The 137,568-nt window shown below is 50.6% G+C and overlaps 11 protein-coding genes across 17 annotated transcripts; all 11 read right to left on the bottom strand.

The window, feature by feature from the left end:
* Window positions 1-21,348: 21,348 nt before the first annotated feature.
* On the bottom strand, window positions 21,349-26,995 carry HOXA1 (homeobox A1). Its single transcript, XM_046020185.1, has 3 exons — window positions 26,476-26,995; window positions 23,297-24,005; window positions 21,349-22,806 (listed from the first exon to the last, which is right to left on the bottom strand). Exons 2-3 carry the CDS (start codon window positions 23,943-23,945, stop codon window positions 22,451-22,453), a joined length of 1,005 nt encoding a protein of 334 aa, XP_045876141.1. The 5' UTR covers window positions 23,946-24,005; window positions 26,476-26,995; the 3' UTR covers window positions 21,349-22,450.
* A 1,312-nt stretch (window positions 26,996-28,307) lies between these two features.
* HOXA2 (homeobox A2) lies at window positions 28,308-30,777 on the bottom strand. Its single transcript, XM_046020184.1, has 2 exons — window positions 30,136-30,777; window positions 28,308-29,485 (listed from the first exon to the last, which is right to left on the bottom strand). Exons 1-2 carry the CDS (start codon window positions 30,515-30,517, stop codon window positions 28,746-28,748), a joined length of 1,122 nt encoding a protein of 373 aa, XP_045876140.1. The 5' UTR covers window positions 30,518-30,777; the 3' UTR covers window positions 28,308-28,745.
* Window positions 30,778-35,129: 4,352 nt separating this feature from the next.
* HOXA3 (homeobox A3) lies at window positions 35,130-68,184 on the bottom strand. 7 transcript variants are annotated; one of them, XM_046020179.1, is made up of 6 exons: window positions 50,427-50,732; window positions 47,296-47,348; window positions 47,154-47,212; window positions 46,378-47,022; window positions 38,562-39,207; window positions 35,130-36,883 (listed from the first exon to the last, which is right to left on the bottom strand). In XM_046020179.1, exons 5-6 carry the CDS (start codon window positions 39,085-39,087, stop codon window positions 36,081-36,083), a joined length of 1,329 nt encoding a protein of 442 aa, XP_045876135.1. In that variant the 5' UTR covers window positions 39,088-39,207; window positions 46,378-47,022; window positions 47,154-47,212; window positions 47,296-47,348; window positions 50,427-50,732; the 3' UTR covers window positions 35,130-36,080. The 7 variants fall into 7 exon arrangements, with proteins under 7 accessions (XP_045876135.1, XP_045876134.1, XP_045876137.1 ...); XM_046020178.1 differs by lacking the exons at window positions 46,378-47,022; window positions 47,154-47,212; window positions 47,296-47,348 and adding an exon at window positions 68,060-68,184 and having other exon boundaries at window positions 50,427-50,509; XM_046020181.1 differs by lacking the exons at window positions 46,378-47,022; window positions 47,154-47,212; window positions 47,296-47,348 and adding an exon at window positions 46,155-46,255.
* HOXA4 (homeobox A4) lies at window positions 56,430-59,302 on the bottom strand. The gene is made up of 2 exons (XM_046020186.1): window positions 58,046-59,302; window positions 56,430-57,498 (listed from the first exon to the last, which is right to left on the bottom strand). The coding sequence occupies exons 1-2, from the start codon at window positions 58,671-58,673 to the stop codon at window positions 57,152-57,154; spliced, it is 975 nt and encodes a 324-aa protein (XP_045876142.1). The 5' UTR covers window positions 58,674-59,302; the 3' UTR covers window positions 56,430-57,151.
* Window positions 68,185-69,075: 891 nt separating the features above from the next.
* Window positions 69,076-76,253, bottom strand: HOXA5 (homeobox A5). Its single transcript, XM_046020975.1, has 3 exons — window positions 76,239-76,253; window positions 71,036-73,086; window positions 69,076-70,060 (listed from the first exon to the last, which is right to left on the bottom strand). The coding sequence occupies exons 2-3, from the start codon at window positions 71,928-71,930 to the stop codon at window positions 69,810-69,812; spliced, it is 1,146 nt and encodes a 381-aa protein (XP_045876931.1). The 5' UTR covers window positions 71,931-73,086; window positions 76,239-76,253; the 3' UTR covers window positions 69,076-69,809.
* HOXA6 (homeobox A6) lies at window positions 73,077-77,797 on the bottom strand. Its single transcript, XM_046020976.1, has 2 exons — window positions 75,333-77,797; window positions 73,077-73,909 (listed from the first exon to the last, which is right to left on the bottom strand). The coding sequence occupies exons 1-2, from the start codon at window positions 75,772-75,774 to the stop codon at window positions 73,650-73,652; spliced, it is 702 nt and encodes a 233-aa protein (XP_045876932.1). The 5' UTR covers window positions 75,775-77,797; the 3' UTR covers window positions 73,077-73,649.
* Window positions 77,798-81,958: 4,161 nt separating this feature from the next.
* On the bottom strand, window positions 81,959-84,986 carry HOXA7 (homeobox A7). The gene is made up of 2 exons (XM_046020001.1): window positions 84,442-84,986; window positions 81,959-83,461 (listed from the first exon to the last, which is right to left on the bottom strand). The coding sequence occupies exons 1-2, from the start codon at window positions 84,818-84,820 to the stop codon at window positions 83,142-83,144; spliced, it is 699 nt and encodes a 232-aa protein (XP_045875957.1). The 5' UTR covers window positions 84,821-84,986; the 3' UTR covers window positions 81,959-83,141.
* A 5,793-nt stretch (window positions 84,987-90,779) lies between these two features.
* Window positions 90,780-93,897, bottom strand: HOXA9 (homeobox A9). Its single transcript, XM_046020817.1, has 2 exons — window positions 93,266-93,897; window positions 90,780-92,185 (listed from the first exon to the last, which is right to left on the bottom strand). The coding sequence occupies exons 1-2, from the start codon at window positions 93,840-93,842 to the stop codon at window positions 91,947-91,949; spliced, it is 816 nt and encodes a 271-aa protein (XP_045876773.1). The 5' UTR covers window positions 93,843-93,897; the 3' UTR covers window positions 90,780-91,946.
* A 5,815-nt stretch (window positions 93,898-99,712) lies between these two features.
* Window positions 99,713-102,803, bottom strand: HOXA10 (homeobox A10). Its single transcript, XM_046020091.1, has 2 exons — window positions 101,837-102,803; window positions 99,713-100,631 (listed from the first exon to the last, which is right to left on the bottom strand). Exons 1-2 carry the CDS (start codon window positions 102,801-102,803, stop codon window positions 100,357-100,359), a joined length of 1,242 nt encoding a protein of 413 aa, XP_045876047.1. The 3' UTR covers window positions 99,713-100,356.
* An 8,578-nt stretch (window positions 102,804-111,381) lies between these two features.
* On the bottom strand, window positions 111,382-113,850 carry HOXA11 (homeobox A11). The gene is made up of 2 exons (XM_046021350.1): window positions 113,086-113,850; window positions 111,382-111,654 (listed from the first exon to the last, which is right to left on the bottom strand). Exons 1-2 carry the CDS (start codon window positions 113,819-113,821, stop codon window positions 111,422-111,424), a joined length of 969 nt encoding a protein of 322 aa, XP_045877306.1. The 5' UTR covers window positions 113,822-113,850; the 3' UTR covers window positions 111,382-111,421.
* A 13,137-nt stretch (window positions 113,851-126,987) lies between these two features.
* Window positions 126,988-128,873, bottom strand: HOXA13 (homeobox A13). Its single transcript, XM_046019972.1, has 2 exons — window positions 127,949-128,873; window positions 126,988-127,232 (listed from the first exon to the last, which is right to left on the bottom strand). The coding sequence occupies exons 1-2, from the start codon at window positions 128,871-128,873 to the stop codon at window positions 126,988-126,990; spliced, it is 1,170 nt and encodes a 389-aa protein (XP_045875928.1).
* Between the last annotated feature and the right edge of the window lie 8,695 nt (window positions 128,874-137,568).

Genomic DNA, 137,568 nt, shown 5'->3' with positions numbered 1-137,568 from the left:
GCCGAGGGCTCCCCACCCCCACCCACTCCCAGGCAACGGAGTCAGAATGGGAGCTCTAGCTCTGCTCTTGTGTTTGCCACTGCCTCAGGGTCATGGACCCGCAGAGACCCGAGAGTGCAGCTGCTGCCGTGCTGTCTGTGGAACTTCCAAAGTGATTCTGGCAAATTCCAAATACAGGATCTACTTGTAAGTTGCAGTGGTCTTTGAAAAACTGGAAAATTGGAAAAAGTTAAGGAAACAGAGGATTATGATGATTGTTTATCGTTTGTGAAAAATTTTTCTGGTGGAGGAAAATATATATCTATCATCCCAGCTGCACTTTCCCTGATTGATAGGTAAACATTTTAGCCATTATGCATTTGCTAATAATACAAATAATTTAATTTCCCTCTTTTTTTTAAGGTAAGTGTATCTACTTTCATTCATGAGAATTCTAGGAAAAGAAGTGTTATGGAAGAGAAACTCTCCACTGTAGTCACTGAAAGCTAGTGAAGTAGTCTGCGTTCCTACTCCTTAGCTCCTCCAAATGTCTATCCCCTTATTAACAACTTGGCTTTATTACAATAACTGTTTCATGTAGCAATTCTGTAACATGGCAATTGAGCCTAAATCCATATTCTGCAGCTCTCTATGTGTATTTCCCGAAAAACTGTCATTTCTGACCAAGTTATAAAGATTTAAGCAATAAATTGAAAATGTAAGCAAAACAAAGGGTACATTTTATCATAAAATGCCATGGGTGATTTTTAGCACTTTAGAATATTTTGTTCCATTGTTATAAAATCAGTTCTCAATGAATGTATGTGCAAAATGTATATACACACAGTACCAATATGTGCAGGCATACATGGTCAAATTAGAATATTTTAAATAATATAAAAACCCAATAATTGTTCTTTTATGAATCTTAAGTCAACAAAGTAGGGAGCAGCTGTAATAAACATTAAACAAGCATAATTCTGTGTATTTTGGAGAAAGAGCATGGAGTTGGCATCAGTTTGTCACCTATCTGTGTATCAGACCTTGCAAGTGATTCTGCAGTTGCCACAGAGTGGGGGCCTCTAGGCCTGTTAGATATCTGATTCCTGTGCTCTGCAACATATCTAACTCCTGCACCCAGCGGAGCTCAGGGTCATTCTTAGGTCATGGTGGTTAAAGATGGCTGTCAATTCACTGCTTGGTCTAGGTTTCAGAACTCCTTTATCTCTGTTATATTGATGATTCCTAGTGATAGGTTAGGAAATGAACCACACCATCCATATGCATCTTAATGGTGTGTTGTATAGCACCAAAGTGACTGTATTAAAAGCTCAGTGTGTTGTATTTGAAAGAGCCTGTCACCCTTTGAAAGATAAGAACTGGAACAAATATACTTTTATCTGAATAAAAAATTATGGCTCTATGTTGCCTTGCAAATTTTAAAAAGGGGGTTGTAATAAAACAAGTTGAAACTAGTGGATCCTGCCTTTTCTCAGTGCAAAAGTAATTGTTATTCAGTCAAAAAATATGCGAAAAAGAGGAATTGCTTAAGAAGATAATATAATCCTAAGACTATCCACCTGGTGTTTTTATTTTAATGAATACCCTTTTGGATCCCTATGCCTGTGCAACTTAATGTTTGTCACAATTCTCTGTGGCTAAGGAGAAAGACAAGCCTTAATTGTAAATCTGCACATGGTTTATTGCCAATGCAACGGCATGAACACATTTAACAGGACTGCCATTCCATTTAATTATTCTGATTTTGACATGGACCTACCACAGATAAAACTGATGGCATGAATTACGAGCACCATAAAAAATCACTGCTTTCTCTTTAAGGGGTGAGTGTTAAAGTACCCTTGCATATTCCCTATAGCTATCTGCATTAGGTGAAGAAAAAATAAAGCATGGTAATAGGAGAGCCATCCTCAAATCTCTTCCTTCTAAGCTGAGTTATGCTGGTGACATGACAATGATGCATGGTCATTTTTTTTTTTTAAAGCTTACCTGGGTAAGATCTATGACATCTAAAGAAAAACAAACAAATAAATAACTAGGCAAGTGGACAAAAATAGAGAAAAACCTTCTGCCAAATTAATGTGTTTCATCTCTATTACATTTGCTATTTCTTCACTCTTTCTCAGTGACATTTGATGAATTCATTACACTTTTGCCTGAGACAAGTGAAAAAAAGCTCAGGAACAGAAGAGTAAGCTCAAGATCTGTGCAGATGGACAGGGGATATGGCAGGGCTATGGTAATATTCTTTGCCAGAAATCTAAAACTGGCAGTAAGAGGAAGTCGGCACCTAGTTCCATTCAAGTGAGAGAGTAGTAATGTGCACCCAGTGTCCCTCCATGTGGAACCAAATGGAAAGGTGCCAGTTATTGGCTAGATGAGCATAAAGTATTGGCTTTCTTTTCCAGAAGTTGAGGGAAGAACTTGAGCAGCACAACATCAATGCTTTATGTAGTCACATTAAACTGTCTGCTACTTGAGTTCATTTTCTACATTCTTGTTTATGACTCACTAAAAAAAGAAGCTAGTATTTCCTTTTAAAGGTTTCCAGAAGCCTCCCTCTCCTCCCCATAGAAAAAAAAATCTAGATTTCTAAATACATCTATAAATCGATTACCCACATAGATGATGAATCAAAGCATCTCCTTTTTTTGTCTTTTAAACTTGAAACTGTCACTGAAATAAGTTCATATCTATTTGGTTATTGATCAAGTAAAAATCTTCAATAAAAATATTCTGACATGTGGTTTCATCCAAGCTTCCTTTGTCTTTCAATTAAGAAATGGTTTTATGCTATACAAATAGGGTGAGATATTCAGAGGATTAAATCAATAGACTATAAATTATGAGTAAAAGAAAACATCAGGTCACTGCCCTGACACAACAGATTTATTATTAAAGTAGGTAACTCCAAGGCAATTCACTACATTAGTTTTTATAAAGTAAGAGACAGGGAGAGATCAATGATAACTTTGGCTCACTGTTGCTTTTAATGGTTCATTTATAATAGCTACTTATCTCCTATTATTTTAGCTTGCTATAATAGTGTCAAGCCAAGAAAAAAAGATAATCACCATTATGGGAATATATATTTAATTCAGGTCTGACTGACTATTCTTTAATCTGATTCATGTATTTGTAGAGTGGCCAGAAATATTCTAAAATGCACAGTGATTCTTAGGTACATATAAAACTCCATTATATAGAATATAAAAAAATCTGACAGTTTTAGCTATACTTTCATAGGCTTATCAGATGAACAACCCCATTGCAAGGCCCACCCATAGCCCACGAACTCAAATCTGCCTGATGTTATCAACATCAAAAATAACAGCTGAGGGGCGCCTAGGTGGCTCAGTGGGTTAAAGCCTCTGCCTTCGGCTCAGGTCATGATCCCAGGGTCCTGGGATCGAGCCCCACATCAGGCTCTCTACTCAGTGGGGAGCCTGCTTCCTCCTCTCTCTCTGCCTACCTCTCTGCCTACTTGTGATCTCTGTCAAATAAATAAATAAAATCTTAAAAAAAAAAAAAAGAATAACAGCTGAATCCTAAATGAACCCGTTAGCCACACTGTGTTTCCTGGAAACTATCTTTGCAAATATGAAGCATATTCTTGTTCCAGACACACAAACACAGACCCACAACCCATTCGTGGATTCTCTGCAACTAACTTGCCGTTCTAGAATATCTATTACCCAGATTTCAGTGGAGGTTTGATACTGGTTTCCAAAGGCCATCTCTAACAAAGAGGAATAAACTCACCTTTTTCTTTTGATAAGGCCAAAGTGGGGGTTCCTCACCAACCAACTCCCTAGATATTTCCTTCCAGGGAAACTGGAATTACATTAAGGATAAAAGGGAGGTGGGGTGATTGAATCAGGGGGGAAGGCACCCACCACCATCACCATTACTCTTAGTGATAAAGATATATCTTTTTTAAGCTTGGGTCTTTTGGGTAACAAAAGGTGGCTCTATCACTGCTTGCCCCGTTGGTTGTCTTCTCACTAATCACTCCTGATTCCTACACCTCTAAATTGCACTGTTGGTGTTGCATATGCAATTTTACTCCAGTTAAAAGTAGTGTTTATTAATATCCAGAATATAAAGAGAACTCCTAACACTCAAAAACAACAGCAAAACCAAAGAGCCCAGTTTAAAAATAGGCAAAGGACTTCAATAGACATTTCTAAAAAAGATAAATAAATGGCCAATAAATACGTGAAAAGATGCTCAATATCATTAATCATCAGGCAAATGCACACCAAAACTACAATGGGATATCACCTCATACCCATTAGGATGGCTACTATCAAAAACAAAAACAAAAAAACAAAACAAAAATAACAAACATTGGCAGGATATGGAGAAACGGGAACTTCTGTGTGTTATTGGTAGGAATATAAAATGGTAAAACCATCGTGGAAAACAGTAAAGGGTGGTTCCTCAAAAAATTAAAAATAGAAATACCATATGATCCAGCGAATCCATTTCTGAGTATACACCCAAAAGAAGTGAAAATAGGGTCTCAAAGAGATAGTTGTATACCCATGTTCATAACAATATTATTCACAGTAGATAAAACACAGAAGGAACCCAAGTGTCTGCTATTGAATGAGTGGATAAGCAAGATGTGAATATTATTTAGCCTTAAAAAGGAAGTAAAATCTGCAATCTACAACATGGATGAACCTTGAGAACATTATGCTAAGTGAAATAAGCCAATCACAAAAAGACAACTACCATATGATTCCACTTATATGAGGTACTTAGGACAGTCAAATCCATAAAGACAGAAAGTAGAATGATGGTTGCCAGGGACTGGAAAAAAGGGGAAAGGGGACTTATTATTTAATGAGTATAGAATTTCAGTTTAAAAGATGAAGAATTCTAGAGATGGATGGTTGCCCAACATTATGAATGTATTTAATACCACTAACCTATATACTTATAAGCGGTTATGATAATAAATTTCATGTATGTGTATTTTACCACAATAAAAAAAGTAGAAAAAATAGTGGTAATTCAACAACTATCCATAAAGGTTAAAATATGACTGGCAATACCAAGTATTGACAAGGCTGTAGGGTAACTAGAACTCTCATGCATTGGTAGTGAGAGGATAAATTGGTACAACCACTTCAAAAAACCATTTGGCGACCAAAGCTAAACATATACTTTGGTACTAAAGTACATATTGCCTATGGTCCAGCAATTCCACTTTTGGTAATATATCCAAGAGATATGAATGCATACTCTTAAAAGCATATTGTCAAAAGATATCAACAAGAATGTTCCTAACAGCTTCACTCAAAATAGTCAAATATTAGGAACAACCCAAATTCTATCAGTAGAACGGATAAATGAAATGTGGTATATCCATACAATGGAATGTCTCATAGTCATTTTTTAAAAGAACAAACTTTTATTCCTAGATATTACATGAAGGAATCTTAGATGATATTCTAGATATTACATGAAGGGGAAAAGAACCATATAGTACCTACTGTATGATTCTATTTATCTGAAACACAAAATAGATAAGACTAATGCAATCATAGAAGTCAGAAGGTTGGGAGGAGCTTATTGACTAGAAAAGGATAGTAAAGAACATTTTAGGTGCCAGAAAAGTACTATATCTTGATCTAGGTGGCAAGTATATGGGTATGTGATGAATCTTAGAAGACTATGGGAAAAAATTCAGACATGAAAGTCTACATATGGGGGCTCCTGGGTGGCTTAGTCGTTGGGCATCTGCCTTCGGCTCGGGTCATGATCCCAGAATCCTGGGATCGAGCCCCACATTGGGCTCCCTGCTCAGCAGGAAGCCTGCTTCTCTCTCTCCCACTTGTCCTGCTTGTGTTCCCTCTCTTGCTGTGTTTCTCTCTGTCAAATAAAATCTTTTAAAATATTAAAAATAGGGGAACCTGTGTGGCTCAGTGGGTTAAAGCTTCTGCCTTCAGCTCAGGACATGATCCCAGGGTCCTGGGATCGAGCCCTGAATTGGGCTCTCTGCTCAGTGGGGAGCCTGCTTCCTCCTCCCGTTCAGCCTGCTTCTCTGCCTACTTGTGATCTCTGTCTGTGAAATAAATAAATAAAATCTTTTTAAAAAATAATAAAAATAAAAATGTAAAAAATAAAAAGGCTAAATCTTATTATAGCTCAATTACAACTTAATACCTACTTTAAAACTACTCAGCAATCTGTATGCTTAAGATCAGTGTACTTTATGCACTTACCATGTGTATGCTATATTTCTTTTTTTTTTTTTAAGATTTTTATTTATTTATTTGACAGACAGAGATCACAAGTAGGCGGAGAGGCAGGCAGAGAGAGAGAGGAGGAAGCAGGCTCCCTGCAGGGCAGAGAGCCCGATGTGGGGCTCAATCCCAGGACCCTGGGATCATGACCTGAGCTGAAGGCAGAGGCTTTAACCCACTGAGCCACCCAGGCGCCCCGTGTATGCTATATTTCAATAAAGGAGTTTAAAAAGTAAAATAAAACAAAAGTAGGGGTTAAATGGGTTTTAAGACATGTGTTCCAGTCCAAACTCTGCTACTGGTTTGCTATGCCAAATGCTCTAATTGTTGCAATGCCGTACTAAGGGAGAATGCCTTAGGTCTAGAATGAATTCTGAGGTTCATAGAGTCTCACCTCCACCCAGAGAGAAGTGATCTGTGATATGTTACATAGCTACTCAGGGTGGAACCAGAAATAAACCTAGGACATCTGACTCACAAACTAATACTCTAGCACTCTAGTTCAATTCCAGATCATGGAAGATTTAAAAAGGAGAAGGAGAAGGAGGAGAAGGAGGAAAAGGAGAAGGAGAAGGAGAAGGAGAAGGAGAAGGAGAAGGAGAAGGAGAAGGAGAAGGAGAAGGAGAAGGAGAAGGAGAAGGAGAAGAAGAAGAAGAAGAAGAAGAAGAAGAAGAAGAAGAAGAAGAAGAAGAAGAAGAAGAAGGAGAAGGAGGAGGAGAAGAAGGAGGAGGAGGAGAAGGAGGAGGAGAAGGAGGAGGAGGAAGAGAAGAAGAGGAGGAGGAGGAGGGGTCAAACTGATAATCTGGCATTGCATCAACAGCAAATTTTAAACCAATTGTGTAGCACTGGACCTCTGTGAGCACGTATTTGCTCTCCGCTTCCAAAGGTTCTGAGAGAACTAACTGGGAGTTTGCAAAGTGCCTTGAGCTATTTAAGCAGCTCTATCTGTAAAATCTGAGGTATCAGAGATCCTCTGATAACATGAAACATAGATTCAGGCAGTCCCCATTCCAGGCTCCAACTCAAAATTAAATCTTGGCATAACTTCTAACCTTTCCTGTCCAGGCCCATCTCCAATATCACCTAGTCAGTCATCCAATGTACCCAAACTGTTCAACTACCAGCAGAGATATCTTAGGGTACAATCTAGGTAATATAACCCCTAATTAACTCCTCTGAAAACGTAGTTCCTCTGCAACAAAGTCAGGGATTTTTAGGTGCACACATGCATAACACCAAATCATAATGAATCCTCTAAGGCAGTGTTTGTGCACCATATAGTTCTCAACACCCTTCTCACAAAATTGCAAATATGAGCACATTGTGCCATACTTCGCCCTAAAATTGAGACATCGAGGAAGTGCTACATCAGTGGCCCCTAGTTCCCCTTTCTATTCTCTGTTTCTACCTCCATGACCCTTTGACCTCTCATCCTCTTCTACCCCCACTAAGACCCAAGTGCCAACTTTTCTCTGACCTCCACCCCCCTGTCAAAACAAAAAAAGACTCTAAGTCTGTGTTATTTACACTTTTTGATTGACTGCTTGGTTACCCTTTAAGTTTCACTGAACTTTAGTCAGTATGATAATTGAAACAACATTTACATTTAAACCATTTTACTCCTCATTCCATAATGAAAGGTCAATTCTCCATTAAAGAATTTTGAACTTTAACATCAGCAAGCAAGTAGAACAAAAAACAAAAACAAAAAATCCACAACATTTTGGAAGAACTTGGAATCACACTTTGTGTTCCTAAGCCTTGGGAATCATGAGCATATCAGAATAACTGAGAAGCTACAGAAAGAACCCAAAGAATTGTTCCCTCCCTCCCTCCCTCCCTCACTCACTCACGCATTCAACATTTATCAACTGCCTACCATGTGCCAGGTATTGTACAAGGCAGAAGGAATCAATGATTAATAAGATGTGGTGTCTATCCTGTAGAAGTTTACAAAGAGGCACCAACAGAAGAATTTCAGCTCCAAAAGTGGAAGTGCTCTGACAAGCAGAAAATGCTATGGGAGAACAGCAGAGCTGGGATTCACTTTTCTTGTAGCAGGTTTCACAGAGGACAGACCCATAGCGCAGCTCACAGAGTTTAAGTGGGCAAAAGCCAGAGAGAGGGACAAAATGGGTTTCCTCATCTTTTGGCCAAATATAAGAGGAGATGGGAGGGGAATGGTTACCTTTTCCGTGCTGAGAGAATTTAAGGAAGGTGGAGCTAATGCCTAGCTCAGTGTCTCTTGCAGCCACAGACATGAGGACAACTTCGGCTGTGGCAGCAGCTGGGCCCCCTCCTCTCAGCTGCACTGATGTGGTCAGGGCAGCTGATGACAGATAAGCCTTGCCAAGATGTCCGCAGCTCCTCAGAGGGGAGGGCAGGTGCCAGCATTGTCATACAACTCTATACTCAGCCTACACTCATTAAAATGGTTTTTTTGTACAGGGTATACCAGCAGAAAATAAATCTTATCCACAACCTTTAAAATAGCTACTATTTGGTTTGGTTCTGGTTTTGGCCTAAAATTTCAAAGTCCTTTGTTAGTATCAAATTTGGGATAATAAAGAAAAAAGGTCAGTAGTCAAGTAATGTCTTTGTCTCAAAATAGCTTCCTCCCTGCCACTGAAGGATTGGAGGGAAGCTAGCCTTGTTAGCTAAGGGCTTATTTCTGGAAGCTTGCTGAAGGCAGAGATTTTATACTTAAATTCTAACAAAGCCAGGTTTGTAGTCACAATACCCAGAGCTGCCCTACACCTACCTGCTTTGCTCAATTTCTTGATCCTTAACCCTTCCTTGCCCCAAATTTGCAGGTGAACAGGTTGTATCATTGAGCATATTTGATGCTATCTTAGTCGGTGTCTAATATTTTTTATCACATCCCTATTTTCTGAAGTTCTGGAATAGAGCCCTCAAACCCCTATATTATTCCAACCTCTGATAATACAAGAATGAATATTCGTTCTTTCAACAAGCATGGACTCAACAATAGGACAGATGGTTAGTTAATCCCCAATTTTCTTTTTTTAAAGATTTATTTATTTGACAGATAGAGATTACAAGTAGGCAGAGAGGCAGGCAGAGAGAGAGAGAGGAGGAAGCAGGCTCCCAGCCAAGCAGAGAGCCCGATGCGGGGCTCGATCCCAGGACCCTGGGATCATGACCTGAGCCGAAGGCAGAGGCTTTAACCCGCTGAGCCACCCAGGCGCCCCTAATCCCCAATTTTCATTGTCTCTTTTTTCCATTTTAGATGGCTCATGGCTACCCATACAGAGACTACATTTGCTGGTATTCTTTACAGGTAGGTGTGTCCATATGACTAAGTCTGTCACAACAAAATGGGAATGGAAGTGAGGTGTATTATATACATGTCACTTGCTTTATAGGAAATTGCTTGCCCTCCACTTTCATTCTATACTCTTCCTACGAATGGAATGGAAATGGAAAGGTGCCCCAGATTTGCCCATGCAGACAAGACCTAAGGAATACTAGAGCAGCACAGTAGAAGAAACTCAGATTGTGAATGACGTCATGGTGCTAAGATACCACACCAGTCTGGGCTCTCACCTTCCTCTGAAATTTTACATACAAGAGAATTAGACTTCAGCTATATTTAAATCATTGTATTTATTTTATTTTTAGAGAGAAAGGGGGGAGGGGGAGAGGGAGGGAGAGACTCTTAAGCAGGTTCTATGCCTAGTGTGGAGCCCCAGGTAGACCTCACTACCCTGAGATCATGACCTGAACCGAAATCAAGAGCTGAATGCTTAAGTGACTGAGCCACCCAGGCACACCTAAGCCACTGTATTTTTAGATTTCTTTTTTATAGCAGCCTAGCCAGACCCTCATTAATATAAACATTCAATGTCTATTTAACAGTTACCGGTTAACAGTTAAAAGAACTATATCGGGGGAGGGGGGAGGCAAAAAGTCTTGAATAGACAGAAAAGCTCTCAGGATATAGGTTGAGAAGGAGAGACAAAAATTATAAAACTACATTTACAAACTGTGGTAAGTGTGTAAAGGAAACAAAGAAGGTACTAAGTTAAGGCCTGTCTGGAGGAAGCATCATGTAGCTAAGGCCTCAAGGGCTTAGGGAAAAAACGGAGAGTGGGGATTCGTCCGGGGTTGCAAACTCCCTGGGGAAAAAGAGTATGGTTCTTTGAAGGGAATTCAAAAAGGCAGGTGAACAATGTGAGCGGTGTGGCATCAGGAGGAAAGGCTCTTCCTAAAGAGACACATATACATGTACATGTATGATTGCACAGACATATTAAATTATGGGCAAGTTATCTTTTCTTTTATAGTAATTCCTAACTCTGTTTCCCTTTCTAAAACTAAGCCATAGTTGGGGGTTTGGTTTTGTTTTGTTTTTTAAATGTTTATTTATTTATTTGATAGAAAGAGAGATCACAAGTAGGCAGAGAGGCAGGCAGAGAGAGAGGAGGAAGCAGGCTCCCTGCTGAGCAGAGAGCCCGATGCGGGACTCGATCCCAGGACCCCGGGACCATGACCTGAGCCAAAGGCAGAGGCTTTAACCCACTGAGCCACCCAAGTACCCCCATAGTTGGGGTTTTTTGTTTGTCTGTCTGTTTGTTTGTTTGTTTGTTTTCATTTCTTCACCTCTCACATGTTCCAGCACTAGATCTAGAAAAACTGATCACTTGAAACCATAAGAACTCTTTCTGACTTGGTAGCATCCTTAGACTCCATCTACAGAATTTACCCAAAACTAGACTCCCTTTGTCCTGAATATACAGTCTCCCCAGGGTCATTTCCATCTACTTTATCCTTCTTTTTCAGCCTTTCTGACACAAATACTTGAAAAGCCCCAAGTTTCTATAATTCTTATTCTCTTCTCTTTCCCTTCCCTTGCCTTTCACACTCAAACTGGGAGCATGTAATTTATATTAATATTTACCAGACACCTTGTCTTCTCCCACAAATGTCATCATAAAACCTTAGCATTGGACCCAAATCACATATTGATCACTGCCCCAACCAGAACTAAAGGCTTATTCTCAAGTTACACATTTTGGAGAAAAAGGAATGTCCCCTCCAATTATTCTATAGGACTTTTAAAAAATTTTTATCTATTTATTTTAAGTAATCTCTCCACCCAATGTGGGTCTCAAACTCACAACCCTGAGATCCAGAGTCACATGCTTTTCTGACTGAGCTAGCCAGATGCCCCCATTCTATAGGATTTTCATAATAAAATCTTAAAAGCTTAAATGCCTAACTAAATTCTAATAAAAACATTAATACAAAACATAGTATAACATAAATTAGGTAACATCTCATATTATATATATATTATATATATTATAATGTATATATATTATACATTATACATAATACATACATATTATATATAATAATGCTTTATAAACTCCTTGAAAAGGGGAAGTACCTTCTCTCTGTAAAATTTTACATCATCCCTGAATAAATGTCTTAATTAACGAGGGAGCAAAGTCATGAGACATGATTCAAATAAAAAGACACCAAGAAAAACTGCAATAGGAGATCAGAAGAGAAGTTCCACGTGGCAGGGAGGGATAGCGGAGGTCAGGAAAAGGTGAAGCCAGAAGGAATTTGTAGGGCCAGAAGAGTAAACCTATAGATGTCTCTCAACTGCACCTGCTGCTGATAGATATGAAACCAGTCACCTTGCACAGTTAAAGATGCTCAATTAAGGACTGGACTGGATGCTTTCAAGTCATTCTCAATTCTCAAAAAACTAGGGAGAGAAAGAGAATGAGAAAGACAAAAGGTAAGAGAAAGAAAAGTTAGGGGCGCCTAGGTGGCTCAGTCAGTTAAGCGTCTGCCTTCGGCTCCAGTCATGACCTCCAAGGTCCTGGAATCAAGCCTTGCACTGGGCTCCCTGCTCAGTAGAGAGGGCTTCTCCCTCTCCCTCTGCTTGCCACTCCCCTTGCTTGTGTACTTTCTCAATCCCTCCCTCTCTCTCTCTCTCTCTCTGTCAAATTAATAAAGTCCTAAAAAAGAAAGCTTTGCCATTTCTACCTGTGTGACCAACGTCTCTTCTTAGTTTCCTCTTCTTTAAAATAGGGGTTATAATAGTACCTACCTACACTTCACAGTGTAGAGGATTGAAAGGAGCCAAACTGCATAAAGTACTTAGCATAGTGCCTTGCACAATATAGGTTACCAACAAGTGTCAGGCGCTGTGATATATAAAGGGTCAGCTTCAGAAGAATAACTACTCAAGATGATAAGATAGGAAAGCTGTAAAATAAAACAGAAAATAAGCTGTGTTCTACAACTCGATTAGATAAATTTGCATTTTCTTATTGCATACAGGGCCATCTTTGTTTTTTTTATTTTTATTAAAGATTTTATTTATTTATTTGACAGAGAGAGACACAGTGAGAGAGGGAACACAATCTGGGGAGCAGCAGAAGGAGAGGGAGACGCAGGCCTCCCACTGAGCTGGGAACCCAATGTGGGGCTCTATTCCAGGACCCTGTGATCATGACCTGAGCCTTCTGCTGAGGCTGAGCAACCCAGCCCTCCAATACAAACATTTTAACACTGAAGTTAAATTTAAGGTTAGTCTGAATTTCATTACTCTCATGTTTTATTTTTTAGCTTGAGATGGAAAAAATATTTTATCTCACAGTTTTAACATACGAGGCTTCAACACGTGAAGATTAACTGTAACAGGCTGCAAATTTAACTTTACTAACCACTCATTATGTAATGGTGGGAAATTTAGAGAACTTCCCTAAGCCTCAGTTTCTCCATCTCCATAGTGTAAATGGGGATAATAAAACCCACATCATAGGGCTATCATGAAAAAACACTGAGATAATACACTAAGACCCCTACCTCAATATCTGATACAAAGAAAGACATCAAAAAATGTTAACATAAAAAAGAAGTTGTCACAACTTACTAAAATCTGGATCTCTTTAATAGAGGTATTATTTTTTATATATCTAATGAATTGCAAATTAAGTCCTTATGGTCCATAGGGAACATATCAGTGTAGCTAGAATGCCCTCATGTTTCAGGGTGCCTGAATCAGGCAGCCACCAGGGAGCTGACATGCTATCTGAGTGGCTTAGGAAGGACAATTAAGAAGCCTGATTTTTTTCTTGATTTTGTCTCTGTCTCATCTGTCAAACCATACAAAGAATTTCTGAAATGGAAGAAATAAAATGGACCATCCGGTTTCTCTTTATCCACAGGTAAGAGGGATGTGCAGTCACACTTTCTGTAGGATTCATGTAAGTAGGTAGGAAGGAAGAAACCCTCTGGCCATATATCTAGTTATTCAAATCTGCTTATTCTTAATAACACTTAGATCTTCAGTATTATTAGTGTAATTAATTACTATAATTATTATATTTAATATAGTAATTAAATATTGATGTTATTAATATATCTATCCTGAGATTAATTTTGCCTGCCATTTTTAATATCCACTTAAGTACATATTAAAGATATAAGCAAATATTTTTTCTTACCACTATTGCTGCTAGCACCTCTCTGGGCCTCAGTTTCTTCACCTATAAAATAGAAAGACCAAATTAGATGATCTGTGATTCTATAACTAAATATCAGTAACATTATACTGTTTGTAATAATGCCAAGTCCTTGTTCACTTATGAAAGTTAAAAAAGTAGGAAAGAGCAAATTATGTTCTTCTCCATACAACTAAATTTGACTTCCTGTAATTGAGTACTGGAAATAATTGGCTTTTAAAAACTGGCTCTCTTTAGGCCTCATAATATATTCCTTCAAGTTATTGTTGAACCTTGTTCCTCTAGTTATTTTCAGTCAAGAAATGCTAAGTTGTTGGGATTTTTTTTAAGTTTTATTTATTTAAATAATCTCTACACCCAACATGGGGCTTGAACTCACCACCCCAAGATCAAGAGTCACATGCTTCTCCAGCGGAGCCAGTCAGGTGCCCCAAGAGGTACTAAGTTGTAAACAATGAAGACTAGTGCTTTTGAGTGCAGGTAATTTGTTCTCTTTTTCTTCAAATGTGAATTAGGATTGGATTTTTTTTAAAGATTTTATTTATTTATTTGACAGACAGAGATCACAAGTAGGCAGAGAGGCAGGCAGAGAGAGAGGAGGAAGCAGGCTCCCTGCAGAGCAGAGAGCCCGCTGTGGGGCTCGATCCCAGGACCCTGAGATCATGACCTGAGCCGAAGGCAGCGGCTTAATCCACTGAGCCACCCAGGTGCCCCGGATTGAATTTACAGTATATAAAATGACCTCATGAAAACTGAGAGATGGAATACCATGCATTCAAATGTTTCCAATCCTGTGGATACTAGCTTTCATAGAGACAAAACATCCGTGTTTCATACTGAATATTTCCTCTTTTGTCCACATGTTAGGTATGTCACAGACATAACTTGTGTCTATAAAGGGTATCTTTCTTCTCCCTCCAAATTATTCTCTTAATCAATTAGTGTCAGATATGAAAAAAGTCTTTTATTGTTAAATTAGTCCTCTCATTGACTTTATTGTTAAATTTGATCTCTCTCTTTAGCTTTGTTTTCATTCAAGTATTTGTCATTTGCTTATTTTCCCAAGAATGTCTAGCTACCCGTTTGCATACATGTCTGATATTAAAATCAGATTCTCCAGCTCTCTAATTCTTTACCAATGAGCAATTACCCACTATAGTGCCTGTGTCAAACAGAGATAGCCTGATAACTCTCTGTAAAGGATTTATGTGGCTGGCCCTGTGGAGAAGCAGTACAATTGAGTGGATAAGAGTCTGGGCTCCGGTTTCAGTGGACAAGTTACCTCACATCTTGGACCCCTCCATTTCCTTAGCTATAAAATCAAAATAATAAAAATATCTCCTTCTTGGGGCTGAGTAAGAATTAAATGAGTTAGTGTATGTATAGTATTTGACATAGGATTTGATACAGAGTAATCCTTAATAAATACCAGATTTTTAGGATGTTGAAAAATCATATAAATTTTAGAGAATTACTTAAAAATCAGTAAGAACTATCACCTTGTTTTATAACTTATGGATCTGAAAATATAGAAAGGTTAAGAGTTGTGCCGAAGTCCATATGGTGAATGAGAAAAGACTGACTACAGGTGTCCTGAATTCCCGTCCAAAGCTCTTTCTAAAGGGACCCTCTCTTCAGGTTGCTGGAAGTCGAGGGCCCTGCCCTCAGGACGCTTAAGATCCATTTGGGGAGCCGAGACGAACACAAATGGATAGTCTAGTTTACAATCACAGGTGCTGTGTAACAAATCATCCTGTGTAAAAGGTGGGGTTTTGACGAGGGGGTCAGCTGAAAGGATGGGAAGCAGTACGGGAAACCCTCCAGAAAGAAGTGAGACTTGAGGCAAGGCGCCGTTGGACTGCAACTGAAATGAGAGGACATTTGAGAAGCAAGGCGTTCCCTTGACTAGGGAAGCACTAGTTCTGTAGGAACACCCAGCGCTTAGAAACTTCTCATCACCCCTGCAGTCCCCACCTCGACCCTTCAAAACATCTACGTTGAACTAGAAGGAGAATCAGTACGTTACTCAATTAAATATACTTTGGTAATAGCTGGGAGGAGGAAGGGAAGAGACCGTAAAATCTCCCTCCCCTTTTCACACCTTAAAAGAAGAACTAGGGGACGAGGCTTCCGACCTGGGTTTCTCCTCCCTGGGGAAGACGTGTTCTGCCCCTCATCCGGGGTTCTGGGAATGGAAGCCCCGAGCCCCCCACCAGGAGGAGTCAGGCCGCCGCCTGAGGCAGTTGAGGCCGCATCCCGGAGCACCTGGAAGCAAGGCAACGCGGACGGGGAAAGAATGAGGGAACCGGAGGCCTAGTGGCCCCCTGAGACAAAACGGGGCTCTCCGCAGCCTCCGGGGAGGTGCCCCCATCCACGCTCGGCTCGCAGTCAGCCCGCCCCCGGCCGCGGCAGGGAGGCGCCCAGGGCCCAGGCCGACCCGGCCGCGCCGCGCGCACACCCGCGAAGGGCCCGGATGCTGCTTCCGCCCCACTCTGCGTGGGGCCCCCGCGGGACGGGAAAGGAGCGGTGGCGTTCGCGGAAGAATTCAGAGACGGAAGGCGGGGAAGCTAAGGAAGGCAAGCCGTCTTCACCTTGATGGCGGGGCTCCACTCCACTGCTGCGGGGCTCCGAGGACCCGGCGGCCTCTCCCGGCGGCAGGAGCCTCCGCGGGCGGCCCGGACGACGCAGCGCTGCCCCGCGAGCGATCGCCCGAGCCGAGCCTCCGGCAGCTGCCCGGGCGCGTCCCGAAGGGAGGACCTCATTTGTTCCTCAGAATGGGCAGATACCCGGACCGTATTGCTGATATCTGGCGGGGAGAGAGAAGGGTCCCTACACGTTTAAGTCCTGGCTTTCTGCATTCTCGCTGTGATTCTTTAGCGATTTTTCTTCTAAAAGGAAGTGGGCTAAAATGTCCAGTGCGGCTAAAAAGTATCCCAGTTTAGAAGGAAAAAAATTTTTTTCAATAAATATTTGTTTTATTTTCGGGTGCGAGCCGTCCCGCATTTTTTCCCTGAACGCCCAAGCCTAAAATGAAAACGCAAAACAATCTGATTTCTATAAATCAGGCTTGTGACTGGACGTTTAACTCCACGCTTTTTAATAGGAAAAAAATTTAATGCGCTGTTTGAGAAAATGGAGACACATATTTTGGTCGTGTCTGGAAATGTTGAGAAAAAGAAACGTCGGTCTTTTCATTTGTTTCCAATAAACCCCAAATGCAATCTTTCCAGACTATTTTACAGGACATAATTGGGGTTTGGGATTGGGAGGGGAAGGTTCATAGGCTAGGCACTACCAGCCGAATTGATTGATACTTGCTTTTTGCTGTTCTGCAATCAAAGTTTAGCTATATTTGAAGGCTCTAAAACGCTGGGGATTCCACTGACAGCCAGAAGTGTCCTTTTGGGCAGCAGGTTCTGCTGAGATACTAGGACCCCACCAAGAAAGGAAAATGTGGAAAGTTGTTAATCTGTATGTGTATTTGGTACATGTGTGTGAGTGGTGAAGAAAACTAAGAAATGTGGACCAGAACAGCTCCGAAGGCTATACTATCTCATAAACCAAACAGAAACAAACACAGGAAAAGATTAGGGGTAAGACACCTCCTGGAATGTTCCTTGCATCTCTAAGCCCTTTCTAACTGATCTCTAAGCCCTTTCTAGCTGATGCTGACAATTTAATGGAGCTTGAACTTGGGCACAGGCAACTCTTCTGTCCTTTATCCTTCCCTAGTCTAGATTTAAAAACAACGACAACAAATACATGTGTGTGTTGAATTTTACCTGTTCTACTTTTATATTTTAAGAACATGTGTCTTTAACAGCAAGTAGCCCAATATTTTATTCTTCAAACAAGTTGGCAGAAACATTCAACTACTGGAAAGCTGTTTCAAAGATTCACGTAATCTTGGTGGCTTCCAAATCAAGGACTTAGTGGATGGCTAGTAAACCAGAAGTGGAAAACTGTAGACCATAACCAGCCTGAAACAAATCACACAGAATAAATGGGAAGGGGCAAAATCAAATCAGGAATTTCGAATCAAGAAATGCACTGGCCTCAGATTCTAAACTACCTTGGTTTTTATTTAAGAAGGAAGGGTGGTAATACAAAGTCAAATCAAACCACCTCTGAGTGCCTTATCTTTCTAATTCAGAAAATGAGAGGTTGGATAAATGAGCCCCTTTCAGTTGTGATCATCTAGGCACAAGAAGTCCTAAGGCAGAAATTTTGGGTGCTCTCAGAAATTCAGGCAAAAGTAGGCTTATTATATAGCAGAAGGTCACCAAAGTTAGCTATCTAGTGAATAGCTTCTCTGATAAGGACGAGCTAACTTGTATTCTTGTGTGTACTGAAAAAAATCATAACATTTCTAAGAGGGAGAGAATTTTACAGTCCCACCCAAAATAAAGATGTTGTCCATGTATTGCTTTCAATATTTTAGAACAGAAGGGTATCCTGTTATTCAAAACAGTAAATTAAAGACCCAGACTCCTAGAGCTTCTACTGCTAGAATGATTATTCTTCGAGAAGAAGCACAAACAGCAGTGACCGTTTCTGGGTGGGTTTTTTTTTTTTTCCACAGACGTGCTCAGCCATCAGAAAAGCTTAATAAATCCCTATTTAGTATGCATTTATTCAGTGATTACATGAACTTTGACCTCTGAAGAGCTGTAGCAATTAGCTTCAGTGGCCAGCATCTTCTCTCACCATTCCCAACTGGCTTCCTTGGGTCTTCCTTTCTCATCTCAATAGTCCAGGAGAGTAAAAAATTTTAAAGTTGACATTCTACCTGAGGTACTTGCTTTTGCACAAATGAATCACCCCTTCCGCCTCTCACCTCCTGTCTAAAAAGTCATCTCAGACAGATATTGGGGCTCTGATTGTCGATATTACTCAAATGCAAATGGATTTCAATTCAATCTTGCCCTGCACTCTCGCAAGGAATATAAGCTCTAACGGCCCAAAGAGCCTCATTTCATAGCTCTTGGCATCTGAAATAAATCGGATCTCTTCTGTCAGGCTAATTTAACATTTTAAAAATATTCAGTGTAATTTATTTTAGGTCAAATGAAACCTAGTGGATTGGCAGAAAGCTAGAGAAGGAGGGAGGGGAAGGGCAGCTGGAAGCTTCTCTCCCCACCACCACAAAAAAAAAAAAAAAAAAAAAAAAAAAAAAAAAAAAGCCAGGAAGGGAGAGGAAAGTGTTTTAAGTTTCTAGTAAACACTGTTTAGCAAAAGAATAATAGGAAAGTTGCCCCTTTCCCAAAGAGGGATGGAACTATAATTGTTGCCTTTAGCAGAGAACTCAGATAAACCGCTGGGACTCATTCTAAAGTGACCCATCACTGCATTCATCTCTTCTTGAACTTTCAGTGAACCTGAGATTAAACAGGGGTGAGCAGCTAAGCAGTTTGTTGTTAGCAGCCTTTTCAACAACCCTTTCAGACTGAGTAAATATTGATCGGTTTGAATCTGATTGCCCCAGAGGAAAACACCATGGCATCTGAATAGCCTCCAAAAGTAAACTTTCAAAGGTGAAGCCAAGAGCAGACTTCAGAGCAAGATCTCAACTCAGTCTTAGGTTGGGGACACCCTGAATTTCGGGAGTACTTTGAATGAGTGTGAAGGAATTGAGGAGAAAATGTTTGAAAACTGGAATTTTGTATTGTAATTATCCCAAGTCCCTAATTGACACTCTTGTCCTTTTTAAATTTATCAGTAAAATATTATTTTCTGTTTTCCATCATTTGTTTTTTCGGTCACCATTGCTGTCATTTTTCAGGGAGCTAACCATGTTCCTCAGAGACCAAAACAGAGAGAGATCTAGAAATAGCGTGTGATAAGGGTCTCTAATTTAATCGATTCGGACAACTAAAAAGATACAAATGTTTTCCTTGTTGAAAGGTATATTAATGTTTCCTAAATGCATTGCTTGTTAACTGATTTATTCCACGACCTAGAGAAGGCTTTGGATGTTTAACCATAATTTATTGTTCTCCGCTCTCTCAGCTACATTAAAACCACTACCTTGAAGACTAGAATCTCCAGGATTCCAGCCGGTCGGACCCTGCTTTTAGATATTGAAATCACGGCAATGGCATGCAAATGACACTTTAACACATTAAAGAATTTGGAAACCAGCCATCTGTTTTGCTGTGTGGCCTTACACTAATAAACAAAAGATACTGTATAAGGCCAGGGTGGGAAATGAAAGAAAGAGTTGGCCGACTTTGAAGTTCTCCTCCATCCACTTGAGTCTTTTAGAGGCAACCCCAGAGCCCAGGATCCCAGAGCCAAGGGGAGGGCAGCGGGTGCCCTTGATATGGCCGCAGCAACTGCGCCTGCAAAGTCCAGGCTTGCCCCCTTTGACAGAAGTACAGGAAATCTCCTGGGTGCTCTAGGAGGCCTGCAAATTCCAAGTTTTTGTAGGCTTTCTCCTCCCACTGCCAGCCCATCCTTTGTAAAACCCGCTTTGGAGAGGAAGGAAGTCATATGCCTGTATTTGTGATGTTGTATTTCTCTACCCTTGGAGCTAAATTAAAGCCTCTGAAAATGTGTGATGGTAAAGGAAAAGTGGTAAGAGGTCTGGGAGGAGAGCCATTTTGAACTTTAATTTGCTGGCTTCCTCTGTTAAAGATCAGACACTTGCCTCAGTTGGAAGCTACTTGAACATCGAAAGACTTCAGGTAGCTTTCAGAAGTTCACCTAGAAGAATCTGTGAGCCCGGAGAAGAAAATAAAAACTTTTTTTCTGGGTTAGAGGATTAGAACTGGGTTATGGGTTAGAGCCGACCCATTACGGCCATGCTGGCTCTAACAGCAAAGCTGAATCTGATGGGAGTGAGATGTGTAACCCAGAGCGGGTGGGCAGGAGGGAGGACATGTAGAGAGTGGCAGGAAGGGATGGACATTGACAGGAGGGATGGGAGGAGAGATGCAGCGGGCTTCTGAAAATAGACCATACTCAGTTTATAGGGTGGAATATACTGGAACACTGCCTGACAAGCCGAAAAAGAAAAGGGGTGAGGTGGAGGCCTCATCCTCAAACAGCTTTATACTGGAGCTCATTAAATTTGAATCTCTTAGCTCTTGGTTCACTGATGTGAGGAAAGACGGACTGAAGAGTTTGGGCTTTTGAAGGGAGTTCTGTTTATATATACGTCAACATTCAGTTGGAGGTGAAAAGGTTAGCACTTGACCCAGGAAGTATCCATGTTTGTTTCAAAAATAGATCCGCTTCATAAATTTCTTCACCATTCATTTTTTTCCATTATGAACTTGGATTATTTAATAAAGGAACTACTGTTATTTTGAAGAAAATCAACCTATTAAATAGGCATTAGCTAGGTGCTGTGACACGTATAGGGGAAATTTCAGCTTCACAATGGAAAGCATTTACTTTTTTTCAAGAAAAGGCTCACCTCTGAAAGTACACACCAGCCTTCCCCCCCCCACACACACACACATGTGAAATGAGCCAACGTTGTTGGAACCAACAAATTGTAGCCAAGCCAAATACAGTGATGCTTAAGCATATGTGAAACTTGAATATATTTATTACAGACATCTTAAGACCCGTAAACTCTGCTCTGGATCATATTACTCCAGGATCTCAGAGCTGTTCATGATTGTACAGGAAAGGGGGAATATCATAGGCTCACAAAGAATAACTGATATAACTCAGTGTAGGACTTTAGGGACATCAAAACATTGTGCGACATGCAAAAGACTATTCACGAATCACACAAAATATACATTCATTGTGCCATCCATCACATTAACAGTTGAGCTGAAAATACATCATATCCAGCTAAGATAACTGTGGAAGGGAGAAGCTGCTTTGAATAATACCTCTAGGTTCTGAATAATCCAGCACAAATTTTAAATAGAATGTGGGCAGAGAAACAATCAACGGGAGGGGATGAGGAGAGACTTAGCACAGGAAGCAAGGTTTTTGAACCTTGTGTTCTGTAGGCCTTCTTAACTCACTGAAAGAACAAATGCAGGCTACCCTCTGAGGCATCTGACTGAGTTTAAGTGAGCGATTTTATTCTTTAACCTATAATCACATATAAAATTGTACCAGCTTTGAGTTACCCATCCTGTTTTAGTCACTTAATCTAAACATTTCTAGAAAATCTGTATAAAGATAAATCTCTCAGGACAAAGTATTTACAACCAGCAAACACACACATGAAGTTGAATTAAATAAAGGGATGAATTAATTGTGTAAACACGCTCATAGTGCAGCTCTTCTTTATGAGCTCCTGGACTCTCCTTTCTCTCCTACTTTAAGGGCAAAGTAGGGGAGAACTGTAAATATACAGGCAGGTAAAAGGCCTTCTTCTGACATGTTTCTGCTGGCAAAGGAGACTATCCTCCAAAGGACATCTGAAAGGAACGGATTCTGTGGAAATCTCCTAAAAGTAGGGAGGGGTGTTGGGGCTGTCAAAAAAATTAATTATGGCACCTACTCTGCATCAAGGAGTTAGCACACACAGCCAATCAAGCCTCTAATCTAGAATTCACTGGAAACACATTATCCTGGCCAGGAGCTTCCCAGATAGAATCAGAAAGGAAGAGAGAGACTGTAAATGGAAAGGAAGATAAGCTAAGAATGTGCTTTGGGTAAGAAATCCCCAGCCCTCAGAGTAGCCTGGGCTGTGGAGTCTGGGCTGGGTGGGCCTCAGTGGGAGGTAGTCAGAGTGTCTGAGGTAGAAGATCCCGGGGAAGGAATGCAGGGCGAAGAGCTGGACTTCTCTGAAGATTCCTCAGCCTTCTCCTCACTTCCTGGCGGGGTGGCAGGAGAGATGGGCAAGAGGCCCTCCTTCTCTCGTTTCTTCTGCTTCATCCGGCGGTTCTGGAACCAGATCTTCACCTGGGTCTCATTGAGCTGCAGGGATGCGGCAATCTCCACCCTCCGGGCCCGCGTCAGGTACTTATTGAAGTGGAACTCCTTTTCCAGCTCAGTGAGCTGCTTGGTGGTGAAGTTGGTGCGCACTGCATTGGGTTGACCCACGTAGCCGTACTCTCCAACTTTCCCTGCGGGCATGGTGGGGAGCGATGAGAGAGAAGGGTAAACATTTTTACAATGCATATAAGATCCCCTACACGCTCCAGAGCAACATTCAGGTAAAGGGGGGAGAGAAGAATTTCGCCACAGAAACTGGGCTGGGTGACTGATGAGGTGTAAAGTGTTAATCCAAAGTCAACCATTAGCATGGTCAGACCCGTGATTAATGGAGGCTGGAGATATTAACGGAACCGCACACACCACCACCACCCACACACCCCTACCCACTTCCTACTCTAGAACCTCTAAAAACTCAGCCCTTTGAAAAACACAATCCCAGATGCTCCTCTGCCCCACACACCTGGACAATCTCTCCACACAGAACAACACCCGTGGGAAGCAAGAAGTTTTGTTTGTTGTTGGTTTTTTTTTTTTTTAAGTATGAATTTTCCTTGGCAACTAAGCAAACAGTTTCCTTCCACAACCATCAAGGAACATTCAAGGAATGGCAAGACTGACCTGTTTTGGGAGGGTTTCTTTTGACTTTCATCCAGTCAAAGGTCTGCGCTGGAGAAGACGTCTCTGATGTAGGGGAGCGACAGGCTTCTTGGTGGCTGGCGTGGAGAGGGGACAAGGAGTTATTATACGTGGCCAGGGCCAGGCTCTGGTGCTCTTGTCCATATGAGTGGTGAATGTACTGAGGCGAGCCCACCGCGCCCCCGGCATAACCCTGGTGGTGGTGGTGATGCTGGACCATGGGAGATGAGAGATTTCCAGAGTAAACTGCGGGAGCGCACGAGGGGTACCCACCACTTACTTCTGCTTCCTGATTTAACGCGTAAGGGCTGTAAGGCGCGCCGAAGTTCTGCGCGCTGTAGCTTGGACCACAACTCGAATGGGAGTAGGACACCCCCAGGTTCCCGGGAGTCTGGTAGGTGGCCGGTTGGGGGTGGTGATGGTGGTGGTGGTGGTGGTGGGGCGGGCTGATCTGCACCCCCCTGCCCACTAGGAAGCGGTCGTCGCCGCCACAGCTGTTAGCACTGACCGCGCACGACTGGAAAGTTGTAATTCCATGGTCGGAAGGGTAGGCTCGCGCTGAGCAGGTCCCTGAGTCGCCACCGCTGAGGATAGGGTATTCCAGGAAGGAGCTCATTCTTGCATTGTCCATCTGTCAATGAGGGACGGGGTCCTGCGAAGCCCTGGGTGACCGTGCCAACTTTCTCACTTCCTCCATGGGGCCGGAGAAGAAAAATGATATGAATGTACAGTGCGCAAGAGGGGGGGCGCGAGGGCGGAGGGCGCAGGGCGAGGGACACGTGACTATGTCAGCCAATGGCGGAGCCTCCTGCGAAAGTTTGCTGGCTCCCGCGGTGATGGATCACCGTTTCAGTGGCATTTAAATCCCTGGCGCTCCTCAGTCTAGGTGACCCGCAGTCGCCCCCCCAGGCAGCCCAAGCGGCGGCAGCATCTGCGGCGGCTGCAAGGGCAGATTTCGGAGCTCTGGGCCGAAGGGGAGCAGAAGCCACCCTCTGCGCGCGCCGACTCCGCTCTCCCCCCGCTCCGGGAGGTGGGGGCTGGGAGGCATCCGCCCCCTCCCCACCGAGCACTGAGAGATGAACTGGCAAGAGGTGAGAAGGGAAGAGGGCTCCGTCTCTCTTGGGTCGGGAATCAGTGGGCCAGAGCTCGCTGGCCTGCCATTAGCTCAGGGGCCAAGCCCGCAGTGCGCGGAGCAGGAAGGGTAGCTCCCCGGGCGCTTTCACTACACAGTCCCTGCTGTGGTACCGGGGCAGCAAGGCGCGCAGAGGACAGTGGCGTAGGACGAGGCCAGGCCACCAGCTCTCCAAGCTCCGCAGAGAGAGGGAAGTGCGCAGAGGATTGGCCTGGAGAACCCCGGGTGGGCGTGCGAGGGACAAGAGCAAGGAAAAAAAAAAAAACTAAAAAAACTTCCCTTCTCCAAGGAGGGTCTCCTAAGCCTACTCCCTCCACCCCAGCCGATTATTAGCAAGGCAATGAGGAGGTTCTGTAATTCGACGCTCGGGAGCGGGTGATTGGTAGTAGTTAAGCTTGCCGGAAAAGGCCGGGGGTGGCCATGCTCTTCGCCCTCCCTCTCTCCTCGCTCTCCGCCCCTTTCTCCTCCCCACTCAGCTTTGCTCCGGGAGCCCTACGGGATCCCGAGCCGCTCGGCGGCTGGGATTTGAAGGGTAGGAGGCGGGGGAGAAAGATGACGCTAGCGGACGTGGCCAGCGTGGGGGCCGGGCAGCGCGCTGCAGGCCATCTGCCGGCTCCCTGGGACTCAGGAGCCTGCGCGCTCCGGCTAGGGCCTCAAAGGGTGAGACCACAGCCCAACAAAATACGCTGGACCCCCCCGCCCCGCAATGGTGCTCGTTTTCTGGAGGGGGAATGTTAGGAGTGGTAGGGTTTCCTTTATCCACTAGCCGCCGCCTCCCCCCCACCCATTCTACTCCACGTCTGAAGTGGGTAGGGGCTGGCAGGTGGGAGGGGCGGTGGACAGATGGCTGATGGTGGACGGGATATTTTCTTCTTCCCCAACGGGATATTTTCTTCTTCCCCAACAACACCTCCTCCCCTTTGTAACTGACTGTGTAGTTCCTTATGCGAACCTTCAAGTCTTTCCCTAGAGAGACGCGTGAAAATCAGCGTCATCCCAGGCCAGGGGTCCTGTTCTCCATCACCTTCATCCTACCCTGATGCTGACGGGGTCGTTAATTGCTGTTTACTATTGGGTTTCGTGTCAACCCTTGGCTGTAGAGAGAAAATGCCGAACTGAGGCCGAGAATTGATGCATTCTTAGGTAAAAGAAATTCAGAGATCATCCAAGAAGCTTTGCAGGCGATGCAGTATAGATTTTTCCCTGACCATGTTTACCACATCGGAATCGGACAGATAAAATTTATGGGAGGATGGGGTTCCCACTCCCCTCTAGCTTTTCCTCCCCAGTTAGAAGAAGGAAGTTTTGCTTGAGGCTTGCACATTTCAAATGTGTTAGTCAACATTTCTGCATTCTGTTTTCCACATATAGAAGTCTCCCTCCCCCCAACCTGCCCCCACCCATGAGGGGATCTCTTGCAGACATTTGACTGCGGATTCCCTCAGTAGCAAAGAAACATTTCCCCCCAAACATTTTCTTTTGAGAGGGTATTTTTCTGTGACCTTTGACCCATCCCCAACCATGGTTAAGAGAGAGCACGGAGAGGAAAGGAATTCCTGCCCCAATGTCAGCACCCGGGGATGTTCATCTTCAGGAAGGGAAAGGGAAAGGGGGCCTTCCTGGAGGCGGCTTCCTTGGGAGCTCCCAGGCTTCCAACGATGGGGAGAGAAGGGGCTCCTGTCGAGGAGGAGGTAGGACGTGAGAGGGTCGGTGCAGGCACTGTGGACGATCAGCTTTTCGAACCAAAGGACGTTCTTTCCCTTGGCCTCATTCTTGTCCCTTTGTTGGCTTCTTCAGCCCGGGTTCAAGCAACCCCCTTCGCCGCAGGGCTTGAGCCACAAAGCCTCCCGGGGCCGCAACCGCTCTCCTTCCTCTGGTAGTTCTCGGCCTCCGCGCTCCACTCCTTCCACTTCTCTTCCCCCCTCCGTGCCTCATTCCCGCGCCAGCACGGGTGGGAGTGTGTTTCTTGGGACCACATGCATACACTTGCACATAAGCCCGCAAGGACTCGGGCCCGCGACCGACCCACCTCCGCGCACTGCTCCCGGCTCCCGGCAGGCCGGACTCTTGAAGCCGAGCCTTCTCCGCCCCGGCTGGCCGCCCAGAGCGCTGCTCTCCCGGTGTTGCTTACAAAGGCAGTCTAGTCTGGCCTCGAGCCCGTGAGGCTTCCGTAGCTCCGTGCTTTCCCCACCCCCACGAAACCCCGGGGTTCATACCGCCTTGTACAAGACCCTGGTTTTCTGAGCGTGTAGGCCAGGGCCTCACGACTCGTGCTAAAGTCTCTTTAAATGCCCCGGGAGAGTGGGCGAAAGGAGAGCTTGGTTACTATTTAATGATGGCCTGCAAGCGGCTTGCTGGCCTCAAAGTGCCTCTTTCAGGGCTCTTCCACTAGAAAGGGAAGGAGCAAGGAGCAGACAAAACGCCGCCGAGGCCCGGAGCTGTTCATGGCATCCGCAGCTCAGCCAAGCTGTTGTTTTAAAAGAGCAATAAAAATGAATTATGACTAAACGCCTTCTAACTTAATGCTTTCGGACGGGGATCCCCGGCAAATACGTAAGAGGATTTTTATTTGTGCATGTGTTCCTGCAATTGATCTCTTTGATGACATTCTCATTCATAGAAAGCGTTTGATTTATGAGCGTAGGACGAATCGCAAACAGCAGCGGCGCAGCCCTGGCTGGGCCGGGCCGCGCTGCTCAACTCCGCGCCTGGGGCTGGAGACCCGCCCGGGTCCTCACAAGCCTCTGCCGCTGCCAGGATTTAGGGGGCAAGGGGCTGGAGAAAGGTAGGGTGCAAACCCATGGAGAAAGACCGCGATTTCCCGGTAACTTCCAAGCCTTAGCTATTAAGAGCCGGGTTCCTAAATCAACCCGCCCCCCTGCCCCCGCACATGTTGCTTACAGGCTTCGTTTTCTCACGGTAAGTTAGTAGCCATCACAGCAGAGCTCAGGGAGGGGAAAAAACAGCATGGGGAGATGTAAGAAGGGGGAAAAAAACAGAACAACCCAGTAACGTGCCCTAGATCACATTTTATTGATATTTCATTTAAAGTGCTTTTTCTCTTTCTCTGTCTCTAGAAACTGGGTTAATTTATAACCTGGGGCGCAGAAACTCTCCATTTTAAATCTCAACTTGGTAACCTGACTTCACAGCTTTAATGATCCATTATTTGTCATGTAAACAGATTTAAGAATGAAATACTGATTTTTCTATCGCTGAAAAAAGAATCCTAGAATGACTGAACCAGAGGATTGGAGAGAACCCTTTCTGAAGTGCATTTTCCTGCTAGTAACCATTGTTTTGTTTTGTTTTTGTTTTTCTCTACGTTTTAGGTCTGTTTGCCTGGACCCATCAACAGCTGGGAGACTAATCAACCACACTGAAAATGTTTCCGGGATTGTGGGGGAGGGGTTGAAATGTAGATGTTTGAAACAAATGTGTATAAATAAATGAATTGTTGATAACTTAGTTATTGACCTGAAGACTGGTAGCTTGTTAAAGAAACTCCGTTTCTCCTTCCTGGAGTTGGGGGTTTTTTGTAGGCACTTTATTTCTCCACTTTCAAAGGCTTGGGCTTGGCCCAACTCTGAGGCTGCCCAATCCTGCTTCTATTACCAATTTAAATCTATGGCTTGAACCTCTACACTGAAAAACCAAATCCATTCCCTTTAAAAAGAAAGAAAGAAAGGGGAAAAAAAAAAAAAAAAAAAACCACTTCTTGAAAGTCCTAACCATTTTCTGGCTTTCTTTTTGTTGGTGTCTATTGAAGACTTTGAACATGCCCCCTTAATAAATATATTAAAATTGAAAAAAGAAGATGAATTGTGACCAGTATTTTATTTACCAAGTTAGACTAAAGGAGGAAAAAGAAACCGTTATGAGCCTTGAGAAAGGGAGGGGGGAGAAAAAAATAAGAAAGCTACTTATAGCAAAGGAGAATTTATTCTACCAAAAATACTCATGACAATGCATCCTAAGGTAATACAAAAATAAAAAGAAAGTGAAGATACAATTGTATGATCACTTTCTTGCAGGCCTCATATATTGCTTTCAGGAAATCACATAGAGGGTCATTGGATTCGATTTAGAACAACTAAAACTCCAAAATAATCTGTAAAAGATGGCTCTGAAACTGGACCAGGAGACTCACTAAACAGAAAATCTTCCACATTTAGAGGACAGACAGGGTAGGTCAAGAAGAAAAGAAAATAAAAATCAACTCTCTCAGAATAAAAGAAGGCCAAACCACCTGGTCAAAGGGGTTTTTGTTTTGTGATGCTTTGTTTTGCTTTAATGTTTTTAGTAATTCAGATGCTGCAAGTCGATTGTGGTGAGTGTGTCTGTAAAAAAGTCAAAGCTGTCAGCTGAAATATCTACGGGACTGTCCAGGGAACCTGGCAAACTGGGCGAGACAGCATCTGAAAGCTGCAGGCAGGAATCTGTGGAAAAAACGTTAAAGTCCTGCAAAGAGGGGACCTCGAGGGCCTCGGGACTGTCATTGTTTAGGCCAGAGCCACAGTTCTGGCCCATTGTTGACAAGCAGTTAGAAACAGTGGGTGACTGGTGCTGAAAATGTTTCAGATTTTTCTCATTGCTGGTTAAAGGCGAAACTGGGAAACTTTGGGAGTCGCCATTGTGTCCATTGGGAGCCTGCTGCTGAGAGAGGGCATTTTGCTGAAAAGTGTAACCTTCCCTCTCCAGAAGGGCCCCAGAGACGCTGAGGGCTTGCTCAAAGAGCGACTTCTCCTCCTCGTCCTCCTCCACTTTCTCAGAGTCTTCCAGGCTTTTAAATTTCCCTTCGCTGTTTTGGTTCTCCTTGCACTGGGTCTGCCTCTTGTGCTTCATCCTCCGGTTCTGAAACCACACTTTCACTTGTCTCTCAGTCAAATCCAGCAGCGCTGCAATTTCCACCCTTCGGGGTCTGCAAAGGTACTTGTTGAAATGAAATTCTTTTTCCAGCTCTAAAAGCTGCGTGTTGGTGTAAGCAGTTCTCAGGCGCCGCGAGCCCCCGCCGCTGCCATCGGCTATTTCCAGGGATTCTGCGGAAAGGGAAACCAACAAGAGACACACGCACAGTTGGAGGTGGAGGGGTCCGAGCGGGGTTATTCCACTGGAGAATAAATATAGCAGAAAAGATCAACTGCAACAAAATGGCCGCCCCTGGATGCAGTAGAGCTATTGTGCTGCCTTTCCTGGGAGCCCAGCCGGGGGAGACCCCATCTCCTCGACCTCCATCAGATTCCTGCCTGTGGCTCCCCCCAACCTCTCCATCCGGGAGCAAACTTTATATTAGCCACACCACAATTTATAATTAATGCATCAGCTGCTTAGCTGAGCAAGAGCGATCTATCACTCTTCATTACTGTCAAAAAGCCAAACTCTAGGACAACTAGACAAGAGGAGGTCAGTTCCAACTCAAATAAATCATCCCACATTACACAAGTTAGGGAAAGTTTCTCCCCCCCCCCCTTCTTAAAAATATATATATGTCTCATTGTGCAGCGCAGGATCCCTTTTCTCTCCATCAAACCCACTCCTGAGCCCACAGGGGAAGGGAAGGCAGCCAAGCATCTCTCCCTCTCTCTCCCCCTTCTCTCCCAGCCCACGCTCCCCTCCCCCATAACCGCTCCGCGGGCAGCCCAGAAGGGGAAAAGGGTCCCGGGACCTGGGGCCAAGTCTCTGGACTGACCTTTGTGGCTGAGGCAGGCAGGGCCGGTGGCGGCGGCGGCGGCAGAGGCGGGCGGCAGCGCGGTTTTCTTGGCCGCCTTCTTCTCCTTCATCCAGGGGTACTCGGGCGGCTGCAGGGCGCCGGCGGGCACTGGGCTGCCGCGGCTGCCCGCGGGGCTCGGCTTGGGGCGGCCGCCAGCGCCGTGGCGAGGGTGACTGCCCGGGTTCAGGCTGGGAATGGTCTGCTCAAAAGGAGGAGGAATCAGTGTCGAGTGTGAAAGCGTCGAGGTCTTGATTGATGAACTTTGAAATGTATCAGCGACAGGGGGAAAAGATGTCAGGCACTCAGCGAGCGACGGCTGGCTATTGATAAAACCAATCTCTCGCTCAAATTCGTAATTCATGGCCTTCTCCTTGGAGCCCCCTCGGAGAAAAAGTTCCCTCTTCTGGAGGGGCTTTGGGGGGGCAAGGCCCAGGAAAAAGACGAGAGCAGAGGAAAAAAAAATCTATCATAGAAGATCGCTGCTGGGGTGTTTTTTTTCTAATTCACTGATTACAGCCGTATGGGGACCGCGCTACTATTAAACTATTGAATTCATGGAGACAAGGTTGAAATTGGACCGAATTGGCTGTCACATGATTGCTTCTGCCCAATGACAATTTGGGCTTTAATCAAAAGAAGCCACTGTCTGTTTGATTGATCCAAAAAAGTCGGGAAGGAACGCCTCATTGGGGGCCAGCGAGGCTTTATTTACACTTTTTTCAGGGCAAAAATACATATATGTGGGTGTGGGTGTGGGTGGGGATGCCCGGGAGTACGTGGGGGCGAGGGTGCCTGCCTGCCTCCTGATTAGCACAGATCTGGTGTGTGCGCCTGGGAGTGTGTGGAGTGTGAGTGTGTGCGAGTGTGAGCCCTGCTGCCGGGCCCGCCGGCGGCTGCCCTCTGCCTCCCCCGCACACTCCGCGCATTGTTTGGGACTGTCGGGAAGACGCCTCGCACCTCACAAATCATTTAAGCACCTCAGTCTGACGCCTGCAGTCATTAACAAAGTAATCCATTAATCTTCAAAGTTTTGACACCCGAGAGCCCCGCATCCCAGCCACATAAGTTCTGCTAAGGCAGGAGGAAGGAGCAGAGGGAGAGGGGAGATGAGACCCGGAGAAGAAAGAGAGAGGGAAGGAGGGAGGGAGGAAGGGAGGGAGAGAAGGAGAGGGAAGAGAGAGAGGAGAGACAGAAAAGAGAGGGTTCATTTTGGGGTCTCCTCTTTTATTTCCTTTTCCTCCTCCGCCTTTTCTAAAACTAGTTCCTGGATCTCGGAAGTGATCTCTCTTTTCCTTCCTCTCCGTCTTTCCCTCTTTTCTTCTTTTCCCCTCTTTTCCCCTCTCCCATTCCCTCTCACTTGTATCCATCTCTCCTTCCCCAAACCCCTCCCGCAGGCCCTCGCCCCCCTCCCAAAGCCCAGCTCGGAGTCCGCGCCCCCGGACCCGGACCCTGGCCCATTGTTAGCCGGCTTTTCCACGGCGGCTATGCATCTGGCTCCAGAGGGAAGCGGAAGACGGGAGGCGGCTCTCGAAGCTTCCCAACCTTCCTGTGCCATCAACTTTTCAAGAGTGGCTCGAGAAAGACAGATGCATGTGCCAAGCAAGACAACAACCCCAGGTCCATGTGTCCAAATCCCTGTAGCCAGGGCGGCTGCCACCCAAAGCAGTGCCACCTGGAGCAGGCTCCTGCGGCTCCTGGCATTCTGGGTTTCATACCCGTAGGGCTCGAGTGCGGTGAGTATTTCTGATTTCCAGGAAGTCTGTTGGAAGTTAGCAGCAGGGAGGGAGAAGGCGCTTGTTCCTTTCTCTCTCTCTCTTTTTTTCTTTTCTTTTCCTCTCCTTCTTCTCCTGGTCCTTGTCGCTCTGATTGTGGGCTTGTGGGTTCAGATGCAAAACGTGCTCCCTGGCAGCCCAAATTGTCTCCTGCACCTTTCTGCTCCTTGGCCACCTGGGATGTTTGCACTCAGGTTCTGCTGTGGGAAACAGCACCGCAGGTGAGAGAAGGCAACCTCTGGAGGAATTATAAAGGTTCTCTATTCTCTGTTCACGCTCTCTTTTTTCCCAATTCGGAGACTTGAGACTGAGGGCATCTTGGACTGTGCTGGAGGTTTCAAAAGACAACACCTTTAGGTACCAAACAATAACTTTTTTAAAAATCCACCGAGCCAGAAAGAGGGGAAGAGGCTGAGAGAGAAATCTGAAGGTATCTCTTTTCCCTCAGACCCTGAGGATGATGATTCGCTTTTGCTTCCTTTGAAATGGACCAAGTGATCAGACTCCCCCAGGCCGGCAGGCATCCGTGGCAGGAAAATAAATCATTCTGATGGCCAAGGGAGAGAGAGGTTGGTGGGGGAAAGAAATCTACGCAGAAAACAAGAAAGGCCGACCACGGCACAAGGCTAGGACTCCATTTCTGAGGCCAGCATCAAAAGGGACTTGGGTGGAAATTAGATATAAAGTGGCCTCCGTCATTGACTAGCCCAGAGCATCGCCTTACAGATAGAGATGCTATTTTGGAAAATGTGAGGTTTTTCAGTTTTCTTGCTTTTATTCCAAACAAAGCTCTGAAGGAAGTCTGGGTGCGATCAATCTTGCTCACCAAAAGCCTTGACAGCTTCTGGCCCTTAAGAACACATTTCAGCTTCGAGCTCTTTCCAAGATCAAATGTGGCCGAGCAAAGAGGAGAGCAGGAAACGCAAGTAAACAAGGAAAACTAGTCTTTTTAAAGATCTTTTTGGCAGCAGGAAGAGTTATAAGGCGGCTTTTAGGAAAGGTGCTTTTGCACATTCTGGGATAGTGGCTTTGGCATTTGTTCTTACAGAAATAATATTGAGGTGTTAAGGGGAGGGGGAGTTAAGGAGAGGGAACAGCGCTGCCCCCATATCGCTGAGGCTTTGTCAGGGGCTGCGTGGGTGAGAGCTTTCTGCTCGCCTCAGCCGCCTTAATTCAAATACCATCTGGAAGCAAACCCTTTTCTTTGACCATTCAACACTGAAATCGTCCCCAAATCTATTACTTTAACTCAGGAATATTTCAATAAGGACTTATTTTTAATATCTTAGAAGCTGAAGGTGAGATCAATATTTTTTTCTTTGAAATCTAAAATGAATGTTTTGACTGCTAAGATATGGGAAATCATACTGGAATCTCATCTAAAAATCCGTGCCCTGAGGGAAGGAAGATTCCTCCAAACCAGTCGCCTCTCAGCTAAACGGTAGATTTTAGAAATGGGTTCAAACAGTGGTATCTCCAAAAGGTTTTCCTCTGTGAATGGATAGTGCTGGCTAGCTCATTCTCTCCCTCTTTCTAGCTCTCTCCCTCGCACTCTGTCTCCACTGTTCCTTATTTTGCCAGGTAATTTTATATACGTCTGTAAAATTATTACTCATAGAAAGACTTCTGTGGCTGCTTAGCCTGTTCAGTTCAGATCTGAACAACCAAAACAGCGGAAGCTCCAGTCCTCACAAAGACTGGATTTCCAGCCTCTGCATTTCTGAGGTGTGCCATATTTTGGCAGGGAGGTTGGGGTGGAGTGGGGAGCAAATCTATTCCTTCCGTAACCCAAACTCTTTAAAAATCCAGAAAAACATATATGTGTCTCAAGAGCCCCAGACAGATGTGGGAGAAGCATCTCTGGCTGTGAGAGAAACACCCAGATCTCTACAGCTCCCTGGCTTTGCATCTTCCGAGCATTTTTCTTTTTCTTAAAATGTGAGAAGGTTCCCTAAAAGCAGCTCCTGTGGACCCAGGAGATACCCCAAAATGGCTCCAGGGCCTATTTCTAAAGATCATCTGAGGGAGCTTCTCAGGGGAAAGATAGAGGCCATGATGATGGATATTTTGGATTGCAAACAAAATGGCGACATTTTTCATCTCCGTCTCTGAAAGATACAATCCAGGGAGAAGGAGGATTTATTTCTCACATCAGATGCTTCTGATCCGAGATGCAGGTGGTTTCTCACTTCCAATTTAGAAAGGGGATGTTGATGGGGATACAGTCCTGAGGTTTTCACTTTCTGAATTTGGTTCCTTCTCCAAGCAATTCTTTAATATGAGAATAAAAATATTTCCCTTTCCTGTGCCTGCTTTTGGTCTGCCAGCCAGTCAGCTTGGCAGCCCTATCTTCAGTCCAGGAGTAGAAATGTAATGTTTACCTCCTGCACCATCAAATGAAAGAAGTACTTATAAAATTGCATTTTTATTAGAAAGATACCAATCTCCTTTCTTTCTCCTCCTCCCCCGGGGCTATAAAAGGAGAGTGAGGAGGGATGAAGGAGAGGAGATAAATCCAGGGGATGCCAAATCCTAAATTCTGGGATGAAGAAGAAGCTGGGACGCCAGCAGTCCAGGGAAGGGCTTGGGGAGGCTCCTAGGAGTTCAGCCTTTCTTCTGCTGGAGACCTGGGTGAAGCTCTGCCTCCTTCGAGCCTCCTAGCTCCCAGTGGCGATCTTAAGAGTCATTCTCTCCTCCTGGAGCGATAAGGAACCAAAGAGCATCCACAGAGAATCCGGTTGCTCCAGAAAATGCTCTGCATCCTCCGCATGGCTTATGATTCCCAGGGTTAAAGCACTGGCTGGTCCGCTTTGACCTGGAGGAAGATCTTGGAGAAGACACCCCTGCCTTACTCCCCAGCGGGGCCTCTCAGGCACCTGTGCGTCCCCGCCGCGCTTCGGGCCGGCTGCCTTTTGTTTGTCCCGCAGTCAGCAGCCCGCAGCCCTGCGGCCGCGCAGGCCCTTCGGCGGCAGCTGGGAATCAGGCAGCCCAGAGGGCTGGCGCTCGGCCTTTCCAGAACTGCCCGCCTTCGGGAGCTCCTGCAGCCTTCCCAAGAATTCGCCGTGCTCCCAGGCGAGCCGCCTGGCCAGGCCGCACTCCGGGAGCTGGAAAGCTTGCCGGGGCCTGCTCAGCCACTTCGCCTCTGTCTTAATTCCACGCAGACCCCCATCTTCGGCCAAAGAACCCCTTCTGACACGGATATTATTCAGAATAAAAACTTTATTTATTTATTTTTTTGTTTAGTTTCTCAATGTGAGCAGCAAGGAATGTAGAACTCTCAAAACAAATCTAGCATTTTTCACGTTTACAGATTCTTTTTTTTTTTTTTTTTTTCAGTTTCGCCGGATGTTACAATCCTAAATCACTGTTTTCAAAAGCTGGATCCTCTCTGGTATTATTGCATCATTACCGTTTTTATAAAGGAATTATAGTTCCCTTTCAAATAAAAAAATTTTTTCTATGTACGCCAATACACTATTGAACAAAAGGCCCAAGAAACCTTCTGAACAATCAGGGTACAGAATTTCTTTAATATAAATACGAACGGATGGGGATAAATAATATTTAAAACTTAGATTATTCAATGCTTGCAAAAAAAATATAAATAAATCTGACTGTTCACCAGCATACACACACCGAAAGACGTACACTTAGTCATCCTTGCACAGGGAGCCCCTGTTTCAAAGCGCCTTTGATTTTTTTCTCGCTCTTTACAAGAAGTGCAATTAAAAAAAAAAAAAAACAACCTAAAAATTTAAAAAAAAAAAGTAACTGCTTCCCCTCGGGAGCCATAATGTACGAACAAATTCACATTGAAGAACTCGGCTAGAAAATTTGTTCATATACCCTGTTTCTGATCAAAGAATAGAGAAGGTAAAGGGTGCAGGGCCCCGCGGCCGAGCGAGGGGTGGGAGGAGATAAACATCGCTACTGATACTGACAGCCATTCCAGCAACCAAGATTGCTACGTCACATAAACTATAAAAACGCGTTACCAAAGAAAACAAAACGGCGTAGGGGTGAGGGGTAGACCGGGCGGAGGACAAAAAAGGGAGGGCAGAAAGAACCTTAAAACCAAACCAAAAAAAAAGTAAACGTAGAAGAAAGGTGGGGGCAGAGGGACTCTCCTGGCGCGCAGCCCCGAGCCCACCATCACAGGTGGGTGAGCTTGGGGGCTTCCTGAATTCTTCCCTGAGAAGGATGGTGGGCGGTAAGGTCCGTGTAGGTGGGGTGCGGCTCCCCTGGCCCGGGCCCGTGATGGTGGCCGCTGCCCAGCGGCCCAGCACCCCCGTAGTCTATGGCTGCCGAGGCGGCGTGGGGGAGGTGAGTTAGGCCAAAGAGGGCAGGCCCAGAGTTGCTCATGGGCTCCACATAGCTGCCCCCCACGAAGACGGGGCTTCCCTGTAAGTGTGGGGTCCCATAGCTGCCATTGCCCTGCAGGCCATGCGCGTGTGGGTCATAGTCGGGTGTACCACCCGACCCCCCCGCCGCGGTGTAGCGCTTCTGTGGGGGCGGTGGGGGCGCGCAGCTTGGCAGGGGTGCGGGGTAGGAGGCGGGGGGCAGCCCGTAGGCGCCCTGGGGAGGCTTGGAGAAAGGCGGGGGCGACTGGGGCTCATACTGGACGCTGTTGACCAGCGAATGCATAGAGTTCAGATAGCCGCCCGCGCCAGGGGGCACGGGGCTGCGACTTGGGGACTGGCCCCCTGATGACGTCAGCATGCCCTTGCCCTTCTGATCCTTCTTGTACTTCATGCGGCGATTCTGGAACCAGATCTTGATCTGGCGCTCAGTGAGGTTCAGCAGGTTGGCCATCTCCACCCGGCGCGGCCGGCACAGGTAGCGGTTGAAGTGGAACTCCTTCTCCAGCTCCACCAGCTGCGCGCTCGTGTAGGCGGTACGCGCCCGCTTGGACGACGCCTGCCCAGGCGGGCTCTTGTCGCCAGCGCAGCTCTCCCCTGCGAGGACAGAGGAGACAGCAAAGGAGAAAGGAAGAGAGCCATCAGGGGCTGCCTCAAGCCCCGCCTAGCCCCTGACGACCCTGCAGGCCCCTCAGTTGCTCCAGGCTCCAAGATCCCTCTGTCAGGGCCCAGAAAAGGGGATGAGGAACTAGGTCCCCTCCTCTGTCCTGGTGGGGAAACAGTGCCTGTAGATGGGTAGCTAGCCCCTCCTTGGTTCAAGTTGCAAGTCACAAGCTTCCCTAAGGGAGGAGAGGTAAGGAAAGAAAAGCAGAACCCCCAGTTTGCATTCCTGGAGCTATTCACTTTCTGATTCACTTACTGATCCTTCAGGCCTATCAGACTACAGGCTTCCTGTGGGCAGGTCTCCCATGTTCATTCCCTTCACAAAAACTGGAATGTGGGGCACCTAATACACTGAATAAACCTTTCCCTAATTCACTGTCTGACTGAAGGATTGGACAGTTGCCTCAAATGGCCACTTATTTAGTCTACCCACTGGAGATGGGTGGAGTGGAAACCCTAATCTGAAAGGCCTTCTGTGTGCAAAGGAAGAGATCCCATTGAAAGTACCAATTTCTGGTGGGGTGACCCAGGCCCCTGACTCTGGGTCTTATTAATTATGGCTCTTGGTGTCATCAAGCAGCCTCCCCATTTTCACCCACTAATCTTGTGCCCTCCTATCCTCCCCCCCACTCCCAAATCTCAGACTCTGGGCCTGGGGGCGGGGGGTGTCCCAGATGCTGAGGCCTAGAGCAGAGTACTGGCAACTGGAGACTCAAAGGAAAAGGTAACCAAGATGCTGGGAAGCCCAAGACCCAGGACCCATCCTACAGTTTAGTTCCTGGAGGCCCTTGTGGTTCCTATTAGCATGACAAGTCCAAATCCCCTCCCCCAGGAGATCTCTGGCTGCCTTCATTGTACTAAGTCTGAGTAGGGCCTTCCCAGAGGTAAGGCAGCCACTCCATCTACTGGAGCAAAAATTAAAAATAGGCTCTGTTTATAACCAAAGCTTGAATTCTCACTTGGATGGTGACTAGGCGTGCTTTTATCCTGCCATATTTCAGTGTGGAGTGGATGTCACTGTTTCATTAGAAATGAGGACTTGTGGAGTACCTGGGTGGCTCATTGGGTTAAGCCTCTGCCTTCAGCTCAGGTCATGGTCTCAAGGTCCGGGGACTGAGCCCCCACATCCGGCTCTCTGCTCAGCAGGGAGCCTGCTTCCCCCTCTCCCTCTGCCTGCCTCTGCCTACTTGTGATGTCTCTCTCTGTCAAATAAATAAACAAAATCTAAAAAAAAAAAAAAAAGAAGAAGAAGAAAGAAAGAAAAGGAAAGAAAGAAACAAGATGACTTGTGTTAAAGAGAGAGAGTGGAGCTCACGTTTGTTGTGCCTAAAGGTCCTAACTCCAAGAGTGGAATAAGAAGGGATTCCAAGCTCCCTAGGTCCCACTTGCTCTTGGAGAAGTCAAGAGAGACTCCCATCGGGTCTTTCTCTGGGGTTTCCTGGTCAGACAGAGTCCTGTCACCCCCCTAGTTGAAGGAGAAGGAGCAGTTCACTCTTGAATGTGTTCCAGCGCTCCCAGACTATACTGGCTGTGGCTGGAGATGGCTGGGGGGCGGAGGGGGTGGGTAGCGGGAGCCAGGCCAGAGGACCCTCCTCCAGAAGGCACCGTTTACCTGAGCTGGAGCCGCTTGTTTTCTGCTTTGTGTTTTGCCGAGACTCTTTCATCCAGGGGAAGATTTGTTTGGCCACGGTGGGTGAGTTGAGTAGGGGGCTCTTGGCTGCGCTGGCGGGGGTGGGGTTGCTGCTGGCATTCTGAGGTGGGGAAACTGAAGAGGGGGGCGGGGGCGCGGCAGGAGCCGGTGCTGGAGGCTGCGGCGGGGGTTGAGGCTGTTGTGGAGCTGGGGGCGCGGCCTGGGGCGGCGGGGGGGCCAGAGGTGGCTCTCCCAGGCCTGGGGGCTGGCTGGGCGGGCCGCTCAGGGTGCGTAGACATGCCTCGCTCAGCTCGTGCGCCTTGGGGTGGCCCCCGCCGCTGGTGGGCGACTGGAGGGAACAGGCGGGTCGGTGGTACTCGCCATCAGCGCCCAGTGCCGCGGACGCCGGGTACGACTGCTGACTGGCATTATAAGCGAACCCGTTGGCTGCCTGGTAGGGGTAGCCACCGTAGATCGCGGAGCTGTCGTAGTAGGTCGCTTTTTGCATCGCGTTGTTTCACAATCTTGATCGCACACTCTGACAGGGGCTTGACACCCGTGAGGGCGCACATTGGCACGCCCCCGCGGTCACGTGACGCTCCGCCGCCAATGGCCGCCCCGCGCAGACCTGGGGGGGGCGAGAATCGCAGCGCGGTGAGGGCTCCGCGCAAATCCATCTTACTCTCAATAGCTAAGTGACATGAAAGCCATAAAAGAAAAAGTGGTCAGCAATATTTAGCAGCACGACTTGGCCCCGGGCACAGAGAGCCGCGCTATAAAAAGCCGCTGGAATTTACTGGCAGCTACAAATATTTGCTTAACTTGCGTCTGGAGTTGGGGGGTTTTCCGGGGAGAGAGGAGGAGAGTAAGCGAGGGCTCGAAGCCCGGTCTCCAGAGCTGGAGTCCAAAAGAAGAAAGGCTGATGAGCTAGAAAGGAGCAGGGCTGAGATCCATCCTTTCCAGGGAAGGGGAAACTTGGGGTGTCCCTTCGTCTCCGCTCCTTGGCCTCGTCCAGTAAGACCCGCGGCTCCTTGCCTTTAAGGATCTTGGGGAAGGGGCAAGGGGGCAAAGGGGAGAGTAGGTTGCCAATTTGTTCTCCAGTCGCTTTAGGACTAATATTTGTCAAAAAGAGCCCTGACGCGGGGGGACTTCCCATCCAGCCCCTTCTTGGATCTTCCAGCACCCAACAGAGGTATGCGCAAAAAACTCTGAGGCAATTGCCCTACTCTGCCCCCGATGGATTTCAGAAGCTGAGCTTGTTAGGCAGTTAATCTACTCCTGTGCGGGGATACGACCTACCTCTTCCAAATGAGCCCCTTGTGGCCAAGAGGGGAGAGAAAAAACTTAAGAAAGAACATCCTGTATGAGAAGGGACCAATAACAACACTGGCTTCAGCGAGTCAAACTCAAATCCTGGACAGTTCTTTACTACTTTCCTCTCCTTATTTTCTCAGTCACGGCCCAGCAAGTCACTCCCACTTCTTCCCCCTGTTACAGAAGGTCCCCAGACCCTCCTGCCTTGGGCTTTCTGAGGTGCTGTTATTCAGGGCAACTATCAAATTCTACCTGTTAAAACATGATGGATTAGTGAAAAAAACCAACCCACCAGGAACCTGAAAAACCAGCGTTCATCTCCATGACCACGGCTTGAACTCTCCCTCCAACTTAACGATAATAGGTTCTGTCTTAGAAACTGCTATGTAATTTGATGTATGGGGGTCATTTGGCTCCGGACGAGGGATGGAAGCACAAGCCATAAAATCCTGCCAGAGTTCCCTGATCTTTGTGTGCTGTTGTTGTTGATATTTGTTACTTAGTCGATTTACCTGCTTCAGAAACACCAAGCAAAGGTCAACCCTGAAAATCTTAAAAGCGACAGAAAGCCTCTTCAACCCTTTTTAAAAATTTATTATTTAGAAAGCAGTTTGCAGAAGTGAAATCTATGTTTTATTTTTGTTTTCAGCCTTTGCATGGTCAGTCTCTGGTTCTCAGCTGAGAGAAGTTCCATGTGAGTTCATATACACAAACATACACACACACAGGATGATAGTCTCTCCGACTATTTAAGAAAACACAATGACAAATTCATGAAGAAAATGGCTTAGTTCACACCCTAACTACGTATATTTCAGTCCTGGAGTCATTCAAGTTCTCTAGAAATTGCAGACACTTTGTTAACTAGAAAACACCATCCACCAACAGATGATTACAATTCTGTTTTTAATAATGGGCTTCTTTGGATTTTATTATTAAACCAACAATCTGACCAACAGCTGGAAAACAAGCACAATTAATTTTCCAGAACCTCAATTAAAAATTACAGCTTCCCTTATCCGAACTTACTGTGCGTGATCTTGAGCCCTGGAGTATTGTTTCTATTTTGGAATAGATAGGAAGCTACAGATACCATGATCGAAAATAAAGAATAAAATAAAATTTAAAACTGAATAGCAATCAAATGTCTCAGTTTCCTGTTCTTTCACTGAAAATAGTTCTTATTATATTTGGCAGTGTTAATGTCTGCCATTATAAATTCTTAAGATACTAGGCTTGTGTAAAATAAAATGTCAGGTTAAGAAAATTACTCCAGACACTTGAGCAGCAAGATATTAGATAAAACAAAATGAAGGTGATTTTGAACGTGTAACATTTCAAGTGACTTGCTAATCCATTATCACAAGCTATATTGGCCTGCTGCTTACTTAAGTCTTTTCGTCAAGTTGTGCATTGTCTTGTAAATAACAAAAATACCATGAAAAACCAAAGAGCATACAACAGTCCCTATAATATGAATTCACCTCAGAGATCCCACCAAAGTCCTCCCTATTGTTTGAGGTCAGCAGACAACTACCATGGGGCCCACACATTTCCCCCCTCCTGCCCTCACCCCAGTCCCCAAAGTTTGCAACCTAGTAAAGAAGTTAGATATCTGCCAGTCTGGAAACTTGCTTTGCACCCGCCCCCCCACCCCACCCCAAGCAAGGGCTGGGATAGGAGGAGATTCCTCCGAAAAGATCTGTTTCTGGACAATAACCCCCAGGTGCAAGAACTGAGAGTTGAGAAGGCTAAATTGAGTGCAGAAAGCAAACCCCATTGTCTTTCTGGAAGATCTGCCCAAATTCAACCTCCTTCCTTCAGAGACCGCTCCCTCTTTCGGCTCCTGCCCCTTCCTCAGCCGGCCCTCACCCGGAGTTTAAGCGGGAATATCGGGTAGGAGCCCCCCCGTCCCCTTGCACACCCTCCCTCCCTCCCCAACCCAGAAAAGTTGGGGCTGGGCTAGGGGAGAGGGAAGAGGTGGGGGCGGGGATGGGAAAGCGGCCTGAACTCGAAGTGTAAGGGTATCAGTCACTGCCGGGAAGGAAGCTCCGGCTTGTGAACTCTTCTTGAACCGAGATTTAAGTCTGCAGCCATAAATCACCGAGACGTAAACTCCGCCATTCAGCGCTGAGAGCGGCGGGTTGTGGCCCTGCTTACCTTAACTTCTGAGGAGCGCCGCGAGCGCAGGCTCGGGCTCGGGCTCGGGCTCCGGCCCCCGGCCCGGCTCGGCAGCCCGGCCGGGTCCCCTAGGCGCGGGATGGGCACCGACCCTCAGCATCAGCCGAGACGGCAGGCGGGAGGGAGACCCCAAGGCCCGGACGCCGAGGCGCAGAGCGTGGCGGCTTCGCTGCTCCGACAAGGCTCGCCCAGGGCGGACTGGGGCGGCTTGGACCCCCCCTCCCACCCACCCCACCCACCCACCCCTCCCCCACACCCCCGCCCCCTGCCCTTCCCGAGGGCAGCAGCCGCGGCCCGGAGATAAGCGCTAGCGCGGCGCAGGGCTCTGCCTGGGCTAGTGGCACCGACTTGGGTATGTTTCTTATGAATATTACACGCGGAACAGCGTCTGGTGGGGGGGGGTGCTGGGGGCGGGCGGGAGGGGAGGCCGAGGCGGCTGGGGAAGCGCGGGGCGGCGTGGGGGATGGGGCTAAGGCGAGGGGAGGGACAGGAGCAAGATGGGGAACTCGGCGGCGGCGGTGGCGGCGGGAGGAGAGCAGCCTCCCCCCCAACCCCCAACGCCCTCCTTCTCGCTTCTAGGCGTCACTAAAGTCCAGGAAAATTATGCTAATTAGGACAAAGGGCTCTCACAAAGGGCTCTCTAGCCGGGCTCTATTTCTTAGGAATCCATTTGAGAAACCACATAACGCCTGCCCTGGACACTTCCAGTTGAGGTGCAAGGGGAAAGAGAACCAGGAGGCGAGTTCCCCAGACTTTGGGCACTTTACCACATCTGTCACCCCCAATCTGAGAACCTCAAAGGCACTCTTTGGAGGGCAGAGGTAGGGCTTCCTTTCTCAAGAGACCTCCCCAAGAGCCAACTGGGCTGTCTTTGGTTATATTTTTAGGCAGAAACCCTTAAAATTCTGGCAGCCAGGAGGGAAGAAGCCTGGGGGAGATGCGCATAAGTCCAGGCAGTGAAAGGGGATGCTCTGGGCTCAGGTACACACTAGAATGCCTAGAAAACTGGGTCTCCAGTTTTTCAGTGCCCATTTCGCAGTACAGACAGGCAGCTCACTCGCAGGGAAAGACATAAAACTCTCACCCCAACGTCAACGGTGTCTATGATGTTTCCCCCTCAATTAGTGGTATACAGGGACCCTAAGCAGAGGAAGGGCCAGAGTATGCCAGGCAATATGGCCACAACTCTAAGAAAGATGGGCTTCCTGCCTTCTAATGCCTCCCTCAACTCAATATTCTGTCCGAAGTGAACTCTGCAAGGGTATGTGTGTGGCAAAAAAGAGAAATGGAGCATTCGTGCAATTCCAAGGTGTCAACGGCCAGTCCTTCTCAAAGGAAGGTGTTAAAAATATAAGTAGTATGTTTAAACTGTCAGGGAGCCAAAGTGTCACCTTAGAGCAAAAACAAAGCCAAGGGAAAAGGGAGAAATCAAAAAGCACTCCTGGCCAGGGTGGCCTCATGCATACCAATGGTTTTTGTCATTTATGGCTGGGCAAGATTTATGACTCGGCGCCCCAAAGCTGTAAACAGAGCACAAAACAGCAAACACTTGCTCCTCATGGCATATTGCGGCGTAACTTGAAAGGGGGAGCCGGGCAGTGTAGGAGGTGAGAGCCGCCGCAAAAAATCCGCTCCGCTGCATTTTCTCTTCAAACCGGCCGGGTCGGATGTGGCATTTGAAGAAAGAAGGCGTGGGTCAATAATCAACCCGAACTTTCTCCTCCAAACTGCTGACACGACTCTCACCGCCTTCTCAGCTAAACCAGCTGCAGGGAAGGCCAGCTTTCCGTGAGAACCTGCCAGGGGAGGGGAACTCCTGGGCCAGAGGGCCGAGGGCGCCGAGGTGAGGGCTGGGGCAGCCCGGGCAAAATGCTGGGACTGGACTGGAGAGCCACGGAACCCTAGGGAAAGCTGGGGCGGGAGGTCGGGACAGGGTCCCCACCAGTCCCAGACTAGGTGGCTTTTGGGTGGCTCGCTGCCGCAGGCAGAAATGGGTCTCTGACCTCAAGTCTAGGGTCTGCCGCCCTGGTACGGAGACCTCCCAGGTTTGGGCCTCTCTGCTGAAATCCACAGGACTGACTTTTGGGGGCATGGCAGGCGAGGTGATTAAAAATAACAATTTATGATTGCTGAAGGTTTTTTTATTTGTTATTGTTTTTTAAGAGAAAAATACCGCCTGTCAATATGCACTGTCAGAAATGACCCACCGCTGCCTCTGCGGTGCCTTTCTAGGCAGATCCCACAGCCATTCACCCTGCTCAGCCAAAACTGCTGAGGTTTTCTTTGTGGAGAGGACCCCTTGGCTCCTTCAAACCACCCGCTCCAGTCCCTATGCTCCTTGATGTCTTACCCATGGGGACTAGAAGAAAACATTTTCTCAGCACTACAAAAATATCTGGAATAGCGAAGGTGTGTTTGTGCCGCTTACCCTTTACAGGGGCCTCCTTGAGAACGTGTCTGGGAGGGCCTGGGACCGATTCAAGGCTGTCTGTGCAGCCCCGGGAGAAAGGTGAGGCAAAAAGAGGCATCGGAATCCGGGGATGGGGAGGAAAATTAATGAGGAAATACACTTGCCTGTGAGGGTGCGGCTGGCATTTTAAGGGTAACGGGACTAGCCTGTTTTTTATCACTACAGTTCAGCTATAACGGAGTGCCTTTAGCTCTTTCCATGAAGGAAAAACCAACGGGTGCTCTGTAAGCTAGCCCATTGGTTTCTTCTCACTGTGCACACTTTTATGCAGAACCAGTGTGGGAGTCCATCCCTACATATTTATTCCGCTTGCTGGCACTGAAGTGACAATAAAAAGATGCTTTTAACAAACCTCTATTCCCTCTCTCATTCTTTCTAGCGAAACTATATTATTTATGAGTCTTTAACTGGGTCAAAAATGCGCCAGAACTGGGTCATAAATCATACGAAATGCTGACAAGTAATTGAACAGCAATTAAAGCTTACATTTTATTTCCAAGGGGTGTTTTAGAGCACTTGAAACGGCCTCAGTTAAACACGGTTAGCGCGGAGGCCGGCAGCAGGGGAGGGTAGAAGCGGCCCTTCCGTTCTGGAGATGTAAATCCCACTCAAGTAGGGGAAGCTTGATTTGATTTTTTTTCCCCCAAGTACAGAAAGAAATAAGATTTTTTTTTTTTTAAGTCATGGGCAGATTTGATTCCTGACTCCTTGTAGACACCCCTTTCCTCTACTCCAAGCTCTCCAAGTGCAGAGGAAAGTGAAGTTTCCTTCACCTTTTCAGGGAGTTTTCATCCTTCCCAGGAGCACTGGGTCTCCAAAGTGCAATTACCACAGGCTTTCCCAGTAATTTGGAAGCACAGTTTAACTCTCATCTGCCTCTGTCCTGGCTATAGCACTGTTCCTGGGGTCTGAAGCCCGAGACATGTCTGCCTCTGCTTTCTGTGGACTCTGCCTCTGGAATTCTCCCTAGCCCAGGTTGCAATAGCCAGTCCTTAAAACTCTGCAAGCCAGCTGGGTGTGTTACAATGGGGTGTCCAGGTCATGCACAATATGAAGCCCAAACCCAGGTCAAGCTCCCTCTTCTCCAAAATTGAGCCTAATAGAGCTTCTGGGCGTTCCTCAGGCTTACCCCCCACCCTAAGCTAAGTGTCTCCTAGATCTGAGCTGTCCTTCTTCAAGCCTACCCGGGTAGAGAGGGTGCTGCGGAAACAATGGTGCATCCTCTGGGGTCTGGCACCTTTGGTCCCGCGTGTGGGAAAGCGCGTCCTACAACCCAGCACTGAACAAAGTGGCCCGAAGCATCATCAATAAAATGGCAGCGCATCTGCACACTCATTGATTTCCCTCTTCCAACTGCTCCGGCTGCTCAAATCAGCCTTACCTCTTCAACCCCCGGCTGCCCCACAAACCCGACGGACCCTGAGCGATTCCCCTACCCATCCACCCAGCCCCCACCCCCTCCAGGCAGTCTTGCCCAGCGAGCGCGGCGCAGGCCACCTTGGCGTGATCCGGCGCTTCGGGACCCTCCCTCCGCCTGGGGCTCAGCTCCTGGGACTCCAGCCCGCTGCAGTGGACAAAGCCGCCTAAGCGCTGGAAGCCATCGGGCTTACCTAGTAGCCGCCAAGTGCCCTTTCCTTTATACCCCCAACACTTTCCAGGGAATTAAACTCAGTCTGAGGCGCTACTGGGGATCTTTCAAGCGGTTTCGGTTCTACGAGAGAAACAAAGGAAGAGAGGGGCTGAGGGTCCTGTTGGTGAACCAGGGTCTCCTCGCCTGACCTTTGTCTCTCACAGCCATAACTCACTCTAGATATGAACAATCAGCGGAAATACCTTAAAATAAATTCCATCCTCCTGGTGTGGCCTCGAGTCCCATCCGCTAGCTCGCCCAGAACCGCTCCATGAGCGCTGAAAACTGCAACCCGCTAGGAGAGTGCTCTCCGGAGAAGGGAAAGGAGAAGGAGGAGGTGGGTGCGTGGGGGGTGGGGGAAAAAAGCTCTCGCTCTGTAGAGAATCTAGAAAACGTAATCATAGGCGAAGCCCGCCCGGGTCTCCGCTCCAAATGCCACAATAATGCGCTGTATTATGTGCTCACGTGGTCATACGTCAACTTAAATCCTTTTATTTGAAATAGGGAATCACTGAAGGGACTAGGTTTCCAAGCAGAACATTCAGCTTTGGGGGAGGGGAAGTGGGGAAGCTTGGCCAGTAGTGGGGAAGAGTTTTGTCTAGGGCAGTGGGACAATGGGGGCATACCCCCCTCAACATGTGCCACACTAGGCCACTTATCTCCACTTACAGTTCTTTACAAATGATCCAAACAGAATGGAACAGAACGGCAATGCTGTCCTCATTCTTAGAGTCCATGTAAATTTCTGTAGTCTTCCACTCACGGACAAGCTGAAGCCTGCACGCCCAAGCACTCGAGTCTCCTCTGGCCCTTCAGCCTTTTGCATCAAAAGGCAAAGCCCAGGCCTCCTTTCCAGAAGAAAACCCAGTAATGACTGGCTTAGTTGGTGGACTCCCTCATGGCCTGTCATTGTATGGAGTTTGCTAACACCCACGCTGTACACCACACCACTGGAGAAACCTAAAAGGCCCCAAATTACCTGACAAAAGGCTAAAGCACCTCCTCCAATTCCAGTTGATTTTGTTCAGTGGGAGCCCTCTAGGAAAGAGGTGTATAGCTAGAGAGTGGTGGGTCAGGGTTTTGCAAAATATGGAAGGACTCAGGGCCCTGGTTATACCTACCCTTAGACATGTCCTCAGTGCATAGCAGGAGTGATACAGGAAATTGCAGGCTTCTAACAATGGAAAATGTAAGGGGGAATTATCTAATTGACTCTGCAAGATAAATACACACACACACACACACACACACACACACACACACACCCTTTACTGGCATCCCTTGGAATTACCTACAAGATAACCTGGGAACTTCTTCGCACATGGGTCTGTCCACCCTCCCCTAAGACAAGTCTGTCCACCAGCAGAAAGCGAACTGGACCAACTCTGCTCCAACAAACAACCCCCCTGTTCTACTCCTGACTTCTGCTTGGTGACATTGTCCACTGATTTTAACACTTCGCCCTCTAGAAAGTTCCTCTTTCCCGTCTGAGTGTCCAAACTTTGGCAGTGCTCTCGGAAGCGGTGAGATCCTCATGCCTTATTCTTTTCTTTCCCTAGAATGGATCTTCAGCTGGCTGGGCCTTCTAAGTGTGAGGACTCACTTGTAGTAGCTGCAGGAGGCTGTGCATGATCCCGCCCCTTCCCTCCTCCCCTGCAGGGACCTGGTGAGAATGTGAGGCCCTCAGTAAGGGGCCTGGTCATGGGGGTGTCCAAATCAGAAGGGCAATAAAAGAGGAGGAGACCTAATCCCTTGGAAGTGAGCGTGGCCTATGCTAGGGGCAGTATTCCAACAAAGTTCTGTTTGTGGTAGAGCTGGGAAAGAACCTCTCTGTCAACCATACCAACTCTGACCTAAGCCACAAGCTGGAAAGTGAGAACCCAAAGTGAAAAAACCTGCTTCTCTTAGGTATGGGGGTGGGGGATAGGACCAAAGGCTGGTACCCAAAAAGCACTCTCCATTCCCCCAAGGATTCAGACTGCTAATACATTGTCCTCTGCTCCCCTTATGCACCCTTTCCCATCCCAGCAGTGCCAAATATTTCACACTGAGCTCTCCTGATAACCTAGAAAGACCTGGAAGTTTTGCCAAATCACTGCCAAACTACCCTCTGCCCCAACCAAAGTTTCTGCAGAGACTTCGACTCAAAGATGAGAAGGGGCCCCCTTCAGAACTCTCCGAACAGTCTGGAGCAAATCGAAACTCTGAGGCCATAAATCAATGGGAGAAGTATTTGGTACTGCTTCAGAGAAATGCCTTAACGCCAGCAAGGCCCAGCAGCGGCATCTCAGTTCTAGCCAGGAGCCTCCATGCCGCTATTAACAGCCCAGTTAATGCTCCAACTGCTGCTTAACAATTAACATTAATGACTTGGGTTGGAATGGGGTGATTTGGTGGGATGTGAAGGGAAAAATCTGAGGGAGTCACAGGAAATGTAACTTTTGAGGTGAAAATGGCTTCCCTAAGAGAGACCTGGGTCTGGGCAGGCCACCAGGGAACAGGCAGCTGAGAGTCCTCCCTCACCACTCTGAAATCCACTCTTCTTGAGTGAGGCTATGGGCCTTTTAAAGTTCCCTTCCAGAGAACAAGAATAGAGATGCCCAAGTATGTATGCCCAGGCTGGGAAACCTAGCTGCCAGTCCCTTTCTTTCCACTTACTCCTCCAGGCCCCAATCTGACCAGTGCTGGGGACGCATGCCCTGGATCCATTTCACAAGAGCCAAAATAGGTGGAAAGTTGCCTTGGAAGGAGCAGGTGAGCAAGGATACAGAGCTTTGGTCAATATTTGCAAGGCTGTTGGCAGATTAGATAGATCTGTATTCAAACACTGCAATCTGATTTCTCTGTCAAAAATACACTTCACATTTTTTCCCCTTTAGTTAACTATAGTGGTTTTGTTACTTAGCATCAGGTAAGGCCTGCTTAGCACCTACCCCCTTTTTGGTGGAGGTTAGAGATCATTATTTAACATGAGATATTTTCTGTGGGTGCAGCTGCAGTACAAATGGCCTCCAAATTCTCTGGATACATATGGATCTGTATATCATCTTATACACATGGTCTAAAACTCCTGCAACTGTGTATTCATGCAATGGTTCTGTTGTGTACAGAGATGCAAATCATATGCACACCCCGAGCTGCAAATTCCTGAAATACTCCACCTACCTACACTTGATATAAATGGTCATACAGTAGCTGAGACAGTAAGCCAGCTTTACTATTATCCTGTTTACTTTCCATCTGATAAAATAATAATTGTATCCAGAACACCACATAAGCCTTCCAGTATTGCTGAATAGCATGTTGCAATTAATGAACAACCTGCTATCTATTTGGGGAGCAAATTTTAGGGAAGACAGAGGCCTAGGGGAATAGAAAACAAGAACTCGGAAAACTTTTTAAAATAAATAACTCCTGAAAGAACAAAGCAAACCATTCCTTCATACCAAGCTTCTGAAAGCTATTCCAGCCGCCCCTCCCCCAAATAGGCACGAAATTTATGGATCTTTTACAAGGTAATAAACCACAGTAATTACCTCCCTGCATTCCCAAACTAAGAGAACAAATTAAGCCAGAACTTGAAAAGAATTTTAAAGAGTTTTCTCTTGTTTTCAGTAGGAAAAGAAAAAGCAGAGACCTGGAAGACCCGTGCTTTTCCCGTTGGAAGAACAGAGGATCAGCCCAGCGAAAGAAACAGAGAAGACCCCGTTGCCTGCATTGGAAAGGCAGTAAGTTCCCTCTCGCCAAGGAAAGGCAGAAGGATAAGACAAAACTGCAAGGCGGCGAGACAAGTTTCCTCCACGCAGATCTGTGCCTGAAGGCCATTCCCGAACTCACAGTCTCCGCAGGCGCCGCAAGCAGTGGACGAGGAGAACGGCCCACGCAGCGGCCGCCGCGCCCGTGGCCTCTACTTGCTTTTGCCCCGCTGCTCCGTGCAGCGGTTGGTTTGGAGCTTACCCGAAGAAAGAAACACACCCCGTTGACACCCCCTACCCCCACGCACACACATCTTTGGTCCCGGCAACTGCCCCTTCTGCACAACGCCGGCCGGGTTTAGCAGCTGACTCTTTGTCTGCCTGAAGCCCCGCATTCGCGGGGAGTGCAGCTGAAGGGGACCCAGCTCCAAAATGCCTCCGAAGTTAAATATTGACCAGAAGTTCTTTCAGAGGGCTGCCGCTCTCCCTGGAAGGGTAAACCCTTTCCAAAGGCCCGTGTGAAGCCCCGCGGAGTGAAGAGTTAGCGCAGCGCTTACCTCGAAAGATGTGTAAGACTGATGCAGTGATTGTCTCCAACCCCGAGCACTCAAGGAATCGCCTTTTCCGGTGTCCGGGCGCTCTGCGGACAGATAAACAGCAGAGGGTAAACCGTGGCTGCGAAGGAAGGGAGTTGGAGAACCGGAGTTGGAAGTGCGGCCGGCGCGGGCGCCAGGGTGGCCCCCCGGGTGACGCGGACACGGAGGAGTCGCCAGGGCACTCGTCCATGAGGCGCACTCGTTGCTTGTAAGGGTCTAGTCTAAGAATGGCCTGAAGATGGTGATTTATTTTTGTAAAATAAATACATACTCCATCTCCGCACCCACATTCTCCCCGTTCTTTCTTTGGGGGGGGGTGAGGGAAGGGGGTAGGGGAAGGAAATGGACAGGCGGAGGAAGATGGGAAGGTGGAAGGAGCTTTGCGTTGGTGCCAGCTCTGCTCCGAGAGCTCCTCACGCACCTCAACTTGGGGGAATATGAATGCACGCTTTATTTTCTTTCGCTAACAAAGGGAAGCCCTGTCTGGGAGCATTCAATCACGGACTCTCTTGAAACCTCAGTAATAGTGTTCATTTCTGTTTGGCGCGAAATTAGACCCCAGCTCAGTCCTTGGGCCGGGGGGGGGGGGGGGGGGGGGGCAGTCTTGAGAGGTTTTGTCTTCTGGTTCATTCAAGCCCTGGGTGCGTCACTTCTCGGTCCCAGTGGGCTGGCGGGACTACAGCAGCGCCCATTTCCTCAGAGCAGGGCAACCATGGCTCTTGGAAATAGGGGTAAATGGCAAGGACGGAGACTTCGGACAATACCCGGTCTGGGAGCCCTATCCAGACCGGCCTTACACAGCAGCAACAAGCCAACTGATGCCCTATATCTGCTGCCAACTCATCCCTCAAGATACCTGCAACTCTCTCTTGCTCTCTAACTAGCAAACAGTCAGTCAACTTTCCCGGGATGGAGAAGACGCTGGGCAAGGGAGGAAAGAATCATCCTCCTTGCTAAACCTGGGCTTGGAGAAGTTCTCCGCTGGCTGGGACTCTGTTGGGCAGGTTGCTTCCACAACCATATCCCCCACTACCATTTTACCCAGGCCGGGGTAGCCTCCCCACACTCCAGCCGGCCCCAAATCAGCCCTCAATGCCTATCTCTAGCCCCTGCAATCCTGCTGAGAGCCTGAGAGGCTACCAAATAGCTGGCAAGCCCCCGACCCTCAGGCTTCAGGACCCCCCAGCACATTGAACAAGTGGCCACAAATGAGCAACTAGTTGCCCTCTGCGACCTGCAGCTCCCACCCTCCATCAGGCACTTAGGACTCGGAGGCCACGCTGGGCCCCCCTTTCTCTTGTTCAAACTCGCCCTCTGTATTCCGCAAAGGGAGTGCCCCGGCCTTGGAGCTCCTGGGACTCCGAGCAAGGTGGGGCTTAGCTACCCTTCTCGGTGCCATTCAGCTTCGTTCCAGAAAGATCTGCTCTGCCACCATCCAGCACCCCTCCCCCACCCAACGAGGCTTAGGAGTATTATAATTATTATGGTTATTATTGTTGTTGCTATTTCCTTATCCCCAAGTCAAATATTCATGGCTGCTGTTCCCCATAAATCGTTCAGACTAATGAGTCACAAAGAGATGCTGCCCAGGTCTCTCCCTCTGCAATGGCCACCGCCGCCGCCGCCGCCGCGTGGCCTCTCTCTCGGTGTTTTTGGCGCTCGCTTGCTCCCTCGCTCGCCCGGCGCGGGTGATTTATGAACACCGGGAAAATTGAACAAAGCCGCTCGCCGGTCCTGTGGTATCTCTGCAGACTTCCCCAGTGTGAATCAGAACATTACCAACTGTCTGCGCATCCGTCCCACTCCATCACTAAAGCCAGGCTGTGACCGCAGAAAACCCAGCCCAAACTCACGTTTCCCCGGACACGGCGTGCTCCCCGGACTTGCAGAAACCCTGAAGAAAAAGCCCCAAGACCCAGCGTGGGCCCGCCAGCTCCGGTCCTCCCCGCCGAAGGGCTCTCTTCAGCCCTCCTGAAGGAGTTAAAAGCCTTTGGAGATAAATCTGAGGGTGTGTGTTTTCTAAAAAATCAAATAAGAAGTTGGGGTCTCACTTCTGAGAGATTCATTCCTAGTGAGGCCCTGACGACTCCGATCCATTCCTGACGATCCGCATTAATTATTTAATGAGTCACGTGACCTCAAAAGATTACAATTTCAATATCTCCCTCGAACTGGTGCTACACCTTTATCTGCAGCAACCACCGTCCTTGTTTGGCTCTTTTAGTTCCTGGGCCTCCGGAAGCTGACACCCTTGCTCCTTGCTCCACTCCGGGACCAGCGACTGCCATGAAAATCCCAGGGCCAGCAGAGTAGAATTGGTCAATCTGGAACTACATGCCTTGTGGACTGTGCGGTGCCCACCCCTCTCGCAGGCACCCTGGCATCTATTCCCTCCTGAGCCCAGAGGAGAGCCCACTTGTTTCAGGGCCTTGGCTAAGGCATTTTGGTGCTTTGACCGCGGATCAGGCAAGAACCCAGCCTTCTTCCCCAGCTGCAGCACACCTGTGGCCACCCATGTCAAGTGTAAGCCCAGATGCCCACATCCATTCCAGGCAGAATAGGCTTCCAACGGAGCAAAGATGGCTGTGCACTTACCCCTCTCCAAGGTGAGACCCAGTCTCTATCCAACCTACACATTCACTGACATGCACGTGGGGGGACTTCCAGATGCCTTAGCTTCCTCATGGGTAAACTTAGAAGACTGAACCAAAATGAAAGAGTCTCCAAGTCTCTTTCTTATCAGACATGATTTCAAACAGGGATTTCTTTTAGCCCCAGCAATCAAGTCCAGAGAGAGGGGAGCTGGCCTGGGGGGGTGAGGGGAGTTACTCCATGAGTTTGGGGCCTTGAGAAAAAGAGATGCCAAAATTCCAAGACAGAAGGATCAGACTAGAATGTTCCATAACAGCCCGAGCAGCCTTCCTGATGCTATCAAGAGGTTAGAACCCATATCCTTTCCTCCTCCTATTTTTCCCAGCCCATAGTCTTTTGAGAGAGGAAGCAGAGTTGTTCTTGGGCCCATGCTGTACAATATAGAGAAGGGGCAACTGGAGTGGCCTTTGGGAAGGGTGAGCCTATGCTCTTCAATACAGGACCCAGGCTAGGGATGCAGACCAAGGGAGTGCAAAGAACAGTCCCACTGCTTGCACAGAAGCCCCACCCATTCAGATGGGAAGCCCCAGGTTTCTGTTTGCTACATTGATTCTTTGGGGTCTTTCTTTCCTATCATTCTAAAGAGTCCCTGATTAGTTTCTATGTTGAAACTGCTGGAGGGAACCCAGCGGTGAGAAGAGCAGCACAGTTTGGATGCTTAGGAGAGCAGGGAGACAGAGTAGAGATGGTGATCCCCACCCCATGGGGAGGAAGCTGAGAGGTGGGGGGAATGTGGGCACCCTGGGATAACTGGGTATAGAGTCAGAGATGCTGTGCAGAGGGCCCACTTCCCATATATCTAGGTAATCTTCCCAGGAACTCCATCCTGGGTATTAAGTACTCTACTATGCCTGTCACAGTTGAATTCCCGCTGTAATAAAACACCGGGTATATCGTAGATTTCAGCAAAACTAGGAAAGAGAGCCTGCAAAGTGCCATTTTTCTTCAGGGGGGAGAGTGTTAAGTACTTAATTCAAACTGTGACCATTAAAGTGTCTCCTATCCGATTTAGGTTGATTTCAGATGTTGACAAAACTTTTATCTCCAGAGTCATACACAGCTTGCTTGGCTCTGTGACTAAAGCAAAGGAGTATGTGTTAGAGGGAAGGAGGGAGAAAGAGAAAAAGAAGAGAAGCGCATGTGTAAGGGTCATTTTGGTAGGAGAATTATAGAGCTTACACAAAATACTGTCTTTAAAGGTCAAGGGTTTGAGGGGCCACTAGGGTTCGCTTTAAAAAAAAAAAAACAACAATTAATGAGATAGAAAATTTGTCCTCTGGGTGAACTCTTATGGTTGCCCTAGCAAAGGAAAGACAATGCATGATTTTAAAGCCCAAAGTGGGATTTTCTAAGCTGTTATAACAAGCTCCCTTAAAGAGTGAATCTAAAACAGGCAAAACACTGTAAAGAAACGATACAATTGCTTGGGTCATCTTGGATAATTTTGGCTTTGCAAAACTTACCAATACCTTAATAATCAAGACAGTTTGGACAAAAATGCCATTTTGTCCTGGTATATTACAAAAACAATCTTTCGATCCTTTCTCTTCCTTTCTTGGATAGGCTATAAGAGCAAGTGAAAGAAAGTTATCCCTTTCATCCCCATACAACTGCCTCCAGTATGAAGCTAATGAATGCCCTTATACCCCTCCTTCCCTACAAAGGAGAAATATAAGAATTTACCTTAAATGATGATAATCTGCCATTTGAGGTTTTGCTGCTTGACACTCAATTTCCACCAAGAGTCTAGGCATTTTTTGAGCAGACAGCCAAGATGCTGCGTCTTTGCCCGAGACCATATTATTTGCAAGAAGATCCCTCGCTTCTCCACAGACTTTTCCCAGAGAATGCCTTTCAGAATTGCTGTTGAATTACAAAGAAGTATTTATTGTATGAGGTGATTAATGATTCCTGGGAAAATTGCTATTTTCAGCGTGATTTGATTTCGTTTTACAAGTGCGTGTTGTAGGGGGAGGGTTAATAAGTTTCAGCAGCAGTCACAGTCCCTCCAGAAATCCCTGGCACCCGTTCACACCGGATAAAATGCACTTTATGCCAGTTTTGGCCTGACTTGGGAAGGCGTGTATGTTTGCCCCTGAATTTTCTTGGGGAGAGCTGGAGGCCCCTCAGAGACTGGTGTCCACCACCCTCCTCCTAGATATGATTCGTTCATAGGTAGGGAACTGATCACCCTTGCCTGTGTCACACACAGGGCAACAGCGGCAAGAGGAGGAATAGCACTGACCGCTGGCTAAGGGTTTGACACTCATGGGAAAATGTGTTTAAAATTCCTCTGGTATAGCAAAGGCAGGTGAGCGCCCCCTCCCATCTCTGCTAAAATTATAACATGAATTAAATACTGCACCCATCCACTTGGCCAGGTGACAGTTACAGTCTGGGATTGCCCGTGTGTTGGTTTTCTGCATCATGTTGCAGAATCCTCCCTTTAGTGACAACCAAGTCTAAATCCTCTTTACTGATTTGTAAAACAGTAAAGAAACACTAGAGTTACAGAGATTGAGATGTAGGTTTTGATTTTCAACCTTTGAATCTAGCTCTTTAGTTTGGGCAGAAAGATCCAGGAGCATTTGAGGAAAGTTACCCTAGCTCAGAGTTTGGTTTTTTTCCAGCACTGAATACTGACAGGTCTACCTTGCTTGGGGTACATTTTGGGAGTGTCATTATGATTTTTCTTTCCTCAGAGAAACTTTGGAGGGTTTACCTGAAAAATTCAGTTTATTTTGAAAGCTCTTGCTTCTGAAAGAGAGAAAGAAAACAAAAACAAAAGCCCCCAAGCTGTAGTTAGCAAAGAGAACCTTAAAAATATCCAAGAAACAAAAAGCAATCTCAACTCTCCGCATAAACTATTTTTTTTTATCTCCAGGGAAACAGGCAGATTAAGTGTGAAGGTGCAATAAATACCAAAGGGACCACTTCTTTCCAAGTGTGCTCAGAGTTCAGCGTGTAGAACAGCTGCAGAAACCCCTGGGCCCTCAGCATTGCGCGGTTTCACCTTTCATTGCAGGGAAGGACACGTTTCTATGCCTTACACAGACTTGAAGCCTGAAAGCCTGGCCAAGTTTGGGAAGAAGAGGAGCCCTCTCAGAGCTCAAGAGCCTCCCTGCTCTTTGGAACATTTCCCACAGTGGGTCAAACTTGACAAGAGTTCAGCTCGAGTTGAACACACTCACACAAATTATGTGAGCAGTCAGAATCCAAGTGAACATAACTCGAGCCATCTATAGGATTTTTACATGCAAGGTCAAACATCTCAAAGACTTTTTTTTTTATTAAAAGTAGGAAACACACAAATGTGTCTTAGAACTTTAATGGTTTTTTTAAACAGAGTTTATTCTTAGCACATGGCTTTTCTATATAGCCACACCACAATTCGTACAGTTGTACATGGGTCTAAATGCACTCCCGGAACCCCCAAGATTGTGCCTCAGAGTAAGACAACAACAACTCTACAACAATATTTTAAATAAATGCAAGGAAGGGAAACTAACATGTGTCACATCTACCATCAAGCTCTATACATTTTGAGAATTAAATAATCTTGTGAGGTCCACAATGTCTACTCATTTATTCAGTTCAATACAAGCTTGTATGAGCTGCCTTAATGTGGAAGGGAGAGGTAGGGAAGGTGGGAAAAGGGTCTGTTTTCTTCTGCTTGCAACAAATATACATATATGTGTGCCTAGTCAGCATGGGCTGTCCAGCTGGCTTTAGCCATCTCAAAAGTATCTGTTGCCAAGTGGTCCTTCTCAGGTACCCAAACCTGGCAGCCTTATTCAGGCCAGCAAGTTGTTCCATCAGCCAGCATCCTGGCTATTGTCTTCTCTTAGGTGGCAACCAGCACATACTCTTACCGACATAATGTCTTTTTTATTATTATTATTATTATCCTTTTCACCAAGTTGGGTTTTGTTTGGGGGTCTGTTATGGTCCAGACAGGTAGGAGTATGGGGGAAAGGGCAGAAGAGGGGGGGAAAGCAGGTGGGGGAATGAAACTGGTCTAGATCTCTAGAAGATTATATGGAGGAGGGAATGGGTGTGGAGGCACCCTGGTGGGAGTGGGGAGGCAGGTGCGGGCTCTGAGTTTGTGCTTTCCCTGGCGGGCCTGCTGAGGCCGAGGCCGAGTTGGAGGACCGCATCTTAGTGTTGGGCAATTTGTGATCTTTCTTCCACTTCATCCTCCGGTTCTGAAACCAGATCTTGACCTGGCGCTCGGACAAGCAGAGCGTGTGGGCGATCTCGATGCGGCGCCGCCGGGTCAGGTAGCGGTTAAAGTGGAACTCCTTCTCCAGCTCCAAGACCTGCTGTCGGGTGTATGCGGTTCGAGAGCGCTTGGGCTCCCCTCCGTTATAACTGGGGTTGACTGAGCGCCCATAACCCCGAAGGAGAAGGCCAAGGAGGAGGGAGTGGAAGAGAGGGAAAGGAGGAGGAGAGAGAAGGTGGGGTGGGGAAGAGCAATTGGACATCATCATTATATAATAACCTGACACCAAGTTCACGCAAGATACATAAAACGGCAAAGAAAATGTTTCACAGGCTATTGACAACGGGAAACACCCGAGAGCCATAAAGAATGGTGCTGGGCATTGGGGCTGAAGAAAAGCTTCAAAGACACATGGCCTGAAGCCTCTGCCAGGGCAATTAAATTTATGGGGGCTATAATTACTGCCCTAACAGTTTGGCGTCTCGTAAATCTCTCGATAAAGGGACCCCGGGTACAAAAGGGTTCTCACGTTAGGATCAGGCGGCTGGCTGGCGCACACACACCCACATCCCACTGTAGCTCGGGCCAGATGGGGGCTCCCCCAGAGGCCCCCTTCCCCTCAGCCTCTTCTGACCCTAGCCCCGACCCCGGAACCCCGGCCCGGCCCCAGCCCACCCTCCCGCGCCTACCCAGCGGCGCCACGTACCGGCGCTGACATGGATCTTCTTCATCCAGGGGTACACCACAGGCTCTTTGCCCTTCAGGCCGGGCGGGCTCTTGTCGGCCAGGAGCAACGGGCACGCGGGGGCGCTGCCCCCTGCCGGGACGCCCAGGGTGGCTGGAGCCGCCTCGCAACGCCGCGGGGGTGCAGGGGGCGCCGCGCGATGCTGCGGGGGAGGCGGCGGCGGGGGCTGCCGCCCCGGCGGCAAGACGTGGCTCGCGTGCAGGCCGTGCGCAGGACCCTTGGCTCGCGCCGGGGGCTGCTCGGGCTGTGGCTGCCGCCCTGGGCTGGCGCCACCGCGGTAGCCATAGGGGTAGGCGGCGTCGGCGGCACCATGCGCGGGGTAGAGCGCGGCCGCAGGGTAGGAGGGCTCGCGGGCGGCCCGTGGCGCGTAGTAGGAGGCGGGGGGCTCGCGGCTGTTGCCCGCGTGGGGGAGCTGGGGCTGCTGCGCCGGCAGGTGCTGGGCCGCGGGCGCTGGGGGCTGCTGGTAGCTGGGGCCCCCGCCTGGGCCGCCGTCTCCGCCGCCCGGGCCGCTGTGCTGCGCGTACTCCTCAAAGGGAGGGAACTTGGGCTCGATGTAGTTGGAGTTTATCAAAAACGAGCTCATGGTCATTAATTTGTGAAGTGCAAAAATACTAATTTTTCTCGCGTTGTCGTTTTTCTGGGCTCGCCGAGGCCCCTCCCCCTCCTGCCTCGCTTCCCATCCCCCCTTTCCTCTGCTCCCTTCCCCTCCCCCGCTGTCAAGCGCCCACCCCTACCCCTCCGCCTCCCCCTCCCGCTGCAGCCGACGCCACCAAAGTTCGCACCGCTCCTCCCCCCACCCCCCTTGCGCGCGCGCTCGTCTCGGTCCCGCGCGCGCCCCCGCCCTGTACCCACCACGTGACTAGCCCCCGCCAATGGGCGCGGCGCGCGCGCGGACCCGGATCAGGAAGCGCGCGGGCCCGTGATGGATGCGGCTGTCGGGCCTCCGGTGAAGGGAGGGAGCTGGAGCTTTGGTTCCCCCCCAACCCCCCAACTTTGAGTCGTGCTGGGAATTCGGGGCCCGCCAGTGCTTCTAGTCCTTTGGACGCCCAGGCCGAGCCCTTTTCATGCCTTACTCCTAGCTTAGGCCTCGGGGCAGCCGGGTGACAGCGGCCCAGCGCTGACCTCGGGCCCAGCCTGGACTGGCCTGGCGTCTTCCAGGGTTCGAGGCCGGTGGGGGGAGGGAAAGGCGTCGAGACCTTGGAGGTATCCCGGTTTTAATCCTGGCCCCCGAATAAAACGAATAAGGCCAACAGACCCATTTTTTTTTTACCAGCTGATCCTCTTCCTCACATCGTGCGCCAGAGATCCCCTGCCTCGAGAAGCCCGGCAGGAGCCCCAAGAGAAATGGGCCCGAGGTTGTAAAGCAAGGCCATTCCAATATAACCGGATGGGCACTTTTCATTTTTTCTTCCTTTTAGAGACAGAATCTATTTGATTCTTTTCCTAAGAAAAATCAAAACCTTTCTAATAGCATCTCATTTGATGGAGGTGTCGATGTGAGAGTTAAACACGCTTGCATTTACTAGGTGCGACTGTGAGAGAAAACTTAGCCCAAGGGGGGAATAGGTAGCAGCGACACCTCCAGAAAAATCGAGTTTTGAAACCAGCAACTTCCTATTTCAGAACAATCCCCAAACAAAAACAAGCTAAGGACGGAATAGGCACTGTGCCCAGTCTGATCGCTGACGGGTCTTTACCCGCTAAGAATTCTATGTTTTGTCTTCAGGATGCTGCTTTCTCAGGCTGTATTTGAGGCTAAAGTTATATTTACAGGATAGTCTATAATTTCTGAATTGCTGAAAATTAGCATATTAACGATAGCAGCAGCTCTGGAAAGGGAGGAGAGAGGACTGTTGCCTGCCATTTGGTAATTGAAATTTGATGAGTAAACTAATTACGCCATTATTAACAAATAAATTACATATTAATTCCACCTAATGTTGATCTTTGAAGTAAATACTGATACCTTACTCATAGTGTGTCCTTTCCCTTTCATTTTCTGAGTAACAGACACACCTGGATCCTCTACTTGTCAACCTAGATGAAAGCAGTGCAAACTAGCATAGTCACCATGCTAAAAATAATTTCATACTGGCATGCAAAGCAAGAATTTTTCAGCCGGTGCACCTTAGTTGAATTTTCAAAGAGCAGTATAAACAGCTTTCTCACAACTGAGTCTGGACTGCAGACAAGGAAAGTTATAGCCTAAGCCTGGAGACACTTCAAAAGGAATGTCAATTCTATCTTCATTTATATCGCTTACTCATATAAGTTACTAAATGCTGGAATATATCCATTTGATGGATAGCCATTTAATGCTTAGCCACATAAAGCCTATTATATGGGACTAATCTTTAAACTAATTTAGGAAAAGAGGTTAAAAAAGGGATCATGTTAGCTTTCCAACTGGAATCACCCTGAAGTGGTACAAAGAGGTTTTCCACATTGGATGTGTGCCTCTGAAAAGTGTTGTGCATCGACAAGGGGCACCCCGAAATTTTTTTTAAATGAAATCTGAGCCACAGACAGAAATCAACACTGAGCATAATCTTTAGACATCCTCTCTAGAGTTGGGGGGAAATCTAGCCTGTGATACAGCTAACTAAATCAGTATTTCTCTACAACAAGAAAAAAAATAACACGTGCATCATATTTTATATACTATTTTATATGAACAATATATACATACATAATGTAATTTACAAAACGTGGCTTCCTAAGCTTCAGGGGAAGAAAAAAAAACATGACAAGGAAATTTTGCCCTCTTCATGTCATCAGCCTTGAGTACTAGGGTCTTAACTACATCTGTTTAATATTATTTACAGACACTAAAACACAAAATTCATGTTGTTTAGCCTCAGAACCTTCTACTGAGTTTCTATTTTAAAGTATTAACGAGACACAGGCACTGTTTTGTATATGGTTAACCTAAACGAGTTAACTGTGCCTGTGTTTCATGTGGTTCTATTACTTTTGGAAGATGGGCTTACACAGAATCCCCCAAGGCCTGTAACTTGTCTTTGTGGTTCCTATCATAAACACAAACGGAGCCAGGACCACCAAGTGTTATCTCACACACCGACATTTTGACATTTTACTGCAAGATTTATGGCTGTAATAAACAATCTCAGTACCTTTTCTGATCCTTCCACAATCTCTCTTTGCAAGCCATAGCATCATTCCATGGAATCAAATAATCTTCTGAAAAACGCTTTTAAAAAACCAAAACCTCTTGCCTTTACATAAGATCCAACACACCAAAGCAAAGCCAGGAAGAGACTAACTCGATTAATAAATAAACTGAAGTTTACCAGCAGCGTCTCGCCGGAGAAAAGATGGGATGCCCTGAAATCGAGCAGAGAGGGAGCGTGCTAATCTTCGCACACCAACTGGCTCCAGTCCCTAGCAGGGTGAAAGCGTTATCCTTTTCTTGGGAAACTGGTGAGCGCATTTGCTCATTTCCACGTGCAGAGATAACATATATTCCCAACAAAAGCTTTCTTAAAATCCCATTAAGTGAAATAACTTTTCATCATGTCCTCGAATCCCAGATGGAAAAGGAGAGCGAAGGGAGTCTAAGGGAGAGGGAGGGCAAGAGGGAGGCAGTGTTTGCAGCCTCGTTTGAATCTGATTTGAATCATTTTGAATATATTTGGAACAGCCTTCCCTCTTGAATGCAACCCTGTCCCAAGTTTCAAAGTGACCGAACAGTGACACCGTGCGCATTTTGTTTCTTATTAATCTTACACATTGACAGTCTTTGTTAAATCACAAGGCGCGCCCTTCACTAGCCGACATTTTCATATTTGTTAGACGCGCTGACCTGAAGTTCACCTCGGCCTTGGACTTTGCGCTTCTAAAAGGTCTATACAGTGTCTTTTAGAGAGCAGGGTGCTTTGCCCAGGTCACTCCTTCTCAGGGAAAACCAAGGGGAAAAGCAAAGGAAATGTAAACGTTATGGAATGTATTGACTGTATTTGTCCTTTGTTCTTTAGAGCTAGTGTTCTCCAGACTGTTCTCTGTCTGAAGCAAGTCTCTGGAGCGCACACGGTAATAGCTGAATTTCAAAATGCCTGATGGTGGCATTTGAGGACTTCCTGAGACCTACAGTAGGCATATGATTTTAGAGAAGCAACACTCTATCAGACATTCCACCAAGGGGCAGTTTCCTTGTAGTAGTTTGCAATAGTGCACACAACCCACACATAAGGATTGAAATATGTATCTGGATTAAACATGAATTTTAACCTGAATTGTGTGAGGGGCCTAAAGATAAAACTCCTCCAAATAAAAAAGGTAGGTACTCCAAAAGCAATAACTTCTGCAGGTACTTTAAAAAAAAAAAAAAAACTTTAAAGCTGGCGAAGGGGTGTCTATGCTTATTGAAGTTGACGTGTTCTAAGGTGTGGCACGCTTTTAACCAATAACACAATAACAAGGTCTTATTGAAGAGACACATAATTGTCTTGGTGAGTAATAGAGGGGGTTTCAGTTTTCTTCATTTCACTAGCCCAGATGTGGTGAAGTGTTCATTGCTATAACAGCAACCACCACGGTTGTTTCCTTTTTCTGTTTTCATCTGGCACACCCCCATCTGGCTTCAAGCTCTTGGCCGGAGTGAAAACTTTACACATTGCACAGTGGAAGCAATCTGATGGCTTCCATGAAGGCGGTGCTTAGGAAATATTTACATTACCATTAAATGTACCTGGCACCAGCAAATCCAATCAACCAGAATATATTAGGGATGATCTTAAATATCCCTACAAGAGTCCACATTCTGAGTAGTTGAATTAACTCATCTCTAAAGTTAAAAGGGAAAACGTAGAAAAAAAATCATTTTTCTCTCCTGTTTTCCTACTGTGATTACTTGGAGATCAATACATAGAAAAGGACAATATGTCCCTCTGGAAAACAGATTCTAATGGCACCAACATTTACAGCTAATATAGGTGCATGAAAAATAAAACATTTTTTAGTTCTCCAGTGGCAATCACACATGAGGCATGGTTCCAGTTGGCTTCCTTAATACACTACCCCTTTCTTTTCTACTCTCCCACCCTTCCTCCTGAACTCGCTTCCGCTCTCCTTAGTTTTTATTCCAAATGTATTTTTAAAGAGTATTTTCGGAAGAAGAGAAGTCCCTCACGGTGGTCTTAACAAAGTGGCCTGGCATTTGTGGATTCCATTTTCCTGTTCAAATGGCATATTCTTTTCAGTTTAGTTATCCCTTGTAGATTGTAACATTTCTCTTATATTCGGTATAGGGTTAACAAGAAACATAATGAAAAATTTCCAACAACAGGAACATTTTCATGATACCAATAAGCATTTTTCTCCCTGGTGGAGGGGGGAAGAATCCTGCCCTTTCGGGAGCATTTCCACTTCCTTCCTTCCCTTCCCAGCTCTGAGAACTCTTGCATTTAGTGGGTGGAGGTTTCAGAAAATCCATTCTGTGTTTGAAAATTGCAAAGAAGTGCCTGTGCCTGCCCTTGTTCTCACGCACTTGAGGGAATCATTATATGTATGAAAAAAAAAAAGAAACTGTCCAATCAAAATAACAATTTTCAAATAAAGGAAGTGTCCTGCCTGGTTCTCTTGCCTCTGAAGATATGATGAGACCTTGAAAACTTGCTACATTAGTTTTTAAAGGTCCACTGATGACTTTTGTTTTGAGCTTTTTAATTTTGTGGCAAACGCACAGACTTCTGGTTCTCCAACATCTAAGGTGTTGGTGTTTCAGTAATCTATGCCTATTTACCTGCTGCTATTCCCTCAGAATGGGAGTGATAATTCAAGATGAAATACAGCATGTATTGCTCTTGAAAAGAGGAATTTTCTATCCTTTCCTCCGTAATTGAGGTCATTCAACCACTAGGGTTCACCTGGAGTCCATACCATGATACACGCGTCACTCCGAGCCATTTTATCTTTTGTGCTGATAGTCAAGATCGCAGCTCTAACATTGACATCAAACTCTGTCTGGGCAGATGACTAAGAGTGCTGCACAACATAAACTTTTGACCCTCAACTTTTTGACCCCCAGTTGCAACGTACTAGCCACAAAGATACACAAAGCTGTGCCTCTTCCTTCAGGGGGAAGGGGCCTCCAGGATCTCAGGGACACCCTGCTTCTGTCACTGCCCTTGGGAGTAAGAGGGTGAATTGGATATTTTGGGGTGATTGTGACTGGGTTTCCTGTCAAATCAGCCTCCTACCTCTTTTTGTCAGCACTTAAATATGAGGGAGATTATTTTTAAAATCACTCATCATCACATTTACAGGGAGAATTTGGAATAGGAGGATGGAACCTCAAAAAAAAAGTGAAAGAAAAAAGAAAACAGGGAGAAAGCAAGCAGTAGGAGTTGGCGACATTTTTTTTTCTTTATTTAAAAATAAAGATGCAGCCTTAATTGTTGGGAGAGCTGGCCCAGGCAGGCGAGTTGACTGTGAACTTGTACTAAAGCGTGCTCTGCTGGCGATTCCTAGGGTGTGCAGATTTATCTTCTCTGCATTTACTTAACCCGGCAGTGAACTGCACGGGCGTCATTTGTTAGGCGATGACAGACTTCACCTCCAGCAAGGGCTGCTTCACAAATTCGTAATAATTACCCAATAACCTTCATAACAAATATTATTATTGAAAAGACCGGTTTGTGGGGAGGGGACCTGGTGGAAGAAGGACAGTTTTCTTTGTGAAAAACACTAAACAAAACAGACCTAGGCAGATCTTCCAGTTCTGGGGTTTAGAACGGCCAGGACTGTGGTTCCCCTCTCCTCTGTGGTGGGAACCTCGGCTGACCCCCTCAGCCTTGTCTGGAAGCCCCGTTTATAGTTTTGTCATTGACTAGAAAGAAATTCTGCCTTAGAAGCCAAGGGGTTGGAGCCCACAACGTTCTGCACTCTCCATGGTGGGCAAACCTCAGACTCCCGAGCTAAGGCAGGGGAGAGGCTTTGAAGGGCATCTTTTAAGCTAAAAGGATTGTTTTCCTCTTTAATATCCCATCTTTCAGGATGTAATTTGCTCTCCCCCTCACTAATTGTTTGGATATAATACTCTTCACATCTCAACAAATGAACATGACTCTATTTCTGGTAGAAAATTCTGTCCCGCTCTCCCAGAGCCACCAACAATGAAGCAGGCAAAAGAGCTGGAGAAAAGGAATCTCGGCATAATGTTGTAAATTTAGACCATGGAAACCCTAACAAACCCCTAAGTAAGTGTGACCAGAAGCTTCCTATTATATTTATAGTTCAGGAAATATTGCCTTTACGGCTTGTAGAAACAAACAAGGCCCTGCACATACAGGACACCTTCTCCTTTTACAAGATGAGGAGCACAGAGAGCCACTTCTGCCACCGACTGAGGCTGGATGTCTTCATAAAGCCCTTAATGACAGAGATTTTTTTCCTAAGTAAGTTCCTCTGCAAAACACCACCAAAGAAGGCACAAGAAGAAATAACTTATCTACAAAATGAGCAGATAACCCCCATCCTCTCTATTATGTTTCCTATGAAAATAGGAAGAAAAAAATTTCTCCAATAACGCTCACATAGGTCTGACTGGATGCTGTATTTTTAAAAAGTCATTTAACTCCTTGTGACTTAATCTGCTCTCTTAGGAACTCTGAACTTTTATGAAGATTACAACAGACAGAAATAAGCAAGTTGACAATATATATAGCCTGCATTTTTTTTTTTTCAATTCACAGGAAAGATTCTCTACAGTGCTGGATATCGGTCTAACAGCCTTTCTGCCCATTCCCACACCCAGGGTGGGATGTGGCCACGGAGGTGATGTGGACGCTTCCTTTTGGGCAAGTTACTCAAATGAACCTGCCAGAGCCCTATCGCTCTTTTTTTCTGCTACTAATTTTAGTCACCAAGAAATCATTCAAGCAAGATCACCAAATGAGTAACTAAAATAAAACCTTAACCCAATATTTTCCAGTAAAGAACTCAAAAGTCAGAGCAGCAAAACAAAAACTCCAGAATTCTCACAGACACCAAAATGACAAAAGAGAACCCAAAGAGAGTTTGTATTCTGGTTCCCACAAAGATGCGGATGTATCTTTCTGAGTGCTGAAATACCAGTAGTTTAACAGGTCACGCAGGATGACTTCAGAGATTTACCTTGCCACTATGTCAGAGAACTGGGACTTGTGGGAGGGTTTTGATTTTTTTAAAAAAACTTCCCAGTTTTGTTTTTTGGACCTCTGACTTTGGGGACACAACTGTGGGACTTATGCTGAGTTTAAGTGGCCTCTGCACAATAAAGTTTGCTGAAATTCCCAAACTATACCTTAATTTTTTTTCACTTCAAGCCGTTAGCAAATATCATTACCAATTAGCACTTGCAGAAAACTATCCAGCTCCTAAGGAGAAAAGCAGTTGGAGACAGAAGGTCCTGTTTTTAAATTTCACTTCTGAGCTGGAGAATTTGGCTTAATTCTTCAGACTGAGTGGGGGGAATCTGCTAGGTCTCTGGTGGGTACCCATCCAGAGAAAGACCCCTGCACAGGCCACAGCATCCCCAGTTGCTTTGCCACTGAAGAATGTGAGGGTTTGGGCCAGAGGGGGTGGTGGCTGAGGCCAAGTTGGAATTGTACCCAGGAAAAATTTATTTCACCTTACTTCACTGTTGGTGCAATATTGGGAACTGTTTTGGAAATCATAGATTATGTAAATTTCCTGGGATCAAACAGAAAGAGCAGCTAACAAAAGAAAGCCGGAAATCTCCAACTGACAAACGACCAATTTCTTCCCTAAACTATCCTTTATGAGGTGCCAGGAAAAACAACCTAATGGCTCTGGGGACTTTTAAGTTGGGCATTGAAGACACCTAGACTTCCCCTCAAACTTTAGGGCGCAGTTTGGAAGACAGAATTTGTCTGTATGTTGAGGGGAAGTAAATTTCTCTAATCTTTAGTGTTACCTAGGGGGACCCCTAAGTTGCCTTTTGAGCGCCCTGTGCGTGCAGGTCTTAATTCTACAAAGGAGGAGAGGAAAAGGGAAGAGGAGAGGGAGAAGAAAGGGAAGGCGGAAGAAAAGAAAGCGCTTTAACTCCTTTCATTTAGCCTGGGGATTCAAAGACTAAAGTTAAATCCGGCCATAAAGTTTATTGCTTCAGACTCACAGGCGGGTGAGAACAGTCCCACCGAAATAAAAAGAACGTGCAGGCAAACAAGGTTCAGGGCCTGGTCCCGGGTCGGGAGGGGGGGACGGGGGCGGGGAGGGGGTCGTGAGCTATCCCCCTCCCCCCCCAGGTGGGGACCCGCAGTCCCCACAGTCCTGGGCTCGGCTTGGCCACCCAGGGGCCCAGCCTGGAGGTGCGGCCCGCGCCTCGCCGGCCTCTGCCACCCTCCGACTCTCTCACGAGCCGGCCTGAAACTCGGCCCCGAAGGCAGCCGCCTCAATTCAGGGCTGCCAAATGACCCCGGCCCGCGAAGACATATTGCCACAGCCCCGTAAGGAATCCCGCCAGAGTCCGCCTCGGCCCTGCCTGGGCCTTTCTTTCAAACTCCAAGCACTCCTCAGCGCAGCGCGGCCCTCGGCGCCCGTGGCCGGCGCCCCACTGTCTCCCAGCCCCCACCCTAGGGCCCCGCTGCCCCCAGAGCCAGCCCCGCCAGCCCCCGGAATGGGGGGGCTTGGCCTTGCCAAGGCTCCGCACACAGGCCCATTCGCACACAAAAATCATCTTTTGCACGCCGGCGAGAGCAGCGGAAGTCATTAACATTCGCGGTTGTGCAGCAATTAAAGTTAGGCCTGGGGATGCGGCGGCCACAGGCGCTTTTCACCGGGGTGCCTCTGCAGAGCTGGCTCCCGGCGCTGCTAATGTGGGCAGAGGAGAAGTGGGCTCTGCCCTTTTGAATTCAGAGGCAACCTCAGAGTTATTGAACCAGAGAGAGAGAGAGAGAGAGGAAGAAAGTTTTCAGAGTACAAATAAACTTGAAAGCGCTCAGGAGGCGAGCTTACCTTAACTCCGAGGGAGCCATTTTTCAGAGAGTTTTGAGAACTTGTGGTTTGGACACTTCTGGACCTAAAATTGACAATTTGAATGACCAGGCGGCACACGTAGCCTGCAAAAGAGTCAAATGGAGTCCAGCGTCAGTGAGATTATATGTTATGTGGTATATAATGTTGGATGTCAACTCCCCAAAACCATAAAACTTACTTTAATGGCCCCACGTGACGTTTTATAGCCAGTGAGCCGATCTGTCTGTGCTATGGATGATTTTACGATCTAATTCATAGACAAAACCCTATTCATTTGGCACCCAAATGTCATATAGCCGGAACTGGGGCTTATAAAGTTTACTGTTTTATAACTTTTAAAAGGAAAGACGGCATCAGTGTAAGCAGTTGGTAAATGTGCAAATCTCTAGTTGCACTTTAGCTGCTCTGAGGAGTTTCCCAATCGAGCTAGAATGGGGTAAGTACCTTCCATTTGTAGCAAATTAATTGTAGCAAAAGAAGCCAACTGGGCTCAGGGTGAGGAAGGGGAAGGGGTGCCTGGGTTGGTTAGGGGCAGAGGGTCTGGGAGCCACAGCCTGGCGCAGCAGCCTCTTCAGCAAATGGAGGCCTAGGATGACCTTAGGAAAGAGGCAGCCTCTGTGTGGGCCCTGAGGGCAGCTAACAAAGCCCTGTGCTTTTGCTCCTTTCTCTCTCTTCATCTTTTCTTTCCTTCCCTTTTTTTTTTTCTTTTTTTCCTGGTACCCAGCAAGTTAGCCTGGTTTCCTCAGAGATGGGCAGGTTGGACTCAGGCTTTGGAACCACCTATAGCTTTTCCACCTTCTGCCCTGAACTCTGATGGGTCAGAGGTGTTGGTCTGAGGTCTCCATGCACAGGCAGGCTGCTCAGGTAGCCTCAGACTCACTGCCTTCCAGCACTGCACAGACACAAGAGCAGAAAGAGCCGCTTGCTGTTTTGGCACAAACCAGACCAAGAGAACTTACAATAGAAAGTTTATTTTTTTTTTGTTTCCAGTCAGTATTTTTTCCTTAAAAACAAATACAAAAAAAAAAAAAGCTGATCACAGTTTGCTTAAACAGCCAGACTCGGACAATATTTGTAACTTTGTTCACAAAAACATACATCACTGAAGCTGCGCTTATGAGAGCCACTTCCAGAGTTCGTGCAAAGGGTCCTACAAAGGCACGCAGGGACACACCGCTCGGAGTCACAGTTTTCGTCACAGAGCCACTAGTCACTACACGTCAAACAAGTTAAGTTGTGTCTCATCAAGTCACCTCTACAACAGCATTAATTACACAGGGAATATAGGTAGTTTGAATAAAAATATCTTTAACAGCTTAGAGCTGTTGAGACAGGAACACTTCCACTCACATGCACAGTTAAACAACTGGAGTGCAACACACAACATTGGCACTAAACGAGGTTGAAGGGGGACTTTTTTGTGTGGTTTTTTTCTCTTTTTTGTTATAGTTACTTCAAGTAACACAGCTTGCTTCATATAAATAAGTTAAAACATCTATTTTTTTTTTTCAAGACAAAGCCATTCAGGACAAAGAGATGAACAGAAAGCAGATCTACTTATACAAGCGCTATAATGGCAATAAACAGGCTCATGATTAAAAGATGAATTAGGGCAACGAGAACAGGGCTTCTTCACAGAAGGAACACAAGGGAGTTTCAGAAAGTCACCTTAGTACTGACACTACGCGGGATCCGCTAATACTGCTCAGTACTTTAAACGCTCAAATACTCAGGGGCGGAAGGCCCCTCCTGCCGCCGCCATGCTCATGCTTTTCAGCTTATTATCTTTTTTCCACTTCATTCTCCGGTTTTGGAACCAGATTTTAATTTGTCTCTCAGAGAGGCAAAGAGCATGTGCTATTTCAATCCTTCTTCGGCGGGTCAGGTAGCGGTTGAAGTGGAACTCCTTCTCCAGCTCCAGGGTCTGGTAGCGCGTGTAGGCCGTCCGGGCCCTTTTGCCTTCCGGGCCGCCTATGTTGTCTGCAACAGAAAAGTCAGCGATTTAGCCACGAACTCCTCAGCCCCCGGTTACTCAAGTCGAGCCAGGGTCCTGAGCAGGAACTGGGGGAAAGCTCAACAAGTCCTCTCTCCTCGCCGCCCACCCCTCCCGAATTTCCTTCCCTCTTCCTTTCTAGAGAGAAAACAATACAATTTGGACTCTGGGAACAATCGGCCCATCTGAGGCTGGAGCCGCGTCCAGAAGGATCGCCCGGCTTTCCTTCACCCCTCTCCTGCCCTCTGGCCCTGCCCCTGGAGTCCCGAGGCAGGGCACAGCCCTCCCAGGCAGCCCACCTCTCAGAAACCCACGGAAGCAAGGCCCTTCCCTGAGCGCCCAAGTGGCCTCCGGGTCACCCTCCCTTAAAGTTCCAGCCCCGCGAGCCGCCTTCTGTTCCAGCCTGCACGCTTGGGGCGCCTCTTTCTTTTTCTTCCCCTTTCCTGCTGTCCCTTCTGCTCCCAAACTTCAGAATCCCGCCGGCTCTCGCCTCGATTATTCACCCCCCCAAGCCCCTTTTCGGGGACTCTAATTAGTAACGCTGTTTCCCCAGCGTAGCCCTCCTCATAAATTATCCACCCTGACAAGCCCGATTCACGGCCCCTACTGCCATCCTCTACCTCTCTGCGCCCTACTCGGCTGGCCTGACCCGGGAGTGCGTTCTGAGGCGCTGGGGTTCGATATGGGATTTTTCCTTTCCCCCCGGTTTCAACATCTAAACTTGCCTGGCCAACGGCCCTTCTCCTCCCCAGCCCCCGCCCCCACTTGCGAGCGTTGGGCACTGCAGAGAAGAGAAGGTGGAAAGAGGAAGGCAGGGGAAGGAGAACGGCGGGGAGAGACTCCACAGGGCTGGGAGAGGCAAGACCAGGAGAGAGATGGGGAGAGAAGGAGGTAAAGGAGAGAAGGGGGACCGAGAGCCGCGCCCCCGCGGCCGCGTGGATTTAGAAAAAGGCTGGCTTTACCATGACTTATGTGCAGCTTGCGCATCCAGGGGTAGATCTGGGGTTGGGCGGGCGGCGCCGGGCTCGGCTCGCTCTGCGCGCCCGCCTGCTCGCTGCTGGCGGGGGCGTCCTCCTCGGCTCCGGACGCCGTGCCAACCCCCTCTCTGCTGCTGATGTGGGTGCTGCCGGCGTTGGCCGAGGCGCCGCTGGAGTTGCCCAGGGAGTTTTTCCCGCCGTGGTGGCTGTCGCTGCCGGGCGAGGGGGCCACGGCGGAGCAGGGCAGCGGGTCGGGCGGAGGCGAGTGCGTGGACGTGGCCGGCTGGCTGTACCTGGGCTCGGCAGGCGCCGCGCTGGCGCCGGCCGCGTAGCTGCGGGCGCGCTCCCCGGAGCCAAAGTGGCCGGAGCCTGAGCGGCCGACGCTGAGATCCATGCCATTGTAGCCGTAGCCGTACCTGCCGGAGTGCATGCTCGCCGAGTCCCTGAATTGCTCGCTCACGGAACTATGATCTCCATAATTATGCAACTGGTAGTCCGGGCCATTTGGATAGCGACCGCAAAATGAGTTTACAAAATAAGAGCTCATTTGTTTTTTGATATGTGTGCTTGATTTGTGGCTCGCGGTCGTTTGTGCGTCTATAGCACCCTTGCACAATTTATGATGAATTATGGAAATGACTGGGACATGTACTTGGTTCCCTCCTACGTAGGCACCCAAATATGGGGTACGACTTCGAATCACGTGCTTTTGTTGTCCAGTCGTAAATCCTGCCTGATGACCTCTAGAGGTAAACTCGTGCACTAATGGGGGAGTTGGGTGGAGGCGAGAGGGGTGGCGCGCGCGCCCCAGGCGCGTGCCCGCCACCCGCCGCCGCCGTTCAGTCGGACTCGAGCGCCACCCGCTGGAGGCAGGGCGCATCGCTCCGCTTCCGACCCAGGGCTGCAAGGGCCGGGGTCGAATTGAGGTTACAGCCCATTATGGCAAAATTATTGCATTTCCCTCGCAGTTCCATTAGGATGTACCAATTGTGAGGCCGTCAGCTGCCGATCGCGCGCCCGGCGAGGATGCAGAGGATTGGGGGGGAGATGGTGACTTGGATTTTATTTACAACAACTTTATTTCCCCGCTGTGCAGCCCCTCTTATTTTTGTGTCGAGGTTGGGGTCGGTTCTGCCCGTCGTGCCGGCAGCTCTGAAATTTGAAAATACAGATATCACCTTCGGGGAAGGGGGGAGGCCATTTAGCCAATTGGAGAAATAAATCCTGCCCGCAGCAGCAGCTACAATTACGGCTCTGTTTTTCTGTGAGTGCATGAGGGACAGCGTCCCTGCCGCTCTTAAATGACAGGCGTCTATTAAAGATAGCTTTTGTGTAGTGTTTCTCCGAGGCGAGGTCAAATTCCATACACTTTTATAACCGGAGTCGATTTTTCTTTCGTGTAAATATGGTTTTCGTGTCATTAGTTCGCTATTTGATTTGCTTTAAGTATCCAATCTGGAGAATCTTCCCCACCAGGTCCCTTTCCTCGAGGCAGCCGGGCCCCAAGTCGGAGGGTTCTCGCTGAACCCACCGAGTGGGCCCAGACTCCCCGCAGCCACAGGAGCTGCTGGGAGGCTGGGGATCCTTGGGCCGAATTATTAGGGTCTGGCTTACACCTCCAGGAGTAAGATGAGGGTGCTAATGGAAACATTTCGTGGCAGTGCCTAGTATCTTCGTAGATATTTTCCTGGGTCCTGAAAGACGAAAGTAAATCACAAACACAGCCGAAAGGCCTGGGGAGTACTTCCCACTGGAGGCTGAGCGTCGCAGGCACCCCTGGCACATTTGGAAACCAGGACTCTTGCCGTTCCCAGGGTCCTGAGCCGCCTCCTTAGGTCCTGGAAGCCACTGTGGTAGAAGCGCAGGCACTATCAGAGGCGGGGATCCGGGATCCGGGATCCGGGATCCGGAGCTGGAGTCTTCGGGAGCCCAGTCTCTCCGGGGGCTGTAAAGTTCTGCTCGCGCCCAGGTTAGGTCGGCTCGGCTGAGGCTGCTTCTCTTCCACGGACGGTTGCGCGCGGGGCTGAGAGACTAGGCTGTCTCAGGGTCCCCTTTGTTCCTCACGCTTCTTCCTGTCTAGGAGCGGCCTGGGATGCCACCGCAGTGCAGGGGCCCCAGCCTTTAGGCCCCCTCTTTCCAGTGGCCTGAGTCGATTCGGTGGTGACCTCCACGACTTGGTGACGAGGGACCGAGGCGGAAACGCCCAGACACCAAAAGGGGCTCGGCCCAGGTTCTTTTCTCTCCAGCAACCCCGCGTCCCGAGCTCAGGGGCACGCAAAGGCGCTGGCACAAGAGCCGGGGATGAATTCGGGGCGCGCCCTGGGATCCGGAGCCGACTAGGGCAGCCTTGGAGAGCGGGACTGTCTGTGCAGTGCGCCCCGCTCCACCGCTGGGATTGGCTGTGTGTAGATTTTTTTTTTTTTTTTTTTTTTTTTTGGTAAGAAATAAATGCTCAGGCGTTTGCAAAGCTCCCGCTCCCCTGAAGCTGCAGAAGCCCCCCGGATGGGAGCAGGCGGGGGAGAAAAGTTGGGGAGCAGGCGAAGGCAAAGGGGCAAAGCCGAGGGAGGTTGCGGCGCTGGCCTGGTCCCTGCCCAGGCGTTTACTCGCCCGCCTTTGCCTCAGCGTCCTCCCCGCTGGGCTGTGTGGAATTGATGAGTTTATTTTCCTTTTTCCACTTCATGCGGCGGTTCTGGAACCAGATCTTGATCTGGCGCTCAGTGAGGCAGAGCGCGTTGGCGATCTCGATGCGGCGGCGCCGCGTCAGGTAGCGGTTGAAGTGGAACTCCTTCTCCAGCTCCAGCGTCTGGTAGCGCGTATAGGTCTGGCGGCCTCGGCGCCCGTGACTCCCATACACAGCACCTGCAGTCAGAAAAGGCCCGGCGCCGGTGAGCCAGGATCCCGGCAGCAGAACCAGGCAGACCCGCGCCCCGCGCCCCCAGCCCCCAGCCTCTAAACTGGAAACCACCCGCCTCCACTCCAGCCTCTTTTGCTATGTCTAAGGCCAAAAGCCGGTAGGATGGGAGACGATTATTTCATACCAAGCGAGATGTTTTCCACCTAAAGCAGTCTGGAGTGAGAAGTTATTGTTTTGGGGGAAATCTGCTCTGTAAGAAAATCATTACAAGCAGAAGAACAGAATGAGCATTCTTAATTCAGGGTACCTGAGTCGTGTTTTTGTGGGAGTGTAGGATGTGTATCTGGAAGTAATGGGTGTGGAACCCTGTGAATAGGATGGACACTCGGAATTCACACACCGATCCCTGTGAAGGTGTTACTGTGGCCAGACGTGTCAGGACTCAACATGTTTGTTTGTTTGTTTTTTAAGATGAAAAATGGTCAGCCCTCTCAAATCTTTGCAAACTCCCCACAAATTGTATGGCCCTTTTGAGAAATGCAGAGCTCCCTTGGAAAAACAACAACAACAAACAAGTGGATCTTAAAGCAAAACACTATCAGTTTAAAATTCTGCATTAGGTTCTGCCCTGCTCCAAGGATTCTCTTTCGAATTTTTGGAAAACAGAGGCAAAGGGATGGAGCTATGGGCCATCTGGGGTTTCTGGAAATGTAGGACTGTGATGGGCTCTCTGTTCTGAAGCCAAAGGAGCCCATGGGTGGGGGGCTCCCCCCCCCAAGCTGGGTGTATGGGACTCAGGCAGGCCCTCAAAAGGAGGCAGAAGTTGGCTAAGAGTGAGCAGTTGAGTGGAAGGGGGAGGAGGGGAGGGAGGAGAAAGAAAAAATCCTGAAGCTGGGGATGTGGCCCTCCAAGGCTTTAGGGAGACACTAGAAGAAGCCAAGTGAGAGCCTCTATCTATGTGGGTTTCTGAAAGGCAGAAAGGAGAAGGGTTGGGGAGTGAAGGGGAGTTATTAGTGCTGGGTGCAGAAGGCCATCTCTGCTTGGGGATCTGAGCAGGGTGTTACCAGGTGGAAGTGTGGGCAGGCACTCCCTTCCATCCAGCCTAGCCCTCTGTTCAGGTTGCCCCTGTCACAGAGTCTCACCTAGAGTGGCAGTGACCCCTCTTCATCCCCTAAGGTGTCACCTTACATGGCTGCTAGTGCAGTGCCTTTACTCTGCCACAGCTTGATTGCCTCACTGGGAATGGGTTGGTTTTTTGTTGTTGTTTTAATCTCTTTTTTAAAAAGCCAGGAAACTTTGTTCATTCTTTCCTCCTTTCTTCCTATTTCCTCCTTCTACTTTCCCTGTCTCCTCCTTCCTTCCTCCTTTCCCTGCCCCTTTCCCCCTCTCCCTCCACGCTCTTGAGGGGGCTGCAGGGAAATGCCTTACCCGCGCAGGAGTTCATCCGCTGCATCCAGGGGTAAACAGGACTCGTGTACTTCCGGTCGGTGCCTTCGTCATGGAGGGCTTTGCCCGGCACGCTGCTGCTGTCGGGTTTGTACTGCTGCTCGGGAGAAAAGTGCAGGTAGTCCCCGGGGCCCCTCTGCTTGCCACTGCCCGAGGGTGAGGCGCCACTGAGGTCCTTATCAGAATAGAAGCACGAGGCCCCGTACTCGTAGGACGCCCGGTTGCAGGCCAGGACCGAGTTGGACTGTTGGTAGAAACAAGGTGAGGTGTACGTCTTGTCCGGGAGGCTCGACGCCCCATACGAGGCCGGGAAGGGCCTCAGCGCGTCATAGCCGGCGGGGTAGAGGGGCAGCTGGCCCAAGAAGGAGTCCTGGCCGCTGGGCAGGCTCCCGGGGAAAGTGGGATTCACAAAATAGGAACTCATTTGCGCGCCCCTCTGCAGGACTGTGATTTGTTGTGTATTAGTACATCTGGCTATAACTATTAGTAGTCATCGAACTGGTTTGTTTCTGGATGGCCGAACGCCAAAAGCGACAGCAGCAAATCGCACCAGCTGACGCGGCGGCGGCCAATGGGAGCGAGCGCTGGAGCCCGCTCCCCGGGGACCGCGGCGACCGAGGCAGCAAAGTTACAAACAGCCCCCAGCCCGCCCGCCCGCCGCCCGCCGCCCGCCGCCCTCCCGGCAGATTAATGGGCGCGCACAGCCAGCCGGCCCGGCTCTCCTCCCGAACGCCAGCGGCGGGCACAGCCCGGATAGGGGCGTGCGAATCAGGCCGGGGTAGGGGCACGGGAGTCCGGGCCGCCGCAGAGGACCCCGCCAGGCCCGCTCCTTCCTCTTCCCCTTCTTGCCTAGTCCGATTTTGCCGGTTTTCTTTCCAAACAGGAAACCTGACAGCCCCGCGCCCGGAGGGGCGGTGACAACGAAGGCTTTGCTCCCTGCCGGCATGCCCTCGCGCCAGGGCCCTGAGTTTGCCCCTCCCTCTGCACCCCCCTACCCGTGGGTGCGGGTTCCGGAGTTGGAGAAGGGGGTCTGAGAAACCGGGCCTTCACGCCCTGCTCCTCACTCCTGCACCTTAGGAATCGGTGCATCCCTTCTTGCTCTCCTTCCCCACACCCACCACCGGCCTGGGCCTCGCTGCCGCCTGGTGCGGAAGGCTCACCTCGAGCTGACCAGGATGGGCCAAACGTCTTCCCCCGCTGGCCCCATCCTCCCACAGACAACACGTCTCCTTTGAGTTCCGTCGGGCTCCCCTCCAATGGCCAGCGATTGCATGGCCTCAAAGCACCCCACAAGCTGTGCGTCTGGGTCCCATCTTTGAACCCAGGAACTGAGAGGCCAGAAACCGCTGGTTTCAACAAGAAAGGGACCTACAGAGGAGTGACCTTGAGACTGAGCTACGAAGCCAGCCCTGGGACCTGCTCCCCTCTCCCAGCACTTGGGACTCTCCCTCCAAGACCCGAGACCCGGACTGCTCAGAGCTGAGACAGATCCAGATGGGGAATCTCTGTCCTCATTTCAGAGGCACAGCAACCCAAGGTCCCTGCCCAGCCAGGCATAGAGGGCACCTGGAATGTCCCAAGGATGTGAGATCACTGATGTGCTTGGTTTGGGGGCCTCCCCACAGCCCACACTTTGCTGGAGTGTACCTGTTTCCATGCCTTTCCTGGGACTGTTGGGGGCCTGCAGCCTGCAGTTGCTCTAATACCAGGAATAGCTATTTCAACAGCTCCAGGAACCGCCTGCATTGTTTTTTACCGTGGTCCCAGGCCTGGCCTTCCCCAGACAGGACGTGAAAAGCTTGTCCTGGGTTGCTTTCCCTTGCCTGATAGGTGTGCCTTCGAGATAGTTGACTTTTACAGCACATTGATCAATCTCATTTTGTAAAATGTGATATCTTTCCAATGGCATTTTTACAACTGTATTTGTTGGGCTTGTAAAACCCTTGAATTAGCTTTAAAATCCTCAATTCTGTGGAGGCTGAAGAAAGACTATTTATACAATTTGGTTGAATTTCCAGAGGATGTTTGTAAGATCTGTAAAACTCTGGTAAATGCAGGCTCATAGGGTTCAGGACTTGGGGGGGTAGCAATGCCCTCCTATGAATCTGCCAAGGACTTCCTTAATCTCTTCCCTGCTTTTTTATTTTTTCCCCTGCCCTCACTTCCCTCAAAGGGAGAAAACTGGGAAAGGACTGGGTTACTGGTGGCTTCCACAGAACCTAGCGAGAACCCCTGAAAATGGCTTCTGCCCACCCGATGGGGGCTGCACCCAGAAGCCTTCTGCCTGTGCCCCAACCAATCCAAGCTAGGGAAGTTTCCCCTTTGCATATATATATAAAGAAGGGCCTGGCAGGAGAGGATAGAATGTAACATTTCCCTGGAATTTCCTCAGAGAATGGACAGGATAGCTGAAAATGAAAACTCAAGTTAAAAATTCTAAAGGGAACTATTTTTTAAAAGCTATGTCCAAAGAAAATCATGTTTGAGTTATTGTTTTTTAAACAAGACCATTAGATGACAGTGATTTCAAACAAATGATTGTTGTTCAAGACAAAAAATAACTGTTCGGAGATGTTGATAAATGCTTACATTATAATTTCTGTGTCATACCTCCAGGTCCCACACAGTATTGGGACTGATGGCAGTTTATTCCCCATACCACGGTTATTATTTGTTATGGTTTGACTTCGATTTTTGATCTAATAATTACCCCCAGACAATGACAGAATTTGATTTCTCAGCTAAGAGCCAAAAAACATTGTATTTCTAGCTTCTACAGGCACTGAGATAGAAAAAAATAAATTGAAATCTCTACGTGTTAGCCAAGGCTGGTACATCTTATGTTGGCGATGACCCAATTTATTTCTCCAACCAGCATTAGATGCCTATATATATATATATATATAGAGAGAGAGAGAGAGAGAGAGAGAGAAACAGAGCGAGCGAGAGACATAGACACACTCGGGCAAGAACAGGAGCCCCAGACGCTGGAGGGAGCTTTTCCTGGGATAGTGAGAATGGCTACTAGGACTCTCTTCTAGGTCAAAGCCACAGAGAAAGTCCACTTACCTTTCAGCTGCTCTTCAAAGGGGACTGGATGGCGTGCAGGGCCCCACAGTCCGCCCTTTCCCTGGGCTGCCCACTCGACCTCCGCCAGCCTGGGGGGCGGCCTGCCGGTGTGTGTGGTGGACCTTGAGGGCCACCCCGGCCGCCTGGATCTGTAGCCCAGGACAGAGCCCACAGCGCACAGGTGCGGCCTCTGCCTGTCACAGGCCCTCGCCTGACGCCAAAGCCCGCCTTTCTTGCCATAGTCAGTCCTCCTCAGGGCCAGCCAGGCCTGCAGGCCTCAGGACCAGGAGTGGTGTCTCCGATTTCAAAATCCCGAAACGGGCGCCTTCCCCGCACCAGCGCGCGCCCCGGGGGGCGCCTTGGGACGCGCAGTTTGGACAGAAGCAGCCATGACGTGCCAGGCCGCCTGTGCAACCAGTCTCCACGGCGCTGGGGGTGGGGGAGGACTAGAGTCTAGTCGGACGTCCAGCTCTTGTCAGAGGTGGCCAAGGCGGGGGAGGTTCCCGACAGGCCCTGGGAGGCCGCCCCTCGGGTCCTCCCTTGCCCCCCTCTCCTCGGCCTGCTTGGGAATCTCCGAGGGGCCCGCGCAGCAGTCGCGCCAGGCTGCACGACGCGGGGCTACGGCTGGCGTCGGTCCCGGCGACGGCCACAGCGTGGCAGCAGCGAGCGCCCGGCGCGGTCGCAATAAATAATCCGCCCGCGGCAGCCGCAGTCAGGCAGCCCGCGGCCCTGCGACGCAAATGCGCCGCTTTATCCGCCCCGAGCGCACCCACAGCGCGCGCGGCAGTCCCAAACGTCCACAGCCCCTTCTGAATTTTCCAATGCATACCAAGGTACTCTCTTAAGGTGGGAAAACAACAATCGAAGCCACAAAACAAACAAAAAGAACTCGAGCCCAGAGCCTCTGGATTGTTTCTGGTCGCAGTCCGGGGAAGCTCCTGGGGCAAATCTGGCCGAGGGGCACCCAGGCCAAACCGCGATCTGTGCCACCGCGCCACAGAAAGCCAACGCCCACAGCACCTTCCGCGCCTCTTCCCCGGCGGCTCCACAGTCCCTCTTCCCGCTCGCGCAAAGTGGGGCTTGCGGTCGCCAGCCGGCTGCGCCGAGGTGGGTGGGGGGTCCCCCTATCGCCCAGACTCGGTTTGCGTCCTTCCTTCAACCTTAGCTGCTGCCCCTGTCACACTCAGTAACACCACTACATTCTCTGCACCGAAACTTCCCGCCAAGCAACACCCAGCCAATTAACCCCATCCTCTCCTCCAACACAGAGTTCCACCCACGCACCTAGTCCCTCTCCCCGCGCTTCAGACACCCCTGTCATCGGGAAACCGCGTGAAGGCAAGCAGGCAATCAGCAGAGGAACCTGGCTGAATTAGTAAGTTTTTGTTTGCTTTTTTCCCTCATTCTTTCTCTCCAGAAACCGATTCCCTTGGAACAGAAGGTGTTGTGCTGATACCAGTAAAACACATGTCAATTAATTAATTCACTTCACCCTCACCTCTTCCCACCTCCCCAGATCGGGAGCTGTCTCCAGTTGTTGGGGAATTCAGTCGAGCCAACTGGGTCATGAATTAAAAAAAAAAAAAAAATCCAAACCAGAGAGGCTAGTAAGGAACGCCGAGTGCAGGGCCACTTCTTTTGGGGGCTAGGCAAGGTCGCTGGGGAAGAGGAGAGAGAGACCACAGTGCTCCCGCCCCCTGCCAGGACGCTGTGCCACGGAAGGAAGGCTGGCATTTACTGCCATGGTGAGTCAGGGAGAGGAGAGAGAAAGAAAGAGAGAGAGAGAGAGAGAGTGTGTGTGTGTGTGTGTGTGTGTGTGTGTGTGCATGCGCGCGTGATGGAAGGGGCAAGTGTGAACGGTGAGTGTGGGCGAGGGTCTTCAAAGCCGCCCTGGGTACCCTCTCCTACCGCCGCCGGCGCCGGCTGCCATCTCACCACCTTTGCTCCTGTCTCCCCACATGTCTCACCTTCAGATGGCGGCTCCCAGAAGCTCCTACCCCTCTGACAGCTGTCGCTTGGGCAGCCTGGGAGACGAATCGTCCTCCTTCCTGGTGCCAGAGGACGCAGGAAATTAGCCAGGTTGCGAGTTGCAAAGCGGCCGCGGCGGCGCGGGGAACTGGACGCGCCCCACCTCCAGCGGGAGCGGCCGGGCCGGGCCGGGCCAGGGCCTCGTCTCGCTCGCCATCGCCGGACAAAGCGCAGCCAAGCCCGGCTGGAAGGCAGAGCTCCGAAGCAGACAGGACGGAGCGGAGCAAAAGAATGCGGCTCTATTCTCGCAAGGGAAATTATAAAAAAGTTCATGTTCACGGTTCCCATCCACATGACCGACAGCGGCCAATGGAAGGGCCGAACAACTCATAAAGTTGTATTGCAAAGTTGTAAATTTTCATAAACAACAACGGATTTATGACCCTTTCCCCATCACTAAGAGGAGGCAGCTCTTACACCGGCGCCATCTTACCACCGAGGCCGCCTCGACTTGGGGCCGCAGGTTTTACAAACCCAGTTGGACCAGGTTTTATTAAAAGAGCAATAAGAAGCGGGCCCAACCTAGGCAGGAGACGGGAGTCGAGGTCTTCGCCTGCGGAGCTCAGACTACTCTGCGCTGTCCCTATCGTCCCTCACCCCTACCCAGACCCTCCACCTTCCCCGCACCCGGACACCCCCCCACCAAAGCTCGCCAGCCCGCGTGTGCGGAGCCCTACCCTTCCCATACCCCTCAGTTGCAGTGCTGCGGCCCGGACGCCCTCGCTTTGCCTGAATGCGGGTTGGAGGGGGGCTGCGTCAGAGGCCCTGAATACCCCCTGCTAGCATGGGGCTGTTTTCAGGACTCATGGAAAATTCAGGATCACTGGCAAGGGTAATACCCCTTTCCAAGCCCACCCCACAGCCTTAGAGGGAAGGGTGGATTTTGGATTTGCTCATGGAATTTGTAGAGGTGTTTTGTGTTTTTTTTTGTTGTTGTGTTTTGTTTTTTAAGGGAGATTCATGGAATATAATGTATCCATTGAATATTCCGTTTTCAAGAGATCTGGAAGATGTTTTGCGCACACGCGCACACACACAAAACCAAGATGAAAATCTCCTGAGAAATGCACATATGCAATCATGGACACACAGAAATGCACACACCCAATTATGGGCACAAATGCGCGCATCTATTTACACCAGAAGCACATGCACTCGATTTTGGACACAGAATTACATAAAATCACTGACTTGTGCAGTAATACACACATACATAAAATACACATATTAAAAAAGAGGTATACACATACCTATACAAATCCACACCTTAGAATCCACACAAAAAGGGACTTGACACGCATTTACACCAATATATGGACACTCAACACTTAGACCCTATTTGTCCTTCCAGTTTTGCTTCCCTCAAACCCCTGTGGGCTTCCAGACACAGCAAACGCTGGCTAGGCTAACCCCAGCCAGGCTTACCTCTCTCCCAGCTCCCCCCCCCACCTCCGCACCCCTCCGCACCCCTCCACACCCTGTATAAAGCAGTCCACATTTTTTTGTCACCAAGCATCTTTATTTTTCTGATACATAAAACACGGTTAGCTGGGCAAGACAGGAAGTGTGCCTTCCCATTCCTGGAACCTCAAGCTAGAGCCTACAGGGACAAGGGGGACGCAGGACAACACAAGAGATGAAGGGCACTGGGAGGGGCATCAGCCCTCCCCACCAGCTATAAAGTTAGCTCAAGACAACACACCATGCTACAAAGTCACCCCATTAACACATCCTTCCCAAGTCAAGACATTGCCTTACAAATGAGCTCCAAGACTATATAAATGACAAAAAAAAAAAAAATCTTGTTCAAATATACAATATTTGCTATTGTAGGAAAAGTCAGGGTGTACATATTCAACATGGCTGGACAGTAGGACACAGGGACAAGGGAAGGTGCAGGAAGGCTGGGAGCATCTCTGTAGTCCTACTAAGCAGAAGCTAACCCAGAGATCTGCGGCTAGCTTGGGAATGCTCCCCTCCAGAAGTGGGGGTAATGGGCCTGAACTTGGGGTGCCCAGGCCAGAGAAGGAGGGATTCTAGGTTGCAGCACTTAGAATGCTTTGGAATAAATATATTATTTTTCAATTTAAATAGAAGCCAATACCCTGGTCCCCGGACCCCAGCCCTTCTCCACGCAGCCTCAGGGACCTCAGGGACCCCAAAGGCTGCCAGGCAGAAGCAGGAGGGGCCTGGCGGAGGAAGGGGCCGGGACTAGGTAGCAGGCGAGCCAGTGAGCACAAAATAGGTAGTTTGGGAGAGTAGGTAGTACTGAGAGAATCAGGTCCTTTCCGGTATGGGGGAGGTGCTGGGTGTCTGCCAGTGTTGGGACGTGTCTGGGCTTCCTGGGAGTGGAGGCCTACTGGGGACGGGCCCATAGGTAGTTTGGGGTGCCTCTGGCCGAGGCCTGTGCTAGGTAGTATTTTAGCCGTGCCAGCGCAGAGCTGGTCGGACTGGGGTTAGGGAGGGTGTCTGCTGGGGATCCTTGGGGGCAGAGAGAGCCCCAGGGGGACCCAGTCTAGGCGGCTGCTAGGTCCAGAAAAGATGGGAGCTGGAGTGGGTGCAGGTTGGGGACTGTTTTTTTTTTTTTTTTTAACGTTTTCTTTTTATTCTTTCCACTTTTGTAAATAAAATCAATGAGTCTCTAAAGACGCTTTTCCCGACTGTCTGGTGCAGCCAGGGCCCCGACTTGGCCCCTCATTCCTCTTCCTCTTCGTCGTCATCTTCTTCGTCTTCGTCCTCATCGTCGGCCTTGTCGGTGGCGGCGGCGGCGGCGGCGGCGGCAGGCACGGCGCCCTCGGGGGCTGCGGTGGCCGGACCCTCATCCTTATGCTCTTTCTTCCATTTCATGCGGCGATTCTGGAACCAGATCTTGATCTGGCGCTCGGTGAGGCAGAGCGCGTGGGCGATCTCGATACGGCGGCGCCGCGTCAGGTAGCGGTTGAAGTGGAACTCCTTCTCCAGCTCCAGCGTCTGGTAGCGCGTATAGGTCTGGCGGCCCCGCTTCCTGTCGGGCCCTGGGAGCAGACAGGACACATGGACACACGGACAGATAAACCAACAGAGACACAGACAGGACAGTGCATTAGCCAGGCCGCCGTCCCAGAGCCCGCACCTTTCTCCCAGCGCTGACCCGGGCGCACTTCCCCCCTTCCACCCGCGCCCCCCGAAAGGAGCTGGGGGGAGGAGCGGGAGTGTTAGCGGAAGACCCCAACTGCGGTGCCAGACGCGCAGGCAGCTCTGTGAGGAGCAAAGGCGCAGAATCCCAACTTTACAACCATCCTTTCCAGCCGGCTAGGCTTCCACAATGTCCTGCTTCCCCCTGACAAAGGGAAATTGTAAATATAGAGTGTGGGCAAGTTGGAGACGCTGCGCTTTTGCCATTCAAAGGCGAGCTGGGCCGCTTCCCCCGCCCCTTGCTAGGCAAGTGGGTGACCCTCGGGCGGTCCGCACTCCAGGGGCGCCTTTCCTTCCTAGAAGACCGCGCCCCCATAGCCGGACCTTCCATGGGCACTCCGACCCCCTGTCCCCGCTCTCGTTCCCCACCCCTCCTTTAACTGGCCCCTGGCACAGAGGCGTAAGAGGGGCCCTGATGAAGGGTTTGGCTCTTCCTGCTTTTGAAAAAGAAAAGCCAGGCCGAAAGGAAAAGGAGGAGGGAGGGAGAGAAGAAAGGGAGAGAGAAAGAGGGAGAAAGAGAGAATAGCGAACAAAATGTTAAAATTCCAAGGCAAATGGAGTTAAATAAATTTACGAGGATCGAACTCATTAATTGGGTCATAAAAAGTTTTATGAGCCTCATTTACATACAATGCTACGGGCTCTCCACGCTATGGCGCCTTGACTCTAATTAAAACCAGAAAGGCAGCGCCGCCAGGAGTCACGGGGCCGTCGGCTCGCAGTCGCCTCTCTCCGCGCTCCGCGCTCCCCAGCCGGGCGCTCCCCGCTGCCCTTCTGCCCGCTCGCCCACCCACCCGGCCAGCCTAGCTGCTTCGCCTACCTGAAGACCGCATCCAGGGATAGATGCGGAAATTGGCCTCGGCCGGGCCGTGCAGCGCGCCTTCGTCCGCCTTGTCGCAAGCGCCTTTGGCGAGGTCACCGCAGAGCCCGGGGATGTTTTGGTCGTAGGAGGCGCAGGGCAGGTTGCCGTAGGCGTCGGCACCCAGGCCGTACCCGGACGCGAAGGGGCTCTGATAGAGGGGGCTGTTGACATTGTACAAGCCCGGTACGGTGGAAGCGAAGGCGCCGGCGCCCGCCCCGTAGCCGCTTCTCTGCGAGTTGGGCGCAAAGGAGCAAGAAGTCGGCTCGGCATTTTGGAACAGAGAAGCCCCCGCCGTATATTTGCTAAAAAGCGCATTCACATAATACGAAGAACTCATAATTTTGACCTGTGATTTGTTGTCCGGCAGCTTTCAGTGTCGGTTTTACGAGGTAGCGTGATATATGATAACATTACACCCCCAGATTTACACCAAACCCCATTTTCTTTTGGACGGAGCTCGCCGCAGCACGTGACCGCCCACATGACCGCCTCCGCCAATCTCAGCAGCCCTCACAGGTGGTCTTGCTCCGCGGGGCCCGCGGCAGCCTAGAATGGAAGGGGAAGAGGCTCAAATATGTGGCCAACGAATCTGCCCGCGCCGGGCTGGCCTGGCGCGTCCCGCGGGAAAAGGACCCCGAGGCTCCGCGCGAGCGCTCAGCTCACCGCAGCGTGGACGCCTGGCCTGCAGAGGCTGCGCGGGGCGGCCGGGCACAGCCTCCTTCAGCCTATTACCGAACTCTGGACCAAGCCTGCAGGCCTCCCGACCCCTGTCCTGTCTACTGACCCAGCCTAGGGAGGGTCTCTACACTCTGCGCACCCGCCCGACCCACGGCAGTCCGTGGGCAAGTCTCAGCTCCGGGCAAATCGGTCCTTTGCCCGCTTGTACTCCCCGCACTGCCCCCACCCCCCGCCACGTCCACTGGGCGATAGGCCCAGTTGGACTATGATCCAGATGGGGCCGGCGCAGCGTCACTTCCAGCTGCAGCGAGAACGCCACCGCAAACTGGAACCATGTGGTTCGAATAAAGTCAACGTCTCCCAGCTTCCTTTCCTTAATCGGAGGCACACTGTTTATCCGCCTTAAAGGAAGCAGTGAAATATTTATCTATTAATGAGTCTCATTTGCCAACAGATTTATTAATGTGGGATTCCCCTCCTGCCTCCTGGACACCGCTGTCCTGGCAGGCTCTGTGCATTCGCTCCTGGGTACCTCGCTGGCCTCTGGCAGCCTAAGAAATAGCTGGACACTCTTTTGTCCTCCCTGCAACCTCTGGTTTCCCCTCGCTCAAGGGGAACCAAGTCTCTTTCCTCCAAGACTGGAGGAACCTCAGGCCCTACACCCTTCCAGGTACCCCTAGTGCTGGGACTTTTCTGGAAGCCTTTACCGGAGCCACCCATGGGTCTCTGCCAGCTCCTCATGGTTTTGAGTGCTTGGGAGCAAGCAATACATATGGGAGAGCCAGTTTGAAAGGAGAGAAGCTCCAGGTGCCTGGCGGCTTCAGCCCACTATGGATCTCCATTTCTTTTTGGAGACCCCCAAAACAAATAGGGGGACCCCCTCTAGTAAGACCACCGAGTTCTGGCAGCTTCACATTTTCAAGACTGGCTCACAGAGAGCAGAACACACAATAGTTTCCCTCCTTCCCATTCAGGTCCCCAGCGCCTGGAGCTTACCTTTCCAAGCCTCCAACCCCTGCTCAGGGTTGGACTAGCCAGAGCCCGTGCTGCCCACTGCTCGTTGGAGTGTGGTGGGGCGAACCCTTCCCCTAAAGGCCTCATAAACTGCTCAGGCCTCGCTGGAAGCCCATCCGCCAGGTCAGTATGCCTTTTACTGCTCAGCTCGATTGCACACCATAAACCCGACCTCACAATGGAATTGCCCCGGAAATTCTCCTCTAAATTATAGAGTTTGGTTCCTTGTGTACAAAGCACTTCCCATCACTTTCAGAAAGTCCAGGCCGCCCCCTGTTCACTACACCCTCTCAGGGGGTCCCAGGAGCACAAAAGGCAGCAAGAGGGTTCAGACCCGGATGCAACGGAGCCCCAGTTCCTGCCTAGTGGACTGCCCATGGGCGTGGGTGGAGAGGTGGGGGAGCTGTCTGGGCAGGTGGGCGCCTGCTGGTTTCCCCTGGGGACACAGGGGCTATAGGGAGGAGCAATAACCTGGGATGCTCTTTATGGAGGATCAAGATGAGAGCTTGTCTCAGTTGGGGAATGGAGGCTGTAACATGGGTAGGGAAGAAAAACTAAATATTCCAAATAGCATTGCTTTCGGGCAGGAAATAAAAACCTAAAAAAGTTAAAGGAAGAAGAAGCAAGCAAGAAAGCCAGGAGATCAAAGAGGCGGAATTAGACAGCTTTAGACCAATAAATTGTTCCCCGGGTGACACAGAGCAAGATGCAAAGAGAAAGACCCGGCCCCGCCGCCGTCTGTCTAGACTCCGGCGGCTGGAGCGGCCGACAGCGACGGCGTTTTAAGTAAAACCTGCCCCGAAGTGAGATGACCCAGACCAAGCGGGAGACAGGGTTCCGGGAGCGCGGGAAGGAACGCTGCGGCAGGGACCCCAAGCCACAGGCTCATCCCTGCTTGGGTTTTGTCCCGCGCAGGTCCAAACGGTTCTGGCGGGGCGCGCTGCCCCTTCACTTGGGCCAAAGAGAATCCAGATACTGCCTGCAAGGCCTCAGCCCTTCTGCGCCCAAGTCAGACAACTGGGCCGAGTCCCGCGGGTGCCGAATCCTTTCTTTCGTTTCTGGGCTTCTGTGTTTCCTCCTGCCTTCGGTGGCGGGGTTTTAAAACGAAAAGACCAGACAGAGCCAGGCTTTCAGTAAGGCCTCCTTAATCGCGTATTCTCGAGCCATTGGTTTCCTACCTATTTGGCTGAAAAGACACAAATGCACTGGGTTATACGTGATAATATTCATAGAAATGCTCGTTGATGATCAGCCTGGAGCAGGCACGTGCAGGCGGGTTTCTAACCAGACAAGCTGTCTTTACATAGAGACATTTTTCTCACCGCTCTCCTGGAGCTGGATTCCTACCTACCAAGCACAATGTGTTTCCCTTGCTTCTTGTTACCAAATAGTGCTCACTATTTAAACCCGGATAAGAATACAAGCCCAGCCCCGGGAAAGCGAAGGGAGCCTGTTTCCAGTCTGGCCACTGGCGATTTGGTTCTCTAAACATATCCAGGCGCGCCCCTCGCATGGGCTGCGGAGGGTTCTTCAGTCCCTGAGCGGTCCCGGTCGCCACGCGGGGACATGTCCGTGCCCAACGAGTGCAAAGGAGCGGGGGCTGAGGCGGGGCGGGGGTTGTCTGTGCAGCTAACGGGGAAGCGCTTCCCAGGCAGCCGAGTTAGGAGAGCCGTCTCCCCAGCCATGGGCTGGCCAAGGGCAAGGGAGGCCCGGCGCGGCAGTCTGTGAGGCCTCTGAGATCCCAGCCCGCCGGCACCTACCTGGAGCCTCTGAAATCGGTGGAGAGAAGCGGCCGCCACTGATCTGCTCCTTCGCCATTTATTCATAGTTATATAAATTGAGCTATCTGCAGCTTGGATGCATGACCAGGGCGGCTCTTGGGGAAGCTCTAAAACCCTTCTTACAATCAGACGCTGTGAAATATTGTGTTATATAGGGATATATAATGAAGACGTGTGTCTGCAATACCAACGTGTGTATATAAACAGAGAAAGAGGGAGGAAAGGGAAGGAAAAGGAGGGAGGGAGGAAGAGAGAGAGAGGAAGAGGGAAAAACACTCAGGAGATCTGTCAACCAAAATCCAGTCCCCGGTTTTACAGCGCGTACAGCGCGGAGACGCAGGTTGTAAACATTTTGTGGGCTTGGCAGAGACTATTACAACCCAAATAAATACACCGCATGGCGTGTTCACAGGGCTCCGGGGGTGCTTCGATGGGTTCTGTTTGCTTTGCCTTTTCCCTCTGAAGCCATTCTGCACCAGGGGCTGATCCTCGCACCCGCACTCGTGGCCGCCTCCTGGAAGGTTCCGGGGCGTGTTCCCTGCCCAGGGTCCAGGATAGGCTGGGCCTAGATTGGGGTCCCCTCCCTCCTCCTGGCCTCCTGAACACGCGAAACCAGAGCAGCCTGAGCAGCTCCACGGCCAAGGAAATTCGGTGGCGAGAGAAAGCAAGGAAAGCGTTCACGACGTGAATTCCTGTCCTGGAGCTAGGATGTTATCATAATTATTTTAAACGTTGTATTTATTTTAGAACAATCAAAGCAGCCCCTGGTGAGCTCCCAGGGATTTCCCCATCCCGGGCAATTCAACCGCCAAACCCACCCTAGAAAGTCACCAAGCATGCCTTTGCCGCCGATTTTCCACCACCTCGTTTCATTGCGGCTTATTCCAGGCAGCCGGGTCCTGGGGTCCTGGCTCCCCTGCGGGTGCTGGCTCAACCGGCCTCGTACTGGGACGCAGCGTTAGGGAGCACCCCCTCCCCCGCCTGCCGCAGGACCCTTGACCAAAGTAGGCGCCCTCTGCACACCCTCCGGGGGGGTCACCAAGTCCCGGGGCTGTAGGCCTTAGTCCTTGTTTGTCCGCTGGTCAACCGAATTCTCCGAGCGTCGCGCTGCCCCAAGGCTTGTCCCGTCCTGGACACGGTGACCCTAGAGTCACGCCCGCGCCTGGAGCTACAGCCCCGCAGCAGCCGGACGGCTGCAGCCACGCAGCGCTAGGCCTCCGGAACCGGGGAGAGGAAAGGGGGCGGGAGCGGTGCACGTCGGGCGAGCACCACCGCTTGCTTGTTTCCCAGCGAGGTTTCCGGCCCGGCCTGAGCGGCAGAGAAAATATACGACCGCAGTTCATTCAAATCTGGGGCTCCCATTCGAGAAAGGCTAGCGTCAAGTCGACATCTTAGAACTTCCCAGGGTTGCGGCGGCGGGAGATGGCGGCCCGGGCGCCACTTGCGTGGAGCCATACTGCCATCTGCTGGCCGAATCTGTGCACTGCAGCCCCGGCTCCCGGGCCTGAACTTCTCAGCCGCCCGGGCGGGCCCGGCGCCCCACTCCCAAAGCTGGGCCAGGGCTGCGTCCCCGGGGGGTGTGCGTGGAGCCCGGAATCTACGCTGCCGAGAGCGCAGTGCCCATAAAAGAGTTGTTTCCGCAGCCGCTTTATCGGTGCAGACAGAGCAAACAAATGAAAGGGCTTTGGTGGAAAATCTTAATTGGGGCTGGACAGTTGTAAACTCATTAAGGGCCGAATTCCAGACAGTTCGCAGACCCGGCCTTTATGGCACACCCTTACTGCCCATTCTTTGAAGTTCCTTCTGTCTGCAACAACAGAGAGCGTCCCAACCGGGCGGCGGGGTGGGGGGGGGGGTGGGGGGATGAGGGGAAGACCCATCCGCCGGCGTCCTGGTTCTCCCTTTAGGCATCGGAACTCATAACTTTCCAGCAGTCTCGGGGTGGTGGGGGGAGGGCGTGGCGAGCGAGAAAAGAAAAGGGGGGAGATTAGGCTGAAGCCTCTGGCCACATCTATAAGGCGCTTGGGCCTCCGAAGTTGTGGCCGTTCCCCCCGCAGCCCTTTACACCCCATAAACGGCAACAGCCCTCATTTGCTTTTATGGCGCTTCCAGCTCTCCGGCTGCCTGGGCCCTGCCTCTGCCAGGAGGGGTGCTCGGGAGAGGAGTGCGGTACAGAACCCAGAATCTCCTGGGCCAGCCTGACAGGACGCTGAGGTGCGGGGGCGCAAGACTCCAGTCCCCTGAGAGTCCCCAGATGTCCTTCCTGGCCGCCTCGTCGGGGCAGCCGGGCTCGTTTCCCTCCTTGAAGACTCCTCGGGAGGCAGGTCCTTCAACTCCCGGTCGCTCCCGCCCTCACGCTCTCCGCCCCATGCCAGGGGAAGGCTTCGGGGATCTCAGTGGACCCGGCTTCGGGAAATATCTCGGGGCGCCAGGATGAAAGGGTGGCCTTTCGCTGCTACTGGCCAACGGGACCCGAGACTCCAGCGCGGCTCCTCGGAGGCCTCTCGGCCTCCCCGCAAATGGGACAGGTCAAAGCCGGGAGCTAGGCCTCGCCGCCCCTCGTTGCCCAGCCTGGCTCCGTTGCTTGCGCCGCCAGGCAGCCGGCGGGAGTGGGAGCGCGGCTGGCTGCGACAGATCCCCAATCCGAGAGCCCGCCGGCGGCGGCGGTGAAACGGGGAAATCAAGATTCTGCCTCCTCCCCCCAGGCCCGGTCCCCACCCAGAGACACTACCCACGCTCCCCTATCCCAGAGAAAAAGGTGCAAAGAGGTGACCCGCAATAAATAGAAAAGAATCAATATATTTTATTTGCCAAAAAGTTAAATATCATCTCAACACAACATTTGGTCAGTAGGCCTTGAGGTAACTATTTCAAAATATACAGTGTATGTCCAGCCGGATGGAAACCCCAGATTCATCAAGGGTACAAATCTACAGTAGCCCAGTGGCGGTTTCATAGTGTATAATTTATTATCAATAAAATTAACTCCATTACAATAAGCATTCATTTTCCCCCCGATTAAAATTAAATGTAAACCATAGGTAGTAACCTTCTGCACATATGTATAGCTCCGAATTTCCTCAATGTTCATCCGGTGCAAAAATAATATTCAAGCTTGTCTGATTACTTTTTTCTTTACTATATGGACTATATATACAATGAACAAGACAGGTCTATAGAACGGGTAGAGACAAAAATGCCCACATTTCCAAAGAGGAGGAAACCATGAATTTATGCATCCTGGAGAACACTTTCTTTCTTCTAAAATTTTATTTCACTGGGAAATCCTTACAGCTCGTTTACAATCCAAGGTGAACAGCCTAGTTATACAGAAGACATGTTCCATACAGAGCTATACTCTACGCAACTATTTTTCTCCCCTATCAACAACCTGAGTTGAAATTGAATTCTAAGCGCTCACAATCACAACGGGTGCGTCACCCAGCACAGAAGTTTGAGTCACAAAACATAATTACCACAATAAAACACAGTGTTCAAGTATCTGGGCAGATCGCTCTGCCGCACAAAGAGCAAATTAAATTAACTACACAGACTAAAAACTATACAGCCCGCCATCAACAGTTGTGCATTATAAAAAGGTAGTTTTTTTTTTTGTTGTTGTTGTTGTTGTTTGTTTGTTTGAAGTCAGGAACAGGTAGATTTTTTTTTTTTTAATATATACAAGCTAGCACACACAGGCATCAGCGAAAATGTCCCCCCCCCCACACACCCTTTTTTGTTTGTTTCCATCTTATAGAAAATGGAAAGCTTACAATACCTCCTCCATTAAAGCGGCAGGCTGGGGGGCGGGAGGAAGCCAGCCTTAGCCCTGCTTGCCAGGGGGAGATGAGGCCTGGAGTTTAGAGCCGCTTTGTGCGGGGGGATGGTCGGGGTGGTGGACGCTGGGGTGGAATAGGGGCAGGAGAGGGATCGGGCAGTCCTTTCTCTTTCTCCCTAGCTCGCTCTCTTTTCTAAATGAACTCAGTTGAATCACTCGTCTTTTGCCCGGTCCTTGTTGATTTTCTTCATTTTCATCCTGCGATTCTGGAACCAGATCTTGACCTGCCGCTCGGTGAGATTGAGCAGCCGGGCCACCTCGTACCTACGGTCCCTGGTGAGGTACATGTTGAACAGAAACTCCTTCTCCAGCTCCAGGGTTTGATGCTTGGTGTAGGGGCAGCGCTTCTTCCTCGTGGAGCGCGCGTGGAGCCAGTTGGCTGCCGGGTTGCCTGTGAGGGAGACAGACAGGGGATTTAGAAAAAGGAGAAGCACCTACGTCCCCCCTCCACTGGGGGCCGGGGAACTTCCTGGGGTCTTCGGCCAAAGTGCAGGACACTGCTGAATCGGTGAGGGAAAGGCTGTGGAACCCGTACACAATGGAATCGTGGCAGACAGACGGAGGAACGGTCACTTACAATTGCACGCAGTAAAACCTCGGCTTCCCCCTCCCTTATGAGACCCTCCTCTCTTCTCTGTCCTCCTGTCCTTTTCCTCTCCTTCTTTTCCACTCTCTGTACACTGTACAAGGATGGAAATTTGGAAATAGATCCTCTTCTTGCCAGGCAGGGGGACAGCGCGCTGCCCTGTGTTCCTGTAACGTTAATATTCTCTTCTCCCCCGCACTAACACACACACTCTCTCTCTCTCTGTATCCTCCCTTCCCCACCTTTCCTTCTACTTTCCCCTTTCCTTCTTTGACTCCCTGGAAGGCCGTCAGAGCCGGGTAGCCGGCATGGCGCCCCTAGGTGCCCCCAAGGACGTTGATCACTTCTCCAGTTTATGTGAATAATCTGGCATGGGGACCGCCGTGGCCCGGTCGCCTACAGCCTCATCTTGGGCAGGATATACGCCGCCACTGGCTGAAGGCAAGAAGTGGAGGGGATCGGCTGTCTTCTTCAATGTCTAGGCTGCAGTTGCTGCCGCCGCTCCAGGCTCCAGGACAGTCTAGCCGCACAAAAGATTCTCTCTGCCGAGCTGCTTTCGAAGAACGGCCCAAAGTACTGCTGTCCTGGTTCCGGACAGCCAGGGAGAGGGGCGGCTGGTCTTGGCTTGGCCGGCAGCGCCCGCCCCGCCCCCTCTCTCTCGGCAGCAGCCGCCTCCCCTCCCCCTGAACTCGGCAGCCAGCTTGTCACTGCTCTCTGGAATTGGGGCCCCATCCGAAGCATCCTAAACAGCAACTTCTGGTTCCCGGCCCCTGCTCAAGAGGCTCGCAGCGCAGGCGAAGCAGGCTCAAGAGAAAGCTGAAGGGCTGGCAGATCCTGGTGGCCGGCGTGGAGGCGGCGGCCGGTCTGAAGGGAGGAGACACTTACTGGGATCGATGGGGGGCTTGTCTCCGCCGCTCTCATTCTCAGCATTGTTTTCGGAGAAGGCGCCTTCACTGGGCTGTTTTTCTCTATCAACTGGAGGAGAACCACAAGCATAGTCAGTCAGGGACAAAGTGTGAGTGTCAAGCGTGGGACAGTCACCCCTTCTGGCGGACAGTGGTTCAGGTTTAATGCCGTAAGGCCGGCTGGAGGGCAAGCCCGCGAAGGAGAGCGCGCCGGGCGTGGGCTCCAGCCAGGAGCGCATGTACCTGCCGTCCGGGGCCGCCGCCGCCACGGGCGCCTGGGGGTGCACGTAAGGGTGGTGATGGTGGTGATACACCGCAGCGGGCACCGCATTGGCGCCCGCCGCGTGCACCGGGTTCCACGAGGCGCCGAACACCGCCGCCTTGGACTGGAAGCTGCACGGGCTGAAGTCAGGGTGTTCCGCCAGCGCGGTGGCCTGCCGGGGAGGCTGACCCAGGGCGGCCGGCGCGTAGCGGCCCGCGCCCAGCTCGTCCGCGGCCTCGGCGCCCAGCAGGAACGAGTCCACGTAGTAGTTGCCCAGGGCCCCGGTGGTGGCCATCGCTGTGCCCCGTGCCTGGCCGGTCGGCCCGACCCGCGGAAATTATGAAACTGCAGATTTCATGTAACAACTTGGTGGCACCAGGGGGGGAAGTACAGTCACCTAATAAGTTGCCGGCGCCCGCGCCCCCATTGGCCGCGCGCGTCACGTGCCCGCCCGGCAGAACAATAACGCGTAAATCACTCCGCACGCTATTAATGGCCCGGTGTTTTGCAGTCATAATTTTTATAGCAAAAGCCATATGTTTTTATGCAAAGGGATCGCGGCGCTCCACGATCGGGTTTGTTTTAATTGTGGCCAACGAAGATTAAAAGATCAAATCTGGCCTTGCCTCTGTACTCCCCCCACCCCGCCGCCGCCACCAGACGCACACTTCTGAAGCGGACTATTTTATATCACAATTAATCACGCCATCCGCGAGGCGCAGGCCCCGCGTGCGAGTGCGGCCGGCGGAGCCCCTCACATAAAATTAGACAATAATTGAAGCCATAAAAAAGCAGCCAAATCGCATTCTCGCTCTACTGTATTTAAATCTATATTTATGATATTTCTTACGGAGTTATTGTTTCAGAAGCCACGCAGGCGGCTGGGCAGTCGGCAACGACCAACAGATTCGTTTGCTTCGCCGTGGTTCCCGGCTGTAAAAATTTATGAGGACTTGGAAAGGTTAAATTAGACTGTTGTGTTGGGTTGGCGAGCTCCCTGTAAATAATTCCTGCCGTCCCCGGAGATGCGAGTTTACCCCCGGCCGGCCGCGAAAAGTCAAATTCAGCGCAGCATCGGTCCCCAACCGAGCCGCCGCCCGCCCCTGCCCGAGCGCGCTGGGCACGCACAGGCTGCCCAGAGGGCACCGCCTACTGTGGGGCCCTGAGATCTGCCCCCTTTGGATCCCAGGGCGCCCGGGAAGCTAGCTCCCAGCGTCGCCGCTGCACCTCCAGCCAGCGCCCCACCGAGGAGCAGCCGGCTGTCCCCGAGCCGAAGGGCTTGAGGGCCTGGTTGCGCCGCGGGTTCGGTTCCGACCCCGCGCACACGCGGCCCCCGAGCCCTACAGCCCTACGGTCCTCAGCCAGGAATCACCACACCCAGGCGAACGCAGCGGGCCACCCAGCACCGTGCCCCGACCTCGGAGGCCCTCACGCTGAGCTCCGCGAGCTTTGTCGCGCTCCCCAAACGCGAGCTGCGAAAAAAAGCACGAGGCAGCCTCGGTGGAAGGCGAGATCGGCTCGCGAGAAGGCGGTGCCGCCGAAGAGACCGCGCGGCTCCAGGAGCTGGGAGGCTCGCACAGGAGCCGCTGGCCTCGGGGCCCAGTCTGAGTTCTTCAGGGCTCCTTCCTTCCTTTCTTTCCGGCCATCGCCCCGGGCCCCGCCTCGGTTCTCACCAGGCTGGACGGCTCAACAAGGTTACAAGGCCCAAAGCTAGGCGACCGCCGCTCAAGTCCAGGGCTAGAAATTAAAACGGGGAGGGGCACAGGGCACCGGGCTTTGACTTTAATCCCATTCCTTGGCTTGGCCACGTGGAGGAAGGTATTTCTTACCCCTTTTCGAGTCTTTCAGGGTTAAATGAAAAGGCCTCGCGGCCTCTGTTAGTTGGAAGAAAAAAACCCACCCCAAATCCGAACGGAAAGCAGCGGCTCCTAAAAACGGGGTAATTAAATTCACGTGTGAACACTGTGCCTGCAAGAGTGTGTTTCTCATTAGCCCACTTCCCTGGCGGCGAGGGCGGGCAGCGAGGGCGCTTCCATCTCTTTTTCTGGCTTCATCCTCCCCAACAGTTCCAGTAATCCTCCCCCAAACCCTGATACATCCCTATCCCAGACGGGGACCCTCAAATGCCGGGCTCTCCCCGAGAGCGAGGCTGCGAAGCCTGGCGGAGACCTGCCGGGTTCCCCTTTATCCGCTCTCGCCGGAAGAGGGAAGTGGCCGACACAGTGAACTCCCGACGTGGCTGGTCCTGGTCGCCTTAGCCTCCTCCCCCATAATATTTTCCTTTCCCAGTAAATTCCTCTGCCTTATCCCCACCCCCATCGCATCCCGGCGTGTCCCAAATATTGGGCAGTTCGCGGTGCCTCTGAGATTTTCATTAAGAAGTACTAACTCAGGAGGAGACCTCGCTCCTCATTGTAATTGTCTGAGAACAGGCTGGACTGGCCTATTTGCAATTCAACTTTTTTGCTCAGAGAAGCCTTGAATTAGTATTAGTACTTTTTTTTTTATTTAATGAAAAAGCTGTTTAAATAGCCTTAACACCCCAGAGCAGGACAGTCACCACATAATTAGCAGGCCCTAAATGTTAAGCAGGCCTTACTGGTGCCTAAGAGGGGAGAAAAATCAGAAACACCTAATTGGACCCCTCTTCTGCCCAAAGATTTGGGGAGAAAAGAGTCAGACTTTTGAGTCAGATTTTATTTTGGAAATGAAAGGGACTGTGTGTGTATATATTTTTAAAAGTAGATGTAATTACAAACTGCCTCTTTTTGCCTGAGAGTTCTAAAACCTTGGCCTCCAAAATAAATCCAATTCTCTGGTCTGGAAAATGGCACAGAGGAGTTGAGGGGAGAGCCGTGTGCTGACCTTTCAGATAACAGGACCACAGGCAGAGGGATGGAAACAGTTCCAGGGCGGAGACAGAGCTGGGAAGGGAAGCCCAGCTTGGTGGGCATGAGTCTGAAGGCTCTGCATATATGTGTGTGTGTGTATGTGTGTGTGTGTTTGGGAGGCAGGGAGGGATGAAAGTTGTTTTCAGTTCGGTAGCAAGAATGGTTCAAATGGCTTCCAACGGTGGACTACAACTTGGAATGAGGGCTCAAGTTTGTAATACAATGGTTGTGGAATTTAAGATTCCTTTCCCCTATTATATTTGAAACAGACTGGAGCTGGAAGGGTCCCTTTCTCCAGTACCCATCGGCACATTTCTAACAGACTCTGAACCTGATAGAGGCTACGGGCAAAGAAGCAACCGTTCTTTGCCCTAGCGCTGCTCCCCTGCGGCGGGGTTAAAGCCAGAGTTGGGACCCGCAGGCTGGAGGAAAGCAGAGGAAGCTTCCAGGCGGGATCCCTGCGTGGCCAGGCTCTATAGAGCCTGGCTGGGCCTCAGCCCGGGTCCCAGTCTCAGGTGCCCAGTGAGGCCAGCAAAGGCCTCCTTGCCCTCTATGTGGGCACACAAAAACGGCGCGAATGCCCCCTAATCGGATCTCATAAGCTGTGGTTGCCGATCCGCGGAGTAAGAACGCAAGGCCGCCGCCATCCGGTCGTGATCGTAACCGAGGCCTTGTCTCTGCAGCGGCACACCAGGCCCAGATCCACAGCCCCCGACAGCTGTCCCACGAGCCCTTCCTTGGCAGATTCCGACCACAACTTGAGCACGCGAAAAAAAAAAATAAATAAATAAATAAAAAATAAAAATAAAAATAAGACCCCTGTCCCAGCCTCTCCCAAGCTAGCCCTGGGTCCCTCCCGGAGGAAGAGATGGGAGGACAGGAAGTGGAGATAGAAAACGGGGCACAGAGAGACCCAAGATGAAAGACAAATAAAAGGAAGGAAAGAAAGAAGGAAGAAGTAAAGGTAAGGATAAAGAAAAAAAAAAAAAGAGGAAGAACGGAGGGAAGAAAAGAAGGAAGCAAAGAGTCAAAGGCGACTCCTGGGAGCAGAGGGCGGCTTACAGAGAGAAGGGTAAGTGACAAGGCCAGGATCCCAGCCCCTTTCCAGCCTGTCCCTCCTAGTTTAGCCTGAGTCTCTCAAGGGGATCTTTCCTGATCTTCTACCCTGGATTAGGGCTGGTTGTGTCCCAGCCTTGCGGGAGAATGGCCTGGAGTCGGGGGAGGCCCAGAATGGGAGCGTGTGCCCCTGACCTTGAATGGCTCCGGGCCCAGAATTCCTACCACGCCCCCGGCGTCCGCCGAGAATCAGCTAACCTGATCATACCTGCTCGGGGCCAGGTGGGGATGGGGATTGCGGCCAACAGCTTGGCAACGCGCTGAGAAAGAGGCAGGGACGAGGCTCCTGCGCGGGAAAAGCCGAGGTTGCCACCGCAGGCCTGGCACGACCAGGGCCCGGATGCCCCGCCCGGCCCGGCCCCCGCGCGCACAGGTACCTGGAGACGATTTCAACTGAAGTAATGAAGGCAGTGTCGTGCTGTCGAGAGAAAGGTGGATCCCAACAACAGGAAACTACCTAAATCACCGACCAGTTCTGGTGCTGCCAGCGCGGGGCTGCCTCGCCCGCCGCCGCCGCCGCTGCCGCCGCCACCGCCGCCGCCACCGCCGCAGCCAAGGGAGAACCCTGCGATCGCGCCCGGCCCGACCCCTTGCCAACCTGCGCCCGCGCTGCCACTGTGTGTCCCCCGCTGCCGTTAAGGCATCGCGGCGGGAGAAGCCACCGGCCCCGGTAAGGTAAACCTGGGAGAGAGGGGGAAAGAAGGTAAAGGAGAGAGAGGAAAATGGAAGGAGAGGGAAAAGCGAGAAGAAAGGAGAGCGAGCAGTGTGCGTGCTGGTTTCCAAAATCTCGCTTCTCGGCGAGCCGGCGCCAAGCGGCGGCGGCCCTGAGCGACTCGAAAGCGCCAGGGACGGCCCCCCGGCTCCCAGTCTGGTCTCGGCCTCCGGCGCTCACTCCCCGAGGCTCGCTCTCCCCCTCTCTCCCTCCCAGCCAGCCAGACAGCCGGGGCGCGCGCTCCCGCGCCCCCTCCCCCTGCCGCCGCCCCCCCCCACCTCCCGCGAGCAGGAAACTCGTGGCCCCGCGGAGGGCGACCAGGTGGGGGAGGCCGTGCTGGGGGAGGGGGGCTTGGAGCCCGCAGCAGTCTACCTAACTGCTGCCGCGGACGCTAATGACGCGCTCTGGGCCCAGCCTGCTCCCCGGATTCCTAGGCTGGGGGTCATTTAAGACCAGGGGACCCACAAAACAACCGGCGTCTGGGAGCCTCCCTGAGACTCCCGAAAGAAATCCTGTTTGGCTTCCTCTGTCTATGCAGCTCCCCTCTCAACTGAAACCACTGGTCCAAGACAGCCACAATCCAGATATACTAGCAAGTCATAAAACTGAACAAAAGCCGACAAACCTTACGGCACCAGGGCTATAGGGCCCAGACAAATTACGACCGTCTAGGTAATATTTAAATAGATGCCTAAAGTAATTGCAGGGGGCGCGGGCTAGTCCTCCTGTTGTAAAAGTGGTGAACGGGATAAAGTGGAAGGTGAAGATAAGAAGTAAAAAAAAGAGGTAAAATTTAAAAAGCTTCATTCCACAGCTTTTATTCTTCTATAAGAACATAAACATCGTCTTTTTTCCACGCACAGCAGCATTACAATATTAATTTATTCTGATTTAAGATTAGAAGTAAATAGAGCTAGAACTAACATTTATAATAACGATAGAATGCATTTGCATAAAACAAGATTGGCAATTTTTCATAATAATAGACATTTATACAGATTTGTATTTATAATTTTTCTTTTTCTGCACCTACAGGTTTGACCCTTTTATGCATGTAACTTCACAGTATAAAGGAAACCCAAACAATGTCTCCCTTCTCTAGTCTATTCTGCTTGCCCAGCACTCCTCGGATTCTGTGAATTTTAGGAAGGAAAAAATAAAAGAGGAAGAAGAAAAAAGAAAATGAGAAAGAAAACTCTCCACAAGATAGGGAGAATTGTGGTGTGCTTGTCATGTTACCAGTGGTAACAATTATATGACCAAAAAGACCCCACTAAATCTGCACGCATAAACAAACTATATTAGATTATTTACCTACAGCCAGAAGGATATGAAAATTCAGAGGTAAGTGAAATAATTTAGTCCCACAATGCAAGACCCTACACAAACTGGAAGAGAAGTTTCCTTCTCTTGGTCATTCTCCCCCCCCCCCTTTTAAAGCTGGGATATCTTACAGAGGAAGGAAAGATTACTCGTTATGACTCTCAATTTTCTAATCAGCCAAAGCCAAGCCCTTTTGCCAGCCTGCATGTCCATGCTTGTAAGCTCTTCTTTTTGCCAAGGAAGAAAGAAAGAAAGAAAAAAGAAACCCAGGGGCCTATGTCCCCTGATTAAACACAGCCCAGCACTCCAGGCAGGCGAGCCCGGTGGCGGCTCCTTGCACCATTGACCTCAGGCCGGACACCTCAGCGCCTACAATGGGACCTCGGCCTTCCAGCTAGGTTTGCCCGCCCCCGCAGGAAACCAGCTCCACCGGGAGGGCAGGAGCCATTTCCAGCAGAGGAACCCCGAGTCAGCAAACCAGCCCGTCACCACTCAACACTTGAGGATAATATTTCTCTCTATAGAAATGCAGCACGATATGGCTTTTTCCCCCAGAAAACAAGTAAACCAGCACCAAGCAAACAGACAAAGAAACAAAAAGTCAGAACAAACCAGCCCTGCACAGATGTGACGGCCAGCGAGATGGCGAGTGTGGGAGGGAGGAGTGGGACTCCGGCACAGGTGCGAGTTCCTGGGCAGAGGCCGAAGACAGAGGGAGGAGAACGGCTCTCTGGCAGCGGGAAAAATCGGCGTTGCCTGGAGCTTCATCAGGAAAAATTAAAATTGGCTGTGAGCTCCCGGATCCGGTTTTCTCGGTTCATTTTCTTCAGTTTCATCCTGCGATTCTGAAACCAGATTTTAACTTGTCTGTCCGTGAGGTGGACGCTGCGGCTGATCTCTAGGCGCCGCTCTCGAGTAAGGTACATGTTGAACAGAAACTCCTTTTCCAGCTCCAGCGTCTGGTGCTTGGTGTAGGGGCAGCGCTTCTTCCTGCCGCTCTTTGCGGTGAGCCAGTTGGCTGCGTTTTCGCCTTTGGAATTGCCTAGCGTTTAAGAGAATAACGAAGGGAAGGTTACATCGCGGTCTCGCCAGGCTGTGCTCAGGGGTGAATCTGGGATTTCTCTGTGATAAGAGGGATGCCCTAAGTCACACACAGAGTTTTGCACACACACACACACACACACACACACACCTCTTTTAGCTTGCTCAGGAAGAGCAGTGCCTCCAAAGGGTGTGTGCAAAATGGAGAGAGCCTCCAATCTGCACCTACCCTCCCAGTTTACATTTTCTTCCACTTTTTTCCAAACACCTGTTTTAGCACAAAGCTATCCGGTGCTCGCCGACTGAACCGCCTGGGAGAGCAGGCTGTATATCTTGAACTTAACGCCTTTCTGTGCTTCTCGCCCCAAGGCAGACAAGCATTTCCTGCAGCCCCCAGGCTGGGGGCATGGGTGCTTACTTGGAAGGGAGACGGGCAGCCTGGCGCTGTCCCATTCCCGTACCCTGATTGCTGAAGGCCCAATGAAGAGAGGAACAAGGACATAGTTGGGACATGGGGAAAGGACGAAAAACTGATTCGAGGTCAAGGGCCGTCAGTCACGTCTTTCCAGGAGCCAGAGACTTGCAGTCTGGGCGATTCAGAGTTCCAGGGGAAGCGAAATGGCCCCTCTCTGACTCTAAGCTCAGGGCCCCGGCGACCGGGCGGGATTTGCCTTTTCTCCCCGCAAGGAGGATTCCCGCCCCTCCGGCAACTTTGAAAAAAGCATGGGGGATCGTAAACTCGAACTTCGCGGTTAATGGGCTTATTTATTGGTGCTGGCGGCTGCTTATTTTGGATGCCTTACAAACATCCGCGCTATCTGCGGGCGAGCCACTTTCCTCCCTCCCCCTCCCCCCGCGTGGGCCGCGCCTCGCAGGCAGGGCCCAGACCACGGCTTAGGGTGCTCTGGGCCACGGAGAAGGGCAAGCACAAGAGAGGGGCTGCTCGTCCATGCCCTCGCCCCCAATGAGGGTGAGCTGAGGCCAGAGTGGCGGACGTCTTGGTGTGGGGCGCTAAGCCGGACATGAATTTTTACTGCGTCCCCACGCCCAAATATTAAAAAGCAAGTTCACAAGGTCAGCCTGCCTGCAGCTTGGGCCAAGGCCGGCCGGCCGGCGCTGCGCGGACTCCTGGCTCTCTGCTCTTTCCCTTCTCTGGGTCTGCCTGTCTGCCCGCCTGACTGCGGCCCTTCGGCGCGCCCTGCTTACCCAGGGAGTCCTTCTCGGGCGAGGCTTTGCTGCTCTCGGAAGGGGCTGGGGAGAGCTCCTCTGCGGCTGAGGACGACGCGTGCGCCTCCTCGTCGCCCTGTGAGCCCCCGCCGCCGCCACCGCAAGTCAGCGTAGGGGGCGGCGGCGAATCGAGGGCTCGCTCTTTCCGGGCTGCATCCGCTGAGCCGGAGGCGAGCGCGGGTGGCGGGTCGAAGCCGCGCCCGGGGGGTTGAGCGGGGAACTGGCCGGCGCCGAGCTGTTGCGCGCCGCCGCTGCTGCCGTAACCCTTGGCCGTGCCATAGGCCTGGGAGAGGCGGAAGTAGCCGGGCACTGGCACCCCGCTGGAGGTGCTCAGGGCGCAGCCGTCGGGCGGCGGGCCCCGCGGGAAGGGGGCCAGCTCGGCTGTGGCGGTGGAGCCTTTGGGGCATTTGTCCGCCGAGTCGTAGAGGCAGTAGGAGCTCTCCTCTTTGATGTTCTGCGCGAAAGAGCACGAGGTGGCCTGCGGCGGGGGTTGGGGTGGTTGCGGCGGGGGCGGTGGCTGCTGCTGGGGAGGTGGTGGCGGTGGCGGCGGCCCCTCGGGTGGCTCCATCCGGCACGACCGGGGCGCGTCCAGCCACAGGTCTATAGGCGCGGGTGCGTAGCCGTGCGCCCCGGGACCCAGGCCCCCGCTACCGCCGCCGCCGCCCGGCGACGCCGCCTCATTGCGCTTGCCTCCCAGAGGCGGGAAGAGCCCGCAGCTTTGCAGCCCGTAGGGCAGGTCGGTGGCCGGCGGCAGGTAGACCCCGCCGTGGGCGTAGTAGCCGCCGCCGCCACCGCCCCCCGCACCGCTGCCACCACCGCCAGCCTCGCCTCTGCCCGAGCTGATGAGCGAGTCGACCAAAAAAGAGTTCGCGGCGGGGCTCTCCGAGCATGACATTGTTGTGGGATAATTTGGCGAAGGGAGCAGATAGCCCTTTCTGGCTGACATTTCTTGTGCAAAACATGCTGAATACGATTAGCAATCCCCCCGCACCGCGGCGGGTGCCCACAGCCAATCCCGAGCCAGAGTTTCCGCGCGACCACTCCCAGTTTGGTTTCGTAGTCGCGGGGCAGCTCTCCGAGGGCGCCCTCTGAGCCCACGATTGATATAAATATGTAATCTGTATTGATGGGCCGGGAGACGCACACCCGATACCTCGATACCTCGGCCCAAAGGCCAGGAGCTGTGGGGGCTGCCCCAACGTGGCTAGTGGGGGGCCTGGCCCCTGGGCTAGCCCCGCCCACGCTCGGACGTGAGCTCTCCTGCGGGGTGTGTTTGAAGGGCCCTTGGGCCCCGCGCAGTTAACAAGTGGGGTGTTTATAGTGTGCACCCCGGCCTGCCTTGGGTGCTCTCCATTCTTCTTTCAGAATCAGCCACTAGCCCCCCAGGCACTCTAACCACTAAGAGGACCTGCTGGGACCTCAGGCTCTTCCCTTTCAGCTTGGGACCTGGAATTGTCTCCCAAAAGTGACGGACCAGGCCCTAAGGCCACCAAGACCTTTTAGAGTGTCCGAGATCCAGCGCGCAGTGAAAGCTGGCTATTGCCACTTCTTTCTTGCACCCCACATAGAATTTTCCCCAAAATGTAATGCCCTGGCTTCTCAGCCTCTACACTCTTCCTCCGCCAGTGGTTGATCCAGTTAGGACCTTGGCTTCTGGTGTGCTCACCTGGCTTGCTTTCTCTGCAGCTCCTATCGGTGGGCCCTGGTGAGGTGAAAGGGGTTGGGGGTGGGTGGTGGAAGCAACTGGTAACCTTGGCTAAAAGACTCCCCCCACCCCTATTCAGAGGTCAGAGCCAGATCCAGGCACCCCACAGCCCCATCCCCAGGGTAGCTTCCAAGCTCATACCCCGTTTCAAGGAAGTGAAGGAAACACTGCCTTCAGGGTCTTTGGTTTGACCAGAGACCTGAAGACCTGGAGGGGGAAACTTGGAGGAGGGGGCCATGGGTGGACACCTCTGCCTCAAGCTCTCCCTTTAACCTTGGCATTCGCACGCACTAGGAGGTTATGACAAGAACCAGTGTCACCACACTCCTGCCTCTCGGTCCCCTCCCCTCTTCCCCCCTCCCCTCCAAACCCATGGCTGGGGCAGCCCTCTCTCCCGCGGTGTGCGTATTTTAACGAGGCCCGCGGTGAGGAAATCCATTCCGGGCAAGGCCGGGCTGGGCTCGTGGCCCAGATATAGCAGCGTTCCGAGGCCAGGCCCTTTGCGCAGCAGACACCAGAGCCTCCTGCTTCCCGGGCCATAGGGACGCGGCGCTCTGAGTCAACTGGAAACTGCTGGCCCAAGGCGCTAGCCCCCCTGTGGGCCTCAGACCTATCTCAGGAAATGCGACCTTTTCCGGCCGGATCCAGTGGAGCCCAGGAGGTCGCTGCCTTGCCCGAGGGCTGTGAGCCACAGCTCTCCAGGATGCCCCAGGCCTGCCCGCCGCTGCACCAGCTCCAGCCCCTGCACCAGCTCCAGCCCCTGCAGAGGCCTTGACTGGGGCTGCTGAACTCCGGGATCCCAGAAAGCAGACTGCTCAGGCCTCTGCGTAGAGCGGGGAAAGACCCTCGCATCCCGGGTGATTTGCCAGGCACCTGGCCTTGTTCCTCCCACGGTGAACCCAGTCTGAGAAGGAAGTCGAGCCTAAGAAGACCCAGAGAGAGTACTCGGGAGAGCTGGCGGAAGAGCCCTGACTCTGGCTTCTGAAGACGAAAGCGGTAGCGGTCTCTGCCTGCTGTGCCTGCTCGTCGCGGCGCCCCGCGGCAAGGCTTGCGCTGCACTCCCCCCACTTCCACCCAGCTGGTCTGTGCCTCACTGCGACAGGCTCCACGGGACGGGAAGGGGCATCGAGGTAGAGAGGAGGGAGATGGAGAGAGACAGAAGGAGAGAAGGGCTGAGGGAGAGAAAAAGAAGGGTGGGGGGAGAGAAGGGCAGAGACTCTGAGAACCAGTTCTCTCCAATCCAACAAGATCTTGAGGCCGCAGAAGCAGCAGCAGCCAAATCAAGTCTGTGCGGAGAGATGCAGAGATGCGGAACAGTTCTTCAATCCCTACCTCCTTCTAGTGAATAAGGCCAAGGCAAATTCTAACCTGGTTATGCCCAGAAGCCAACAAACTTGAAAAGGCAAAAGCTTCAGAGCAGAGAACCTAGGACCCCTGTCTGGATGGACTTGGTCCTTGTCCAGCTCTCCGGGAGGCTGAAACGCATTGGGACTGTTGCACTCAGCAGTGCTACTGGGAAATGCCACAGAATCAAGGGCTGCCTGAGAAGGGGGCTTTGCCCCAAAGCACTTGTCCATGCCAGTCATGAAAGCTCTGCAGAGGGTGAAGTAAGTCCCAAGAACGGGAGAGGGGTCCTTGAGAAGGATGAGTCCCGGCAGACCCTTTGAGACAGGATTTGGTTTCTCTCCACACTAAAAACAGAACCGGCTTCCCAAGGCTGTAGGTTGGGAGAGGAAGGGACAGTGGCCATAGGAGAGAATGCTTGAGATGGCAGAGGCTAAGAAAATAAAATGAAAGTCAGTGATCTAAACCTATCTTTCTTTTTGAAAGTTAAGGTCCCACTTGGAAAAGTTAAGGCCAAGCTCTGATTCTTACCCTGTGAAAAATACACATCTGGGCATTCCCACAATTTGACCCATCGTTTTCAAGGAGTTCACAGACCCCCTCATGGCCTTCTCCTTGGGCCCTCCAGAATGTTCCAGGACTCTCAGGAATTCAGCAACCCTGTCAGTTTGGTGAGATAAGCCGGGTGCCGGGCTGTAGGCAGCTCAGGCTCAGCTGGGTCAAGGCCCTGTAGGTGACCAAATGGGCTTCTAGGCGGGATGGGATCCAAAAGCATGCAGGTGCCAACCAAGGTGACAAAAGCCAGTTTGGTACTGCATCTGCTTTAAGAAGGCCCCCTTGGCTGAGGACTTAGAGGAGGTGGAGGGCCCGCTGCTGCCTCTCAGACCATGGCATTGGCACTTGGGTCTTCACTGACCTTTGGGAAAGCTGAATGTTTTTCTCCAACCTCATTTTTCCCCTTGTAATAAACCAAATGGGATGTTGAGTTTGTGTTGTTTCTTGATTAAAAAAAAAAAAAAAAGATGAGGATGATGAGGAGTGTGTAGGCCGGTGTGAGAATTCCTCTCTGGCCCAGGACCGCCGCCCCACCCCCAACCAGGGCTGGCTGAGTTGCCAGCGAACCCTGGGCCTGCGGTCGTGCCTGGGACGCAGACTAGCCTGCTGCAATGAGAAGATATCCGCGCAGCAGAAGCTCCAGTTAGATTCTGCTGCCTTTTCAACAAGTCTTGGAGCTCCCAGCATCACCAATCGCCCCTCAAGGCTCCGTACTCCTCAGACTGTAACACGGAGGTGTTAACTTCCTCAACAGAATATTCAGTTTATCGATCGCCAGGGCTTTCCCGAGGTTTCCCATCCCCAGAGATTAAGACAAGCGATTCAGTTGCAGTGTGGGTCAGCTCCTGGATACTGTCTTCCCTCCAGCCCATTTGCCTTCTTTTCCTCTCTCCCTTTCGCCCTGCCTCCCAGCTGCTGAATTTCTCTGTCCCGCTCAGGATGCTTTTGACCTAAAACTCTCTCCGTGCCTTCTTCCTTCAGCCAGGACTGTATAGCCATTATGTGCAGCCCCCACGTTTTATTGAGGAGTAAATATCGTTGATTTCCACCTGGGTTAATAACGGTTCCCCCTCCCTGTGGCTATGAGCTGAAGTAAACACCAGGCCAGTGGAATGAGCCCTTCGACGAGGCTCACGATGCATTTCGCTGGGTAGTGGATTCCTCCTTCGGAGTAGGCCCTTGCAAACGACCCAGAATAACAAACTGTTACTACCCCAAACCCCCACCTCTTTTTAAAAATACTAGGTACTGAGATGGGGATAGCCAGTAAATGGTTTGTATTTGGAAGTCGTTCTCAGGACTTTCCAGGCTCAGAATTCTCCCACCGGGTGTGGAGTTGGGCTGTGGCCCCACAGAAGAAAAATAAACGCTATTTTCACATATCCGCTTTAACAAAAATTCTGGACTTCTCTGATTCTCACATTTACCGTATGGTGAGACTTTTTTTGGTAAGCCATGACATTCTTTTCTTATTCATCTTTAAGAATGTCCACATTTCCAAGGAAATCTGATGTGTCTGTTTTGAATTAATCAGGTGCAATCTGTCCCTAACAACCCGCTTTAAATTTTTCTCTAAATCCGACCACTAAACTGGCCCTTTTCTCCTGATGGGGGAGTGTTGGGGCCTTTTCGCACACTCCCTAAATTACAATACCCTTAATTTTCTCTATAATAAATGGCCTCTGGCCTTGAAACTAGAGGAGGTTCTGGGATTTTAGGGAAGGCTCAGGCTGCAGAAAGCACGGTGCGGTGCGCACTCGGTGGGGTTCCTGTGGTTCTCTTATTTCGGCAGAGTTTGGGAGCCCATGCTCAACAAAGACTAGTGACTTTTGATAGCAGGATTTGCACACACACACACACACTCAAGCAGCACCTATTTTCTCTGCGATTCCCTCCCCCCCCGTCACCCACGCACTATATATGTATGAAAACAGCAATTTCAAGACGCTAATGAAAACATATTGGAATAAAAATTTAAATATAAGAAAAGAGGAAATTTGGATCTAGTCTCTGAAATGTTAAGTGAAATGAGTATTTAAAACTTGTTTTGTGACAACCCTGATGGAGAAATTGTGATCAGAGTTCATCCTCGGTGCTAGCTTTTGAAAATGTATAGGTATATACCAATACAGTTTTTGCATATTTGCAAAATATCTCATATTTACATCTAAGAAATCGCTGCAAAACCCCAGCCAGGTTTATAGCCGTAAATTCCAAATAAGCAAGTGGATTTTCTCTGGAATCCTCAGAAATCATATGAGACTTTCTTGAATTGCCTTTTTCAGAACAAAGGTTTTCCCCAGGCTGCTGGGCAGACCTAGAGACCGCACCTAGTAGAGAACCAGAAACCTCCCCGATGTTTGCCCCAGGGAACATGCCGGCCTCCGCAGCCACGGTTGCTGACCACCTCATTGTTTAGAGTAGAAACTTTGTTTTCCCCAGTCCCGCCATCTCTCTCACTGTCTCGCCTTCTCTCTCTTTCTCTCTCTCTCTCTCTCTCTTTTTGTTGCCACCACAACCCCCATCCAACACAGCCAGAACCCTTTCGCTTGGATGCCCCCCCATGCCTGACTCATCCCATTCTGAATATTTCTACAAAACCGAAAGATCGCCCTGGGTGAATTGCTGGCGCAAGGGTCTAAAATCCTCAACTTTTCCACTTAGGCCTCCCCCTGTTTTCCAACCTTAGGGAGCGATGGGAGAAAGGGGGGCGGGCTGAGCGCCTGTAGCGTCACCCGGAGCACACAAGCCCAGCCACTTTGCCCAGTCCTGCTCTGACATCGGCCACCTCCCCACTCCCGACTCAGCCAAACTGAAATTGCTAAACTTGTGGCCTCTTACCTTGACACATTTCCGAAATCACTGCCAAGGGACAGCGGGCTTCTCCGCGGCGCGATGCCTGCGAGGCCTACAGAAGGCACGTTGCCTTAAATTACAACACCAATTACTTCTTGAAGGTGAGCCCCCCCCCCTTATTTTGATACTAAGGGAAACGGGACAAGTGAAATAATGTAACGTGCTGCTCTTAGTATCAGAAACGAACAAAGGCCAAGAATCGCGCAGGGGTTCCCGGCTCCCCGGCGGCTTTGACATTGATCGGACGTGCGCCATCTCGTGGCGGCTGAGCGACTAGGCCCGGCCCGAACTTCGGCCCTGAGCCGGGAGAGGGAAGCAGGCTCTAGGCATAGACAGAGGGAAAGAATGTGCCCAGCCCGCTGCTAAAAAGATCTCATTTTTACATCTAAGAAATTGCTGCAAAACCCCAGCCGGGTTTATAGCGGCGCATTCCAAATATGCAAATTGGCCGGCCCCGGACGGGTTTACGACCACATTGTCACAGCCATCGGAGGATGGGCTTTTATAGGGCTCAGAAATCAAACCCGCGCCCGCTCGCCGCCCGCGGGCGAACAGTCCCCTGGCTAGACTCTCTCTAGCAACTTGCAAGACTTTGGTTAATCTTTAACCGTCCCAAAGGAAGTCTTTTCCTTAAACCCTGGGCTTCCCTGCCCACCCCTCCCTGCCCCCCAGGAGAGTCGTTGTTCACCTCGGCGTGTCTGTTCATCAACCTAAACATTCACCTAGGGGGTCTGTCCCATTCCCGTTTGAGCTCCATTTCCCCAGTCGCGCCAGTTAGACAAACACACAAACAAATAAACAAAGCAGTTCTGGGGTCTGGGGCCTCTCTCCAAATTCGATCTTCTTTGCAGCTCTGGCCCTGCCTGGGTGGCTAGGGAGGGTGGGATGGGAGTAGAGGTGGGGGGTGAGCAACAAAAGGCTCTGGCCTTTCCGCCCTGCCCCTCAAGGTTATGGGTGATGTCCAAATTTAAGGCAGAAGTTCAAAGGCAGGAAACAAAGAGTAAACCGACATCTTTCTTTCCCTAAAGGGAAAAGGCAGCCTCAGCTGGGAGCTTGGGACAAAGTGTCCACAGAGGCCCCTGAGAGTCTGCTCTTTGTACCCAGACTGGTCTCTGTCTCCTAAGGGGATCCCCAGGGCACCGTAGAGTGGTTCCACTTTAGGCCTCCTAAACCTGAGGTGAGTAAGCCCAGCCTGGGATCAAGCTCATTGACCACCTCAAGCCCCAGGGCTTTCTCCCAGGCCTCTGTCCAGCCTGAAGAATGAAATCCCCAATTCCAGGAGCTGAGATGCCCCATTCATGGGACCCCCACTTCCCCCAAAGGACCTGGCCAGTCATCTTGTCTTCCCAAACTTGGCTTCTAGTGGAGTTAAAACCCTAAGTTATCTCCCCACCTCCCCAGAGGCCTGGTAAGTTGCCCCTTTTGTGGGGTGGGAGGGGGCGGGGGGGCAGACATTTGGCAGTAAAAGGCAAACAGGAAGAGGAATGTCACACCAGAACCCAGTACTCAAGTTTCCAGTCTTTATTTTCCTTGTGCCCTGTCGCCTGATACATGCTGCGACATACGTGGTGGGTGAGAACGGAGGATAGGCCAACCGTCCTGTTACAAACAGAGCCACCAGACATTTCTTAAAACAGGGAGGCAGAGGAGATTGGATGGGAGGGTGCCTGGCTTTCTCGGCTGAGGTCCCCAGACCCTGGAGGGCCAAACTACTTCAGAGCATCCTCCTAATTCTTTCCAAACATTGCAAGAAATTAAAAAGATCATTCCTAACACCCTTCCCACCGCTCCAACACCCCAGGGAAATCAACTAATGGCAACATTTAAAAAGTATTCAAACAAAATAGGTTATGGTTCTTTTATTTACAAGTCTTTTGAACACCATCCCTGTATGAAGCATACATTCAAATATTTTTTTTTTTAGCAGTGAGTGAGTTTAACCGTGGAACACTGTAAACAGAGCCTTTAAATATTCTCTTCATCATCTTTTTCCCTCTCTATGTTGCATCTTTTAAAATTCGCTTTGGTTCCTGCAGGGAAATATATATAATATAATATAATATTTATTTTTTAAAATAATTCCAAATGCTCTTGAGCTCTTGGAAGGTTGCTGGAAGCTTCCAAGCTCAGTTCTGGGGCGCGAAGGGCAGAGTGCGGTGCCAGACTGGGCGTTTGGGGGCTCAAGCCCTTCGTAGCTGGGGACCGCTGGCCATGCCCACTGTTCCGCTGAGCAAATCCAAGCTTCAGTTGAGTGTGGCAGAGGCTTTCCCAGGCTGCCGCACTCCACAGGCATTTCCTACAGAGATCTTGGGGCCAGTGGCCTGGGTACAACCTCTTAGCTTTTTGATGTCTTCCACCTCGGGAAAGGTCTGCTCTGCAACCAGGCTTTAGGCCTGAGTGGCAGTCCAGGAAGAAGACCCTCAGTGGTAGGAAAAACTAGGTGGACTGCAGGAGGCGACTTCGAGAAGCTCAGGCCTCGGACAGTGTGGTGAGTGGCTACGAGGGGTGGAAAGCTGCTAATGCCACCTGGAATCGATTTTTCCCCCCTCCAGGATCAGCAGCCCTCTCCCACCTCATAGCCACCTCTTAGTCCAGCCATCTTTCACACTGGCTTTGGAAAGCAGCCCCACTCCAGACATCTAGGAATCCTCCCCCCTTCCTCCTGCTCCTGTCCCCAAGCTGAACGGGGTTTCAAGATTGAATAGCTTCTTGACGCAGGGGTCCTGGGGGTGAGCAGGCTCCATGTGGAGGGTCCTGGGCCCAGGTCGATCTCCAGGGCGCTTGGCAGGAGGCCCAGTCCTGATGGAGACCACACCCAGTCCAAAGCTCCACAGTCTCCAAGAATGAACCGCCAGGGGTCCCAAACCATTCATTCTAGTTGATGAACAACTCTCCAAATCCAATTTCTGTTAGGAATCTTAACCACAGATGCCCAAGAGAGTCCCGGGGCTGCCTTCTTAGAGGCTGTCTCCATGCAGCCTCCCCTCTTTTGCACATCTCTCTTCTTCAAAAGTCACCACGTGCCTTGACCTTGTCAAGGGCAAAATCTGCATATAATCTCCCGTGTATGAAGCCCCCCCACCCAATTCCAGCTGGCTGGAGCCTTAGAGGAGCGGGTTGGCCGAGTAGTACTGTAAACGGTCTCTGTTAATTTTTTTTTCCTTCATTCTCCTGTTCTGAAACCAGATTTTGACTTGACGGTCAGTGAGGTTGAGCATTCGGGACAGCTGCAGGCGCTTCTCTTTGTTGATGTAGACACTGAAGAAGAATTCCCGCTCCAGCTCCCGGATCTGGTACTTGGTGTAGGGGCAGCGCTTTTTCCTGGTGCGCTGGCCACCTGTGGAGGGAGAAAGAAGTGGGGAGTGAGCCAGTGGTGGGGGCTGCAATCCATCCTGTAACCCCGAGTGGAGGAAAAGGGCTGGCCCCTGGGACTGGAGGCCCTGTCCTAGTAGCCCCATCAAATTCTCCTCAGTCCCCTGCCTTCAGGTTCCTACTGCCAGCTGGGGACCGGCTGCAGGCGAAGACTCAGCCCCAGATAAAAGCCAGCTCCCTAGATAGGCCCCCAGGGAAGCTGCTCACTCTGCCCCCAGAGCAGAAAGGAGGGCTCCTTACAGCAACAGGCGGGTTGGTGCCCCAGAAGCAGCTTTCAAAGCCGCCCAGAGGGGGTCGCCGGCTGCCTCCAGCCCGCCAGACTAAACAAACAGCCGCCAGCGGACATTTCACCTTCCAGCACCTGGGCGGCCGGCTCCTGAGGCAGTAAAGTCGACCCCAGCCCGAGTCTTCCCTGGCTGCGACAGGGACTCGGCCCTCCTCTAGCATCCTAGGCCGCTGCTGGGTCTTTGTCAGCCTGAGTCCTGGCCACCAGCTCCTGCCTCCTTGACCAGCCTCCTGGCTCCCGCGAGGTGAGGAGGTGGCAGCGGAAGCCCCCTACCATGGGCCTTCCCTGAGCACCAAGGCCACACAACCATCCTGGTCCCCGGCAGGGCAGGGGTGCTGTTTTAGATACTGTGGAGGGCAGAGGGGTTTCCTTAAGCTGCGGGCAGGCTCGACTTGCTCCCCTTTTCAATAAAACTTCACAGGACGGAGAGGAAAAAAAAAAAAAAAACCCTGCTTTTGACAGATTGAGTAACAACTGTGAGTAACATGCAGTGGGACAGAAGGCGGCACGTAATTGCCACCGCGCCAGAGGAAAATGGCTTCCTTTGGATAAAAAGGGCAACTTTGGCTTAATTTGTTTCTTTTAATATATTGCTCGAGCTAAGCGGGCTATTTTATCTGTTAAACACGCTCCTAGCGCCATCGTTAAACAGCGATGCCTTTGAATCCCGGCCGGGACTGGCGTCCCGGCGCAACACATGGCTTTTATAAAAATCTCCGGATTACCTCGCTATCAAAGGCTCCCGGAGCCCTTGCCGGGGGAATTTACAGGCGCCCACCTCCGGCTCCCCAGCCCGAGCTGGCCCCGAGCGGGGTCGAGCTGCTGGGCTTGGGACCCAGAAGGGAAAAAAGGGAAAAAGGGATTGTGTGTGTGAGGATTTTTTTTTTTTTTTTTTTTCCAGGCATGCCTTGGCCGGTGGGTATTTCACGGCCAATTTCAGCACTCGCCACGTGATCCCGCCTTTTATAACAAAGTTTTGTTGGGGGAAACCTAAAGGCCCTTCATAAACCTTATATGCTTATAAAACAGCATATAAAAATTTAACAGCGGTGCTGCGCTAGATTTCCAACTCCCCTTTCATAAAGCGCGGGGCGCTGCCTTTATACGTACTGGAGCCGCCGGCCTTGTCCTCAGTGTGGCCGGAAGACGACTCGGGGCTGCTGCTGCTCTCGGGGCGCCGCCGCCGCTCCTTCTCCTCCGCCGCCGCCGCCGCCGCCTCCCGGCAGCCGCCGCCGCCGCCGTCCGAACTTGAAGTTGCCGGCGTGCCCGTGCCCGTGCCCGTGGCCGCTGCCGCCGCCGCCGCCGCCGCCGCCGCGGACGTCGCTGCGGCCGCTGGGGGTCCCTTCTCGGCGCTCTTGTCCCCGGGGTAGTCGGAGGAGGCGAGGTTTTCCGGGGTGCCGTAGGCCGTCTCGAAAAACTGGTCGAAAGCCTGCGGCAGGACGCCGTTCCTGCCCACGGTGCTATAGAAATTGGACGAGACGGCGGGGGTGGGGTGGTGGTAGACGTTGGCGGAGCTCTTGGCCAGCACGTCGCCAGGCACGCCGGCCGCGCTGGGCGCCTGCAGGCAGTCTCTGTGCACCAGCTCCTCCGCGGAGTAGCAGTGAGCCAGATTGCCGCGGGGGTGCCATTTAGTGGCGGGCTCAATGGCGTACTCTCTGAAGGTCACTTCGCGCACGGGTTGGACCTGGGGCAGGTTGGAAGAGTAGGAGTATGTCATTGGGCGCGAAGACGGGGTCTGGGGCAGAAAAGAAGGGAGGCTGGAGAAATCTGGACCCGAGACGTAGTAAGTACAACTTGGCAAATACATGTTAGAGGAGCAGGGACCACGCTCATCAAAATCCATCATTGGGCTACCTTGGGCTCTCCGCGGTAGCCGAGCTTAACATGATTCTCCACTGCAGCTGCCTCTTTGAAGCGGATCCGTGAAGTAGAAATTTGGAGACGTAAGCTGACGTGGAAATCTATCCCCATCCTTAGCAGGGAGGTGCTGGTCATGTGACCCGATGTTGAAATTGACAAGCTGCGAGCTGGTCCGGGCCTTTTTTTTTTCCCCCTTTCCTTTCCCCCCCACCCCTCCCTCCCCGGCTTCCTTTCTTTGTAGCCACCTCAGGGGAAGCAACAGATCGTCACTCGGTGTTCTCACCGAAAGCACGTAATCGCCGGTGTAACTCATGTTGGCTGGGGGGCCTCCCGGCGCGCGGCGAGGCTGAGGTGCGCCCCATGCCGCTCGCTTGTGCTCAGCTGCACGGTCCTGGCCCTCAAGTGCGCCGAGGGCGGTGAGAGAGCTCAACTCCTGCCACCCATCACTCCCCGGGTGAGGGATGCCCCAGGCCGGGGGTGGTCGGGTGGGAGCTCGTCGCGGCGTGGCCCGTGCGCGGTCCTGGACTCTGTTCTCCTGGAGGCTCGCGTTCGCACCTCCTTCGCTCTCCCCCTCCCACAAGCTTGCTCTGGGAACCACCTCTGTCTCCGACTCTGGCCGGACCCCTCCGGGGCCAGGGTTCGCAGCCGTGGATGTGCCTGCCTCGTGGCTTGCCCGATTTGCACGGTGACTTGATTACACGCTCGCATTCATGGTCACTTCCGAAGCGCTTTAGTGCCTTCCGTCCCTAAACCGCCAACAACCAGGGCGACTTCCCCCGCGGTTTGTCAGGCATCTGCAGGTCCCGGAAGGGCCTTCGTCTTACCCGGGATCCACCTCCACTTCATCCTCCCTGCCGGCCTCCTCACTTCACCCCCTGCCCTTGAAGAAACCCCTTCCTCCTCGCTGCCTGCGGGGGCTTCGGAGTCGCTCCGCGGAACCAGAGGCGTGAGGGCTGCGCCACTGTGCACGGGTCCGCCCGCCTGCCTGGTCTTCTGGAGCTGAGGACTCGGGAAACCATGCAGTGGAGGCGAGCCTTGGGCTGCTTAGAGGCGCTGACATCCGAGGAGCCTTTTCCTGGGTATGCTGCACCTTCCGGGGGCCCACCAGGTTGCCAGCGGAGCTGCAGAGCTGAAGGAGAGTAGGGGCAGTGAGGAGGAAGGAGGCTAGGGCCAGGGAGCTGTGGCTGAGAAAGGGGTAACACGCCTCCTCTCCTTCCTTGCAAATCGTGAGAGCCAGTGATGTGCAAGCAGAAACTGAGAAGGCTCGGCGCCTTTTCTTCCTCTCATCCCACAGAAGGAACACAATGCTAAAGAAAAGAGCCGTGCTTCCCAAACTCCCGGCACCGTGGGTGACAAGAACGCCCTGAAAAGGCTAGGTTTGAGCCAAAGACAGAGACAGGGGTCATAACTGCTAGTAGGAGTCTAGCTTTCTTGGGAAAAGGAAAGGAAAAAAAAAAATTAAGATGGTGAAAATGCTTGCCATCCTGCAGGATTGAATGATCGACGTTTGGGAGAAGTGAAAGAAGAGGGCACAGAGCAGCCAGGCAGGACCGGGGACTGGGAGGGGCCCAGAAGCCTTCCCACACCTATCTTCTTGGAAGGAGCTGGATGTCACTGAAGGAAAGTCGAAAAATGAAAAAGGATAACCTTTTCCCTTTCCCCATCCAGGAAATAGCCGAAGGTATTTATATATCTTGGGGAGATTTAGAGTATAAACTCTAAGATCTTTGGTATTTAAGTGTCAACATCGATTTATTTATTTATTGCTGAGCTGACTGTAACTGACTCAATAACAAATCTAATCATGTATTGCACTGGAAAAGAACTATTCTCATTATGTATTTTCTCCAAATGATGGCCCACCGTTGCATGTGAATACCGCTGTAAATATCAATAATATCAAGTAATTACTCTGCAGTGGAGTAAACTAATTTATTAGCATTAATGTTTATGTGGCTTCTACCCCCTTCCTTTACAAGGGTTGCTTATCACAAATCAAACTACTCGGGCACATTGGTTTAATGAACTCTTTATTCAGGATTTGCTGCAAGAACTTTCATACCCCTTGAATCCCTGAGAGTTGAACTTGAAATTATTTGTGCATCTTCAGCTGGACATATTTGTCCACTATGGCTTGTGCAGAGAGCAGCAGCGGTGAGTGAGGAGGTCTGGTGGGAAGGAAGGTTGCTGGGGAAGAGCAGCCTGAGACCTCCTAAAGCTGGGAATCACAGTTAACAGGATTGCCCTGCAGTGAAAAAACTTCGATTTCCAGCAGTGACCAACAAGGCAAAATATTTATTTCTCCACAGCATATCTTTCTTGGAGACAGAATATTCAAGGGAGAAGGAGATGTTTGTGAACAGTACTATCTGAGCTGTTCCCTGGCTTGATTTTGGCTTTCCCAAACTATCTCCCAGCAGCCCACCCAGTCCCCGCCACCCCGACCCTCGAACAAAAGGAATGCTTGAGGGGTTTCAGTGACTTTGCCATAACAAAGGCGCCACCATTTCGGGGCTTGCCCCGCCCCTGGGTGAAGGCAAACAAATTCTTGCACTTGTATTAGGGCTTTTAAGACTATAATTGAACCCGGGGGCGTCTAGGAGAACTGAAAACAGTTCTAGACAGACCTGGGGTTTTATAGCAGTTTTGGCAGTCAACTTCAGCTTGTGGCTGAGCAGACCGGCTGCGGTGGCCCGCCAGCGGGGGATGCCAGGCCGCCTCCCCCAGCGGCATGCAGCCCCTCTCCTAATTAGATCGTTTCCCCCTAGGTCCCAGGGAGAGGGGTTCCTGGCAGAAAGGTCAGTATGGGGATATATGCTGTTCTGCATGATCAGTGCCTCCCAGGTCCTTGAGAGCCAAGCGGAGAGGGTACCAGCAGATCTGGATCCCTTGGGTGTCTTCAGGAGACAAAGGCAAATTTCCGAGGAAAGGCTGGGATGGAGGAAGGCTCTCTCGATGCGGTTGGCAGGGCAGTCCAGAAGGCTGTACCAAAGCGGGGTGCCGGGGGGGGGCACGCAGCCTGGTAGAGGGCATGTGGGGGTGCTGCAGTGAGGATGGAAGAAGGGAAAGGCTTTTGGTGCCAGGAGAAGAGAAAACCCCGGAGTGTCGAATGCTTTTACTTCCCCAGCAAAGACAAGAGGGGGGGGCTCCGATCCCCAAGTCTTCGCACTGTTCCCAGCTTTGCCCGCTCCCGCCCCTCTTGCCTGGAACACCCTGGCAGAGTGAATGTTTGCATGGGGTAGGGGGCGGGTAGTTGGGGGAGGGTCGCAGATCCGAGAATCAGACCAAATCTGGGGAAGCCGGGGACGTAGAGCTGCAGCTCCTTAGTTTTGACTTTGCTCTGAGCCTGACTCTTCTCCTCTGCAGGAGACCCAATAGCCGGAGGGAGCCCACCCGGCTCAGGGGAAGACCTGATGGGTGCTAAGCCCAGCCTGGAAAGCCAAGTCCGAGTTGCATTTCTTGAAGGGATCTTGCATTTCTTGAAGGGATCGGGTGGGCAAGGCTATGACTCTGGCCCTGGCGGCTGGTTGTCCATGAACTGTTCTTACTCAGGAGCTCCACAGCGCGGGGCCATCTCCAGAAAACAGTCTTCAGCATATATATCCTTTTACCCTCAACCCAGAACCCCACGGCAGCTAATGCAAAAGGCCAAAAATGTTTTGGAGGAAGAAAAACAAAGGCAGGAAGTGGCGGCGGCCTGATGGTGCGTGTGTGTCTGCGGAGAAGGGAGGGAGCCTTTTCAATCTCTTTTTGTTGTTTTTCCAAACTTCAAGGTCTAGGCAGCCCTCGCAGGGCCCGGCCCTTTCGCTCCCCAAGCAGTGTTTGGAGATGGCCACCCGGAGAGGAGAAGGCTCGCACCGCGCCAGCCTTGTCAAGCGGAAACGGCTAACGAGGCGATTTGCTCAGCAAAGCAGACCAAGCCTTTGCAAGGCTCCGTTTGATTTGGCCCTAAATGGGAGGAGGGGGGGGGTTTGAGGGGTTCGGCAGTACCTCCTGGATTCTCCTTGCTGGGGCTGAGTGCGCCCTGGTGGGGACGATTCCTACGTCCTGCGCTCCATCCACCTTCCCAGGCAAGATACTGGAATAAATTGTGTCCAGGTGCCTCTGCCCAGCACTGCCGCCTCTACTTGTTTTTGTAGCCGAAGGGTGCCTGCTGGCAGAGCCCAGGCTGGGTAGCCGTGGTGTGGTCAGTGCACACCAGGGCAATGTGAGCCTTTTTCACTGGGGGGTTGTCATGCTGAGGGCGTTTCCAGCCCAGTCGTTCGAGGGGCAGGAGCTGAAAGGACTGTCACTTGATAGGAAGCTTAACACCTGCTCACCGGAACAGAGCAGTAGGCAGGAGCAACTCCAGACTCTGGGGTTCCCAACCCCAAGTGGCACCGCTGCTGGGCTGCCCTCTTTTCTCCTAGGTGACAGCTTGGGTGCTGGGACTGGCCCGTTGACCCCCAAATCTGAGAATCTGAGGCCCTTGCTGCCCCTTGACTGCTCTGTTTGTAGTCAATAGTGTGAATGCCAACCCCCGGGCTGCCAGCTCACCACATTCCCTCCTTAGCTGATCCTGTCTCCCGGCAGTCCCTGCTCACCTGTCTCCCCATCCTCCTCTTTCCAGCAGAGTCTCCCCTTCTGCAGCGTCCTGCCTTTTCTGATCTGCCTCCTAGGCTGAGCGAGAACTGAGGTGCCACTGGAGGGCACCCAGTACTCAAACACAGACAAAGAGGACTGTTAGGGTCCTGACCCACCCACCCCATCCCACTCCCGCCCCCCCCCCCCGCCAGTTTAGGCCTCCACCAGGGATCTGAACTAGATCTCTTACCTCACTCTTCTGAACACTCCATTCCAAGGCTCTACCATGTCCTTTTTCTCTTTCTCCCCAATACTCCCTTCTTCTCTTCTTGGGACCTAGCTCCTGGACATCAGCCAGCCTGGGAGGGATCAGGCTCACTGGACAAACCAAAACTCACTTGTAAAGATCTACAGTCATTTATCTATGGATCACTTAGGGCCCCTCCACTTTTTTTCTCCACCTTTTCTTGTTGGAGCCCCTAGCTACCTCGGTCCCTAAATGTCACACCTATTTCTAGAAAGCGCCGCAGAAGACTTTTTCAAAGCCAGTGACCATATTGCACACAGGTGCAAAAGGCAACTGGTGGCCCAGGGTAAAAACAACCTCTGAGTCTTTTGTAGGGATGGAGGCCAGGCTTCTGTTTGGGAGCTGTCTCCATCCAGGTGGGCCGTGTCTGGAGGTGTGTCTTCCTCCATGGTGGTTCTGGGTAATGGGCTGTTTGTGAAAGTCCAAGACATCTCCCAGTATTTGTTCTCAGGAAACAGTCTACTGGCAGATCATGGCCGATCTATCACATATCCAGGCACTGTCCAGAGGTGGCACAGAGGCTACGATGAGATATGAGAAGACCCTCTCTTTCATACTAGGTGGAGGCAGGGGTTAACTTATTGTCCCCTTGGCTTGGTGAGGCACCCTCCTGTCTACCAGCTCCTTTACCCTTCCCTATAGCACAGGAACAGGTAATGCCTTGAACTTGACCTTATGGTTGGTTCTCATCTGATTCACAGATTCAATTCTCCAAGGCCCCTAAACATCTGAAGAAGTCCACGTCCTCCCCCTGACCATGGAAGAGTGGGGCATAGGGCTCAGTTGAGGGTTTCAGACATGCAAGCGATCTGGTTATATTTAGTTTAGTAGGTCCCAAACTGATGGGAGAGAGTTACTTCCTTTGAGAAGAGCTATTTTTATTTCTAGTAGATTCATTATGTATATATTTTAAAAATCCCACCCCTCCCTTATCAAATGGGAACAAATGGAGTAGGGGAAACTTTGAAGGACAAAGCCCTGGCTCTCAGCGTCTGCTTTCCATTCTCCCTGAAACTTCGGCCCAAACGGGTTTCTGCAGCCAAGGGTATCTGTAATAAAGAGGACAAAAGAGGGCGGCTCAACCAGAAGGCAGCCCTGGCCCTCAGCTGTGCCTCACAGGAAGCCTCCATGCCCCAAGCTCCAGCTGTCTCCTCGGGCAGCTCCCCAGGCTCCTCTGTTTCTACCCCGAGGGCGGCAATCCCTGGCTCACATTCCAGACTTGAAGAGTGAGCCCACGCCCAGTGCAACGCTGCTCTAGGGGTCTCCCCTACATGCCTTTCCAGACAGTTCTGCGATGGTACCTATCCATGGACAATTCCTCCAGCTAGTGTCCCCTCAAGGCCCTGCTCCATCCGTGCAGTTGGGTTAAAGCCCAGCTTTTCTGTCTTCTGTGAAAAAAAGATGAAATCCTTTGCAGGGTTTGATTCACCTGGAACAATAAGCTCAGGGCAGATCCTGCATAAGCTATCTGTTTATCACTGGGCCTGATGTGGGACCTGCTACAGGCAAGCTGTGGGCAGAGGGCAGGGGCTCACACCCGGCCAGAACACAGCGAGTGGGTTTAGGGGGCCCCTGGAGTCAGGGATTTTTACCTTTAGCAGAATGCACCTCACTTCTTGGCCCAGATTTTAGGCAGGAGAAGAAGAGCATCAAAGTGCACAAAGCATCAGCTTGCACTTGAAGGAGAGACCTGGACTCAAGGACCTTAAGAGAGGTTCCCAGCAGGGTCCTTCCACCGCTATCCTATTCCTGGCCCTGCTGGCCCACGGGCCCTGCGGGTCCGTGTTTCTGCTGTAGCCCAGAACTCGGATCCAGCCACATCCGCTCTCCTGAGCTTGCAAGCGCTGCCTCTCGCCTGAGTTAGGCCTCCGCGGGCTCCGAAGTCTCCTGGACTCGCTCTTCTAGGACTCGACGGGGACATAGCCTGGGCCAACCCTGGCTTCGGGAACTCCTTTTCAGTCGGCCTGGGAGCGACGGAGTTGGAAGCCAGGAAAGGAACCCAGCCCCCAGTCCAAGAGCCCGGGCTGTCAGAACCTGCTTGCAGCCGGCCAAGTGTGGGTCCTGCGCCTTCCTGCGTCTGCCGCGGCCCTGACCGTGGAGGCGGCCATGGTGCCGAGGACTTGACCTTTGTGGCGCGAGGGGAGGGCCCTCTCTGAGCTGCCGGGAGGGGGGATTCTGCTGTCTCCAGCTTCTCCCACCCAATAGCAGCCCGAATAACCCACGCATGCTGCGCCGCTCACCCCCACTGCCCCCTCCATTTCGTGCAATATCTGCAGACCCGCAGGCGAAACAAAGCCCCCAGCAGGGCGCTCACCACCTCCTTTTGCGAGCTCTGGTCCCCAACTCCCCTGGGCTAAAAGGCTCAGAGCTAAAGCCAAGCGGTCCGAGGCCCTCCCCAGCGCCCCCTTCTCTCTTTTGACCCCAGCCGCCCTTAGCCCATGCCAGGGTACTACTTTGGGTGCCAGCCGGGCCCCCGCCGGTGCCAGCTTCCCGGGAGCGGGGTCTTGGGGGCCGGTTGCTGGCAGCGCCGTGCCTGTGGCCAGGCCGAGCCGCAGAGGCGCTGGGCGCAGCGAGGCGGGAAGCTGCTTCCCGGCCCAGGCCCAGGCGGAGACTCGGGGCTGCCCGGAGCGCCCGGATTCGGGTCCACCGCGTGGTCGTGCGCGCCCAGCTTGCTCTCGGCTCCCTCGGACGTCACCCCACCCCTCGGCCCGGGGCTTAGGAAGCGGAAGTATTTGGTAGAGAAAAACACGGTTTCTTTTCAGCCCGTCTCAGAACCCCTTTTAGAGAAAATGCTCCTGTCAAGTTTTATTTCCCGTGCAAACCACCTTCCACGCTGCCAAGAATTAAGACCGGGGGAGATTAAATACCCGATTATTCTCTCGGGGAGGGCGGGGCGGGGCGGAGAAGCGGGCACCCGCACAAAACACTCGTTTGAACCGGCTTGTTCTCATCAAATAACGCCTCGAGCGGCCCGCGAAGGCCCGCTCTCGGGCGACCGTGACGTCAGCCTGCAGCTGCGGGGCGACTCCCCGGCGCGGGTGCCCGGCCGGGCCCTCCGGGGTCCGCCTGGCGCGGGCCTGCAGGTCCGGCGCCCTGACCTCCGTCCGACGCTGCGCTGCGCGCCTCCTCGCACACACAGGCCTGCGGCGCAAGGCCGGCTCTGGCGGGGTTTGAGCCTCCATTTTGAGGAGAGGGTTCATTTAGAAGCCGGGAGGATTTTGAGCGTCGCCTCTGCCCCGGGGCGCGACTTGCGGCGGCGCCTCTCCGGCTGCTCCGCGGCCCCGCACGCGGGCGAGCCCCGTGCCGCGCCCCGCCGCCCGCGAAGGCTCGAGCGTCCCGGAGAGGCGGCCGGAATGCGTTCTGCCGGCTGGGTCGGGCCTTCCGCGGCGCGACGGAGCCGGGGAGAGGGGACATCGACCGCGACAAGGCCTCAGCGGCTTCCGTGGAGGGTTTTCCCCGTGCCAGCGTCTCTTCTCTTTCCTTCAAAAATCAGATGAAAAAGAGCGAACACCTCGCAGGCATTCGGCGGCGCTGGGTGGAGGTGCGACGGCTGCAGCAGCCCCTCGGAAAGTGGGTGTTTTCATAAAGAACGAGGCCGGCTGTTATTTACCCGGCGGCCTCGCAGCTGAAAACTTCATTATTGCCGGCGGGTCCGAAAACCTAGGCATAAATCTCCCCAGGCCGCTTGGAGGACGCTACATCAATGCTTATGAAAAATGGGATGTGGGCTCCTCGCTGCACATTTCTCTGATTCTCCAGGTCTTGGGCGGCTGACACGCATTCGATCAACTTTAAAGGAATGCGCATAAATCAGGGAGCCCCTAGAGTCTCTCGCGTAGAGGTCCGCAAATCCGGAAGGGCGCCTCTGAACCCACCAGGTCTGGGCTTTAGCAGTCCGGGACAGCGTTCGGCTCCGCTTCGAAACTCGGGAATTCGTAGAGAGGGAGCGAGACGCCGCATCTTCACCGAACCCTCCAAACACACGGAGCAGGGTGTGATCTGCACGCACATTATACGGTGAAATCTGTGTCGTTAACTACCCGCACACATATGTATTACCCCAGCTGAATGTCACTGCCTCGTGAATTTTTAAGAAAACACTTCAATTAGGTTGAGTTAAAAAAAAAAAAAAAGAATAATTTTTCTTCCCCCCTTCTTTAAAAATGATTGCTTCTCTGTTTTTTTTTTTTTTTTAAACAATGTAAACGGATGGCTTCAGTTCTGCATCAGGTATAAATAGTAGTTAAATGCAAAGTGACATTTTACAATCATCCACTTCAAATACCTTAATAAATTTGACAGAATTAAGAGCATATGGGAAGAGTGGGTGTTTTTTTTAAAGCCCCAGGTTTACAATTTTTCAAATGGTAGGCCATTACAGGATTAAAAATCTTTGCAAATTTAATAGATGAAAATGGTGTCTAGCTGTTTCCATATTTACAATGTGTTGTTCAGAAAAGGTTTCCCTTTTAGGAAAAAATAAATTTTGAATCAGCTATTCCACAACACTATCTTGGTGTTCCATGTTATTATTCTTATGTGGAATCCTCCTGGATGTCTTCTTTTCTAAAGGTTTAGGCTAATTGCTATTTGGGCATTAGGGAGTCACCATAATCCATGTTTGCTTCAGGTTATCCGGTACATCCATGGGAATTTTAAGGAAGAGGGGAGTTAGGTAAGATGGACATTATTAACAACCATTTTAGAACAGGGGAAGACAAAAACACAAACCCTGACATATCTTCTGTCATTAGTTTCAAAAACCGAAGAGAGAGAGAAAAAAAGAAAACTACTACTTTACCCAGAGTTCCTGCGATGGATTGTGGAAGGGGCAGTATTCCGGCTGCAGAGCTGCTGTTGGCCTCCTTCCTAGGCCTGAGGCTCAGAATATTTCTTACATCTAAAGAAAAATATCCCCCGTCAACAAAAGAGTCCCCTTTGGAGCTGTTCCGCAAACACACAGTATGATCCAGTTTTCAGGGGGATTTTCCACCACTTTAAACATTTGGGGGAGAAAGCGGTTACTTTGGCTCGATGATGGCAGCTCATTTAGAAAGGGAGCGAGTGCTGGGGCACACGATGTGGGGATCTGAAGAATTATTTTCATTTGTTTCTACAAGTGGAGTGAAACTCCACTTTCAGGACAGCAAAACTGGATTGCACTTCACAATCCCATTCCTTGTGTACGTTTGCAAGGCCATGCTGATTCTGAGACAGCTTTAGAGATTCTATAATTCTCCACCTATAAAGAAGCTCTAAGTCTTCAGGTTGGGGAGGTTTCCGTCAGCCAGGTTTCTAACCAACCGATATTTTCCCCCATAAAATGCTAAATACGGTTTTTTGACTCACAATTACTGTCCTCTAACATAAGATAAAATTAACCTCATCTCAAAATGTCTGCATCCTCAGGCTCCTGGTTCCACCAACACACACACACATATATATCTATATATGTATGTAGACATATATATATATATATAGACATATAGCATGAATTTGACAAAACACATCACTCTCTGTGTATATTAACTATGAAACATACATATGTATTATTCATGACTCTAAATGCAGCACCTGATGTGTTGTTGTTGGGGCCAGTAAGTAGTAGATACAGTATTTACTATAGTTCTGATGGTGATTGTTAATATTAAATGTATCTATTTCTTCCACAAACCAAACAGCAGCTTCACAAGCTCGGGTATAAGATTGCACACACCACCCAGGAGCAGTACCCAGCTCTGAGCTATCCAGGATAACTCTCCTGCGTCCATATTATGGTCATGTTGTAGATATGAGATCTTTAAGCTCTCCATACTGACCTCTTAAGAGGTGAGTTTCTTTGAATTTCTGAAATGTAACTCTAGAACTCTAGAGTTAGTAAGGCATCTGAAACTTTTTATTTGCCGTATAGTATAGACTCCCCTATAGCTCTAATTAGGATGGTAGACCACCTTGGAGGGTGAGGGCCAGGAAAGAATGGTTATTTAAGAACACCTTTTAGACTGTAACAAAAATGTACAGCTTTAAAGCAGATCTGCAGAAATCTGATGCGGAGCAAGCATTGTGAAGACAAATCATACTTGGCCATTAAAGAAAAGGAGCAAAACTTCATCATGGAAAGTACATTTTGTACCTCAACTCTAGAAATCACCTTAAATTACAACATCTTGGATCATCGGTAATTAGTGATACTATATCTGTACAGATTCTACAAATATATATACAAGCACACACGAGCACCGATATGCAAATGTATACATGTATACACATATATAATATATATTCACATATATACAGGCACATGTATAACTTACATATATTCAAATTTGTTCCATCTGGAGCCAAAGAAATGAGTACTAAATCTCTAAAACAAGGAGTCAAGGAGGTAAGACCTTTTGAGTCCCTTGAAGCTGAAGAATTACAAGGAAGCTTGTCAACGCGAGGTGGCGCCCTTGATCTACTAATCCAGCCGAGGCCAATTCATGAGCTGTCAAAAGTCAAGGTCACAAATTGTCTTTTTTCGTCAAGGTCAAGGTTTAAGGCCTTTCCTAGTCCTGTCATTTCAACAAATATCAAAACCTGCCCTTTCAGACACATGCAGACCCAACAGCAGATTTTAAAATACTACAGCCTGGGCATCACTGATACTCAACAACTGGTTTTCATTTCCCACAGTGAGCCTGGAAATTTATACTATCTCTTCCTCCTTTCTTCTTTCTCCTTTTCAGAATGCTTAACACTTTAACTCTCCTGAAGCACTTATCCAAATTTTTAGGATTTTAGTTATGAGGGATTTCTCATTTTGCTTAAAAAATTTGTAGTGGAAAAAAAAAAAAAGGCTGAATAGTAATAGAAAAGAATGGTCCTTGGTTTGTATAGGACAAACCCCGCTCCTTTTCTTTCTGGGCAGTGCACGTTTAGCTTGGAAAATAAGGAGTATTTCCTTCAGATTTTAATGGCAGTGACTATTTAATTACCATAATTATACTTCTATATCACTATCTACAGGTCTAATGTTCTTTTTCATTATTATTTTTAGTAGAAATGTTTGAAAAGCAGGTGCACAAATACATTTTCACAGTGTGCTGAATGTCTTTATTTACAAGATAGCATTTTATAGTGAATGTGAACAAAATGAATGTGCTGGTTGAAATAACTGCTTGATTAAAAATGTGCTGTAAAGTTGAATCCCTAAACTTCCTAATGTAGTCTTATAACACAATAAACAAGGAAAAAATACTAATTCCTTAATAGTTCAAAATATAGAATGTAAACATCTATATGTTTCAGGGGAATGGATTTCCGTTCTGAGTTTTCTAAAAAATAAAAAAGCAAAATTACTCTCCAGCAAAACGTTTAGTAAATATTTGGAAATACCAATGTAAATGAAACATGAATTCTCTTCAAACCAAGGTTCACCATGTCGGGGCGGACCTCTCAGGAGACCTGATAAAGTGAATTCTATGAAACATTTGAGGCTTTAAATATTTTTTTAAAAGTTATTAAATTCTTTGGAAAGCAAATTCTATCAAGCAGAAAATATAATCCAAATGCCACAAAATATGGCTGTTCTAAGCAATTTAAAATTATTGTCAGAAGGGCATTCCCAACCTGGGGTTTCCTTGTAGCCTCAAAGGCTCAGCTGCTTGTATTTACTACCAAGACAAATGATCCTCAGAAAAGCCTTCTCTCCCTTTTTTCATTGTAAATAGCCCAAGATCATTATTGCAGTACCTTCCTCTCTCTCCCCTTCTAAATCTATACATAAGATGTTTTGCAGAACATACAACGATGGTAGGAATTTCACTAAGATTTACCTGAGCAGTCACTTAACATGCAAAGGGGATGGCAATGGCGACCCAAGGACAAACAGATGTTTACAATAGCCTCTTGCTTTTGTAACCAGCTTTTGGATTATTACCATATAACACAGTATCTTGAAATATTATGGTCACATAAATACTTACAAGATTTCAGTAAATGCGTAACTTATCTGAAATTGCATATTTGGGGGTTGACATTTGACTCTAGAGTTTGTCATTTAACTGTCTGGTGGGGTTGGCGGGAGAACTGGAAGTCTTTACCTTTTCTTAGAGCAAAGTTTTAAAAGAGTTGTAGATTCCACCAAGGAGAAAGAGATCCTCCTCAGGAAAGCAAAATGCCAGTGTCTTTCTCTATCCCATTCTTCAATTATTATTATTAAGAATTACGTTCATTATCTGGGCAAAGCAACCAGTCTGAAGCATTTCTTCAAGTTGCCCTCTTGCTCCACTTTTAATCCATTAACTAGTGGTCTTCAGTTTGTTGATGACTTTCTTCTCTTTGACCCTCCGGTTCTGGAACCAGATTGTAACCTGCCGCTCAGAGAGATTTGTTGTGGCTGATATCCGCCTCCGTTTGTCCTTGGTAATGAATTTGTTTGTAGCATATTCCCGTTCCAGTTCTTTTAATTGCACCTTGGTGTAAGGGACGCGCTTCTTTCTCCCCCGCCTGTAGGAGCTGGCATCTGAAGGATGAGAGACCACGTCTGGAAGATAGGGAAGAAGGCAAGTTACACAGCGATCACACCCAGGCCAGGACACAGGCGACAGCTCAATCTGAGCCACCCGCCTTGCCGCGCCCAGCTGCCCTTTGCCATGCATTGCACAATCCAGCCTTCCACTACAACCTGGAGGGTCGGTGGGGAGGGTGGTTAGTTCTGCACTGAAATGAAATCGCCCAGAGCTCCAATGACTACCCCAACCGGGCCATCCTGTCCGCACAGTGCGCTGGGTTCGCTTGATCGCCTGGCCCAGCCGCCCACACCTTAGCACCAGGGGACAACACTTCTATGCCTGACTCCTCTCTGTACACCCTAAGCCCCAACACTTGATGCTTCTACAGTGAAGCCATTTCGAGAGAACGAATACGGGCAATTTGGGAAACAGTTTCCAGGTCAATTTTCCACCCTTAAGTCGATGTCAAGGGCTGGGGAGGGCGGGGCGCAGAGAGAAAAGGGAGCCCGCCAGGGTCCCAGAAGCTTCTTCCCAGCCATCCCTCACCCAGGGAGAGCCAGGAGCCAGCCCAACTCAAGGGCAAGGTGGGCCGCGCCAGCCAGCCAGGGTCGGGCGCCCAGGGGTGCAGCGCCCCCAGGATAGGCCGGGGTTGGGGAGAGCAGAGGGGCAGGAGGGTGACCCGGGAGCGAGCGGCAGAGAAGCTGGAGCAGAGCCGGAGGACCGGGGCTGAGAAGGGGGCGCCATTTACCGGGCAGAGTGGACTTCCAGAGGTGGGGAGGCTGCGCCTGCTCTTTGGGGCAGTACATTTGGCCGTTCCAGCCGTTGGGCAGCGCCCAGGGCTGGTAGCTTTCCATGGGAAGACCCAGGGGCTCGTGGCGCGACTCGCCGGGGCCCCCCAGGCCGGGCACCACCGGCATATCCAGGTAGCCAGGCACGGGCTGATGGTGGTGGTAAGGCCCGGGCGCGTAGCCTTGGTGGTAGAAGGCGAACTCCTTAGCGCGGGAGCTGAACTCATCGGCCGCGGGGCCGGCGGTATCCATGTACTTGTCAGCGAAGGCGGCCGCGGCAGCGGCGGCCGAGGCGGGCTGTGCGCACGACTTGATGGCGTTGGGGTGCGGGCCCATGCGGGCGCACGGGTAGTAGCCACTGCCGAAATAGCCGTAGGGCAGCGCCGCGGGCCCCGACGAGCTCTGCGCCGCCGCGGAGCAGGGACTGCACTGCTTGGCGGCTTCCGCGCCCGCCGGGCCCGCGGGGCCGGGCCCTCCCGAGGACGACGCAGCCGCGGCGGCGGCGGCGGCGGCGGCGGCAGCAGCGGCGGCGGCGGCGGCCGACGGGGGCGCCTCCCCGGGCGCGCTGTTGTAGGCGGCCGCGGCGCCGGGCGCCAGGGGCGCCGGATGCGCCATCAGGTTGCGGCACTGGTTAGCTGCGGCCGCCGCGGCCGCTGCGGCCGCCGCTGCCACCGAGAAGTTGCCCCCCGCGGCCGCAGCGGCCGGGTGGGGGAAGCCCCCGCCCCCGGCCCCGGCCGCCGCCGCCGCCGCCGCCGCTGCCGCCGCCGCCGCCGCCCCTTCCATGTTCTTGTTGAGTTCGTCGGCCACCAAGCCACCGCCGTTGTCGTAGAGAAACATGACGGTGGGCTCGATCCAGCGGGGGTGGAGGAGCACGGAGGCTGTCATAGCCCGAGCCGCATGGAGAAGACCCCAGTGGCGCTGTTTTAAAAAGCCCCCAAGAAGTGAAGAGCGCGCCGCGCGGGGCCGGGGCCCGAGCGAGGGGGGCGGATCGCGCCCCGCGGGGTCGCGCCAGGCGGCCGCCCATTGGCCCGCCCCCACCCCGCTCCGCCCACGGCGTATGCAAAGCGGGCGGCTCCAACCCCGGTTCTGCGCTGTGCACCCGCGGTCCCCGCCGCCGCCCGCGCCGTCCCCAGCGCCAGCGCCCGCCGCGCGGCCGCGAACCATTCACCCAGGGGAGAGGCGGGGGACTCGGGCGAGTGGGGGCGGAAGACGGCGGGTGGGGTAGGGAAAGAAGGGCGGCCTCCTCGCAGCTTCCCCTTCCCTTCCTCTGTCCCAGTGGGGCCCAGGGCAGAATTAGGTGGGGAGGGGACGGCGGCGCGCTGTTGCGTGGAGACCTGAAGCAGTGGGAGTAGGTCAGGTAAATCGGCGGGCGGCTGGGGTGGGATAGTAGCGAAAATGGAGCGTAGTCCAGGCTGGATGTTTCTTGGGGCCTTTGAAGCTGTTTTCTTTCCAGGTATCCGCGAGTCTTTCTGCAGTGGGACCGTAGCGTGGACACTAGCGCTTTCGGCTTCGAGAGCGTCAAGATTTGACTCCCTCCAGGGGACCGTGGCGGGGCATTTGCGGATGCGCCTGGCTCATGGGTCCCAGGACGTTCCACTGGAAAGCTTGGACTGTGTTTAGGAGCGCCCTCCGCTTTCCTGTCTACAGTGCTGGCGGGCAATTTCATACACTTGCACTTAGGCCCATAGGGTGTCAGAACGACCCCCTCATACCCACACTGACACACGCACTCATATTCAAGTGTACTCTGATCAGACGCTCACACTTAGGTATAGAGACTGTGCCACACTCTGCCCTGATAACAACTCTTCCTTCTCCAGAGACTTGGGAGCAATCTGCGTGCAGTATTCTCTGGTGCTCCTCTATCTCCAGCCAGGCTCTCCTGTCCTGGAAGTTTAAAAGGAACAGCCCCGGGTGCTGACTGGGACTCCCTTTCTAGGGCCTAATGAGGCTTCATAGATCTTGGGCTGGAGCCCGTTCTTCAGGCACCTGGACACTCCCCATTTCACTTCATTTTGGAACAGGAGAAGGGGGCTTGATGGAACTATTTCATGCCCTCCCCCCCAGTAGGACTGGGGAAAGCATTGTCTACAGCCTGCAGAGGGTTCCCAGTCCTCCTCTGTCCAAGAACCAGCCAGAGTCTTTCCTGTATCTGGAAAATGCAGACCCTTTCGTGAGAACACGGTGGGGTGTTGATGCTGGAAGAGCCAAGCAGCCATCATTTTTTGGTGGGGGATTCTGGGGATCCTGTTCCTTTGATGTTACATACTTCCATTACTGATTGTGGAGGCCGTGAGCTGATCAAATGTCCAGAAGGGGAACATACGTTCAAAGTGAAAGTGGGTGTATTCTGTAGGAATATCAGGTTTGGGGAGAGCGCTGGACTCCCTTTCATCCCAGGGCATTGGGACGGGCATCAGAAGCGTGGACTTGCCATCCCATTCTAGCTTGCAGACTCAGCCAGAAGCTCAGAGTGTTGCAAATGTCCCCAGCCCCTATTCCCCACCCTGATCTGCTCCCTAAGGTTCCTGGTTTTCCTGCAGAGCCCGGACCAATGAGGCTGGGCTCCAGCTTTTATCTGCCTTGATCCTTGGGTTTGCCGGGACCAATGTTTAAGTGCTGCCCAATAAAGCCTTCTATGATGCCCCCCTCCCATCATACATGTACGCAGTGTACCTTTTCCATCCTGCCTTTTTAGTAGCTCCGGGTAAATATTGATCTGCCTCCAGTTTACCTCCTCCCTGAATGGCCATTTGCAGACTAAGGAACTAGCCTCTGTAGGGACTTGATTTTTGTGTTACTTTCCGGCCCTGTTCGCCCCCTTCCTTCCTCCAAGTGGCATTGTAAAACTCATGGTGACAAAGAGACAGGATAGGGTTCGAGGCCCCAGTTCCTGAGGACTTGAGGGCTGTTTTACATACGGGTCAGACACGGCTAGAGGCCAAGGTCAAGTTGAAAGTTGCAGTCTAGCCAGTGTGAGAACTGCCATGCAAGCGGGGAGATTCAGGGAGCTGCCGCAAAGCCCACTGCTCACCTTCCTTCTCTCACTCTTGATTCTTTTTTCTTTGGAATTACTCTTTCTTGCTCCGTTTGGTTACCCAGGTTTTTTTTTTTCCCCCTTGCTTTTGTGAAGATTTTGGGGCGGTGTTTACAGACTCTTCTTCTCTGCCTCCACCCTGCTCTCTTGGCCCGGGCTTCGAGCCTCTTCTGTTTTCCAGCCAGACCCAGAAAAACGAAAACACAGCACAGGGAGCCCCCACCAGCCGGCGCCTGTGCCAGCTCACCTCTGGCCATGGCGCAGCTGCTGGTGCACACAGCGGCCAAGGCCAGCTCCCCATTCCTCCCTCTCTCTCCCCACTTCACCGGAGACCGAGCCCTGGATGCAGAGGAAGGGCCCCAGCTCCACGGACTGCCAAAGTCGACTGGGTCCCTCCTCACCCAAAATGGTGAGACAAGATTTCATCTTGTCTGCTGAGAAGCAACAAGCAGGTTTGTCCGGGAGGGACTGGCGCTGCGGGAAGTTTTTGGTTTGCATCTCGAATCAGGTTTTGCTCCCGAAACTTGGCGGCTCCTGAATTATTTATTGAGCTTTGTGGTAGATCTTTAGCGATCAAGTAATTTTGGATATTTTCTTAGTTCCCCATATCTTTCTATCAACTTACAAACACTTTTAAGGCATGGTTACTTAGAGGGAGGCAGTCTGCTTGTTCCCTTTTTTGTCTTGGATCTCGATATATATATGCAATGATTTTTTTTTTTAAACCAAGCAAGTCAATGGCGTCCTGGTGTGCCTTCCCTGTTTTTAAATCTGCAGGTCCTGTTAGATGTTGGATTGTAGCCACCAACCGGTGGGGATAGTTTCTAGAATTTGAATGAGTTCTGTGAATAATTTTGGGTTTCAGTTTCTAGAATTTCTACTCACTTTCAAGCAAGAAAATCTCTCTCCCTTCGTGTCCTTTGGCCAGGGAAATATGAGATTCATTAATGGTTCCTAATACTATTTCTTAACCTCTTAGCCCCTCCAGACAGCCACCAAACTGGTTTTCTGTGGGAAAAGAAATGTTGGAGGGCAGTGAAGAAGTGTATGGTGAAGGGGTGTGCCTTGGAAGCAAGCACAGATTCTCCTAATGTTCTTCCTCTTTTCCTAAAGGCGAGATCAAGACTCACTTGCCTGTGGAGCTAGTTGGGTCTGACCCTCTGAGCCATCTCTCTGCTTTTTTTTTTTTTTTTTTTTTTTTTTTTTTTTTTTTGTCTGTCAGGCTCATGGATTCCGATAACACTGCAGGGAGGCACCATCAACCTGAACCCTGGAGATGGCAGTTTTATCCTCAGACTCTTTGTGGGCTAGGCTGGGGACGCCAGCATACCCACTGGGATCTGCATCTGCGGGCACAGTGGCCACTGAGCAACAGGGCAGCAGGAGTAGAGTTAGGCTCTGTCGGGGGCTCCCTGGTTTCTTCCGGAGGAGCCCTGAGTGGGCAGCATGGGCAAGATCAGAGGGCGGCATCTTAGTGGTTTGGCCTTTGTTCCAGGAGCTGCCAGACCCTTTCCCTTGCCAGATCCTTGGCAGGCATGGCTTCTAACCTCCTAGTGCAGGCCAGGGTGTCCTGTGGGGTTTTGGCTGCCCTGGAACCTCCCGCTGAAGAAAGAGACCTTGGCTGTGTTTTTTTGGGCGATGGGAGGTGGTGGTATTCGCTGCCAGCTTGGGTCACAGAGCCCTGGGCTTTCAGGGTTGGACGAGAAAAGGACAAAAGGAAACCAGGTTTTAATCGAGTTTGATTTTCACTAGCAAATGAAATTTACCTGCTCTCACTTTAACTTGGAGGAGGCTGTCAGCACTAGCCCCTGGCACTATTTCTCTGCCTCCATCCAGCATTAGGATAAACATTCCTCCCCTGGTTTTAAAGACACTTTGTATTTCAGGATATTCATGTGTTTCTAATGTATCCAAGCAGCTTTACGAGCTGCATTTGCAGAACATCTTAACCCTCTCTCTCCCACCGCAGGAGGGGTGGGGGGCATGGAGATAATGGCAAAGGAAGAAAGATACAAAGGGGGGAGTAGAGATGGCTGAGGAGCTGAGGCTGGCGAAGAGAGAAAGAGAACGAGAGAGAAGGAAAAACACCCAAACCAAATTGTATCTCAGAATCTGTGGTTAACCAGACTGCTTAGGAAAGAGACAAGTGGGGCTGCTCTGTTCCTGGTGGGCTTTGGGACTTGCCCATCAGGGCAGAAGCTTAAGGAGGAAGGGTAGGTTCTGAAGAAACTTATCTGGCCAGTAGGCAGAGAAATGGCGCCTCCAGAGTCATTTGCTCAAGGTCTCACTCCAGATTTTTGTGCATTTGAAGCATTAATGAGGCAGCAAAAGACCCAAGGCTGTAGGGATAGTTTTTTTTTTGTTTTTTTTTTTTTGTTTTTTTTTTTTTTTAAAGATTTTATTTATTTATTTGACAGAGAGAGAGATCACAAGTAGATAGAGAGGCAGGCACAGAGAGAGAGAGAGAGAGAGGGAAGCAGGCTCCCTGCTGAGCAGAGAGCCCGATGCGGGACTCGATCCCAGCACCCTGGGATCATGACCTGAGCCGAAGGCAGCGGCTTAACCCACTGAGCCACCCAGACGCCCCTGTAGGGATAGTTTTGGACTGTGGGAAGTCACCTGGTGATGACCAGATGCTGACACGGAGAAAACTGGAGGAAGTGCAAGGTCCAGAAAAACCCACATAGACTTCACCTTGCCTTTAAGATCTCACCCCAGTGAGCTTTGATGAGGGCAAGTTTTTAGAGGAACAGCTCTCCTCCTGTCTCAGGTGGGTTCCTTCCAGCCCCAGGCCTTCAAGGCCACCAGGGCTCAGCGAATGGCAAAAGTGGAAGCCCGGGGAGGACCCCATTCATAGCGCTGCCTTGCAGTGTTTCCCCCAGAAAGTCCCCAAACAGGAAAGTCTCCCTCCCCCTTTAAAACAACCAGTCCCAGGTCCCAGCCTCCCTGGAGGAGCAATTCCCTCTGCACAGTGCCAGCCATTGGAGCCCAGACTCCCCACGGTTGGCGCAAACTTGGAGCGAACGGAGCATTGCCGCCTGGGAGACCCGCCTCCCTCGCGCTCAGCGAGGACTGGGTGATTCTGCGGGTGGTGGTGGTGATGATGGTGAGGGGACACCGCCTGCCCCGAGGGGGCCAACGCTCTGCTCTTGACCCGACCTGGAAACTCAGCATTTGCTTAAAATAGGTAGCGCATTAGACGCTGAAAGAACTCAGAGAATCTCTCAGCCGGAAGGAAGAAACACCTTCTTGCAGTCCCCAGCTGGCGGCGGAGGTGCGGGGCCCGGTGGACCGTGGGTCCCATGCCACCCAGGGAGTGAGCTCCCCGTCACTGGGCTGGGCGCTGGGAGAGCGCAGGACCGCGGGAGGAATTCCTGGCAGCGCTGACGGGAAAAGGGCGAGAGGTCTCTGGCCCCGCGGCTGCCTGCCCCTGCCACTGCCCGAAAGGAGTCCCACACGCCGGCCTCCAACCCCATCCTTGCTCGATGCTCACGCCCGCAACAAAACAGGAAATCAGCGCCGGGCTGTGGATTCATAATGTCAACAAATGCACTGAAGGCATTAGAGCGTTCGAAGGAAACAGGGCTTGGCCACCTAAGCCTGGCCCCGCGGAGCCCCGGCTTCTCGCGGAGACACCCGCGCAGGCAGTCAGGCGGCCACGCGGCCTGGGCCCGCGGGAGTCGGTGTCTGCTCTGAACCCTGAAGACTCCTACGTCCCCGACCCGGGTTGCGAATTCGTGACGCACGGAACTAGCGAGGGAAGGAAACTCACCCGCACAGCCACGAGCTTGGGGAACAGAGCAGAGAACGCAGAGGTGTGCTCAGACCTTTATCGCACGTTATGTCCTGTAATCAGCATAACGACGTGTGTGCCTTGATACGCACACATACTTGCACATCAAATGCACGCACGCACACAGGGGACGCGGACAGCCAACGTCATGTGCCTGAAATACAGGCACACCGAGTCCCGAGGAAGACTATTTCCTCCTGCTGGACCAGCTTGGCGACATACTTTGGGGTGGCTGGCTTCTTCCTACCCCTTCTGATTTTTCCGACCCCTCTCTCCATTCCCTCCTCCCGTGGCTTTATAAATACACCTGTCCCCAGTGGAAGGCGAGTCCCTGACTGGCATTTACCTGGTTCGGGTGTCCTCCCCAGAAACTCTGGCTGGCTCTGGGGACCCGCGCGGAGCCCATCAGGAGCACTGACGCTGCTCGTGGCGCAGCCACCACTCCTTTGTCCCGCTGCTCCAGCCCCCACTCAGCCCAACGCTCGGGGAAACGAAGCAGCTCAATAAAAACTTTTGATATTAGTTTTTATGGGTATTTACACTCTAGTCAGGGGAGCCGAGTACGGAAGCTCCATTAATCAGCCCCCAACCTCGAGTTTGGATGCTCAGTTTATGGGTTGGGAAAAGGGAGCTTGCCGGAAAGAAAGCCTGAGGATGGCCGGCTGAAGCCGGAGGAATGAAAAGGGAGTAAGATCGTTTTCCGTTCGCGGAAAAAGAAGATTAAGTGGGTAATTCCAGGTGCTACCCAACGGACTGAGTTTTTATTCGAAACCCTGCCGGGGATAATTTTTTTCACCTTTGCCTAACACAGCATTTTAAGAAATCTTTTTATTACAGAATTTTCTGCACACACAAAAGTATAATGAACCCCTATATACCCAATTCCTAGTTTCAACCACAACTGTCATTTTGTCTTTCATGTTTCATCATCCACTTCCACTCTTCTTTTCTTTTTTCCTGGAGAATTTTAAAGTAAATCACAGACATCGAATCATCTCACTCCCACCAGGATTTTGAGGATAAATTTCAAGGTTGAGTCATATTGCTCAATAAAAAGGAATTCTTCCTATGTCTGAGAGAAAGGGGTCAGTATGTTTGAAACTGAATTGTTCTGATTACAATCTAGAAAGACTTGAGGGTACACCTAAGAGGAATCTGGGCAAAAAAGGAGTTTGGAGTGTGAGTGCATTTTGCTTGTCGGAAATTTTATGTCTCTTCTTTATCAAATATGTATATGCATGAAGGAGACTTATGTTACCTTTTCCCATGAGTGTGTTATCCTTTAATGGAAGATTTGTACTGCTGGGTAGGATTTGGGTGAGAGATGACAACCATGCCTCAGTCCTTTCTGGCTTCCAAGTTAACCTATATCCCTTTTATTGGAAAAATAAACATTTCCCATTTCAACACACTTCTTTCCCTGGTAGAAATCAGAAAGGATTTCTAATGATTGAGGTAGGAAGGAAATATTTGTTGTGGATTGATAGCTCCTCTCAGCAACCATAGTTTTCAGGAAGAAATTCTATGTATTTTCTAAACTCTCAGCAGCAAAAGATTTTTAAAAATTAGTAAAGACATTGTGGTTTGTTTTGCTTTGTTTTAATTCAGCGGTTTACTTGACGATGAGCATGGTCCTCCCCAGCAAATTACGAAGGGTGATCCAACTAAGAGCGTTGGCAACTTTAGAAAACAAAGATTCAAAAGTAGAAAATAGTAATCTGTTGAGTTTGACAAGTCCTAGACCAGGCAGCTACTTATATTCTAACCCCATTCTGTTCTGAGTGAATATTAGTCATCCTTGCTGTGGCAGAGTGTTGGGCTATTTTGCATTTAGATTGTTTATGGTTCCTTAGTTCTCTCTCTCTCTCTCTATTTTTTTTTTTTTTTTGAGGAGTCCTTAAATATCTAGGACACTTTTGCTCTGCGTGCTTTGGGTGCTAATAATATATGCTAAAATAGCCACTCATTGTATTAGAAAAGGGCTATTTGTCTAAACTTATAAGGGATGTGTAATTTAAACAATAGAAATTATGTGCACTCTAATTCTATAGATTCTATAGAATTCTATAAATTCTATAACTCTCTGATAGCTCCAGCTGTACTCACCGGAAGCCCCTGGAGACATTGGTCATGAGTCCCTTCCCTGCAGACTGTAGGGCATTAGCAAAGTTGAAGTCTACTGGTGCCTTGGGCACCACAGCTGATTGGAGGGTCCTGGTCTCTTGACTCTAAGACGGAATTCCCAAGGGGCTTAGGGTCTGGGTAGGGGTCAGGGTGGGGACTGCAGAAATAAGGAGATTCAGAGGAAGAGGGAGAAGGAAGAGAAATGCCCCCAGAAAAGCTGGGAGACAAAGAGGAAGGGAGAGATGGTAGGGCAAAAAACAAGAAGTGAGGAAACCATAATTGCCAACAAAAAGTCAAGCTACAGGAGTCCAAAGTAGGCCTGTGTTTTTAAAGCTCTACAGAAATTCGTTGTCTCAGAAAGCCAATTCTCTGAAGCCTGGCTGCTCTCCCAACCCCCTGCCACCGCTGGTGAGGAGGGAGTGCTTAGGCCGCAAGCTTCCTCCCAGCGATTTGATTTCTTTCACCACACAAAAATGATCTGGGCTTTAAGAAACCAATTGTGGACCAGCATTAAATGTGGACATGAACTTCTCCCCAATGGGAGAGCCCGAGCAAGGAATTCTGGCTGCTATCAGCTGCCCCAGCACAGGTCGTGAGCCAGACTTGGGACAAGCCCTCAAGCCTGC

This window comes from Meles meles, chromosome 10, assembly GCF_922984935.1.
Source record: "Meles meles chromosome 10, mMelMel3.1 paternal haplotype, whole genome shotgun sequence".
Classification (NCBI taxonomy): domain Eukaryota; kingdom Metazoa; phylum Chordata; class Mammalia; order Carnivora; family Mustelidae; genus Meles; species Meles meles.
The sequence above is the reverse complement of the archived record's forward strand: the minus strand, read 5'-3'. Positions and strand labels throughout refer to the sequence as shown.

Bases quoted from the DNA above. Each gene is read 5' to 3' on its own strand.
- HOXA7 (XM_046020001.1), bottom strand. From the start codon at position 84,820: ATGAGTTCTTCGTATTATGTGAATGCGCTTTTTAGCAAATATACGGCG. The intron at 83,462-84,441 runs GTAGGCGAAGCA...GTCTGCTCCCAG, and splicing joins TCCCTGGATGCGGTCTTCAG to GGCCCGACAGGAAGCGGGGC.
- HOXA11 (XM_046021350.1), bottom strand. From the start codon at position 113,821: ATGATGGATTTTGATGAGCGTGGTCCCTGCTCCTCTAACATGTATTTG. The intron at 111,655-113,085 runs GTACGTATAAAG...CTCCCTCCACAG, and splicing joins GGACAAGGCCGGCGGCTCCA to GTGGCCAGCGCACCAGGAAA.
- HOXA5 (XM_046020975.1), bottom strand. From the start codon at position 71,930: ATGCGCCCTGCCTCCAGCGGGTGGCGCTCGAGTCCGACTGAACGGCGG. The intron at 70,061-71,035 runs GTAAAGCCAGCC...TTTCTGTTGCAG, and splicing joins CAAGCTGCACATAAGTCATG to ACAACATAGGCGGCCCGGAA.
- HOXA1 (XM_046020185.1), bottom strand. From the start codon at position 23,945: ATGGACAATGCAAGAATGAGCTCCTTCCTGGAATACCCTATCCTCAGC. The intron at 22,807-23,296 runs GTCAGTCTTGCC...CCATGCCCGCAG, and splicing joins AAGAAACCCTCCCAAAACAG to GGAAAGTTGGAGAGTACGGC.
- HOXA6 (XM_046020976.1), bottom strand. From the start codon at position 75,774: ATGAGTTCCTATTTTGTGAATCCCACTTTCCCCGGGAGCCTGCCCAGC. The intron at 73,910-75,332 runs GTAAGGCATTTC...TTCTGACTGCAG, and splicing joins GCGGATGAACTCCTGCGCGG to GTGCTGTGTATGGGAGTCAC.
- HOXA2 (XM_046020184.1), bottom strand. From the start codon at position 30,517: ATGAATTACGAATTTGAGCGAGAGATTGGTTTTATCAATAGCCAGCCG. The intron at 29,486-30,135 runs GTCAGTCCAGAG...CCCTTTCCGCAG, and splicing joins TGCCTGCCTCAGCCACAAAG to AATCCCTGGAAATAGCCGAT.
- HOXA10 (XM_046020091.1), bottom strand. From the start codon at position 102,803: ATGTCAGCCAGAAAGGGCTATCTGCTCCCTTCGCCAAATTATCCCACA. The intron at 100,632-101,836 runs GTAAGCAGGGCG...CTTAAACGCTAG, and splicing joins GCCCGAGAAGGACTCCCTGG to GCAATTCCAAAGGCGAAAAC.
- HOXA3 (XM_046020178.1), bottom strand. From the start codon at position 39,087: ATGCAAAAAGCGACCTACTACGACAGCTCCGCGATCTACGGTGGCTAC. The intron at 36,884-38,561 runs GTAAACGGTGCC...CTGTCCTCGCAG, and splicing joins AACAAGCGGCTCCAGCTCAG to GGGAGAGCTGCGCTGGCGAC.
- HOXA4 (XM_046020186.1), bottom strand. From the start codon at position 58,673: ATGACCATGAGCTCGTTTTTGATAAACTCCAACTACATCGAGCCCAAG. The intron at 57,499-58,045 runs GTACGTGGCGCC...ATGGGCGCTCAG, and splicing joins GAAGATCCATGTCAGCGCCG to TCAACCCCAGTTATAACGGA.
- HOXA9 (XM_046020817.1), bottom strand. From the start codon at position 93,842: ATGGCCACCACCGGGGCCCTGGGCAACTACTACGTGGACTCGTTCCTG. The intron at 92,186-93,265 runs GTAAGTGTCTCC...TCTCCCTCACAG, and splicing joins CAAGCCCCCCATCGATCCCA to GCAACCCGGCAGCCAACTGG.
- HOXA13 (XM_046019972.1), bottom strand. From the start codon at position 128,873: ATGACAGCCTCCGTGCTCCTCCACCCCCGCTGGATCGAGCCCACCGTC. The intron at 127,233-127,948 runs GTAAATGGCGCC...CCTATCTTCCAG, and splicing joins CTGGAAGTCCACTCTGCCCG to ACGTGGTCTCTCATCCTTCA.